The 121,896-nt window shown below is 43.4% G+C and overlaps 2 protein-coding genes, 1 long non-coding RNA gene, 1 other non-coding gene and 1 pseudogene across 4 annotated transcripts; 2 read left to right on the forward strand and 3 right to left on the reverse strand.

Annotated features, from left to right (window-relative positions):
• Positions 1-9,468: 9,468 nt before the first annotated feature.
• LOC129640243 (histone-lysine N-methyltransferase PRDM7-like) lies at positions 9,469-16,608 on the reverse strand. Its single transcript, XM_055565449.1, has 8 exons — positions 16,533-16,608; positions 16,002-16,128; positions 15,596-15,696; positions 14,565-14,614; positions 12,622-12,778; positions 11,692-11,793; positions 11,204-11,475; positions 9,469-9,549 (listed from the first exon to the last, which is right to left on the reverse strand). The coding sequence occupies exons 1-8, from the start codon at positions 16,606-16,608 to the stop codon at positions 9,469-9,471; spliced, it is 966 nt and encodes a 321-aa protein (XP_055421424.1).
• A 24,729-nt stretch (positions 16,609-41,337) lies between these two features.
• LOC129640527 (U6 spliceosomal RNA) lies at positions 41,338-41,444 on the forward strand. Its single transcript, XR_008708883.1, has one exon. It is a non-coding gene; the product is annotated as a U6 spliceosomal RNA (small nuclear RNA).
• A 40,530-nt stretch (positions 41,445-81,974) lies between these two features.
• On the reverse strand, positions 81,975-91,168 carry LOC129640244 (PI-PLC X domain-containing protein 1-like; annotated as a pseudogene).
• A 10,386-nt stretch (positions 91,169-101,554) lies between these two features.
• On the reverse strand, positions 101,555-111,929 carry LOC129640245 (histone-lysine N-methyltransferase PRDM9-like). The gene is made up of 10 exons (XM_055565450.1): positions 111,854-111,929; positions 111,323-111,449; positions 110,917-111,017; positions 109,540-109,589; positions 107,646-107,802; positions 106,727-106,828; positions 106,239-106,510; positions 105,685-105,752; positions 104,368-104,561; positions 101,555-102,684 (listed from the first exon to the last, which is right to left on the reverse strand). The coding sequence occupies exons 1-10, from the start codon at positions 111,927-111,929 to the stop codon at positions 101,555-101,557; spliced, it is 2,277 nt and encodes a 758-aa protein (XP_055421425.1).
• Positions 111,930-113,305: 1,376 nt separating this feature from the next.
• Positions 113,306-120,707, forward strand: LOC129638474 (uncharacterized). The gene is made up of 3 exons (XR_008707847.1): positions 113,306-113,515; positions 114,706-114,886; positions 120,359-120,707. It is a non-coding gene; the product is annotated as an uncharacterized LOC129638474 (long non-coding RNA).
• The last annotated feature ends 1,189 nt before the right edge of the window (positions 120,708-121,896 follow it).

The raw sequence follows: 121,896 nt of genomic DNA on the forward strand, positions 1-121,896 counted from the left end.
TTTCATACGTGAAATATACAGAATTCCATAATCATGTATGAAAAAGTATGCACAGATAATTCAGATGTGAAACATGCAATATTCCCTATATCATGATGAAAAAAAAAACTAGATTTCCCAACATGTAATACATATTTCATATTTTACAGAAAAAAATTGCATTCATATGTGAAATATAGAAAATTACATATTTCATGCAGGAAAATCACTATTCAGCTTTTCATATGCATGAAGCAGTGCATTCAAAGCCAGTGCTCTGGAACAACCCAGGGGAATAGGGTGTGGAGGGAAGTGGGAGGGACTTAAGAATGTGTGGACACATGTATACCTATCGCTCATTAATGTTGATATATGGTAAAAACCATCATGATATTGTAGACAAATTATGCTCCAGTTAAAACAAATAAGTTAATTTTAAATTTAAATAAAAAAACATACACAAACATGTACAAGGAACTCTCCTCAGTGCTCTGTAGTGACCTAAATGGGAAGGCGATCCAAAAATGAAATGACATAAGTATGCATATAATTGATTCACTTTGATGTACAGCAGAAACTAATATTGCAAAGCAACTTTACTCCAATAAAAATCGTTTTAAAAATATGACAATTCAACTATACCTCCAGCAGTGAATAAATGGTTCCCCCACTTGTAATATATATGTCCTTGAGGACATTATGCTAAGCAAAATATTTCAGTTAGAGGAAGACAATAACTTTATTATCACATGATATTGTTAGTTAGAATCCTTGAGTTATAGAAAGAGAGAATGGAATGTTGTTATCTGGGGCTAGTGGAAATGGACATGATGGTCCAAGTTACCAATTTTTAGTCATAGGTTGAAGAATCTCACCAATGAAGATATTGTAATGGGACAGGACAGACATGGTGTTGCAGCACTCAGCTCAAAATCATTAGAGAAGTGACAAGTCCACTCCATCAACAGTCAGCCTCTTAGCAGAGTGTAGTAAAAGATATAGTGCAGCCTTTGCCCAGGGACTTCCAGGCCATCTGGCTTTGGGCTCGATAGCAAGTTGCAGAGCTTGTGGACAGGCTAAATGCTGTGTCTTGCAGAGGTGACAAGCCCTTGCTAGAGCCACTTGCTTGCTTGACCCAGGGTTCAAAGAAATAGCCAGCCTACATCTCCCATCCCCATCTCCATGACCTAAGGCTTGTGGCAATCTGCATGGGTCACCGTCTACAGGACCCAGCCCCCCATTTGGGTAGACTGAGGAGACTGAGGGCCAGATTTGGGCTGTGCATCTGGCTCCCTCACTGAAGATTTCTGTGCAGTGTATAGGCATCTTGGTAAGAAAAGGGCACACAGAACTGAGAGCTGCCTCGTCAGCTGGCACTGAGCATGTGTGGGAGGACCAGGACTGGGTACTGGATGAATGCTCTGAGGCAGGGTAACCAGCCTGCCCAGGGACTCCCTCCTCCTAACCAGGACCTTGGAGGGCGAAAATCAAGCTTGGAACCTTTCCTTTCAGCATAGTGAATAATATTTTTTTGCTAGATGTTTGCAGAAACACAGTTACCTCACCGTGACCTTACTTCAAGAACAGAGGATCTCACAGCAAGACTCAATAGATATGAGTTCGGGTAGGCTCCGGGAGTCGGTGATGGACAGGGAGGCCTGGCGTGCTGCAGGGTTACAAAGAGTCGGACACAACTGAGCGACTGAGCTGAACTGAATCACACCCCTCTCTCACCTTTCCCATAAGTGGGCTTTTCTGAAAGCTTTTGGGGAGTTCAGGATTTTTAAAGACATAAGCCACTCATCTCCTTGCATGGCCCTGCAATAAACCCTCTCGGCTTTAAACTCCAATGTTCTGATACTGCTTGGCCTAATTATGCTGGGTACATAGGTATTCATTAACAGTAGCATCTTATCTTTCATTTCTGTGCAGGGTTAACAAACTATCTGAGAGAATGCCTCATTCCAAAACCACATTCAGTCACAAAAGTATGTGAAGTTTATTATTCTTCTGTAGAAAGCAAATTAGCAAACACTGATGGCTACCCCAATTACCAGGTGTATTTACGACAAATCAACTGTGACAAATTTTGTCATTAGGTCATATTTGAGTAATACTTATTAAAGATTTTGTAATGAACTGTGCAGGCTAGGATCAGTTCAGTTGCTCAGTCGTGTCCAAGTTTTTGTGACCTGTGGACTTGCTCCATCTCCCGGATCTTGCTCAAATTCATGTCCATCGAGTCTGTGATTCCATCCAACGATCTCATCCCCTGTTGTCCCCTTCTCCTACTACCTTTGCTCTTTCCAAGCATCAGGGTCTTTTCTAATGAGTTGGCTCTTAGCACTATGTAGCCAAAGCATTGCAGTTTCAGCTTCAACATCAATCCTCCCAATGAATATTCAGGACTGATTTCCTTTAGTATTGATTGTTTTGATCTCCTTGATTTTCAAGAGCTTTCTGTAATACCATAGTTCTTCTGCTCGGCTTTCTTTGTGGTCCAACTCTCACATCAATACATGACTACTGCAAAAAGACATAGCTTTAACTATACAGACCTTTGTCAGTAATAATGGGTCTGCTTTCTTATATGCTGTTTAAGTGTGTCATATCTTTTCTTCCAAAGAGCAAGTGTCTTAATTTCAGGCTGCAGTCACCTTCTGCAGTGATTCTGGAGCCCAAGAAAATAAAGTCTGTCAATATTTGTATTGTTTCCCCATCCATTTTCCATGAAGTGATGGGACCGAATGCCATGATATTAGTTTTCTGAATGTTGAGTTTTAAGTCAGCTTGTTCACTCACCTCTTACACTTTCAACCAGAGGCTCTTTAGTTCCTCTTCAATTTCTGCCATAAGCTTGGTGTCATATGTATATCTGAGATTATTGCTATTTCTCACAATCTTGATTCCAGTTTGTGCTTCATCCAGTCCTGCACTTCACATGATGTACTCTGCATATAAGTTAAATAAGCAAGATGACAATATTCAGCCTTGATGTACTCCTTTCATAGCTTGGAACCAGTCCATTATTCCATGATTCCATGTCTGTTCAAAGTGCTGTGTATTAACTTGCATACAGATTTCTGAAGAGGCAGTTAAGGTGGTCTGGTATTTCCATCTCTTAAAAATTTGCCACAGTTTGTTGTGATCCTCACATAAAGGGCTTTTGTGTAGTCAAAAGTTTGCTGGGATACCTATATAAAATGTATCTTTTTTATTTGCAATCTTTTAGCAGTTTCATTATCATCTGTATCACATTACGGTTTAATGCTTTTTCAATAATAGAAATGTTTTCCATCCATTATGCCTTTGTGGAGAGGATTTCTATACTGATAAGAAATTTAGAATTTTGTATTCATCTGTATTACTCCTGAACAACCCGTTTTTCTTACAGAGCTGCTTTCTGAGGTGGGGAGACCTGGTTAGTGGGATAAACACTGGGGGACAGATAAACATACAGCAGTGCCAACCAGAAAAAAGAAAACCAATATTATGAATAAGTTGCATTCTTTCAAAATTTGTATGTTGAATTCCTAAATCTCTGTACTTTGTATTTAGTCAAAACGTGAGTAAATTGTCATTTATTTCTGACCCTATATGGAAATAGGTTCTCTGAATAGGTATTGTATTAATACGACTGGCTCTATATAAGAAAAGGAGATCAGTCTCAGACAACACAGAGAGAGTTACTATGTGAAGACTAAGCCAGAAGATGCGCAGTCACAATCCAGAAGAAAACAAATCTGTTGACCCTATTATTACTGACTTTTCCCCTGAAGTTTGAGGATTTAAGCTACTTTGTTTGCGGGCACCCTGTTATGGCAACCCTAGCAAAGCAATACACCCACTTTTTCTTGAAAAGAGGCTTTCAATTTCAAGTAAGGCCTCCTTTTCTTACCACTGTTCTCTGGGAAAGGAAGCTGATAAAGCACTCTCTTACTCATAAACTTATAATCCTCACAGATTGCTAATGCTCCCTCACAGATTCCTAATGTTCCTTAAGAGTTTTCACTGCTCCTCTATAGATTCGACTTCACTAGAACTTATTCCTATTTCATGGGTAAAGTTGACCTAGGAAATATTAGAATAAGCATAATTTATAGGAAGAGGTAGAAGAAAATAAGCATATCAGGAAGGCAGCCTGACCTCATAAAAAAGATACAGTCCTCTCTTATAATCCTTACCACAGTCTCTTTCTAAGTCCTTAGGAAGCAAATGGCAGTGACCAAAGCATTGCTGCCAATTGCTTTACTGATGTCACAAAGTTGTGATGTCATGTCAACCATGCCTCTCTAAATCTCCCCTAACCAAGACACTAGGCTGCAGTAGCCATGGGGAAGCCTAGAGGATTACAAGCCCTCCCAAACCATTGAAGCCACCTGGCCCTCTCCCCCAGAGAGTTTGCAGATGTGTTGGTGTCACCTCCCTAGTAACTATATGCAGACCTTGTGTTGCCTTGGTGTTGGCAGTAAACAGGCCCATGAGCTAGTGGCACTAATTTTTCCCTCTGGCCTCAGGGAATAAGTCAGTATGTCCAGTGCTTATGCTCTGTGTAACAGATTGTAGAGATCAGCTATTGGCAAGTCCCAACGGACATAGAACACTTAGGCATGCAGTACCAATTGCAAATTAAAAACTTGTTGCCACTCTTCCCTCCTGGACATGCTTTGCAACAAGATCAATAAGTACTAGGCATAGTGGTAGACTTTGTACCTACAGTTAAAATATGAAGTATAGGTTGGTGCTGGGTTGAAGAGAAGTTTGTTGTGTTATCTAGAAGCATCAGTGCCAATGAGGAAGTCATACAGGGGTTGATTGGTGTTAAATTTAGGTTATCTACCATTGAAGAAAATAAATATGCTTACAGCATGCTTCTAGAACTATGTGGAACAATGGCTGCTGATGTGGTATTTCAAGGATGGCTGTAACATGTTCCATCACTATGTCCTACCACTTATTCCACCTTTTATCCTATCCCTACAAGAAATTTTCAAGGAAGATAAAATACCACTAATTAGCTGCCCTGACACTAGAATTACCATTAGGCCAAGCATCAGTCTCTTCCACTCTTACTACTATTTCCAGGTAAGTCAAAAACACAGCATTCGAAGACTACAAAGCAGAAGGGGTCCTCAAAAATCTGTTTATGCATATCTTTACTCCACAGAAGAGACATCAGGACCTATCACTCCTCTACTTTTCTGATGAGATTCACTACCTCTATGATATGATGTTTTTAATATTTTCTGTCATTCCCACCCCACATTTTCTGTCCATTCTTCCATCCTGTGGTCAGCCAAGTTCCAACAGCTCACATACACATCTGAGCTAACACACGCACACACACACACACACACACACACACACACACACACACACTCCTGAAAGGAAACTTGCATACTTACAGAATTGTAGGTGTACTTGTCCACTATGATGGATTTTGTTAAGCATCTCTCTTTTTTCCAGGTCATTTTCTTTCACTCTCTTCTCAATCAAATCAGTGTCCTCTTATAACTCTAAGACTTATCCTGGAAGTTTACAAATCTTGGGATTTTCTCATGAAGGGACCGACTTGCAAAGAGGTGGGCTGGGTTGGAAATTCCTGCCATAGAGAGTGGCATGAGTCTGTGTTCTGTATCCTCCCATCACCTTAGACAGACTCACAGTGCCAATCACGTTGGCATGATCCCATTCCCTGTTCTTTCCTTCCAGGAACCACACAGAAATGGCCAGGGGCTTTTGTCTCAGCTGACTTGGAGCAACCCGTTCTCAGCCTGCACCTCCCAAGATCATTCCTTGTCAATGTTGCACCCTCATCACATGCCCAGCACAACCTCAGGCCTGTGTCTTTCTGAGACAGGTTCCCCCATCTCTTCCTAATTGTGTAGCTTCCTGTCTGCAACTGTTTTCCTTTTTCCCCAAGGGTTATCTCCTTGCATCAGGAAAAAAACCAAATATACACCCCATCCTCCAAAAGGCCAAAGAGAACCAGACAGTCCTGTGTCTGATACAATGTCACGAAGAAGATGCACATGGATCTGTCGTGGGAGTGTGTAATTTCCTCAGTTCTGTCTCATCACAACAAAAATTTGGAGCGACGGACCAGTGTTAACGCCCTCGGACAGACTGTGTCACAGCTCTTGGACAGACCATGTCACAGCTCTCGGACAGATCAGTGTCACAGCTCTCAACAGATCAGTGCTACAGCTTCGTGTCACAGCTCTGTTTTATTTAGAAAATAAAGGGAAATACATCCCTGAGGCGTGAGGGCTTGCCGACCCAAAAGACGCAAAGAGGAGAGAGATCCCCAGCCCTATGGCTCCTCTTTTAGTATGTTTTTTCTCCTCCCCCCTGGGCCTCTCCTAAGTAAACTGGGCTACCCAGGAGTGCTGTTTGTTCTCCCTGAGGTCCTCACTCCAGTCTTTGGATCTTCCTTTGGTCTATTTTCACGGGCTTTTCCCTTCCTTGTCTTTTAGCCACCGCCATTCTGGACTCTTTTTTCCTATTCTAACTACCTAACAGATCCAAAGGGTCTCTGCCTAAACAAGCACTGAACCTGAGACCAAAAAGGTAAGGTGACCTCCCTTCTCATAGGCTCTATAATTTACTACTGAGAGGGTAACAGGCAGGAAGGCCAGAGGTCTCCAAACAGAGGAAATAGGCTTCAAGTGTCAGACATTTTTCTCTCTCTCTTAAGCGGCAGGAAGAAACAAATTACAAGTGTTAAGATTTTTTTCCCCTTCTCTATACAAATTTAAAAAATTAAAATTCTGTGTTGCCCTGACGACACCTGGTTTCACCTGAAGGTAACTTTTCTCAGACCTTGAGCTAACCAATACATTTTCCTTATGGAAATGTTTGACTTCAACTATGTTAATGAGCTACATATTTACCCTAGACTCTGTCTTCAAGTCGGTTCTGCCTAAGACTCACAACCGAGTTGACAAACCAGTATGTTTTACTCATGCACATGTTCTCTTAAGCTATGTTAATGAGACTGTATGTGCTTGGAAACCTGCCTTTCTTCAAAATTCATGTCGATCATTTTATGGCCCTGGACAACTCACCTTGTGCCAACGTTATCTCAAAATGTATGTTGTGGGTGAGGGGCCTGGTGCCAGTCTCTGAGTTTTGAGACGTTTCCTTTCTCTCATTGCAAACTGCTAGTAGCTATATAACATCTGGCTAAAGACTAGCAGGGGGTAGTCTTTCTTCCCCCTTCTGATGTCTATGTCAGAAGCTTTCTCTATCTCTTTCATACTTTAATAAAACTTTATTACACAAAAACTCTAAGCAATCAAGCCTCATCACTGGCCCCAGATTGAATTCTTCTTCCCCAGAGGCCAAGAATCCGGCATCTTTCATGGCTCAGCAACAACCTTTCACTACTATCCAAATCCATACACAAAACCACCACACGGATGACACCTGAGAAGCCTGCCTGTACTCAGACCACAGTTCTGCCTCTCTTGTGCAGAAAGCAGCATTCTTCTCCCAATTACACTAAAAGGGCGGCTTGATTTCACCCCAGGCCTCACTGACTTTGTATCTGCCGAGGCTCTCTTTCTGCTGCCTTTGGTAGGCTGTGGTAGTTCTGCCTACAGCTCTGGCATCCTTGCTAGCCTACACAGCCTGTGGTCCATGGAACCCAGCTATTGGTTGGGCTGGGGGATATCCACGACAATCACTTAGCATACAGTGTCCCTGTGAGTGTCACGTGGTACAGATCTCTTTTACAACCCCATGACAGCATCAGAGATTCAGCTCCAAAAACAACGTCAGAACCCTCTCTCAGGTGCAGACTCACACCTTTGCCCCTCCGCCCTCCACAGCCAAGGACGAGACTCCAGAGAAAGGAAGGAATTCACAAGAAGACATTTGGCATGGGCAGTGGGGTGTCTTTGGTAGGATGGCTATTCCCAAGACCCTGGAGCCTGAAAACCAGCAGGCTCTGAACTGCCCCCAGGGGCATCCTTGTCTTTCACTGTCCCAGATTCCCTGCATGCAGACAGCCTGCTACCACTGCTTCCTCCCTGTTCCCTCCCTCACAGGCACACACTGGCATAGGGGCCCACACATACACCTCACTTCTGGGCCTTCTTCACCTTTCTGCACTGCCAGGTAGGCTGGGACTCCCCACATGGATACCACCCTTACACCCTGTCTCTCCAAGGATGCCTGGGGTTTCACACTGAGAGCCCACCTTAGCATGTCAATTGTCCTGCATAGTGCCTATATGTGCCACACTTGGGGAGGGAGCATGCTGCTGCCAGTCTAATCCTAGGCAGCAGTAGCTCAGGACCTCCCCCTGGCTTCCTATCGCCTTCTCACCTGTGTGGAACTTGTCTCCAGTGCAGCAGGCTTTCTTTATGTGCCTTCTCCTCCCACTTTCTGCCCTTTTTGAAGGTCCTTGGCCTCTTCAAAATCGGGGGTCCTGCCCTAGCCACGTCCAACATTTTCACAGGGCAGGCTATGCCCTACAGACTGAGGGGTCCACAGGAGTGCTTTTAAAGCACACCTTAGACCTGGCTGTGTGAATTCCTATTTCCAGATCCTGTTTCCGGTCCTCTTCCTGGCTGGAATGCTTTTCTCTCCTTACCTAATTAGCCATTGTCCAGAGCCCAGTTCCAGACTTGTCTCCACCTGGACTGTCCATAAGACTGGTGACCTCCAGCTCCTCTAAACTCTAAATTAAGTTCTCTTTCATTCTGCAGGACTTGGTGCTCCTAGGCTAGCATGCACCCCTCAGCACTCATCCCAGCCTGCCTTCTCTCCAGAGGCTTTTCTCCAATCTCCTGACATGTATCCAGGGTCCAACTCACTTGCCCACCCTCTCCCATGGAAACATGGAGAGTGCTCTGACATAGCTTGAGACAGAGAACAGTAATAGTTTATTCACTTTCTGCCTGCCCTGATGAAAGTAGAGGCCCTCAGAGAATGGCCATGCTCACGGCCATCCTGCTCCCCATTCCTTCTCAGGCCTCAGGGCCCACTTCTCACTGGAACCGAGCCTGGGGAGGTTGTTGCCCACACGGACTCAAGGTCTCCCATGTTAGGTTATCCTGGTGCTGTGCAGTTATTCAAAAATAGAAAAAGTAAGGTTACTATTCCTAAAATCAATTGGTTAATGTCTGTCTTCAGTATGTTCTCCAAAAGGACATGGGTTGTGTGATCTGCTTCAGTAATGAAGTTCACTGTCTAAACTGGGACATAGAGTGTTTGGTAAGTGTCAATTAAGTGAGGTAAAGTGTCCCTGGTGAATCTAGACTCCTCAAGTTGTGTTCAAGTGCCTCAGTTTTGTTGAGCATATAGACATATTTTGAGGGCACATGCTATCTTTTTCTTTCTTTCTTTCTAATGTCTTTTGAAATGAAAGAGCATGATATGGAGGGAAAAGAGGCAAGAAGATGTGAAAGCTACTGAGGGAGATGGACTGAGAAGGAAAGGGGTGTGGGCTTGAGGGAGGAGCGACATCTACAAACTGCAGGCTCACTGCACCCACCTCATCCAGTTGGCCAAAGACCTGTCTTTTCCATCCATATACTCGTAGCTGTTTCTCCCTTTGGTGACCTGAGTGTCAGAAAAGAGATACAAGCTTTCTTCTCTATTTTATTTTATTTTTTTGGTAGTAAGTAATAGAAGAACTTTCCCCCTGCTGGCATTGGTGCTCTTCAGCCTGCATGGATTCAACTGCCAGTCGGACCACACAGTAAGCTCCTTAGTAATCATTTCAAGTCTGAGTCTATTGGCACATTGAAGGCAAGGGCTCCTGCCGGGAGTCGGCATATTGCATATTGAGTGCAGCACGTTCCACAGCATCATCTTTCAGGATCTGGAATAGCTCAACTGGAATTCTATCACTGCCGGGAGCCAGTGTGAGGAGCTCCACTCATGACAAAGGTCATGAGGAAGGAGGCTCGGCATACGCAAAGGCGGGATCGAGCCTCAGGAGTCCCCCTGGAAATTCTCGAGCATCTACCCCCAAAACCAGAGTCTGCCTACTTTCTGCTTTGTGCTTTCACCTACACCTCTGACTTTACGGGGGCTGTCCCCCACTACCTCTCTCTGAAAAAAGAGTTAGCTTACAGCTCCAGTTAACAATTCCTGGGTGTGACAGTGTTTCAACCTACAAACTCCTTTGGAAATCCTCTAGCCTGCCTGAATAGGTTTTTCCGGCCACATGTGATTGCTCAGAGCCTCCCAACTGTGAGAGGCAGGAGATGTTCTAAACTGTCTAAACACAGATTCCTTTGAGCAGTTAAAAGATTCATTAGAAATTGTATTGGTGAAGGGATTTTCACTTGTTGGGCCCATGTTTGCTGCTAAGTTTCCATATCCCTTACCTGCTGTGTCCCTGGAAGTATATTGATTAATATAATTGGTGTAAGTAGTAGCTTTAATGTTTGTAACCTGGGACCCTTGAGTTAATTCTTTTTCTTGTTATAGCCCACCACATCTTTGCTCTGTAGGAATGCAACTTTATCTAATGCTTTTGGAGGGTGGCTCCTGACCAATCACCTTTAGAGAAAAATAAGTTTTCTGAAGAAAGGGTCTTAAAATGTTAACAGGCCTCCGGGCCAGAAGATGATGCAAATCACTTAAGCTTTTGCATATGATAAGTTTGCAGGAAGAAAGCCTGGCTTGCTGCATGACTCTACCCCTTCCCCCATTTTCCTCTATGCATAACTTAAGGTATAAAAACTACTTTGGAAAATAAAGTGCGGGCCTTGTTCACCGAAACTTGGTCTCCCCATGTCGTTCTTTCTCTCACCTTCTGGCTGAATTATTCAGCCTCTTTTCTCCACTGAATTTCCTCACTGAGCTATCCTTATTTCAGCCTCTTTTCTCCACTGAATTTCCTCACTGAGCTATCCTTATTCTATTACTCTTTATATCCTTAATTAAAGTTTAATTAAGCAGTTGTTTCCTGATCCTCGCTGACGCCGTCCCCGCTTCGAATTCCCTGGATCCACCGGGGCTGGACCCCGGCAGGCTCCACAAGTGAAGGGTCATTTCTGTGTGCCTGTACCACTGCCTCCCACCTTCCTCTGACCTTTGGATAGAAGTCCTGTGTTCATGCCCAGTGCACACAGTACACAGGGCTGACTGTGTCATTGCCGACCATGTCATCACCATCCGTGTCCTTGCATGTAGACATGAAGTACACCCCCACAACACACAAACAATTAGAGCCAGAGGACAGGGAAAGAGGGCTATTTCTCACCATCCAGCAGTATCCACTGTGGGAGTCCTCTTCGTTGTATATGATCTGACCCTCGTAGGGGCCAAAATGCAGGCCCAGTGGCAGATCGGATGCCTCATTCCACACTCCAAGCCCAGCCTTAGGGATGCCCGATGGCCTGATACTTAACCCAGGGGGCAGAGTGAGGGCTGAGCGGTTGGCATGCCCCCTTTCCACTGCAGAGTCCTTTACAAAGGTTGGGGGCCCATGGGCAGCACAGCTGTCGATGAAGAAGTTCTGACATTCCTCACAATCTGGAGGTGAGAGCAACAGGGATGAGGGGAGGTATAGTGATGTTGCTGGTTGTAAAGACCTTCAGAAAGAGCTGGGGAACTGACGGCCTTTGGCCTTGATCCTGTACCCTAAGTCCTAGAGGAAGGGGATGATTGAGGGACCAAATGGTGAGGTGAGGTTATTGTACCAAGGTCTCATAACCCCTTCTCCATGAGTGGGCCAGCAGGGTCACTCACACAGGTAGTCGTCATCCTGGGGCTCGCTGGCCTCTTGGTACACATGGCCCTTTCTTTCTCGTACACTGTACCTCTTCACTTCGGTCTCCTTTCTTCTGAGTTCTAACATGGAGAACAGAAGCTAAGCAAGGCTGGTGGGGTCTGGAGAATTAGTCCCTGTTTTATCAGAAAGGGTGAGATCTCCTACTTGTCCATCTATACAGTTTGTTAAAACTTTTTCACATTTATTTTTGAAACTTTTACTTTTGTATTTTTATGTTTTAATGATACATTATTTATTGGCCATGCTGCATGGTTTGTGGGATCTTAGTTCCCTGACCAGGAATGGAACCCACACCTCCTGCAGTGGAAGTGTGGAGTCATAACCACTTAACCACCAGGAAGTCCCTTCTCTATACTTTGTTTCTTCCCCCTTTAACTACTGGTTCAGGAGACTGAGGCTCCACACTGACCACAGATGCCCAGTTCAGTGTTAGCTTCCTGCACTTCCAGTTAGTAGGTTTAACTTCCCAACCTTCTTACCTAGGAAATAGTTCACTGACACATCTACTTAGAAAATATATGTGAAGGGCATGACACGTAAAGCATTGAGCAGAGGTCTGTGTATAAATACTAACAAAGTGTGGTCCCTATCATCACAGCTGGATTTATTGAACTTCTTGTAGGTGTCAGCACTTTTGCATTTCATGTAATGCTTCCAAACACCATATGAGTTATGTATCTGTATCTTCACTTTACAGATGAGCAATCAGGACCTCAGAAAATGTATAAGATTTTCCCAAGGCCCCAGTGCTAACTTTATGCCTCAGATCAGTCCAGCTTAAACCCACGCCTACCCAAAGTCCACACCCCACACCTAGGCCATACTTATTAGCTTTTCTACAGGGATTAGAGGAACTAATTAGAGGAACTCCACAAACTTTATCTTACCGACTTTGTGTCTGGGGTGCTTTCCAGGGGTCCTCGCTTCTCTGGGAGGGGGTACTGGTTTCTGAGCCTGTTTGGAGCCACTTTTCTTCAGAAATTTTGCTGCTCCCGGCAATTTCTTCAAACTAGATACCTTATTTAATGGTCCCCTGGACAACCTCTTCCATGTGAGTAAAAGACAACATGTATTTCTTTAGATCTTTAGGACTGTGTGAAGTGTTTTTACATGCATGACTTTAGTTAATACTTCGACAATTCTTGGAAATACCTGGTGGAGGGGGGCTCTGAACACTGGAGTGTAAAAAAAGGAGCTAAGTGGGTAGTGAATCAAAACTAGAATTCATATCTTAAGATTCTTTCCCTTCACTTTCTGCATAAAAGTGACAGCAACGCAGGGAGAATAGCTTGAGGTCAGGGAAAGAAGAGGGCAAGGGCTCATAGAGAAATCTGTGAGGTTTTCTACTAATTAGTGGACCTTTGATGGACGAGGAAGTATGGAAAATTACAGAGGGGACAAAACACATCTGGAAAATAAGGTGACAAACCAGTGAGATTGAGAAGAGAAAAGATGATCTGCAGAAACACATTCAGACAATAAAGAAAATGAGCTGGAAGTTGCAGGTTGCCGTGTCCTAGAGACAATGTTTGGAGTTAAAGTAGCTGGCCTCATCAATTCTCCTTGAAGAAGGCTGTACGACTAGTGGGCTCTCCTCAGTTTCCTGATCTATAAATTGGTATACATGCTGATTCTTAATGTTATAGTGGACATGAAGTTTAATAACATTCAACAAATCATTGTGTGAGCTCTTTAATACAGTATGAATGTGAGTGTACATCCCTGCCATCAATATATCCCCTTGACTGCTTCTATATTTGAAGTCTAGCTCACAAATGCTATCCTCAGTATTCCTTGACCTTCTTATTCCTAGATGAATGTTTATATGTGGAGTCACTCATTCACAAAACATTCAGAGGGCCCTTAGGGGCTTTGAGCTGGGCCTGGACATCTGAGAATTAACAGGTATGGGCTACGCTCTCAAAGCTCACAAAACAGGGGCAGGCTAAACAAATGATTCCAAACAGGAGAGTTGTCTAATCGGAGCTCAGAGGAAGGACTTGTTACTTCCTCCTACAAGAATGAGCATTTGAAATCATGTCCAGATGATGAGTTTCTACTCAAAAGCTGGTAACCTATGTGAAGCCCTTCAGTTATTTTCTTATTTGTTGTTTTTGAGTCATAAACCTGAAGCTTGTCAGAGCTGCAAGTTACTTCCTCTTATTGGAGTAGGAGTCTCTGAGGTAGGGATCATGTCACCTTCTTCATCCTGGACCGTCCACTCTACAAACTGTCCAACATGTCCTTCAGCATCTTCATCTTGGACCGTCCACTCTACAAACTGTCCAACATGTCCTTAAGCTTCCCTTAGTCAGATATCCCTCACTAGCACAGCACAAAAGAACTGAGTTTGAAAACATCTCTCAGATGAATGATATAAAGATGTATGAAGAAACTTTATAGAACTATGGCAGTTCTAACGACTTTGTAAGGGGTTTAGAGAGGGGGCTTTGCATTAGATTGTACCACCAGTGATACTGTGATCCCACGAATATAATCAAATATTTTTTTACCTCAGTTTCTTGATCTATAATGGTGATAGCTATATACCTACTTATAGGTACTGTAGGATTGTTTTAAAGTTTAAGTAAGTTTATTCACATAAAATGCTTAAAGTCTGAAATATTGTGAAAATAATGTAACAATAGAACAGCCTACTATATTTGCTGTTCTTACTAACTATAAAGACGGTAATGATATCAGACATTGTGCTAAAGATTCAGGACAGGAAGGCAGCAGTCTCCAGGATCTCTGTGTTTCCTCCTATTCTCACCTGTGACTGGATCCGTGAGGAGGATTCTTTTGTCAACAGGATTTGGGAGACACTCACCTTCTGGTGTTTACTGGGCTCCCCTCTGAAGGCCATCCCAGAAGGTTTACCTAAAAAATGATGAGAATCAGTGTTTTGGTTGGTAAATGTTTCCAAACTCTGGGCATTCTAATTAAGGACACAAAATTCTGAGCCAGAGAGTGACAAGGACAAGGATTACCAAAGGAGGAATGGAAAGTGATTTCTGTATCATCAACTCCTATGCTTCCACTGGGAGCATAACATAATTTTATTAAAATTTAAAAAATATGAAACTTCATCTGTACTTCATCTGATGCCTGTAAAGTATCTAATAAATTTACTAGACTTTCATGACAAAAATACTTAACAAAGTAAAAATAGAAGGAAGTGACTGCAATATAATAAAGGTCATATATGAAAAGTCTATCTCTAACATCATAGTCATCATTGAAAAGCTGAAAACTTCCAAGATCAAGAGAAAAAGGCAAGGATGCCCATTTTCAATACTTCTATTAAATATAATATTAGAAGTCCTAGCCAGGGCATTAGGTTAGAAAAGGAAACAAAAGGCTTCCAGTTGGAAAGAAAGAAGTAAAATTATGTCTGTTCACAGAGGACATGATTTTATGTGCAGAAAAACTTTTAAATCACACACACACACACAAAACCTGCACAGAAAGTTGCATGGTAGAAAATCAACATTCAAATATCTTTCCATGCATGAACAACAACCATTCCAAAAAGGAAAATAAGAAAACAATCCTATTTGTGTTTTGTTTTTTAAACCTATAGTCAAGAGCTAAGTGAATTTATAGTCTAGGGTATGTTTAATTGCCTTTCATTAAGGATGTTTAGCAAAAATAATTCTTTTTACAAAGAATGATAAATTTTAAACATAAAACACTGGAAAACCTATACCTTCACCTTCATTCAGGCTCATGTCAATACTCAGCCACAACCACTTTAGAATGCTGAAAATTATGTTTTCTTTGCTAATGGCTGAGATGCAGTTGAGACCTAAGCCCAGGCTGGTTTCTTGAAGACACCTCTAAATCCTTCTGGCCCCTCACCTTGTTGCCTTGGTGTCCATTCTTCATCAGAATCCTCAGTGTCATCTACCTGGGGTTTGAGGACCTGCCTGCGGTGATGCATGAAACCTGGTTGAGTGGCTCTGAAAACCTGGAAAGAAGCAAACTATATGTTCTAAGAAGGAGGCACAAAGCACAGAAGCGATGGAAAGTGTCACATAATCAGGGAAATCAGTAGGATGGGCTGGAAGAATGTAGAACAAGGCAAGATGTGAGCTCTGCACTGACAGGGTCAACCCCACTTTGGTACAAAACAATAAAAATTCCCTCCAGGTTAGTCTCCACATAAAAGGGACTGTGAGCAGAAGAAGCCACCTAAGAGAGGGCCAAATAAACACTAAGGGTGAAGACCTGTTTCATGTTTCCCAGGCTCACAGGCACCCAGCACTTCGTGTTACCTATAGCAATCAGCGCTTCGTAATTCCTTTTCACATTCCTATATCGGATTTTTTCCCATTCTCCCATCTCTGCCCATTCTTCCTTGGTGAAGTATATGGAAATGTCTTTGAAAGCATCTTTGGCTTAAGGAAAATAGTAGATTCCATCAGTGACTTACTAATATATGTCAGACCTTAGAGCTGACTTCTCCTCCACCTTTTGTGCAGGGAGTAGCCTGAAGCTACTGGATGGTCTCTGTGAGACAGGGATGAAGACTTTCCTTCCTGCCTGTGTCCTGCTTAACTGAACAAACACTGAGCATTTTCCTACCTCTCCCTGGACACAGAGCAGTTGGTGATGCTAGTGTCCTGTTTTGTCCCACTCCTCCCCACCATCTCAGACAGGACCAGGCATTCCCATCCTGTGTACATTCACAGAGAAGTTCACCCAGCTGCCCAGGCAAGCAGTTTGTGGTCCTTCAGGGACCAGCGCCATGTCCTTCCTATAGAGCTGGCTTAGAGCCCAGCTTTGCCACCTCCGCCTCTCACCATGGACTTCCACTCTGTTCTCCCAGCATCTCCCTCAGTGCTGTTCTCTGGAGACCTGTTTGGGCTCATGGCCATGGGACTGCCTCAATGCCAAGGTGCCTGTGAAAGAAGAAGATGCTGAGATAGCCCTGACCACTGTCCAGAGCCTGGTCTGTCTTCCTTGGGTGGAGTGTCCAGGGCAGGAAGGTGTGGGGAAAGTCGGAGTGAGGGTGTTGGTGAGATGGACAGATCCTGACCAGCTATGAGAGGCCAGCCTAATATGAACTAGATTTGGTTTCTATGGTTCCCCTCCAATTCAGCCCCTCTGGGGAAAGGCACTGGGAGGGACGTGTCTGTGGGTGACAGAGGGAGTCCTGAGGAGACCTAGAAGCCCATAACTGCTGGACTGGGGTCAGGCTGAAATCAGGACTCTGTTCCAGTGCATGAGAGGGAATATTTCTCCAAGAAGTGTTTTGAGGATCTCCGCCTGGAAACTCGGAAAAATCTGGGCATAACATGGGTTCTACGTTTCAGAGACAAGTCGCTCTGCTTGAGGAGATCTGCGATACGGGGGCTGAAGGAACTGAGATCCTCAGACAGAGGAGACTGGGGATGTTTTGGCTGATGTAGAATGTGCAGGGTGAGAGAACTTGGGATCTTTGAGGCTGAGGAAATTGGAGGTTTCTTATTAAGGGGCTTTAGGTCTCTGACAGGCAGGACAGTGGGAGTCTTGAGGATGAAGAGTTTTAAGAGCTCCCAGGCTGAGGTATTCAGGGTCGCCGAGGTTAAGGAAATTTGGTCTCTCTGCGGGTACTATTTTGAGGGTGCCTCAGCCTGAGGGGAACTGAGGTTACTCTAGGTATTTGAGGGTCACAGCACTAGGGTGCCGGGGTCCAGCCCCGGCTGATCCAGGGTATTTGAAGCGGGGATGGCGTTGGCGAGGATCAGGATACAATAGCTTCAATTAGATATTAATTAGAGATGTAAAGAGTAATAGAATGAGGATAGCTCAGTAGGAAAATTCAGTGGAGAAAAGAGGCTGAGTAGCTTGGTTTACGCGGGAGACCAATAAAACTTCAAGACAAGAAGTTTGCACCACTTACGTACGCCGCAGGCGTCCTTCCGTCCTCCCGAAGGAGAGGAGACACTGAGGCCTCCCCGGTCGGATCTTAGAAGCCCAGGCATAATTAGCAAGCATGGCGGGTTCTGCACTCCAGATGGAGACTCAGCCAGAATTTGAAAGAGAGAGCGACATGGGGAGACCAAGTTTCAGTGAACAAGGCCCGCACTTTATTTTCCAAAGTAGTTTTTATACCTTAAGTTGTGCATAGAGGATAATGGGGGAAGGGGGTAGAGTCATGCAAGGACAGCAGTTCCTGGTCCTAATCGAAGCCAGGCTTTCAAACTTTTCATATGCAAAAGTTCAGGTGAATTACATCATCTCCTGGCCAGGAGGCCTGTTAACATTTTAAGAAACTTATTTTTCTCTAAAGGTGATTATTCCAAAGTCAGGCACCAGCCTCCAAAAAAGCACTGGATAAAGCTGCATTCCTATAGGGCAAAGGTGAGGTGGGCTCAATCAAGAAAAGAATTAACTCAAGGGTCCAAGGTTACAAACATTGAGGCTACTACTTACATTTCTATACACCCATTATATCAATCAATACACTGCCAAGGACACAGTAGGTAAGGAGTATGGAGACTTAGCAGCAAACATTGGCCCAATAAGTGAAAATCCCTTCACCAATACAATTTCTAATCAATCTTTTAACTACTCAAAAGAATCTGTGTTTAGACAGTTTAGAACATCTCCTGCCTCTCACAGTTGGGAGGCTCTGAACAATCACACGTGGCCGGAAAAACCTATTCAGGCAGGCTAGAGGATTTCCAAAGGAGTTTGTAGGTTGAAACACTGTCACACCCAGGAATTATTAACTGGAGCTGTAAGCTAACTCTTTTTTCAGAGAGAGGTAGTGGGAGACAGCCCCCCGTGAAGTCAGAGGTGTAGGTGAAAGCACAAAGCAGAAAGTAGGCAGATTCTGGTTTTGGGGGTAGATGCTCGAGAATTTCCAGGGGGACTCCTGAGGCACAATCCCGCCTTTGCGTATGCCGAGCCTCCTTCCTCATGACCTTTGTCATGGGTGGAGCTCCTCACGCTGGCTCCCGGCAGTGATAAAATTCCAGTTGAGCTATTCCAGATCCTGAAAGATGATGCTGTGGAAAGTGCTGCACTCAGTATGCAATATGCAATATGCACTCAACATGCAATATGCTGGCTCCTGGCACTAGGGGATTTGGTTTTTCTGGGGGTGAAGGGACTTGTAGTCCCTGAAGCTGACGAGATGCGAGCTCCCTTCAAGTTAGGACCCAGGTTCTTCAAAGCTGACGGGATTTGGGGCCTCTCATCCTGGAATTTGAAGCCGTCAGGGTAAAGGTTTGTGAGGGTTGTGCAGGGTGTGTTCTGGTAAGTCTCCCAGCTGTCCTGCGGCACTGCCAACCCCGGTCCTAGGCTCGTTCAGAGCTCGATGGCATGGAGTCCTCCTGCGTTGAGGCGAAGTGAAGGGCGAGCTGCCGGCCTGTTCCCTGTCAGGCACAAGCGACCAATCGGTGTTGTCATGGAGGCAGTCCTGCCAATAGGCACTGGGAGTGTGTGGAGAGAGAAGGAGGCCCCACCCAACTGCTCAGGGATTGGCTGCTCAGGGGGCGTTTCTGTCAAGAAGCCTCCAGCGCACAGGCGCATTTTGGCCATTTTCTTTGCTTGTTTTCAGGCATTGCCTCTTAGGCCTGTATCCTCAAGTGGGCGGGATGTCCTCAGGCTGGATGTTTCCTTCCAGTGCCCTCAAGTAGAATCTCAGCTCCACCAGATGGCAGTCGTGCTCCCGGACTTTCTCCTAGGCCCACCTGTGCCCTACCTTGTCAAATCCAGTTTTGACAAGATCGCCTATGGGGTGAGTACCACATTATTCAGGGGAAAACGGTGTAATTAACTAAATTCTGATGAGACACAAGATAAACAACGTATGGTCAAAGATTTAAATGCAACGCATGAAATAGGTATGTTGGAAAAAACTTGGAGGATTTTTAACCTCAAAGTAGAAGTGGCACTGATGAGTAATCTGTGTGTTTAATGTAGGTATCAAAAGCCTTCAGAAATGAAATATAAATAAAACCTCAAAACAAGGCATTGAACTGGAGGACAATGGATCCACAGAGCTGAGTTTGCTTGACACCTACTAGCCCCACAAGATAAAATAGGGACACTGTTTCTGGCCGTTAGGTAGATTTGCTCACAGAAAAATAAGGTGATTTCCATGTATTGGAAGCAAGACGACTGACTGTAGAATTAGTATCTAGTGGTGGTTGGGACTCTGGATGGAGAAATGTTACCAGAAAAGTGAGTTTACATCTTGGTGGGTGTTGAGCCAGAAGATACAACCCAGCCAAAGCTCATGGGAAGGAAAAGTGTATTACTTGCAGAACTATGGAGAACACCATGCAGCTTTCCAGAGCAGTGTCTCTCTAAACCGCAAAGGCGGGGAAGCTTTAATCTATGGGAACAGGCATGTTCAAGCTTCCATGGTAGTTCAGACGGTAAGCAATCTGCCCACAGCAGAAGACCTGGGTTCAATCCCTAGGTGGGGAAGATCCCCAGAGGAGGGCATGGCAACGCACTCCAGTATTCTTGCCTGGAGAACCCCATAGACAGAGGAGCCTGGTGGTCCATGAGGTTGCAAAGAGTCAGACATGAGTGAGTGACTAACACTGTAAATTTACAGACATGTTCATTAAGGGTCTTGGGCTGTGGCAGACTCCAAGCTTCAGCTGATTGAAGTCTTGAGGGTCAGAACCAGCCTCCATCAGCATCCTTTACATTTCAGCTGGTCTGGTACAGATATAGATATCTATTCTTCTTCATATTCTTTCCCCTTATCAGTTCAGCTCAGTCGCTCAGTTGTGTGTGACTCTTTGTGATGCCATGTACCACAGTATGGCAGGCTTCCCTGTCCATTAATAACCGCTAGAGTTTGCTCAACTCCTGTCCATTGAGTCGGTGATGCCATCCAACCATCTCATCCTCTGTCATCCCTTCTCCTCCCACCTTCAATCTTTCCCAGCATCAGGATCTTTTCCAATGAGTCAATTCTTTGCATCAGGTGTCCAAAGTATCAGAGCTTCAGCTTCAGCATCAGTCCTTCCAATGAATCTTCAGGACTGATTTCCTTTAGAATGGATTGGTTGGATCTCCTTGCTGTCCAAGGGACTCTCAAGAGTCTTCTCCAAGACCACAGTTCAAAGGTATCAATTCTTCGGCAGCTGGCTTTCTTTATAGTCCAACTCTCACATCCATACATGACTACTGGGAAAACCCATAGCTTTGACTAGATGGACCTTTGTTGACAAAGTAATGATTCTGCTCTTTAATATGCTGTCTAGGTTGGTCAGAGCTTTTCTTCCAAGGAGCAAGCATCTTTGAATTTCCTGGCTGCAGTCACCATCTGCAGTGATTTTGGAGCCCAAGAAATTAAAATCTGTTAGTTTCCATTGTTTCCCCATCTATTTCCCATGAAGTGATGGGACCAGATGCCATGATCTTCATTTTCTGAATGTTGAGCTTTAAGCCAACTTTTTCACTCTCCACTTTCACTTTCATCAAGAGGCTTTTGAGTTCCTCTTCACTTTCTGCCATAAGGGTGGTGTCATCTGCATATCTGAGGTTATTGATATATCTATAGAGGAAGTCAAACCATAAAAATAAAACCTGTTTTTCTTCCATCACTTCTATCAGAGTCTTTTCCCTTGCTGGGTGTCACAGTCCACCTCATCTCTCTAGGATGCCCTCCAAAACTGTGCTGATCTCTGGACTTGATTTGGGGGCAGCTCAGATTCTAATCTGGTCCGACTCCTATGTGTTCTTGCCTCCAATGTTCACAGCTGTCAGAACCAGTGCATTTTCTTTTTTGGGAGCTTTCAATGTCCTTTTATATATTCCATAGACACAGAGTCTGCCTACTTGATGGTGTAGACTTAATCTGCAGGTTTTACAGGGTCTTCTTCCTTAGCAACACTGCCCCTGGGTTTCAATTGTGATTTTATTTCCACCTCTGCCTGTGGATTATCCCCTGGGTTTTTTCTCCTGAGGCTACCCTGCAGGACTTGGATTTGCCCCTGTGAGGCCAGATGTGGAGGTGCAGTTGCTTGGGTCACAGGGGTTCTGGCAGCACAAGATACTCAGGGGAGTTGGCAGCTAGGGCAGCAGGAAATATAGTGCTCTAGAAGGGTATGTCAACCAGTATTGGCCAATATGCACCAGTATTCTTGCCTGTAGAAGCCCCTTCCCTGACAGAGAAGCCAGGCAGGCCACAGTCTACAGGGTCGCAAAGTGTTGGGCACTACTGAAGTGACCCTGCCCGCATAGATGCAAGACTTTTTTGCCTGTGGCAGATCTGCCCTAGTGAGAGTTGAGCATGAAGGTGGCGCAGCTTCTTGGCTTGTGGGTACCCTGGAGGCGCCAACTGTGCAGGGACACGGACTGCCTCTGCTGCAGGAGTTATGACCTTATCAGAGTCTTTTTTCCAGCATCTTGTAGCTGGCGCTCAGGAGGACTCTTTGGCCAGACTTTCTCCATAGTTCTGCTCTTTCAGGCATTTAGAGGGCTCCCTTGCCTGGGGTCATTCTCTGTTATTAGGGCACCAGGTACATAGAGGGGCCACCTGGCTGGGGTCCTACTCTGTAGTCCTGTGAGTCAGGTGCTTGATGGGCCAGCCTCTCTACTGTTTAGCTGCCAATGCTGACATGTAGGGAGAAAGAGGCTATGATAATGGCTGCACCCCCTAGACCAACTCAGCAGTATCGCCTTGCTTCCATTCTGCCTGGTAATCCTCCACAGGCATTTCCCACCCTGATCTCTTCCCTCATCCCATTAATCTGTCTCTCCACAGTCAACAGCAGCCCTAGCCCTGGGATTGTTCCACCTTCCCCAAGCACCAGCTCCAAGCTGCTGTGCCTTCTAGCGGACCTGTGTCCCTGTGTCTGTAGTGTGTTTGGCTGGGGTGAGGACTGTCTTATTCTCATTCACTTTAAGCTGCCACAGATCAGCTGGTTCACTCTCAGCCTTAAATGTTTCTCCTCTGATCCAGACAGTTGCTCCCATGTCACGATCGGACATCTACTTCAGTTCTCCCACCCACCGAGGGCAGGTCCAGTCCTACTAACACTCCTGTTTTTCCCCCTAGTTCCTTCATCCTACTGAGATTTGTGGTTTAATATATTCTTTTCCACTGATCAGGTACTCCTGTCCACACTCAACTGGTGTTCTGCAAACACTTCTGTGTCTAAAGGTGTATTCCTGATGTATGTGGAAGAAGATGTATTCCACATCCACCTACCCCTCTGCCATCTGGTTCATCTCGACTTTTTGACTATTAGAAATAAGATTGTTATGAACATTCATGTACAAGTCCTTTTTTTTTCATTCTTGTTGGTATAAATGTAGGAGTGGGATTGCTGGGTCATATGGTAACCCAATGTTTAACTTTTTAAGCAACTTTGAAAGTGTTTTCCACCAGGGCTGTCCCATTTTGTATTCCCAGAAGCAGTACATGAAAGTTCAATTTTTTTCACATCCTTATCACACTTGTTATCTGTTCTCTCATTAGAACCATCCTTTTGGTGTGCTCTGCATGCTTAATTGCCATCTGTATATCGTTTAGTGAATTTCATGTTCAAATTTTTTGTCCATTATTTGGCCTTGTGCCTTTCATATATTTTGTCAGTTTCTTAAGTTTCTCATGCTCCAATGTTACTGTTATTTTTTAAATTTAATTTTCAATTATCCATCCTACCATATAAAAAAGCAATTAATTAAATTTTATATATCATCTGTATATCTTGCAAGATTGCTTAAATTAATTCTTAGTTTTATTTATTCTGTTGTTGCTGTAGATTTCATTGGGTATTCTACATAAATGTCACTGACAAATAAAAACAGTTTAATTCTTCTTTTCCAAACTGAATAACTTCATTATCATTGTCTTATAGGACTTCATGGACAGAAATTCAATATAATGAGAGGGGACAACTTTTGCTGATTCTGATCTTAGAAGTAAAACACTCAGTGTTCTAACATAAAGGGTGATGTTAGTTATACAGTTTATTACCTTCATCAGGATAAGGAAGTTTTCTAATTTTAGTTTGCTAAGAGTTTTTTCACAGTATGTGCTCAGTCGCTCAGTTGTGTCCAGCTCTTTGCAACCCCGTGTAGTGTAAGCCAAACAGGCTCCTCTGGCCTTAGGGATTCTCCAGGCAAGAATACTGTAGTGGGTTGCAATGCCTTCCTCCAGGGGATCTTCCCAACCCAGGGATGGAACCCAGGTGTCCTGCCTGCCAGGCAGATCCTTTACCAGCTGAGACACCAGGGAAGCCCAAGAATACTGGAGTGGGTAGCCTAGTTCTTCTCCAGGGGATTTCCCAACCCAGGAATAGATGTTTGATTTTATCAAATTGTTTTTCAGCATCTATCGAGATGACCCTACTGTGTTTCATTTTTAGTTCTTTAGTAAGTTGAATTACACTGATTGATTTTCAAATGTTTAACCAATGCTGGACTCATAGGGGGACAAAAATCAATAGATTATGCTGTGTCATACTTTGTATGTATTAGTGTAGTCTGTGCTTCGTTCTGGACACTTTCTATTGCTACCTCTTCAAGTGCACAATTTTCTCCAGCTGCCCTGTCTAATCAGTCATTTATTCTATCCACTGTGTTTGTCATCTGACTCTATAGATTTCATGTCTATAAGATGAAAATGCTTCTATTTTATTATTTCCATATCTCTACTTAATTTTATAATATACAAAACACAACTATTCCAAGTATTTTAATGTCTCTGTCTGCAGTCTCTAAAATCTATGCCACTTCTGGGTTAGTTTGGTTTGCCATGGGAATTTTAATATGATTGTTCTTACTGTAGTGAGATTAAATATATTTTTAATGTGTTTAGGGTCTAGTCCCATATTTTTCTTGTCAATTGGCTGCTCATGTCTTTTAAACATCTCTTAATAAAGTGAATGGCCAGTGCTACATCTTTCTTATAAATGTTTGCTCGTGTCTGTTTCACATTTTCCTATCTGTTTTAGGTTCTTTGTTCTAAAAAATTTTTAAGAGCTCTTTTGGGTTTGTTCTACCTCATAAAATTTTAAGCAGTGTGATGCATCCTGGGTGAATAAGCAACCCGTGGACACCATGAAGTAAGCACTTCACAGGAAACACAGGAAGCCCCACGAAGCCAAAAACTGTGTCCCCAGGGGCACACCTTAGGCTGGATGACCCTGCTTGTCAATTCATAACACAAGGACTGCGGTGAAGCACACAACTCCTTCCTCTTTCCTCCAGTACCAACCACCTCAATGAGAGACCGTGGGAACTGGATGGACAGGACGTGATTACTCAGTGTTTCCTCCAAGAAGCTGGAAACTTGTGGTAGCTCTTCATGGAAATGAATTCCATAGTGGTCTCGACTGTGAAGTTAGCTCCAATGGAGATGCCAGCAGGAAAACAAAATGAGAAAAGAGATGTGTGAGGGCACATGTTGATAAGACCTTTGCACACCAGGCTCACACACCTCTGGGCAAGCTCCACCCCTTTCCCGGGAATACTAGTCAGTCGCAGGTGGTCATTTCCATCTTGGGATCATCCAGCCCAACCTGAAGCATGCATTTATCTGCTTCATCCCCATCATCCTCTTAAAACCAAAGCCTGGGTAGCTACACCTAGTGAGATGACCATGAATCCTAGTCTTGAAACAAGGCAACTCCAAGTGGAGGAAGGGCAAGTGTATTCAGTGCAGTCTCACGGCCTGAAGACTGGGGTTTCAGACTGGAAACGAGAAAACTGAGGAGAGCTATGTGAACACTGAGAAAAGGAGGTGGGATGGAAAAGGTTTCTGGAAGATGGCCCAGAATTAAATGGTCTTCAAGGTGCTTTAAGACCACCTTGTAGGAGGAAAGTGGAATGATTCTGATTTCTGTAAACACTTCAATACAGCCTAATTATCATGGAGGGATTTTAGGCAAGATATTAAAAATTAGATAATGGTGAAAGGTGAGAGAGAACAGAATGAAAGCCTGAGTACTGTGGCTGTGAGGCAAGGTTTGGAGGGGATGCATGCTCCCTGTCATGTAACCCATGAGAGTTGTCTGAGAGAGATGAGGATGAGGTGAATTTGAAGGGCTCTTAAGGGGCATTAAAAATGCCTCATTTCTCCCACAAAATCATCTGAGTTGCTCCGCATGCTTTCCTAATGTTGTCAGGATGGGGCTTTGTGATGTCAAGTTTCACCCAGGTCCACCATTGCCTGGGGAAGTGACATGCTGACCTCATAAAGCATAAGGATATGCCCCCCTGGGTAGGGGTATATATAAGGGTGCTTGGGGGCTCTGGAGCAGACCACTGGAAGTCTTCAAAATGACTAAGGTGACTGGGAAGCCACAAGGCTCTAGAGCAGTTATGGAACAGTGGACTCCAGATACCCAGGAGGAAAAGATGAAAACCCCCTATCAGCTAAAGTCCAAAGGATGTGTCAAGGTGACCTGAACCCACCCAAACTCCTCTTGCCCATTGACACCTCCCCATAAGAACCCCTCCCCTGTCTTTGCCCGGCATATACCTCTTCTCTGCCCACACCCCTTCTCCTGAAGCCATCATTCCCATCCATCTTCACCCTCTTCCTCAAACCAATGCCATTCTGTACTCACTCTCTTGTTTTCTCCAGATGGCCTGGGTAACCATGAGGGTAAATAAGCACATTCAACTGTAGCTGACCAAGGAATCTTCTCAGAAACACCCACCTAAAGAAACTGAAGAAAATCAAAGGCTCAAAAATCTGTAGCCAGTGTTCCAAGGTGAATGAAGAGCTGAATCAGAATAATCAGAGGAGGTCCCAGGGATCGTGGGGACCCCTGCCATTCCAGCTAGACCAGTGGGCAGCCAGTGACTTCAGAGCATGGCTACAGACCTCAGAAATCTTCAAGGGTCTCGCCGCTGAGAAATGGCCAACAGTACAGACGTTGAGTCTTATACCAAGAGCATACATAATAATGAACTTTAAATAAAATCCACCTAATGTGGAATTTTCTGTCTCTGAGCTCTCTGATAAGCAGTGGGGGGGGGGGCGTGGGGGGGGTCAGAGAGAACAGGGAAGGGATAAATGTGTGAAGAGGGAGGGAGATGCATCCTGTGGAGTTGGAGATGGGACCAAAAGGTCTAGTTAGCCAGAAAATAGGAGGAAGAACTGGGTCCAGACTGAGCCCAAAAGATACACTTCCCATGGGAGAAGAGGAAGAGGACTTTGTGTTTCTGTATGTGACTGCAGATTTGGGAGCTTAGCTGGGGAGCTGTGCCATGTGAGGGGTGGCAGTGCTATTTGATAAAAAAGGCATACAAAGTAGTTGCCCCTTTGGCACCTACCTCACAGTAGTGTTTATTACACCTCAAGGTATGATGTCAGCAACTAGCAGCCTCAAAAACTCAAACTTGCTTGCTAAAAGGTAGTTCTTAAGAGTAAAATATTTGTGGTTTTCAGTATGGAGATTGTTGGGGGCCAGCCTGAGGCACTCCACCCGTGGCAAAGGTCATGAGGAAGGAGGCTCGACATACGCAAAGGCAGGATCGAGCCTCAGGAGTCCCCCTGGAAATCCTCGAGCATCTACCCCCATAACCAGAGCCTGCCTACTTTACTACTTTGTGCTCTCACCTACACCTCTGACTTTACGGGGGGCTGTCCCCCACCACCTCTTTCGGAGAAGGAGTTAACTTAGAGCTCCAGTTAATAATAATTCCTGGGCGTGATAGCAGTGTTTCAACCTACAAACTCCTCTGAAGGTTCTCTAGCCTGCCTGACAGGCTTGTCTGGCCACATGTGATTGCTCACAGCCTCCCAACCGTGAGAGGCACGAGATGCTTTAAACCTTCTAAAAACAGGTTCTTTAGAGAAGTTAGAAAATTATTAGTATAAGTATAGTGGGCTGATTAGAAATTGTATTGGTGAAGGGTTTTTCATTTGTTGAGCCAATGTTTGTTGCTAAGTCTCCACATCCCCTGCCCTTACACACATTAATGAATATATAGAAATAAGTATTAAACTTTGATATTCATCACGTTAGACCTTAGGCTAAGTAAATTCTTTCCTTAACTAAAACCCACTACACCCTCACCCTATAGGAATGTAACTTTCTTTGGGTGGCGTCTGTTTTAAGAATAATCACCCCTGGAGAAATGAGTGTCCTGGTTGACTGACTGCTGTCACAAGGAGAGGGTTATAAATTGTCAGCAGGCCCCCTGGCCAGAAGATGATGTAACATCCCTAAGACTTCTGTATACATTTGTATGAAGCACATGACTTTGATAAAAGTCAGGACTGCTGACCCCGTGTGACTTTTGCATAACATCTCAGTGTATAAAAGTAGACCATGGAAAATAAAGAATTGGGATAAGTTCCTCGAAAGACTGGTCTCCCCATGTCTCTCTCTCTTTCACTCTGGTTGAGTCTCCATCTGGAGTGCAGAAACCGCCATGCTTACTAATTATGCCTGGGCTTCTAAGATCCGACCGTGGAGGCCTCAGTGTCTCCTCTCCTTCGGGAGAATGGAAGGACGCCTGTGGCCTAAGTAAGTGGTGCAAACTTCTTGTCTTGAAGTTTTATTGGTCTCCCGCGTAAACCAAGCTACTCAGCCTCTTTTCTCCACTGAATTTTCCTACTGAGCTATCCTCATTCTATTACTCTTTATATCTCTAATTAATATCTAATTGAAGCTATTGTATCCTGATCCCCGCTGACGCCGTCCCCACTTCAAACTCCCTGGATCAGCTGGGGCTGGACCCTGGCAGGAGATTTCTCAAAAATGAAAAATGTAACAACACATGACCTAACAGTGTCATTCTTGGATATATATTAAAAAAAAAAAAAAAGCACAATGTTAATTAAAAAGACACATGTACCCCAATGTTCCTTGAAGTACACCATTCACCAAGACATGGAAGCAACTTAAGTGTCCATCAGATGATAGACAGATGAATGGATAGAGATATGGTATATATATACTATGGGACAGACATTGTTCAGTCACTAAGGGAAATCATTAAGGGAAGTCACTCACTCATGTCCAACTCTTTGCGACCCCATGGACTGTAACCTACCGGGCTCCTCCATCCATAGAATTTTCTAGGCAAGAGTACTGGAGTGGGTTGCTATTTCCTTCTCCAGGGGATCTTCCCAACCCACGGATCAAACCAGGGTCTCCCACGTTTTGGGCAGACACTTTACCATCTGAGCCATCAGGGAATCCCTATATATATACTATGGGACACTCATTGTTCAGTCACTAAGTCATGTCCCACTCTTTGTGACCCTATGGACCCTACCCCTCCAGGCTCCTCTGTCCATGGAATTTTCTAGGAAAGAACACTCCAGTGGGTTGCCATTTCCTTTTCCAAGGGATCTTCCTTACCTAGGGATTGAACCCATATGTCCTTCTTGAAAGGCGGATTCTTCGCCCTGGAGCCACCAAGAAAGACCTATGGAATGCGGCTCAGCCATAAAAGGAATGAAATAATGCCATTTGCTGCAACATGTAAGGTATAATACTTAATAAAGTAAGAAAGAAAAATACTGTATGATATCACTGATAGAACCTTAAAATACCACAAAGTAGAGAATATAACAAAAATAGGGGCTCACAGATAGAGAGAACAATCTACTGGTTATCAGCGAGGAGTGGGGAGGGGAAGGGGCAATACAGAGTTGGAGGAGTTGGAGGTAGAAAGTTTTAGGTGTAAGATGAGCTCACGGATGTATTGTGCAACATGGGGAATATAGCCAGTATTTTGTAATAACTATAAATGGAAAGCAATCTTTAACAATTGTATAATAAGAAAGAAAAGGAAAGAAAGAGGGGGCAGGAAGTGCCGGGGTCCAGCCCCAGCTGATCCAGGGTATTCGAAGGAGAGACGGCGTAGGCGAGGGTCAGGGAACAACTGCTTAATTAAACGTTAATTAAGGATATAAAGAGTAATAGAATGAGGATAGCTCAGTAGGAAAATTCAGTGGAGAAAAGAGGCTGAGTAGCTTGGTTTACGCGGGGGACCAATAAAACTTCAAGACAAGAAGTTTGCACCACTTACGTAGGCCACAGGCGTCCTTCTGTTCTCCCGAAGGAGAGGAGACACTGAGGCCTCCACGGTCGGATCTTAGAAGCCCAGGCATAATTAGTAAGCATGGTGGGTTCCGCGCTTCAGATGGAGACTCAACCAGAGTGAGAGAGAGAGAGACATGGGGAGACCAGTCTTTCGAGGAATTTATCCCAATTCTTTATTTTCCATGGTCTACTTTTATACACTGAGATGTTATGCAAAAGTCACGTGGGGTCAGCAGTCCTGACTTTTATCAAAGTCAGGTGCTTCATTCAAAAGTATACAGAGGTCTTAGGGGTGTTACATCATCTTCTGGCCGGGGGGCCTGCTGACAATTTATGACCCTCTCCTTGTGACAGCGGTCAGTCAACCAGGACACTTATTTCTCCAGGGGTGATTATTCTTAAAACAGACGCCACCCAAAGAAAGTTACATTCCTATAGGGTGAGGGTGTAGTGGGTTTTAGTTAAGGAAAGAATTTACTTAGCCTAAGGTCTAACGTGATTTATATCAAAGGTTAATACTTATTTCTTTTATATATTCATTAATGTGTGTAAGGGCAGGGGATATGGAGACTTAGCAACAAACATTGGCTCAACAAATGAAAAAACCCTTCACCAATACAATTTCTAATCAGCCCACTATACTTATACTAATAATTTTCTAACTTTTCTAAAGAACCTGTTTTTAGAAGGTTTAAAGCATCTCGTGCCTCTCACGGTTGGGAGGCTGTGAGCAATCACATGTGGCCAGACAAGCCTGTCAGGCAGGCTAGAGAACCTTCAGAGGAGTTTGTAGGTTAAAACATATACTCCTATCATGCCCAGGAATTATTATTAACTGGAACTCTAAGTTAACTCCTTCTCCGAAAGAGGTGGTGGGGGACAGCCCCCCGTAAAGTCAGAGGTGTAGGTGAGAGCACAAAGTAGTAAAGTAGGCAGGCTCTGGTTATGGGGGTAGATGCTCGAGGATTTCCAGGGGGACTCCTGAGGCTCGATCCCGCCTTTGCGTACATCGAGCCTCCTTCCTCATGACCTTTGCCATGGGCGGAGTGCCTCATGCCGGCCCCCAACAAGGAAGGAGGGAGGAAAGCAAGGAAAATAATGGTGGTTTCTGGAGGTCACAAAGCCAATAATAATTAGGACCTTTTTAGCTAAGGAATTTAGAATGTAACAGTGGCCTTCCACAGGCGGGGCAGAGGGAGTGGCCCACATCCAGTGCAGGCAATACTGGGGGGCATTGCCCATGAAGAGTTTTATTACAAGAATAAAACCAAGTAAAAGCTGGTTCTATTTTTATTACCCTCTCCATACTTCAGAATTTTTAAATAATGTCAGTAATTAAATATTTTTCCCCTGCAAAACCAAATTTTGTTGGTTTAAGTTGTAAAAGTTTGTTGTCATATATGTCAGGTTTTAATATTTTATTTATTATTCACAAGGTACAAAATTTTAGTCAATATATATACACATATATATACACATATGCACACACATATGTGTAGATAGGTGTGTACATATATATGTAATTTCATATGGCCACAGTTTTAGTACTTATCTTTAAAAATTCACTGTCTTCTATGAGGGGGTTAATTAAGAGAAGATTCTGTTAAACATTTGTCGCCAACACAGGCTGCCATGTTACCATTTCTCCATTCCACAGAGCATCCTTAATGGTTTGCAAGGCCTTGGGACCACTTCCTGCACAGCCTGCAGTCCCTGAAGGAATGTACTAATATACACCCCACATTCAAACAGTTGATTCTAAATACATAGTGATACCACAGACAGTCAAGGTAAAGACACACGATGTGGTTTTATTTATGTCTAAATCAGTGAAAGAAAGTAGTCACTGCAATGTACAAACTTTCTTGGCTTGAAAAGTACAAAATCTTTTTTATATTTGAACATAAAATTTCCTGCTGAATTTTGTAAACTATGTTTTAAAGTGAAATTCATTCTTACTTTTCAGTTATTTTGAGACTATGGAAAAAAGAAAATAAAATTACATTCATTGGTGTTTCTAAAACTGCATATTTTGCAGATGTTTTTTCTTAAAATTTCCCTTACACTTTTACAGTCATAATTAGACATAAAATGATCAATAAATTTTATACCATGTTTATTTTCTGAGCATTTTTGTTTCCTTTAATTTCTGAATGTGACTAGAAAGTTCTGTTGAGTGGGTATTAAAAATTACTCTTCTCTGTTGTGTGGATCACACTGCTTACACTACTGTTGGGAGAGATTTTATTGTCTAAAATCTTTTGTACTTCAGCTCTACTCTAGGTATTTTATAATTCAGTTCTACTGTCTAGGCATTTTGTTTTGCTTTGTTTAGGCTGAGAATTTTCTCATCTATGTCTAGTATCTTCAGAGTTACTTAGGAAGGTGTGTCTGTTGTTGTCTAGTTGCTCAGTCGTTTCCAACTCTTTTCCACCCCATGGACTGTAAGCCCACCAGTCTCGTGTGTCCACGGCGATTCTCAGGCAAGAATACTGGAGTGGGTTGCCATGCTCTTCTGTAGGGAATCTTCCCGACCCAGAGATGGATCTCGTGTCTGCTATGGCTTCTGCATTGCAGGAGGATCCTATACTGCTGAGCCAAAATATGTCTTATATACATGAAACCCATTTTAATTATGAAGATTCATAATCAGTAAAAAGTAAAGATGGAGAAGCCCAAACAAGCATTTATCCTTTACCAATTAATAATAAGAAAGAAACCTTCATTTCAATTTTCCTTCATTTATGCTTCTTCTAATTCATTGAAGGATAATTCCAGAATTTTGTTGTTTTCTGACAAACTTCAGCATGACACTTTTTCTTAACTCATAGTTTCTCTTCAATATTATCTTATCCTGTGTAAATAACTTCTTGTAACATTTCTTACAGACCAGATATCTGCTGAGAATAAATTCCCTAATTTTTTTTCCTGTGATAATGTCTACTTCTCCTTTATTTTTCAAGGGTAATATTCCAGGACTGTGGCGGATTCATTTCGATATTTGGCAAAACTAATACAATATTGTAAAGTTTAAAAATAAAATAAAATTAAAAAAAGAAGTTCAGCAGTTTTTTTAAAAACACTTTTTATTTATTGACATGTTGTCCATGTACCATGAATTTACCAGTTAAACTGTATAATTCATTGATTTGTTATTTATTCATAGGTTGCATAACCATAATCACTGCCTCATTCTAGAATATTTTCATCACTCCAATGGGAAACACTGTCCAGTTGGTAGACATTTTTCATTTTCCCCTCATCTGGGCCCTGGCATCCACTCCTCTATTTCCTGTCTTCAGAGAATTATCTAATCTGGGACAAATGCATTCACATGAATGGAATAATGCAACAGGCAGCGTTTTGTTCCTGGCTTCTTTTAATTAATGTAATCTTTTTGGAGCTATAGTATGTTATAGCATGTATAAGAACTCCACTCATTTGATGAGCGAATACTATTGCATTGCATGTTTTATTTATTCAATCACCAGTTGATGGACATTTGAGTCATTTCAACTTTTTCTCTTTTTTTAGTTTTTTAATTTGTTTTTAATTTAATAATTTTAAATTTTTAAATTTAATGGCTTTCTCTGCATCTATTTAGTTTATCATACGAATTTTGTCTTTCATTTAGTGAATATGGTCTATCACATTGATTGATTTGCATATATTGAAGAATACTTGCATCTCTGGAATAAACCCAACTTGATCATGGTGTATGAGCTTTTTGATATGTTTCTGAGTTCTGTTTGCTAAAATTTTGTTGAGGATTTTTTGCATCTATGTTCATCAGTGATATTGACCTGTAGTTTTCTTTTTTCATGTTGTCCTTGTCTGGTTTTGGTATCAGGGTGATGGCAGCCTCGTAGAATAAATGTGGAAGTGTTCCTTCCTCTGCAATTCTTTGAATGAGTTTTAGAGGATAGGCATTTGCTCATCTGTAAATGTTTAGAATTTACCTGTGAAGCCATATGCTCTTGGTCTTTTGTCTTTGTGAAAAATTTTGATCACAGCCTCGATTTGGAACTTCTAGTTGGATTGTGCCTAGTTTTTTTTTTTTTTTTCTTCCTGGTTCAGTTATGGAAGATTGAGATTTTTAAAGAATCTGTTCATTTCTTCCATGTTATTCATTTTATTGCCATAGAGTTGTTCATAATAGTCTCTTATAATCCTTTGTATTTCAGCTTTGTCTGTTGTAACCTATTTTTTTTAATTTCTAAGTTTGTTGATTTGATTCTTCTCTCTTTTTTTCTTTTTCTTTTTTTTTTTAAATTTAAATTTCTTTATTTTAATTGGAGGCTAATTATTTACAATATTGTATTGGTTTTGCCATACATCAACATGAATTTTCCACGGGTGTACACGTGTTCCCCATCCTGAACCCCCTTCCCACCTCCCTCCCCGTACCATCCCTCTGGGTCATCCCAGTGCACCAGCCCCAAGTATCCTGTATCCTGCATTGAACCTGGACTGGCAATTCGTTTCATATATGATATTATACATGTTTCAATGCCATTCTCCCAAATCATCCCACCCTCTCTCTCTCCCACAGAGTCCAAAAGACTGATCTATACATCTGTGTCTCTTTTGCTGTCTCACATACAGGGTTATCGTTACCATCTTTCTAAATTCCATATATATGCATTAATGTACTGTATTGGTGTTTTTCTTTCTGACTTACTTCTCTCCATATAATAGGCTTCAGTTTCATCCACATGATTAGTACTGATTCAAATCTGTTCTTTTTAATAGCTGAGTAATATTCCATTGTGTATATGTACCAGGGCTTTCTCATCCATTCGTCTTCTGAAGGACATCTAAGTTGTTTCCAGGTCCTAGCTATTGTAAACAATGCTGCCATGAACATTGGGGTACACATGCCTCTTTCAGTTCTGGTTTCCTCAGTGTGTATGCTCAGCAGTGGGCTTGCTGGGTCATATGCCAGTTCCATTTCCAGTTTTTTAAGGAATCTCCACACTGTTCTCCATAGTGGCTGTACTAGTTTGCATTCCCACCAACAGTGTAAGAGGGTTCCGTTGTCTCTGCAGCCTCTCCATTTATTGATTGTAGAATTTTTGATAGCAGCCAATCTGACCGGTGTGAGATGGTACCTAATTGTGGTTTTGATTTTAATTTCTCTGATAATGAGTGATGTTGAGCATCTTCTCATGTATTTGATAGCTATTTGTACATCGTCTTGGAGAAATGTCTGTTTAGTTCTTTGGCCCATTTTTTGATTGGGTCGTTTATTTTATTGGTAGTGAGCTTCTTGTATATTTTTTAGATTAATTCTTTGTCAGTTGCTTCATTTGCTATTATTTTCTCCCATTTTGAAGGCTGTCTTTTCACCCTGCTTATAGTTTTCTTCGTTGTGCAAAAGCTTTTACATTGAATTACGTCCTGTTTATTTTTGCTTTTATTTCCATTATTCTGGGAGACTGGTCATAGAGGATCCTGCTGTGATTTATATCAAAGAGTGTTTTGCCTATGATTTCCTCTAGGAATTTTGTAGCTTCTAGTCCTACATTTGGATCTGTAATCAATTTTGAGTTATTTTTTTGTATGGTGTTAGAAAGTGCTCTAGTTTCATTCTTTTATAAGTGGTTGGCCAGTTTTCCCAGCACCACTTGTTAAAGGGATTGTCTTTTCTGCACTGTATATTCTTGCATCCTTTGTCAAAGATAAGGTGTCCATTGGTGGGTGGATTTATCTCTGGGCTTTGTATTTTGTTCCATTGATCTATATTTCTGTCTTTGTGCCAATACCATATTGTCTTGATGGCTGTAGCTTTGTAGTTTAGTCTGAAGTCAAGCAGGTTGATTCCTCCAGTTCCATCTTCTTTCTCCAGATTGCTTTGGCCAGTCGAGGTTTTTTGTATTTCCATACACATTGTGAAATTATTTGCTCTAGTTCTCTGAAAAATACCGTTGGTAGCTTCATAGGGGTGGCATTGAATCTATAAATTGCTTTGGGTAGTACACTCATTTTCACTACATTGATTCTTCAGGTCCGTAAACATGGTATATTTCTCCAGAAATTTGTGTCATCTTTGATTTCTTTTATCAGTGTTTTAAAGTTTTCTATATATAGGTCTTTTGTTTCCTTAAGTAGATTTATTATTAAATATTTTATTTTTTTCATTGCAATGGTGAAAGAGATTCTGTCCTTGATTTCTCTTTCTGTTTTCTCTGTGTTAGTGTATAGGAATGCAAGGGATTTCTGTGTGTTAATTTTATATCCTGCAGATTTACTATATTCATAGATTCGGTTCAGTTCAGTGGCTCAGTCGTGTCCAACTCTTTGCAACCCCATGAATCGCAGCACGCCAGGCCTCCCTGTCCATCACCAATTCCCGGAATTCACACAAACTCACGTCCATCGAGTCGATGATGCCATCCAGCCATCTCATCCTCTGTCATCCCCTTTTCCTCCTTCCCCCAATCCCTCCCAGCATCAGAGTCTTTTCCAATGAGTCAACTCTTCGCATGAGGTGGCCAAAGTACTGGAGTTTCAGCTTTAGCATCATTGCTTCCAAAGAACACCCAGGACTGACCTCCTTTAAAATGGACTGGTTGGATCTCCTTGCAGTCCATGGGACTCTCAAGAGTCTTCTCCAACACCACAGTTCAAAAGCATCAATTCTTCAGTGCTCAGCTTTCTTCACAGTCCAACTCTCACATCCATACATGACTACTGGAAAAACCACAGCCTTGACTAGATGGGCCTTTGTTGGCAAAGTAATGTCTCTACTTTGTAATATGCTAAAGATTAGCTTTAATTATTTTCTGGTGGTGTCTTTGGGTTTTCTTTGTAGAGGATCATGTCATCTGCAAACAGTGATAGTTTTACTTCTTCTTTTCCAATCTAGATTCCGTTTAATTTATTTTTCTTCTCTGATTGCTATGGCTAAACTTCCAAAATTATGTTGAGTAGTATTGGAGACAGTGGGCACCCTTGTCTTCTTCCTGACTTTAGGGGAAATGCTTTCAAATTTTCGCCATTGAGGATAATGTTTGCTGTGGGTTTATCATATATGGCTTTTATTATGTTGAGGTATGTTCCTTCTATGTCTTCTTTCTGGAGGGCTTTTAACATAAAAGGATGTTTACTTATGTCAAAGGCTTTCTCTGAATCTATGGAGATAATCATATGGGGTTTATTTTTCTATTTGTTAATGTGGTGTATTACATTCATTGATTTGCAAATATTGAAGAATCCTTGCATCCCTGGGATAAAGCCCACTTGGTCATGATGTCTGATCTTTTTAATATGTTGTTGGATTCTGTTTGCTAGAATTTTGTTGAAGATATTTCATCTAGATTCATCAGTGATATTGGCCTATAGTTTTCTTTTTCTATAGCATCTTTGGTTTGGGAATTATGGTGACAAAGGCCTCATATTATGAGTTTGGAAGTTTACCCTCCTCTGAAATTTTCTGGAAGAGTGTGAGTAGGATAGGTGTTAGCTCTTCTCTCAATTTTTGGTAGAATTCACCTGTGAAGCCATCTGGTCCTGGGCTTTTGTTTGCTGGGAGATTTTTTATTACAGTTTTGATTTCTGTGCTTCTGATGGATCTGTTAAGATTTTCTGTTTCTTCCTGATTCAGTTTTGGAAGGTTGTACTTTTCTGAGTGTTTGTCCATTTCCTCCAAGTTGTCCATTTTGTTGTCATATAGCTGCTGATAGTAGTCTCTTGTGATCCTTTGTATTTCTGAGTTGTCTGTTGTTATTTCTCCCTTTTCATTTCTAACTTTGTTGATTTGATTCTTCTCCCTTTTTTTCTTGATGAATCTGGCTAATGGTTTGTCTGTTTTATTTATCTTCTGAAAGAACCAGCTTTTAGTTTTGTTGATTTTTGCTATAGTCCCTTTTTTTTTTTTTTTTTTTTTCTGCACTAATTTTCATGATTTCTTTCCTTCTACTAACCCAGGGGTACTTAATTTCTTCTTTTTCTAGTTGCTTTAAGTATAAAGTTATGTCATTTATTTGATTTTTCTCTTATTTCTTGATGTAAGCTTGTATTGCTATAAACCTTCCCCTAAGCACTGATTTTACTGAATGCCATAGGTTTTGGGTTGTCATGTTTTCATTTTCATTCATTTCTATGCATATTTTGGTTTCTTTTGATTTCTTTTGTGATTTCTTGGTTATTCAGAAGCATATTGTTTAGACTCCATATGTTTCTATTTTTAATCTTTTTTTCCTATTCAGTTCAGTTCAGTTGCTCAGTCATGTCTGACTCTTTGCGACCCCATGAATTGCAGCACGCCAGGCCTCCCTGTCCATCGCCAACACCCAGAATTCACCCAAACTCATGTGCATCAAGTCAGTGATGCCATCCAGCCACATCATCCTCTGTTGTCCCCTTCTCCTCCTGCCCTCAATCCCTCCCAGCATCAGGGTCTTTTCCAATGAGTCAACACTTCTCATGAGTTGGCCAAAGTATTGGAGTTTCACCCTCAGCATCAGTGCTTCCAATGAAAATCCAGGACTGACTCCTAAAGGATGTACTCGTTGGATCTCCTTGCAGTCCAAGGGACTCTCAAGAGTCTTCTCCAACACCACAGTTCAAAACCATCAATTCTTCAGCGCTCAGCTTTCTTTATAATCCAACTCTCACATCCATACATGACCACTGGAAAAACCATAGCCTTGACTAGACTGAACTTTGTTGGCAAAGTAATGCCTCTGCTTTTTAATATGTAATATAGGTTGGTCATAACTTTCCTTCCAAGGAGTAAGCGTCTTTTAATTTCATGGCTGCAGTCACCATCTGCAGTGATTTTGGAGCTCCAAAAAATAAAGTCTGACACTGTTTCCACTGTTTATCCATCTATTGCCCATGAAGAGATGGGACCAGATGTCATGATCTTAGTTTTCTTAATGTTGAGCTTTAAGCCAACTTTTTCACTCTCCACTTTCACTTTCCTCAAGAGGCTTTCTAGTTCCTCTTCAGTTTCTGCCATAAGGCTGGTGTCATCTGCATATCTGAGGTTACTGATACTTCTCCTGGAAATCTTGATTCCAGCTTGTGCTTCTTCCAGCCCAGCGTATCTCATGGTGTACTCTGCATATAAGTTAAATAAGGAGGGTGACAATATACAGCCTTGACGTACTCCTTTTCTTATTTGGAACCAGTCTGTTGTTCCATGTCCAGTTCTAACTGTTGCTTCCTGACCAGCTTATAGGTTTCTCAAGAGGCAGGTCAGGTGGTCTGGTATTCCCATCTCTTGAAGAATTTTCCACAGTTTGTTTATCCACACAGTCAAACGCTTTGTCATAGTCAATAAAGCAGAAATAGATGTTTTTCTGGAACTCTCTTGCTTTTTTGATGATCCAGCGGATGTTGGCAATTTGATCTCTGGTTCCTCTGCGTTTTCTAAAACAAGCATGAACATCTGGAAATTCATGGTTCACGTATTGCTGAAGCCTGGCTTGGAGAATTTTGAGCATTACTTTACTAGTGTGTGAGATGAGTGCAATTGTGTGGTAGTTTGAGCATTCTTTAGCATTGCCTTTCTTTGAGATTGGAATGAAAACTAATCTTACTGCATTGTGATCAGAAAAGATGCTTGAAACATTTCGATTTTTTTGAATTTACCAAGGCTAGATTTATCGCCCAGGATGTTATCTATCCTGGAGAATGTTCTCTGTGCTCTTGAAGAAAAGGTGAAATTGAAATGTCCTATAGATATCGATTAGGTCTAACTACCCCATTGTATCATTTAAAGTTTGTGTTTCCTGGCTAATTTTCTGTTTGGTTGATCTATCCATAGGTGTCAGTGAGGTATTAAAGTCTCACACTATTATTGTGTTACTGTTAATTTCCCCTTTCATACTTGTTAGCATTTGCCTTAGGTATTGAGGTTTTCCTGTGTTGCATGCATATATATTTATAAATATTATATCTTCTTCTTGGATTGATCCTTTGATCATTATGTAGTGTCCTTCTTTGTCTCTTTTCACAGCCTTTATTTCAAAGTCTATTTTATCTCATATGAGTATTAATACTCCTGCTTTCTTCTTCTCTCTATTTGCATGAAATACCTTTTTCCAACCCTTCACTTTCAGTCTGTATGTGCCCCTTAGTTTGAGGTGGGTCTCTTGTAGACAGCATATATAGGGGTCTTCTTTTGTAACCATTTTACAATACTTCCTTTGTCATCTATCTATCCATTTTCCCATCCCTCTATCCAATCATCAATCTTTTTCCTTGGTGCATTTTGTGGTAAATTGCAGACATCAGTATGCATCTCCTTAGGTATTTCTGCAAGCCTGCCATTAAGTAGTGAGCCATGTTTTTTTTATAGCAGTTTTCTTTGGATATAAACTTTACGTACAATGAAACATACCAATCTTTTTTTTTTTCCCAGTGATGATACTTTTTAAGTGAAGCACAGCTACTTTCCAATGTTCTGTTAATTTCCGCTTTACAGCAAAGTGTTTCTATTATACACATGTATGTGTACATATACATTGTGTATGTGTGTATGTATTTACACATTATTTTATTTAATCTTTTTTTTGTTTTGTTTTGTTTTTGGCTACACTGTCCAGCATGTGGGATTTGTCTCCTGACCAGGGACTGAACCTGCATCCCCTGCAGTGAAAGTGTGGAGTCTTAACCAATGGTCTGCCAGAGAAGTCTGTGTATATTTTTTCCATTATGATTTATATTAGGATACTGAATATAGATCTCTGTGCTCTACAGCAGGAACTTGTCCATCCATTCCATATACTTTAGTTTGTATCTCTTAACCCCAATCTCCTACTCCATTGCTCCCCCAATTCTCTCTGCCTTGGAAGCCACAAGTCTGTTCTCTATGTCCATGAGTATATTTCTGTTTCATACCCATGTTCATTTGTACCATATTTTAGATTCCACATTTAAGTGATATCATTTGGTATTTGTCTTTCTCTGTGTGCCTCACTTCACTTAGTATCATCATTTCTCGGTCCATGCATGTTGCCTCAAATGGCTTTATTGTTGTAGATGTACAGATTCTTGTATACTTTTAACTATATATAAAATTATTCATCTGTGGTTATTTTCCCAGTTATATTATTAAAACGTATGTTGTACACAACTCTTGGGATAGTATGTCCATTTTGAGTCTGTCTTAGGATTTTATATGCATATGCCAGTCAGTTCAGTTCAGTTCAGTTAGTCAGTTGTGTCTGACTCTTTGCGACCCCATGGACTATAGCATGCCAGGCTTCTCTGTCCATCAGCAACTCCTGGCACCTACTCAAACTCATGTCCATCGAGTCCGTGATGCCATCTAACCATCTCATCCTCTGTTGTGCCCTTCTCCCCCCACCTTCAATCTTTCCCAGCATCAGAGACTTTTCCAATGAGTCAGTTCTTTACATCAGGTTGCCAAAATGTGTGGGTATGAATTAATATTTACTGTACTTTTGCTGCCCTCTCGTGGAGAAATAGAAGAATGCTTATAAGTGGAATTCATAAAATCCAAATGTATTCTGCGTATGACTAAATATATACTGTGCTTATGCTGCCCTCTCGAGGAGAAATAGAAGAATGCTTATGAATGGAATTTATAAAAATCCAGATGTATTCTCTACATGTTGAAAAAGATACGGTATAACTTTATTAAGAATTAATACAGTGCTCGCTTCGGCAGCACATATACTAAAATTGGAACGATACAGAGAAGATTAGCATGGCCCCTGCGCAAGGATGACATGCAAATTTGTGAAACACTCCATATTTTTAACAAAAGAAACTATAAGCAAGGTGAAAAGATAGCCTTCAGAATGGGAGAAAATAATAGCAAATGAAGCAACTGATAAACAACTAATCTCAAAAATATACAAGCAACTCCTGCAGCTTAATTCCAGAAAAATAAATGACCCAATCAAAAAATGGGCCAAAGAACTAGATATTTCTCCAAAGAAGACATACAGATGGCTAACAAACACATGAAAAGATGCTCAACATCACTCATTATCAGAGAAATACAAATCAAAACCACAATGAGGTACCATTTCACGCCAGTCAGAATGGCTGCGATCCAAAAGTCCACAAGCAATAAATGCTGGAGAGGATGTGAAGAAAAGGGAACCCTCTTACACTGTTGGTGGGAATGCAAACTAGTACAGCCACTATGGAGAACAGTGTGGAGAGTCCTTAAAAAACTGGAAACAGAACTGCCATACGACCCAACAATCCCATTGCTGGGCATACACACCGAGGAAACCAGAATTGAAAGAGACATGTGTACCCCAATGTTCATCGTAGCACTGTTTATAATAGCCAGGACATGGAAACAACCTAGATGTCCATCAGCAGATGAATGGATAAGAAAGCTGTGGTACATATACACAATGGAGTGTTACTCAGCCATTAAAAAGAATATATTTGAATCAGTTCTAATGAGGTGGATGAAATTGGAGCCGATTATACAGAGTGAAGTAAGCCAGAAAGAAAAAGACCAATACAGTATACTAAAGCATATATATGGAATTTAGAAAGATGGTAATGACAACCCATAATGTATGTGAGACAGCAAAAGAGACACAGATGTATACATCAGTCTTTTGGACTCTGTGGGAGAGGGAGGAGGAGGGATGATTTGGGAGAATGGCATTAAAACATGTATAATATCATATAAGAAACAAATCGCCAGTCCAGGTTCAATGCAGGATACAGGAAGCTTGGGGCTGGTGTATTGGGATGACCCAGAGGGATGGTATGGGGACGGAGGTGGGAGGGGGGATCAGGATGGGGAACACGTGTACACCCGTGGCAGATTCATGTTGATGTATGGCAAAACCAATACAATATTGTAAAGTAAAAAAATAAAAGAAAGAAAGAATTAATACATGCTCATAAGAAAACGTAAAGTTGATACACAAATACAAAGAAAGAAAAAAATCACCCATGATCTCATTTACCATTGACCCAAAATTCTGAGTTCCTGGCATGGGGAGAAAAAAATTTGAGGGTGCCCTAATTCTTTCAGTATAAAATCAGCTTTTCTGCTCTTTGAATGCTAACATAGAACATGGTTCTGATAGGTGCTTATTGATTTGTTTACTTATCTTTAAGCCTCTACTTTTACAAATACCTAGTAATTTGACCCCTTGTTTAGAGACTGTTTACTTCAAGGTTTTTGTTTTGTTTTGTTTGTTTGTTTTTTAACTTTTGCTATGATTAAATAATGTTGCATGTCGTGGCTACGGTAAATAGTGCTGCAATGAACATTGGGGTGCATGCATCTTTTTGAATTAAGGTTTTCTCCAGGAAAATGCCCAGGGTTAGGTCATATGGTGATTATATTTTTAGTTTTTTAAGAAGGTGCCATGCAGTTCAACATAGTGGTGGTACTAATTTACATGCCCACTGACAGTGCAAGAGGGTTCCCTTTTCTCCACACCCTCTCCAAATTATTGTTTGTAGAGTTTTTGATGATGGCTATTTGGACTGGTGTGAAGCAATACCTCATTGTAGTTTTGAATTGCATTTCTCTAATAACTTGTGATGTTGAGCATCTTTTCAAATGTTTGTTGGCTATCTGTATGCCTTCTTTGGAAAAATGTCTATTTAGATCTGCCCATTTATTCAGTTGAGTTCAGTTCAGTCGCTCAGTCGTGTCTGACTCTTTGCGACCCCATGAACCACAGCATGCCAGGCCTCACTGTCCATAACAAACTACCAGAGTCCACACAAACCAATGTCCATTGAGTCGGTGATGCCATCCAACCATCTCATCCTCTGTCGTCACCTTCTCCTCCTGCTCTCAATCTTTTCCAGCATGAGGGTCTTTTCAAATGAGTCAGCTCTTTGCTGAGGTGGCCAAAGTACTGGAGTTTCAGCTTCAGCATCAGTCCTTCCAATGAACACCCAGGACTGGTCTCTTTTAGGATGGACTTGGTGGATCTCCTTGCTGTCCAAGGGACTCGCAAGAGTCTTCTCCAACACTGCAGTTCAAAACCATCAATTCTTCTGTGCTCAGCTTTCTTTATAGTCCAACTCTCACATCCATACATGACCACTGGTAAAACCATAGCCTTGACTAGATGGACACTTGTTGGCAAAGTAATGTCTCTGTTTTTTAATATGCTATCTAGGTTGGTCACAACTTTCCTTCCAAGGAGTAAGCGTCTTTTACTTTCAGGACTGCAATCACCATCTGCAGTGATTTTGGAGCCCAGATAAATAAAGTCAGTCACTGTTTCCACTGTTTCCCCATCTATTTCCCATGAAGTGATGAGACCGGATGCCAAGATCGTAGTTTTCTGAATATTGAGCTTTAAGCCAACCTTTTCACTCTCCTCTTTCACTTTCATCAAGAGGCTCTTTAGTTCTTCTTCACTTTCTGCCATTAGGGTGGTGTCATCTGCATATCTGAGGTTATTGATATTTCTCCTGGCAATCTTGATTCCAGCTTGTGCTTCATCCAGCCCAGCATTTCTCATGATGTACTCTGCATATAAGTAAGCAGGGTGACAATATACAGCCTTGATGTACTCCTTTTCCTACTTGGAACCAATCTGTTGTTCATGTCCAGTTCTAACTGTTGCTTCCTGACTTGCATACAGGTTTCTCAAGAGGCAGGTCAGGTGGTCTGTTATTCCCATCTCTTGAAGAAGTTTCCACAGTTTATTGTGATCCACACAGTCAAAGGCCTTGGCATAGTCAATAAAGCAGAAATAGATGTTTTCCTGGAACTCTCTTGCTTTTCCCATGATCCAGCAGATGTTGGCAATTTGATCTCTGGTTCCTCTGCCTTTTCTAAATCCAGCTTGAACATCTGGAAGTGCACGTTCATGTATTGCTGAAGCCTGGCTTGGAGAATTTTAAGCATCACTTTACTAGTGTGTGAGATGAGTGCAATTGTGCGGTAGTTAGGACATTTTTTGGTATTGCCTTTCTTTGGGATTGAAATGAAAACTGAACTTTTCCAGTCCTGTGGCCACTGCTGAGTTTTCCAAATTTGCTGGCATATGGAGTGCAGCACTTTCACAGCATCATCTTTCAGGATTGGAATAGCTCAACTGGGATTCCATCACCTCCACTAGCTTTGTTCATACTGATGCTTGCTAAGGCCCACTTGACTTCACATTCCAGGATGTCTGGCTCTAGGTCAGTGATCACACCATTGTGATTATCTGGGTCGTGAAGATCTTTTTTGTACAGTTCTTCTGTGTATTCTTGCCATCTCTTCTTAATATCTTCTGCTTCTGTTAGGTCCATACCATTTCTGTCCTTTATTGAGCCCAATTTTTCATGAAATGTTCCCTTGGTATATAATTTTCTTGAAGAGATCTCTAGTCTTTCCCACTGTATTGTTTTCCTCTATTTCTTTGCATTGAGCACTGAGGAAGGCTTTGTTATCTCTCCTTGCTATTCTTTGGAACTCTGCATTCAAATGGGTATATCTTTCCTTTTCTCCTTTGCTTTTCACTTCCCTTCATTTCACAGCTATTTGTAAGGCCTCCTCAGACAGCCATTTTGCTTTTTTGCAATTCTTTTTCTTGGAGATGGTCTTGATTCCTGTCTCCTGTACAATGTCACAAACCTCCATCCATAGTTCATTAGGCATTCTGTCTATCATATCTAGTCTGTTAAATCTATTTCTCACTTGCACTGTATAGTCATAAGGGATTTGATTTAGGTCATACCTGAAGTGGTTTTCTCCACTTTCTTCAATTTCAGTCTGAATTTGGCAATAAGGAATACATTGAGGTTTTTTTTTTTTTTTTTTTTTTTTTGGGGGGGGGTGGGTATACTGGGCGAATTGTGCTGTTTGTATATTCTGGAGAATACTGCGTTGATAACTAATGAAAACTGCCTTGATATCTAATGAAAACTACCTGTTTAGCATGGGCAACAATGTTCAATGCTCCTTGGTGACCTAAATGAGAAGGAAACTTATGCACAACTGAAATACTTTGCTGTACAGTAGGAAGTAACACAACATTGTAAAGCAACTACATGTGTACATACTCTAGGCTCCATTTATAGAAAGTTCTAAATGAGGCAAAACTAATCTTTACTGAGAGAACTGAGAACAGGGGTTACATGGGGGAAGGGTAGTGTGGGTTAGGAGCCCAAGAGATTTTCTAGGCTGATGGGAAAAAGCTATTGCAGTGAACATCATATAGACAATATTGGTGAAATTGCATAAATTCTTCTGCAATGCAAATTCCAAACAAGGTCTTGCTAATTGACTCCATGCATTTATAAATTTACTAGATAGTGTCAACTTGTCCTTCAGAAAGTTGCATCACTTTATGCTTTCAGAAAACTGCATGAGCACTCATTTTCCAACCACTCATCCTCAATTTGGTGGAAACATTTTGTATCACTCGATGCTTTCCTTGAACTTTTGTCAATTTGCATGGTGAGAAACCGGCTGTTGTCCTCTCACCCTCCCCATTTTCCCCTGGTTCATCTGTCTGTGGTCCTGTCTTTGATGCTCAAAGCTTTGCTCCTTTTTCCATCTTCCTGCTTTTATTAACATCTTCCTTTACAGAACCAAGAAGCCACAGGGCTCTGCTGTCTGGGTGTCCCCAAACTGCCCAATTCAAATAGCCCCCATCTTTGCTTCAGTCTGCTGGGAAAGATTGAAGGCAGAGGAGAAGAGGACGACAGAGGGTGAGATGATTGGATGGCGTCATCGACTCAATGGACCCGAGTTGAGAAGGTTCCAGTAGTTGGTGATGGATGGAGAAGCCTGGTGTGCTACAGCCCTTGGGGTGGCAAAGAGTCAGACACGACTTAGTGACTGAGCTGAACTGACTAACGTATACATGTAAAATCCTAATACAACCTCAAAATGGATGTACTATGCCAAGAGTGGTATACTAAACACTTTTAATAATATATACGTGAAAATAACCACAGATGAATACCTCTATGTATGGTTTAAAGGATATAAGAATCTGTACAACTACAACAATAAGGCCATTTGAGGCAAGATGAATAGACTGAGAGATGATCATACTAAGTGAAGTGAGTCAGATGGAGAAAGATGGACACCATTGAAGATATGACACAAATGAACATATGTATGACAAAGAAACTCATTTATGGACATAGAGAACAGACTTATGGCTTCCAAGGAAGGCAGAGAGCACTGGGGGAGGAATGGAGTAAGAGATTGGGGTTAAGAGCTATAAACTAGAGTATATGGAATGGATAGACTAGTTCCTACTGTAGAGCATAGACAACTATATTCAGTATCTGATGATAAATCATAATGGAAAAGAATATATATGGGAGTTCCCTGGTGGTCCAGTGGTTAAGACTCCACACTTCCACTGCAGGGGATGCAGGTTCAATAGCTGGTCAGGAAGTTAATCTCACATGCTGCACAGTGTAGCCAAAAAAAAAAAAAAAAAAAAGATTAAATAAATGAATCTGTATATGGATACACACACACACACAAAGTATATACATATATATGTGTATAACTGAATCACTTTGCTGTAAAGCAGAAAATCACACAACATTGTAAATCAACTATACTTCAACTAAAAAATAACATGACTTAGAAAAAAAGATTGGTATAATTTATTGTATGTAAACTTTATCTTTCAAAGAAAACTGCTGTAAACAAATACAGTTCACTACTTAATGGTAGGCTACCTAAAATACCTAAGGAGATACATACTGATATCTGCAATTTACCACAAAATGTACCAGGGAATAAGATCGATTGATGGATGGATAGAAGGATGGACAAATGGACAGATATGTGACAAAGGAAGTATTGCAAAATAGTTGCAGTGAAATCTAAGTGGGAAATCTTTGTGTATTAGTTAGAAAAAAATTTTCCCCTTTTTGAATGTTTGGAAATTTTTATGATAAAATGTTTGGGAAAGTACAGAGCAAAGAACAATGGAAAGCAAAATGCACATGAAGTGTAATTCTAACTTTAAAAATGTGAGTTGAAAAATGATGGGGAAGAAATAGGCTAAAATATGAACTGTGGTCAAAGTAATCGTGGTTTTTGCTTACTTTTTCACACTCCGTGCACTGACCAAGTTCTGTTCCCAATATCCACAGAGTACATTGTCCATAATGAAAGAAGCATCACCTTCCCTCTGGCCCAAGGGAGACAGGCTTACTGGCAGCATCATCGCCCTGCTTGTGCAGCTCCTTGTGACCTTGGCTTTGAGCACGTGCTGGGGCTCCCGGAGTCCTCCAATCACAGCTCTAGAGAGGTGTCCCTGTTGGCTTCACAGGGCTGACCAAGCCTATGGCTGACTCATCTGTTTGGAGTCCCAGGTACAGCCCCACCCGTCCTGGTTTCATCTTGACCCATCATGGCGCCACCCGCCTCCACTTCATTCTCTCTCTCTCTCTCTCTCTCTCTATATATATATATATATGTGTGTGTGTGTGTGTGTGTGTGTGTGTGTATTTCAGGGTAAAGTAAATAGCTAATTGTAAAGTTCACGTGAAAAGGCATACAGTTGCACTCATAGAGAATTGCGCCCCCCAATTCTTTTAACCTCACCTTCTAGCCTCCTGAACAACTTCTCAGTTATTTAAATTTCCTATTTTACCATGTCCTTTGTCCAGAAGCTAAAAAGGGAAAATTTACATACCTTTCTTTGTAGTAAAATTTCTGCGTGCCTAAATAATTAATAAACAAGGAATTATAAAGCAACAATTGAAAAATATTTGGAAGGTAGCTGACAAAGAACGCATTTACCTAATTTATGAAGAGTTCAAAAGTTAAAATAAGAAAATAAGATGAAAAACTCAATAGAAAACAAACATGAAATAAACAAAGGGTACAAAGATACACAAATTACTCAGAAGAAAAAAAGAAAAACTACCAAAAAACAGGAGGAAGTGTTGAACCTAATTGGTAATAAAAGAAATGCAAACCAAAACAATAATGGAATATGATTTCTCATCAAGCACATCCCCAAAAGTTCAGTGAAAGCTTTGAATGATACCAAATGTTTCCTCCACTTTGAGGATGAGGGATTAGAAAATCAGTGCTCATGCAGAATTGTGAAAGCATAAAATGATGCAAATTTCTGAAGGACAAGTTGACAATATCTAGTAAACTTATCAATGCATGGAGCCACTTAGCAAGACCCTGTTTGGAATTTGCATTGCAGAAATATTTATGCAATTTCACCAAGATTATAATATATGATGTTCTCGGCAATATTTTTTTTTCCCATCATCCTAGACAATCTCTTTGGGCCCCTTCCTCACACATCCCTTCTCCCATGCACAACCTGTTCTATCAGTATACATTAATTTTGCCTCATCTCAAACTTCCTATAAATGGAGCCTACAGTATGTACACATGTAGTTGCTTTACAATGTTGTATTACTTCCTGCTGTACAGCAAAGTAAATCAGCTGTGCATATGTGTGTGGGTGGTATATATATCCTTTTTGTAATTTCTTTCCCATTTAGATCACCACAGAGCACTGAGGACAGTTCCCTGTGATACACAGATAGTTCTCATTAGTTCAGGTCAGTTCAGTTCAGTGACTCAGTCGTGTCTGACTCTTTGCAACCCCATGGTCTGCAGCATGCCATGCCTCCCTGTCCATCACCAACTCCCGGAGCTTACTCGAACTTATTTCCATCCCATCGGTAATGCCATCCAACCATCTCATCCTCTGTCATCCACTTCTCCTCCCGCCTTCAATCTTCCCCAGCATCAGGGTCTTTTCCAATGAGTCAGTTCTTTGCGTCACTTTTGACTTCAGAATCAGTCTTTCCAGTGAATATTCAGGACTGATTTCTTTTAGGATGCACTGGTTTGATCTCCTTGCAGTCCAAGGGACTCTCAAGAGTCTTCTCCAACACCACAGTCCAAAACCATCAATTCTTCAGTGCTCAGCTTTCTTTATAGTCCAACTCTCACATCCATACATGACTACTGGAAAAGCCATAGCTTTGACTATATGGACCATTATTGGCAAAGTAATTTCTCTGCTTTTTAATATGCTGTCTAGGTTGGTCATAGCTTTTCTTCCAAGGAGCAAGTGTATTTTAATTTCATGGCTGCAGTCAACATCTTCAGTGATTTTGGATCCCAAGAAAATTAAGTCTCTCACTGTTTCCATCGTTTCCCCGTCTACTTGCCACAAAGTGGTGGGACCAAATGCCATGATCTTAGTTTTTGGAATGTTGAGCTTTAAGCCAACTTTTTCACTCTCCTCTTTCACCTTCATCAAGAGGCTCTTTGGTTCTTCTTTGCTTTCTGCCATAAGGGTGATGTCATCTGCATATCTGAGGCTATTGATATTTCTGCGAGCAATCTTGATTCCAGCTTGTGCTTCATCCAGCCCAGCATTTCATGAGATGTAGAATACTTTGGCCACCTGATGTGAAGAACTGACTCATTTGAAAAGACCTTGATGTCGGAAAGATTGAAGACAGGAGGAGAAGGGGATGGCAGAAGTTGAGATGGTTGGAGAGCATCACTGACTCAATGGACATGAGTTTGTGTAAACTCTGAAAACTGGTGATGGACAGGGAGGCCTGGCATGCTGCAGTCCATGGGATAACAAAGAGTCGGACATGACTGAATGACTGAGCTGAACTGAACTCTGCATATAAGTTAAATAAGCAAGGTGACAATATACAGCCTTGATGTACTCCTTTCCTAATTTGGAACCAGTCTGTTGTTCCATGTTCAGTTCCTACTGTTGCTTCTTGACCTGCATACAGATTTCTCAGGAGGCAGGTCAGGTGGTCTGGTATTCCCATCTCTTGAAGAATTTTCCAGTTTGTTGTGATCCACACAGTCAAAGTCTTTGGCATAGTCAATAAAGCAAAGTAGATGTTTTTCTGAAACTCTCTTGCTTTTTTGATGATCCAGTGGATGTTGGCAATTTGATCTCTGGTTCCTCTGCTTTTTCTAAATCCAGCTTGAACATCTGGAAGTTCACGGTTCACATATTGTTGAAACCAGGCTTGGAGAATTTTGAGCATTACTTTGCTAGTGTGTGGGATGAGTGCAATTGTGCAATAGTTTGAGGATTCTTTGGCATTGCCTTTCTTTGGGATGGGAATGAAAGCTGAGCTTTTCCAGTCCTGTGGCCACTGCTGAGATTTCCAGATTTGCTGGCATATAGAGTGCAGCACTTTCACAGGATCATCTTTTAGGATTTGAAATAGCTCAACTGAAATTCCAACACCTCCACTAGCTTTGTTCGTAGTGATGTTTCCTAAGGCCCACTTGACTTCGCATTCCAGGATGTCTGGCTCTAGGTGAGTTATCACACCATCGTGGTTATCTGGGTCGTGAAGATCTTTTTTGTACAGTTCTTCTGTGTATTCTTGCCACCTCTTCTTAATATCTTCTGCTTCTGTTTGGTCCATTCCATTTCTGTCCTTTATTGTGCTCATCTTTGTGAGAAATGTTCCCTTGGTATCTCTAATTTTCTTGAAGAAATCTCCAGTCTTTCCTATTCTATTTTTTCCTCTATTTGTTTGCTTTGATCGCTGAGGAAGGCTTATCTTCTTATCTCTCTGCTACTCTTCAGAACTCTGCATTTAAGTGGTTATAACTTTCATTTTCTCCTTTGCCTTTTGCTTCTCTTCTTTTCTCAGCTGTTTGTAAAGCCTGATCAGACAACCATTTTGCTTTTTTGCATTTCTTTTTCTTGGGGATGGTCTTGATCACTGCTTTCTCTACAATGTCATGAACCTCATTAGCTATCAAGGCATTATTCTCCAAAATATACAAACAGGTCATGTAGTCCAGTATAAAAAAAAAAAAAATTCAATCATGAAATGGGCAGATCTAAATAGATATTGTTCCAAAGAAGACATACAAATGGCCAACAAACACATGAAAAGATGCTCAACATCACTAATTATCAGAGAAATGCACATCAGAACTACAATGAGGTATTACTTCACACCAGTCCGAAGAGCCATCATCAAAAATTATACAAACAATGATTTCTGGAGAGGGTTTGGAGGAAAAGGGACCATCTTTCACTGTCAGTGGGCATGTAAATTGGTACAGCCACTATGGTGAACAGTATGGCAGCTCCTTAAAAACTATAAATAAAATTACCATATGACCCAGCAATTCCACTCCTGGGCACATTCCTGGAGAAAAACCTGAATTCCAAAAGATTCATGCACTCCAATGTTCATTGCAGCATTATGTACTGTAGACAAGACATGCAGCATTTTTTAATAAAAGCAGAAATGGCAAAAAAAAAAAAAAATAAATAAATAAAAAATAAAACACCTTGAAGCCAACAATCTCTAAACAGGGGATCAAATTACTAGGTATTTGTAACAGTAAAGGCTTAAAGATAAGCAAACAAAGCAAAAATCAACTATCAAAACCAAGTTCTATGTTAGCATACAAATAGCTGAAATGATGATTTTATACTAAAAGAAGTAGCACACCATCATCGCCCCGAGCCAGGAACTCAGAATTCTGAGCCAATGGTAAAGTGAAATCATGGGTGATTTTTTTGTTTCTTTTTATTTTTTGGCAACTTTATCGCTTCTGTTATGAGTATATATCATTTAATAAAGCAATACAGTATCTTTTCCAACATGTGAAGAATACATCTGGATTTTATAAATTGCATTCATAAGCTTTCTTCTACTTCTCCACCAGAGGGCAGCAAAAGCACAGTAAATATTTATTCATACACACATATATACGAGAGTATACATCTGAATTTTATAAATTACATTCATAAGCACAACAAATACTTATTCATACCCACATATACTCTGGAGAGTCCCAAGGAGATCAAACCAGTCAATCCTGAATGAAATCGGTCCTGAATATTCATTGGAAGGAATGATGCTGAAGCTGAAACTGCAATACTTTGGCCACCTGATGTGAAGAACTGACTCATTGGAAAAGACCCTGATGCTGGCAAAGATTGAAGGCAGGAGGAGAAGTGGACAACAGAGGATGAGGTGGTTGGATGGCATCACCCACTCAATGGACCTGAGTTTGAGCAGGCTCCGGTAGTTGGTAATGGACATGGAAACCTGGCATGCTACGGTCCATGGGGTCGCAAAGAGTCAGACACGACTGAGTGACTGAACATATACATATAAAATGCCAATACAGCCTCAAAATGGATGTACTATGCCCAGAGTGGTGTACTACAGATGTTTTCATAATATATACATGAAAATAACTGCAGATGAATACCTGTATGTATGATTAAAAGGATACAAGAGTCTGTACAGCTACAACAGTAAGGCCATTTGAGGCAACATGCATGGACCGAGAGATGATCATACTAAGTGAAGTGAGTCAGAGAAAGACAACTACCAAATGATATTACTAAAATGTGAAATCTAAAATATGACACAAATGAACACATGCGTGAAACAGAAACACACGGACATAGAGAGCAGACTTGTATCTTCCAAGGCAGAGAGAACTGGGGGAGGGATGGAGTAAGAGACTGGGGTTAAGAGCTATAAACTCGAGTACATGGAATGGGTAGACAAGTTCCTACTGTAGAGCACAGAGAACTATATCCAGTATCCTATGATAAATCATAATGGAAAAGAATATATAATGGGACTTCCCTGGCAGTGCAGTGGTTAAGACTCCACACCTCCACACACTTCCAGCTTCAATCCCCGGTCAGGGAACTAATCCCACATGCCGCACAGTGTAGCCAAGAAAGAAAGATTAACTATAAGAATGCACACACACACAATGCATATATACACATATATGTGTATAACTGAAACAATAATTCCTATAGAGGTTGTGGAGAAAAGGGAACCCTCTTGCACTGTCAGTGGGCATGTAGATTGGTACTGCCACTGTGGTGAACAGTATGGCAGTTCCTTAAAGAACGTAAACTAGTATTACCATATGACACAGTCATGCAACTCCTGGCCATATTCCTGGGGAAAACCTTAATTCCAAAAGATACATGCACCCCAATGTTCATTGCAGCACTATTTACCATAGTCAAGACATGAAATTTTTAAAAATCTTACCAAAAGCAGAAGGAAAAAAAAAAAAAGAAAGAAAGAAAACAACTTGAAGCAAACAGCCTCTAAACAGGGGCTCAAATTCCTAGGTATTTTAAAAAGTAGAGGCTTAATGATAAGTAAACAAAGCAAGAGTCAAGTATCAAATCCAAGTCCTATGTTAGCATTCTAACAGCAGAAAAGGTGATTTTATTTTAAAAGAACTAACGCACCCTCGTCTTTTTATCTCCCTGTCCCAGGAACTCAGAATTCTGAGCCAACGGTAAAGTGAGATCATGGGTTTTTTTCTTTCTTTCTTTCTTTGTATTATTCTGTCAATTTTACATTTTCTGTTATGAGCATGTATTAATTTTTAAAAAGTTACGCAGTATCTTTTTCAACATGTAAAGAATGCATCTGGATTTTATAAATTACATTCATAATCATTCTTCTATTTCTCCACAAGAGGGCAATAAATGCACAGTGAATATTGATTCATACACACATATACATATAAGAGAATACATTTGAGTTTTATATATTACATTCATAAGTATTCTATTTCTCCACAAGAGTGAAGCGTATGCACAAAAAATATTTATTCATACCCACATTTACTCTGGAGAGTCCCTTGGACTGCAATGAGATCAAACCCATCAATCCTAAAGGAAATCAGTGCAGAATATTTCACAGTACCCCACGCCCAGGGACAGAGAAGCCCCAGCAAGACAGCAGGATGGGCAAACTGCATTTAGAATCAAACTCCATATCTGCCAGAGACACTCAGGGGGCTCAAACAAACCTTGTGTGCACTGGAACCCAGACACCCCACAGAGACTGAGACAGAAGTGTGTTTGAGTGTCTTCTGTGGAGGTATGGGTCAGCAGTGGACTACTGCAGGTGCAGGGGCTCTGCTGCAACAGAGTTGCATATGGCATAAGCCCTCTTGGAGGAGGTCACCATTAACCCCACCATAGAGCTGCCAGAACTTACACAGGACTGGGAAACAGGCTCTTGGAGGGCACAAACAGAACCTTGTGCACACTAGGACCCAGGAGAAAGGAGCAGTGACCCCACAAGAGTCTGACTCAGACTTGTCTGTGAGTGTCCAGGAGTCTCTGGCAGAGGTGTGGGTCGGCGGTGGCCTGCTGTAGGGTTGGGGACGCTGAGTGTACCACTGTGTGCATGGGACCTTTGAATGAGATTGCCATTATCTTCATTACCTCCACCATAGTTTGGCCTCAGGTCAAATGACAGGGAGGGAACACAGCCCCATCCATAAACAGAAAGGTGGATTAAAGATTTACTGAGCATGGCCCTGGCCATCCGAACAACACCCAGTTTCCCCCCTCAGTCAGTCTCTCCCATTAGGAAGCTTCCATAAGCCTGTTATCATTCTCCATCAGCTGGCAGACAGATGGAAAACCACAATCACAGAAAACTAACCAATCTGATCACAAGGACCACAGTCTTTTCTAACTCAATGAAACTATGAGCCATGCCCTGCAGGGCCTCCCAAGATGGAGTGGTCATGGTGGAGAGTTCTGACAAAGCGTGGTCCACTTGAGAAGGGAATAGCAAATCCCTTTGGTATTCTTGCTTTGAGAACCCCAGGAACAGTATGAAAAGGCATAAAGATAGGACACGGAGAGATGAACTCCCCAGGTCTGTAGGTGCCCAATATGCTACTGGAGATCAGTGGAGAAATAACTCCATAAAGAATGAAGAGATGGAGCCAAAGCAAAAACAGCACTCAGTTGTGGATGTTACTGGTGATAGAAGTAAATCTGATGCTGTAAAGAGCAATAACGCATAGGAACATTTGATGTTAGGTCCATAATCAAGGCAAATTGGAAGTGGTCAAACAGGAGATGGCAAGAGTGAACATCGACATTTTAGGAATCAGGGAACTAAAATGGACTGGAATGAGTGAATTTAACTCAGATAAACATTATATCTACTACTGTGGGCAAGAATCCCTTAGAAGAAATGGAGTAACCATCATAGTTAACAAAAGAGTCTGAAATGCAGTACTTGGATGCAATCTCAGAAATGACAGAATGATCTCTGTTCGTTTCCAAGGCAAACGGTTTAATATCACAGTAATCCAAGTCTATGCCCCGACCAGTAATGCTGAAGAAGCTCAAGCTGAATGGTTTTATGAAGACCTACAAGACATTGTAGAACTAACACCCAAAAAAGATATCCTTTTCATTATAGGGGGCTGGAATGCAAAAGTAGAAAGACAAGAAACACCTGGAGTAACAGGCAAATTTGACCTTGCAGTACACAATGGAGCAGGGCAAAGACTAATAGAGTTTTGCCAAGAGAACACACTGGTCACAGCAGACACCCTCTTCCTACAACACAAGAAGACTCTACAAATGGACATCACCAGGTAGTCAATACTGAAATCAGATTGATTATACTCTTTGCAGCCAAAGACAGAATCTCCATACAGTCAACAAAAAGAAGACCAGGAGCTGACTGTGGATCAGATCATGAACTCCCTGTTGCCAAACTGAGACATAAATTGAAGTAGGGAAAACTCCTAGACAATTCAGGTATGACCTAAATCAAATCCCTTATGATTATACCCTGGAAGTGAGAAATAGATTCAAGGGCTTAGATCTGATAGACAGAATGTCTGAAGAACTGTGGACAGAGGTTTATGACATTGTACAGGAGGCAGTGATCAAGACCATCCCCAAGAAAAAGAAATGCAAAAAGGCAAAATGGTTGTCTGAGGAGGCCTTATCAATAGCCATAAAATGAAGAGAAGTGAAAGGCAAAGGAGAAAAGAAAAGATATACACATTTGAATGCAGAGTTTCAAAGAATAGCAAGGAGAGATAAGAAAGACTTCCTCAGTGATCAATGCATAGAAATAGAGGAAAACAATATAACAAGAAAGACTAGAGATCTCTTCAAGAAAATAGCGATACTAAGGGACATTTCATGCAAAGATGGGCATAATAAAAGACATAAATTGTATGGACTTAACAGAATCAGAAGATATCAATAGTGGCCTTTTTGATTTCTCAGTAGTGATATCCCCTTGCAGTTTAATTTTTCATATCACTGACAAAAAAAAACAAATGAGGCACATTTCCAGACGCATCTTTCTTCATTGAATTGCCGTTACCTGTTGATGTTTCCTTCCTGATCGTGTGGTTTGTTCTCGTTTTTATTTCGGTGTGCAAACCCTGGCCATTTTGTAAGGGTAGGTGTCATTTATTGCCCGGCCACCTCGTGAATAGGCAGTGTCCATCAGCCCAAGGTTTAAGGTTGCCATTCCAGAATACGGCCTCAAGGTAGCAGCATTTCTTTGGATTCTCCTCTTGTTATCATGGGAATTCCATCTTTAGAGGTATTCGTCATTTCTGATTGTAAATGAGAGTAGAATGAGTTAGAGGAAGCCCCCAAAAGCTTGTGTCTCCTTCCTTCTCAGTTTTATTGTAGTTGATATTTCTTGTTTGACAAAGCTGATGTACAGAATTGCCTTTGTTGTAGCTATACCTATTCTTGCTCCCTTACATGGATGAACAGAGGCATTCAGGAGCAGTTTATTTCCTCTGACCTGCTCTCAGAAAATGTGTAGTACATCAGTCTTGCTAAGTCGATTCCTGTGGATTATGTATTTGACAGGTATTTCTGGGAATCCATGATTTTCAGACTTCCAATGTAAGCCTTCCTCTCACCCATCCCCTTTGTTAAACATCAGTGTGTTCCCAGCACTGGGTGTCCATTTCACTTTGGATAGAGAAAAATTCAGAGATCATCACACTGAGTGAAGGAGGGTCGATTCAAGTTACATCATGGGATGTAAGGGAGAGGTGGGATACAAAAATCCACAGCAGTGAGCACCCAGACAAAGGTTAAATGGATATCCAACCTGACAAGAAACTTATGGGAAGCAGAGGACCCTGGTGGATGGAGGGGGTATATATGGAGCCTGGAGTTAATTTCTTCCCAAAGATACATATAAAATATGGAATCCACTTTAAACCTACTTCAACAAGAGGAGCAGTTGAAATACTTTCTAATCTCATGCAGGTGAAAACAAGCACAGCTGAATAGATCTGGTACTCTCAGTGCCATGGAACAAGAATCTGTACACATAAAACAAAAGCATCCTTGCCAGTCAACTTAAATAGAATAGAAACTTTAAGTTAAAATAAAATCCAAGAGTGAGGAGACACCAGGTTTGGTGGCATTCTCTGGCTCATTCTATTCTAATGTATAACAAGGCTTGACAAAAGCTCCAAGGTGGCAGAGGCCAACCTAAAAGAGGACGGAATAAGGAAACTGCAACATGGAGGCTGTTCTCTGTAACCACAGCCTGAAACTTATCACTGATGGACATCTGATATTCACAAGGATGCTGGACTGGACATGACACCTATCCTTGAACATGTCAGGAGTCACACATCCAAAAGTGAATAAGTAAATAAAAACAAACAAACAAACAAAAAAAAACAAACAAAAACAAAACCCAAAATCTCTCAGAAGAAAACATCAACAGGTAAATACAACTCAAAATGCTTTCCAAAAGCCAAAAGCCCATCAATAGTGCTCCATAGGATTTCTTATCAGAGATACAAAAGCTAAACGGCCATGAGCCATCAACTCTTAGCACTGGAAAAGGCCACCATGGACAACACTCCAGACCAGAAATGGTAGGTTGACATTGGTCAGGGGGATCATTTTATAGTAGTGGGGGGAATATCAGTGGGAGGAGCCAGTATAAGAATCACTGTCCAAGTGCCTTTATAGATAAAAAGAGACAGAAAGTATGACATGGCCTCTCCATTCCAAAGACATCTCAGAAATACACAGATTTTTAAAACCACACGCCCCAGAACATGCACTGCAGGGGCATTCCCATTGATAAGAGATTAAAGTAAAGAAAATACACAGGGACAGAGAGATCAGTGGATCAAGAAATGGGACACAGGTTCACGATGGAATATGACTCAAGTATTGAAACAAGGAAATAATGTCATTGTCAGAGGTACAGACAAGTGTAGTGATAATCAGAGTCAGTGAAGAAGGGCAGATTAGAGCTATGTCATAGGATTTACCGTTCAAATGGGAAAGACAATACTGCTGGCAGTGAGTACCCTGACAGAGGTGAGATGGACACCCAGTGCTGGGAACGCCCTGATGCTTAGCAAAGGGGATGGGTGAGAGGAAGGCTTACATTGGAAGGCTGAAATTCACGGATTCCCACAAATGCCTGTCAAATACATAATCCACAGGGACTGACATAGCAAGAATGATGTACTACACACTTTCTGAGAGCAGGTCGGAGGAAATAAACACTGCTGAATGCCTCTGTGTATCCATGTAAGGGAGCAAGAATCGGTAGAGCTACAACAAAGGCAACTCTGTACATCAGCTTCGTCAAACAAGAAATATGAACTACAATAAAACTGAGAAGGAAGGAGACTCAAGCTTCCATGGGCTTCCCCTAGCTCATTCTACTCTCATTTTCAAGCGGAAATGTCACATGCCTCTAAAGATGCAGTTACCATGGTAACAGGAGGAGAGCCTAAAGAAGTGCTGCCACCTGTTGGTCGCTCTCGGGAACAGCAACATTAAACCTTGTGCTGATGGACACTGAAGATTCACAAGGCGGGCAGGCTCTAAATGACACCTACCTTTATAAAATGGCCAGGGGTCATACACTGAAATAAAAACGAGAACAAACTACACGATCAGGAAGGAAACTTCCACAGGTAAATGCAATTTAATGCTCAGAAAGAAAGCTCTGGAAATGTGACTCATTTACTTTCTTATCAGTGATACGAAATTTTAAACAGCAAGGCGATATCAATACTGAAACCAAAAAGGCCACTATCCAAAACTATACAGACCAAGTTTTAAGGAGTAGGGCAGTATTAGTAAATGGGACCCTTATATTCTACTTGTGGGAGGTAAGCAGTCCGAGTCTTTATGAGCATGACTGTCAAAGGGCCTGGGAATCAAAAATGAGGCAGATGATGTCATATGTCAATTCTATTCCTAGATTATTTGAGAAATCAACAGATCATGGAAAACACAGGCCACCCCCACGAACATGCACTGCAGCAGCATTCACATCGCCTAAGAGATGAAAGGAAAGAGAATTGTTGAGTGCAGACAAAAAGAGAAAGAAATGAGACAGAGATACCCAATGAAATATGACTCCAACCTTATGAAAAGGCAAAAAACTTCCATTTTTTCCTAAATGAAATTTAGAGTGAAGCCCAGTAAGCAAAGAAGTGTGGATTAAAGAGATATCACATCATGTACATTCCAGGGGGGATTAAAAAAAAAAACAAAACATTGATGGCGATGAATACCTAAACAAAAGTGAAATGTACTTACACTCCTGGTAGGAAAATTACGGTTAGCAAAGGGAGTCCGTGGGTGAGAGGCCTAAAGGTGAAAGCTGGAATAAAGGTATACCCACAGATACCTGTGCCACAAATTCATAATCCAGAGGACCTCCTGTATCAAGAGGCATGTGCTTAACAGATTCTGGAACCATTGCTGTGACGGTAACAACAGCTGAATACCTCCAGTTATGTGTGGAACGGAAGGAGAAACTGTCTCCCTGCAAAAACTACAACAGTGTAAATAGTCTTAAATAAAAAACAAAATATCATTTGTAGACTTAAGGAAGCAACCTAGATGTCCATTGGCAGACAACTGGATAAGAAAGCTGTGGTACATGCACACAATGGAATATTACTCAGCTATTAAAAAGAATGCATGTGAAGCAGTTCTAATGAGGTGGATGAAACTGGAGCCTATTATACAGAGCAAATTAAGTCAGAAAGAAAAATACCAATACAGTATCTTAACGCATATATATGGAATTTAGAAAGATGGTAACGATGACCCTATGTGCGAGACTGCAAAAGAGACACAGATGTACAGAACAGTCTTTTGGACTCTGTAGGAGAAGGCGAGGGTGGGATCATCTGAGAGAATAGCATTGAAACATGTATATTATCATATGTGAAACAGATCACCAGTCCAGGTTACATGCATGAGACAGGGTGCTCAGGGCTGGTGCAGTGGGATGACCCTGAGGGATGGGATGGGGAGGGAGATGGGAGGGAGGGTCAGGATGGGGACACATGTACACCCATGGCTGATTCATGTCAATGGATGGCAAAACCACTACAATATTGTAAAGTAATTTGCCTCCAATTAAAATAAATTTTAAAAAATAAAGGAATATATATCACTTAAAGAAAAGTCTCAAAGAATACAGAGACAAAAGTTTTTGGTGACTTCTTGTGTATCATTTTACTCTCATTTACAACCAGGCCCTGGATAATCACCCAGGTTGCTTTTACCATAGCCACAAGAGGAGGGAATGAAGAAATGCTGCCGCCCTGTGGACATTTTCTCTAACAGCAACCTTAAAATGCCTGCTGATGGACACACTATTCACAGAGGTGCTGTGAATAGTGTGAACTCTTAACGAATTGCCAGGGCTCATATAGGGGGAAAAAACACAAGTAAACACAGGGGAAGCTAACAGGAAGAGGATATGAACAGGTAAACACAATTACGTGTTTCTTTAAAAAAAACACATGACAATTTACACATAGGGTGAATTTGAAGATACAAACATGCAAGCTGCAAGGACATTATCACCTCTGCCTGAGCATGAAAAAGGCCACTGTTGAAAGCTGGACCTGGCATCAATGGTAGAGTAACGTTAGTACAGTGGACACATTAGGGTACTGATGGGATGGACCTGGTAAGAGCCACTATGAGCATGACTAGAAAAGTGCACTCCCATGAGAGATAAATAAATAAATAATTGAAGAGGTAGAGACAGTATGATAAATCAGGTCCTCTCCTGGAATATTTCAGAAATGAACAGATTTCAAACACCACACACCCCAAACCGGGTCCCACAGCAAAGTTCAGAACATCGAAGAGATGAAAGTAAAGACAGCGTACCTAGACAGAGGAATGGATAGAGAAATGTGATACAGGTCTAGAATGAATTATGAATCAAGGGTTGAAATATGAAAGTGGCAGTCTTCAGAGATAGAGATAAATGTACTGGTCATCATACTGAGTGAAGGAGGGTCAACTCAAGAAGTATCATGGGATGCAATCAAGAGGTGGGATACAAAAAGCCACAGCAGTGAGCACCCACGCAAAGGTGAAGTGGACATCCAACCTGGCAAGAAACTTATGGGTAGAAGAAGACCCTGATGGATGGGATGGAAGTATTGTAAAATAGTTACAGTAGAATCTAGGTGGGAAGTCTTTGTGTATTAGGTAGAAAACATGTTCAACCTCGTTGTATGTTTGGAAAATTTTATAATAAAGTGTTGCGGAATGTACAGAGCAGAGAACAATGAAAACCAAAATGCACATGAAGCATAATTTCATATTTAAAAAAATGAGCTGAAAAAAGATGCCGAGGAGATAGGGTAAAATATTGTGTGCTCAGTCACTCAGTCATGTCTGATATTTTTGCAACCCCATAGACTGTAGTCCACCAGGTTCCTATGTCCATGGGATACTCCAGGCAAGAATACTGGAGTGGGTTACCAATCCCTTCTCCAGGGGATCTTTCTGACCCAGGTTTCTAATTCCTGACTCCTGCATTGGCAGGCGGGTTCTTTACCAGTGAGCCACCAAGGAAGCCCCAAAATATGAACCGTAGTGAGAGTAAACATGGTTTTTATTTACTTTTTCACACTCCATGCCCTGACCAAGTTCTTTTCCCAATATCCACAGACTACATTTTCAATAATAAAAGTAGCATCACTTTGCCTCTGGCCCAATGGTGACAGGCCTCCTGGGCAGCATCATCGCTCTGCTTGTGCTCCCCTCCTGGTGATCTTGGCTTTGAGCACCTGCTGGGGATCACAGGGTCCTCCAATCACAGCTCTAGAGACGTGTCCCCACTGGCTTCACAGGTCTGACCAAACCTATGGCTGACTCCTATGTTTGGGACACCAAGGTGCGGCCCCACCCATCCTGGCTTCATCTTGGCCCATCATGGCGCTACCCACCTTCACTTCATTTTTTCTCTTTATATATGTATATGTGTGTGTGTGTGTGTGTGTGTGTGTTTCACGGTAAAGCAAATAGTTCATTGAAAAGTACATATGGAAAGGCATACAGATAAACCCAGAGAGAGTTGCCCCACCTCCCTGCAATCTTTCAACATACACCTTCTAGTTCCCTGGAGTTTTTCTCAGTTATTTAAATTTCTTAATTCAACTGATCTTTGTCCAATAGCTAAAAAGGGAAAATTAACACTTTGCAGAAAAATTCCTGCATGTGTAAATAATTAATAAACAAGGAATTATAAAATGGCAATTGAGAAATATTTGGAAGAGAGCTGACAAAGGGCACATTTACCTAATTTATGCAGAGTTCAAAAGTTAAAATAAGAAAAGAAGATGAAAAACCCAATAGAAGACAAACACGAAGTAAACAAAGGGAAGAAAGAAATGCAAATTACTCAGAAGAAAAATAAAGATTACCAGAAAACAGGAGAAAATGTTGAACCTAATTGGTAAAAAGAAATGCAAACCAAAACAATAATGGAATATGACTTCTCACCATGAAAACTGACAAAAGTTCAATGAAAGCATTGAGTAATACCAAATGTTTCCTCTAAATTGAGGATGAGAGGTTGGAAAATGAGTGCTCATGTGTTGTTGTGAAAGCATAAAGTGATGCAACTTTCTGAAGGACAATTTGACAGTATCTAGTAAATTTATCCTGAGAAGGCAATGGCACCCCACTCCAGTACTTTTGCCTAGAAAATCCCACAGACGGTAGGCTGCAGTTCATGGGGTCGCTAGAGTCAGACACGACTGAGCGACTTCACTTTCACTTTTCACTTGCATGCATTGGAGAAGGAAATGGCAACCCACTCCAGTGTTCTTGCCTGGAGAATCCCAGGGACAGGGAAGCCTGGTTGGCTGCCATCTATGGGGTCGCACAGTCGGACACGATTGAAGCAACTAAGCAGCAGCAGCAGCAGCAGCAATACATTTATCAACCCATGGAGCCAACTAGCAATACCTTGTTTGGAATTTACATTGCAGAAGTATTTATGCAATTTCACGAAGATTACATATATGATGTTCACTGCAATATTTTTTCCCACCATTCCAGAAAAACTCTTGGGCCCCTTCCCCACACTCCCCTTCCCTGATGCAACCCCTGTTCTCAGTTCTATCAGTAAACATGAGCTTTGCCTCGTCTAGAACTTTCTATAAATGGGGCCTACAGTATGTACACATGTAGTTGCTTTACAGTGTTGTGTTACTTACTGCTGTACAGCAAAGTAAATCAGTTGCATGTATGTGTGTGTTTGTATATATATGTATGCACCGTTCTTTTTTCAGTTTCCTTCCCATTTAGGTCACCACATAGCACTGAGGACAGTTACCTGTGCTATACAGAGAGTTCTCATTAGTTATCATGGCATTACTCTCCAAAATATACAAACAGCACATGTAGCTCAGGATTAAAAAAAAAAAAAAAAAAAACACTCAATAAATGGGCAGATCTAAATAGACATTTTTCCAAAGAAGACATACAGATGGCCAACAAACACTTGAAAAGATGCTCAACATCACTAGTTATCAGAGAAATGCAAATCAAAACTACAATGAGGTATTACTTCACACTAGTCCAAATAGCCCTCATCAAAAACTCTACAAACAATAATTTGGAGAGGGCGTTGAGAACAGGGAACCCTCTTGCATTGTCAGAGGGCATGTAAATTGGTACCACCGATATAGTGAACTCTATGGCAGCTCCTTAGAAAACAAAAAATACGGTGACCATATGGCCTACTCCAGGGCATTTTCCTGGAGAAAACCTTAATTCAAAAAGATGCAATGCGGAGGAGGAGCCAAGATGGCGGAGGAGTAGGACGGGGAACACTTTCTCCCCCACAAATTCATCAAAAGAGCATTTAAACGTCGAGTAAATTCCACAAAACAACTTCTGAATGCCTGCAGAGGACATCAGGCACCCAGAAAAGCAACCCAACTCTTCGAAAGGAGGTAGGAAAAAATGTAAAAGACAAAAAAAGAGACAAAAGAGGGAGGGATGGAGTTCCTTCCTGGGAAGGGTGTCTTAAAAAGAGAGAAGTTTCCAAACACCAGGAAACCTTCTCACTGCCGAATCTGTGCCGAGCTTTGGAAGCACAGAGGGCAACATAACAGGGAGAAAAAAATAAATAAACAATTAAAAAATCACAGATTGTGAGCCCTACGGTAACTCCCCCAGTGGAGAAGCAGCACAGACGCCTGCACACGCCATTAGCAAGCAGGGGCTGGGCAGGGAAGCGCGGCGCGGGCTGCATCACTTAGAGTAAGAATCTGGCCCGAATGTCCTGAGCGCTATCTGAGCGAAATAATTTGGGCTAGCAAACCAGACTGTGGGATATCTACCACGTGAAAAGCCAGCCCTAACCTAAGACACCGCCAGGCCTGCACACGGAACAAAGGACTGAACAGAGATAGCCGGCTGCAGAACTTCCCCCTCTGGTGACAGGCAGCCAGAGCCAGAAGGGGGCAATCGCAGCCCCAGAGAGACACTATCTATAAAACTGTAAGCAGGCTTCTTTGCTAACTAAAACTTCTTGGGGGTCTGGACGGTCAACATCTGCCTGAGAAGGTGCGCCGGTTTTACACCCAGATAACTGAGTGGCGGGGAGGCGAAAAGTCGCAGCATTGGCGCTCGCCAAACACCTCATCACCTGAGCTGCTTGGACCTGGGAAGAGCACAAAACGCAGGCCCAACCGAGTCTGCGCCTCTGAGGACTACCTGAGTGCCTGAACCTGAGCAGCTTGGACCTGGGAGGTCAGCCCAGGGCCGGCCTCTGATTGTTCCCGGCGGAACAACCTAGAGCCCGAGCAGTGTGGGCTGGGAGGCTACACGCGCCGTGAGCGGGGGCAGACGCAGTGTGGCTGAGGCACTGCGAGCGCACGCCAGTGTTATTTGTTTGCAGCATCACTTCCTCCCTCCCCACAGTGCGACTGAACAAGTGAGCCTAAAAAAAAAAAAAAAAAAAAAGTGTCCTCCACCGTCCCCTTTGTGTCAGGGTGGAAATCAGACACTGAAGAGACCAGCAAACAGAAGAAGCTATAACAGAGGGAAACACCTTGGAAGCTACAGGCCATAGATTAAAACCCTGTGGTTACTATGGACTACATAGGAAGGGGCCTATAGATCTTGAGAAATATAAGTCGGACCAAGAACTAGCCAAAAATGACCTGAACCCACAATACTCACAACAAAACCAGAGAAAGACCTAGATATATTTTTACTATTTTTACGATCAATCTTTCTTTTTTTTTTTAATTAAAAAAAAATTTAAGTCCTCTATTGTCCTTTAATTTTCACTTTTATAACCTATTACTTTGCAAAAAAAAAAGACCCTATTTTTTTCTTCTTCAGCAAACTTCATATATATATTTTATAATTTTTTGACCGTGTTTTTTTTTTTCTTTTTCTTCTTTTCTTTAACATTGTATTTTTGAAATTCCAAACTCTACTCTAGATTTTTAATTTTAGCCTTTTGGTATACATTATCAATTTTGTACCTATAGTTTTTTTTTTTATAATTTCTGTGACTTTTTTTTCCCTCTGTTTCTTTCTCTTCTTCTTTTATATAACATCGTATATCTGCAATTCCAAACTCTACTCAAGATTTTTAATTTATGCTTTTTGGTATTTGATATCAATTTTGTACCTGTATTTTCTTTATAATTTTTGCGACATTGTTTTGGTTTGTTTGTTTGTTTTCGCTCTTTATTTTTCTTCTTCTTTTTTTTTAACATTGTATTTTTGAAATTATAAACTCTACTCTAGATTTTTAATTTTTGCTTTTTGGTATTAGTTATCAATTTTGTACCTGTAGTTTCTTTATAATTTTTGCGACCTTGTTTGTTTTTCTTTGTTCGTTTTTTCTCTCTTTCTTTTCCTTCTTCTTTTCTTTAACATCGTATTTTTGAAATTCCAAACTCTACTCTAGATTTTTAATTTTTGCTTTTATGTATTCGTTACCAATTTTGTACCTTTAAGAACCCAATCTTCAGGACCCATTTTTCACTAGGGAGCGAGATTACTGGCTTGACTGCTCTCTCTCCCTTTGGACTCTCCGTTTTCTCCACCAGGTCGCCTGTATCTCCTCCCTAACTCCTCTCTACTCTACCCAACTCTGTGAATTTCTGTGTGTTCCAGACGGTGGAGAACACTTAGGGAACTGATTACTGGCTGGATCTGTCTCCCTCCTTTTCATTTCCCCCTTTTATCCTTCTGGCCACCTCTGCCTCCTTCCTCTTTCTTCTCTTCTCTGTATAACTCCATGAACATCTCTGAGTGGTCCAGTTGTGGAGTGCACATAAGGAAGTGACTACTGGCTAGCCCACTCTCTCCACTATTGATTCCACCTCATCTCATTTGGGTCACCTCTAACTCCCTCCTCCCTCTTCTCTTCTCCATGTAACGCTGTGAACCTCTCTGAGTGACCCTCACAGTAGAGAAACTTCTCATCTTTAACGTAGATGTTTTATCAATGGTGCTGTATAGAAGGAGAAGTTTTGGAACTACTGTAAAAATAAAACCGATAACTGGAAGTAGGAGGCTTAAGTCCAAACCCTGACTCCAGGGAACTCCTGACTCCAAGGAACATTAATTGACAGGAGCTCATCAAACGCCTCCATACCGACACTGAAACCAAGCACCACACAAGGGCCAACAAGTTCCAGGGCAAGACCTACCAAGCAAATTCTCCAGCAACAAAGGAACACAGCCCTGAGCTTCAAGATAGAGGCTGCCCAAAGTCAACCAAAAACCATAGACATCTCATAACTCATTACTGGACATTTCATTACACTCCAGAGAGAAGAAATACAGCTCCATCCACCAGAACATCGACACAAGCTTCCCTAACCAGGAAACCTTGACAAGCCACCTGTACAAACCCACACACAGCGAGGAAAAGCCACAATAAAGAGAACTCCACAAACTGCCAGAATACAGAAAGGACACCCCAAACTCAGCAATTTAAACAAGATGAAGAGACAGAGGAATACCCGGCAGATAAAGGAACAGGATAAATGCCCACCAAACCAAACAAAAGAGGAAGAGATAGGGAATCTACCTGATAAAGAATTCCGAATAATGATAGTGAAATTGATCCAAAATCTTGAAATTAAAATGGAATCACAGATAAATAGCCTGGAGGCAAGGATTGAGAAGATGCAAGAAAGGCTTAACAAGGACTTAGAAGAAATAAAAAAGAGTCAATATATAATGAATAATGCAATAAGTGAAATTAAAAACACTCTGGAGGCAACAAATAGTAGAATAACAGAGGCAGAAGATAGGATTAGTGAATTAGAAGATAGAATGGTAGAAATAAATTAATCAGAGAGGATAAAAGAAAAACGAATTAAAAGAAATGAGGACAATCTCAGAGACCTCCAGGACAATATTAAACGCTACAACATTCGAATCATAGGGGTCCCAGAAGAAGAAGACAAAAAGAAAGACCATGAGAAAATACTTGAGGAGATAATAGTTGAAAACTTCCCTAAAATGGGGAAGGGAATAATCACCCAAGTCCAAGAAACCCAGAGAGTCCCAAACAGGATAAACCCAAGGCGAAACACCCCAAGACACATATTAATCAAATTAACAAAGATCAAACACAAAGAACAAATATTAAAAGCAGCAAGGGAAAAACAACAAATAACACACAAGGGAATACCCATAAGGATAACAGCTGATCTTTCAATAGAACCTCTTCAAGCCAGGAGGGAATGGCAAGACATACTTAAAATGATGAAAGAAAATAACCTACAGCCCAGATTATTGTACCCAGCAAGGATCTCACTCAAGTATGAAGGAGAAATCAAAAGCTTTTCAGACAAGCAAAAGCTGAGAGAATTCTGCACCACCAAACCAGCTCTCCAACAAATACTAAAGGATATTCTCTAGACAGGAAACACAAAAACGGTGTGTAAATTCAAACCCAAAACAATAAAGTAAATGGCAACGGGATCATACTTATCAGTAATTACCTTAAACGTAAATGGGCTGAATGCCCCAACCAAAAGACAAAGACTGGCTGAATGGATACAAAAACAAGACCCCTACATATGTTGTCTACAAGAGACCCACCTCAAAACAGGGGACACATACAGACTGAAAGTGAAGGGCTGGAAAAAGATTTTCCATGCAAATAGGGACCAAAAGAAAGCAGGAGTAGCAATACTCATATCAGATAAAATAGACTTTAAAACAAAGGCTGTGAAAAGAGACAAAGAAGGTCACTACATAATGCTCAAAGGATCAATCCAAGAAGAAGATATAACAATTATAAATATATATGCACCCAACACGGGAGCACCGCAGTATGTAAGACAAATGCTAACAAGTATGAAAGGAGAAATTAACAATAACACAATAATAGTGGGAGACTTTAATACCCCACTCACACCTATGGATAGATCAACTAAACAGAAAATTAACAAGGAAACACAAACTTTAAACGATACAATAGACCAGTTAGACCTAATTGATATCTATAGGTCATTTCATCCCAAAACAATGAATTTCACCTTCTTCTCAAGCGCACATGGAACCTTCTCCAGGATAGATCACATCCTGGGCCATAAAGCTAGCCTTGGTAAATTCAAAAAAATAGAAATCATTTCAAGCATCTTTTCTGACCACAATGCAGGAAGATTAGATCTCAATTACAGGAGAAAAACTATTAAAAATTCCAACATATGGAGGCTGAACAACACGCTGCTGAATAACCAACAAATCACAGAAGAAATCAAAAAAGAAATCAAAATGTGCATAGAAACGAATGAAAATGAAAACACAACAACCCAAAAGCAGTCCTAAGGGGAAAGTTCATAGCAATACAGGCACACCTCAAGAAACAAGAAAAAAGTCAAATAAATAACCTAACTCTACACCCAAAGCAACTAGAAAAGGAAGAAATGAAGAACCCCAGGGTTAGTAGAAGGAAAGAAATCTTAAAACTTAGAGCAGAAATAAATGCAAAAGAAACAAAAGAGATCATAGCAAAAATCAACAAAACCAAAAGCTGGTTTTTTGAAAGGATAAATAAAATTGACAAACCATTAGCCAGACTCATCAAGAAACAAAGGGAGAAAAATCAAATCAATAAAATTAGAAATGAAAATGGAGAGATCACAACAGACAACACAGAAATACAAAGGATCATAAGAGAGTACTATCAACAATTATATGCCAATAAAATGGACAACGAGGAAGAAATGGACAAATTCTTAGAAAAGTACAACTTTCCAGAACTCGACCAGGAAGAAATAGAAAATCTTAACAGACCCATCACAAGCACGGAAATTGAAACTGTAATCAAAAATCTTCCAGCAAACAAAAGCCCAGGTCCAGACGGCTTCACAGCTGAATTCTACCAAAAATTTAGAGAAGAGCTAACACCTATCCTGCTCAAACTCTTCCAGAAAATTGCAGAGGATGGTAAACTTCCAAACTCATTCTATGAGGCCACCATCACCCTAATACCAAAACCTGACAAAGATCCCACAAAAAAAGAAAACTACAGGCCAATATCACTGATGAACATAGATGCAAAAATCCTTAACAAAATTCTAGCAATCAGAATCCAACAGCACATTAAAAAGATCATACACCATGACCAAGTGGGCTTTATCCCAGGGATGCAAGGATTCGTCAATATCCGCAAATCAATCAATGTAATACACCACATTAACAAATTGAAAAATAAAAACCATATGATTATCTCAATAGATGCAGAGAAAGCCTTTGACAAAATTCAACATCCATTTATGATAAAAACTCTCCAGAAAGCAGGAATAGAAGGAACATACCTCAACATAATCAAAGCTATATATGACAAACCCACAGCAAACATTATCCTCAATGGTGAAAAATTGAAAGCATTTCCTCTAAAGTCAGGAACAAGACAAGGGTGCCCACTTTCACCATTACTATTCAACATAGTTTTGGAAGTTTTGGCCACAGCAATCAGAGCAGAAAAAGAAATAAAAGGAATCCAAATTGGAAAAGAAGAAGTAAAGCTCTCACTGTTTGCAGATGACATGATCCTCTACATAGAAAACCCTAAAGACTCCACCAGAAAATTACTAGAACTAATCAATGACTATAGTAAAGTTGCAGGATATAAAATCAACACCCAGAAATCCCTTGCATTCCTATACACTAATAATGAGAAAACAGAGAAATTAAGGAAACAATTCCATTCACCATTGCAATGGAAAGAATAAAATACTTAGGAATATATCTACCTAAAGAAACTAAAGACCTATATATAGAAAACTATAAAACACTGGTGAAAGAAATCAAAGAGGACACTAACAGATGGAGAAATATACCATGTTCATGGATTGGAAGAATCAACATAGTGAAAATGAGTATACTACCCAAAGCAATTTATAGATTCAATGCAATCCCTATCAAGCTACCAACAGTATTCTTCACAGAGCTAGAACAAATAATTTCACAATTTGTATGGAAATACAAAAAGCCTCGAATAGCCAAAGCAATCTTGAGAAAGAAGAATGGAACTGGAGGAATCAACCTACCTGACTTCAGGCTCTACTACAAAGCCACAGTTATCAAGACAGTATGGTACTGGCACAAAGACAGAAATATAGATCAATGGAACAAAATAGAAAGCCCAGAGATAAATCCACGCACATATGGACACCTTATCTTTGACAAAGGAGGCAAGAATATACAATGGATTAAAGACAATCTCTTTAACAAGTGGTGCTGGGAAATCTGGTCAACCACTTGTAAAAGAATGAAACTAGAACACTTTCTAACACCATACACAAAAATAAACTCAAAATGGATTAAAGATCTAAACGTAAGACCAGAAACTATAAAACTCCTAGAGGAGAACATAGGCAAAACACTCTGACATACATCACAGCAGGATCCTCTATGACCCACCTCCCAGAATATTGGAAATAAAAGCAAAAATAAACAAATGGGACCTAATTAACCTTAAAAGCTTCTGCACATCAAAGGAAAACTATTAGCAAGGTGAAAAGACAGCCTTCAGAATGGGAGAAGATAATAGCAAATGAAGCAACTGACAAACAACTAATCTCAAAAATATACAAGCAACTCCTACAGCTCAACTCCAGAAAAATAAATAACCCAATCAAAAAATGGGCCAAAGAACTAAATTGACATTTCTCCAAAGAAGACATACAGATGGCTAACAAACACATGAAAAGATGCTCAACATCAATCATTATCAGAGAAATGCAAATCAAAACCACTGTGAGGTATCATTTCACACCAGTCAGAATGGCTGTGATCCAAAAGTCTACAAGTAATAAATGCTGGAGAGGGTGTGGAGAAAAGGGAACCCTCTTATACTGTTGGTGGGAATGCAAACTAGTACAGCCACTATGGAGAACAGTGTGGAGATTTCTTAAAAAACTGGAAATAGAACTGCCTTACGATCCAGCAATCCCACTGCTGGGCATATACACTGAGGAAACCAGAAGGGAAAGAGACACGTGTACCCCAATGTTCATTGCACCACTGTTTATAATAGCCAGGACATGAAAGCAACCTAGATGTCCATCAGCAGATGAATGGATAAGAAAGCAGTGGTACATATACACAATGGAGTATTACTCAGCCATTAAAAAGAATACATTTGAATCAGTTCTAATGAGGTGGATGAAACTGGAGCCTATTATACAGAATGAAGTAAGCCAGAAAGAAAACACCAATACAGTATACTAACGCATATATATATATATATATATATATATATATATGGAATTTAGAAAGATGGTAACAATAACCCTGTGTACGAGACAGCAAAAGAGACACTGATGTATAGAACAGTCTTATGGACTCTGTGGGAGAGGGAGAGGGTGGGAAGATTTGGGAGAATGGCATTGAAACATGTAAAATATCATGTATGAAACGAGTTGCCAGTCCAGGTTCGATGCACGATACTGGATGCTTGGGGCTGGTGCACTGGGACGACCCAGAGGGATGGTATGGGGAGGGAGGAGGGAGGAGGGCTCAGGATGGGGAACACATGTATACCTGTGGCGGATTCATTTTGATATTTGGCAAAACTAATACAATTATGTAAAATTAAAAAAAAAAAAAAGATGCATGCACCCCAATGTTCACTGCATCACTATTTACCATAGCCATGACATGCAACATTTTTTTAATTATAGCCAAAATGGGAAAAACAAAACAACCTTGAAGCAAACAGTCTCTAAACAGGGAGTCAAATTACTAGGTCTTTGTAAAAGCAGAGACTTAAAGATAATAAACAAAGCAAGAATCACGTATCAAAACCAAGTTCTATGTTAACATTCTAATAGCAGAAAAGATGATTTTATAATAAAAGAACTAGCATACCCTCATCTTTTTATCTCCTTGTCCCAGGAACTCAGAATTCTGAGCCAATGTTAAATGAGATCATGGGTGATTTTGTTCTTTCTTTGTACTTTTCTACCAACTTTATATTTTCTGTTATGAGCATATATTAATTTTGAACAAAGTTATACAGTATCATTTTCAACATGTAAAGAAGACATCTGGATTTTATACATTCACAATCATTCTTCTATTTCTCCACTAGATGGCAGCATAATCACAATAAATATTTATTCATACACACAGAGAAGACAATGGCAACTCATTCCAGTACTCTTGCCTGGAAAATCCCATGGACGGAGGAGCCTGGTAGGCTGCAGTCCATGGGGTCACGAAGAGTCAGACATGGCTGAGCAACTTCACTTTCATGCATTGGAGAAGGAAATGGCAACCCACTCCAGTGTTCTTGCCTGGAGAATTCCAGGGATGGGGGAGCCTGGTGGGCTGCCGTCTATGGAGTCACACGGAGTCGGAGACGACTGAAGTGACACAGCAGCAGCAGCAGCATACATACATACACATATGAGTGACTACATTTGGATTTTATAAATTACATTCATTAGCATATATCTGTTTCTCCTCAAGAAGTCATCATATGCACAATAAATATTTATTTATACCCACATATACATCAGAGAAGGCGATGGCACCCCACTCCAGTGCTCTTGCCTGGAAAACCCAAGGACGGAGGAGCCTGGTGGGCTACAGTCCATGGGGTCGTGAAGAGTTGGACACGACTGAGCGACTTCACTTTCATTTTTCACTTTCCTGCATTGGAGAAGGAAATGGCAACCAACTCCAGTGTTCTTGCCTGGAAAATCCCAGGGACGGGGGAGCCTGGTGGGCTGCCATCTATGGGGTCGCACAGAGTCAGACATGACTGAAGTGACTTAGCAGCAGCATACATATGAGCTATTTCAAATCCTGAAAGATGATGCCGTGAAAGTGCTGCAGTCAATATGCCTGCAAATTTGGAAAACTCAGCAGTGGCCACAGGACTGGAAAAGGTCAGTTTTCATTCCAATCCCAAAGAAAGGCAATGCTAAAGAATGCTCAAACTACCACACAATTGCACTCATCTCACATGCTAGTAAAGTTATGCTCAAACTTCTCCAAGCCAGATTTCAGCAATACATGAACCATGAACTTCCTGATGTTCAAGCTGGATTTAGAAAAGGCAGAGGAATCAAAGATCAAATTGCTAACATCCACTGGATCATGGGAAAAACAAAAGAGTTCCAGAAAAACATCTATTTCTGCTTTATTGACTATGCCAAAGCCTTTGACTGTGTGGATCACAATAAACTGTGGAACATTCTGAGAGATGGGAATACCAGAACACCTGATCTGCCTCTTGAGAAATCTGTATGCAGGTCAGGAAGCAACAGTTAGAACTGGACATGGAACAACAGACTGGTTCCAAATAGCAAAAGGAGTACGTCAAGGCTGTATACCATCACCCTGCTTATTTAACTTCTATGCAGAGTACATCACGAGAAACGCTGGACTGGAAGAAGCACAAGCTGGAATCAAGATTGCCGGGAGAAATATCAATAACCTCAGATATGCAGATGACACAACCCTTATGGCAGAAAGTGAAGAGGAACTAAAAAGCCTCTTGATGAAAGTGAAAGTGGAGAGTGAAAAAGTTGGCTTAAAGCTCAACATTCAGAAAACAAAGATCATGCCATCCAGGCCCATCACTTCATGGGAAATAGATGGGGAAACAGTGGAAACAGTGTCAGACTTTATTTTTTTGGGCTCCAAAATCACTGCAGATGGTGACTGCAGCCATGAATTTAAAAGACACTTACTCCTTGGAAGGAAAGTTGTGACCAACCTAGATAGCATATTCAAAAGCAGAGACATTGCGTTGCCAACAAAGGTCCGTCTAGTCAAGGCTGTGGTTTTTCCTGTGGTCATATATGGATGTGAGAGTTGGACTGTGAAGAAGGCTGAGCGCCGAAGAATTGATGCTTTTGAACTGTGGTGTTGGAGAAGACTCTTGAGAGTCCCTTGGACTGCAAGGAGATCCAACCAGCCCATTCTGAAGGAGATCAGCCCTGGGATTTCTTTGGAAGGAATGATGCTAAAGCTGAAATTCCAGTACTTTTGCCACCTCATGCAAAGAGTTGACTCATTGGAAAAGACTCTGATGCTGGGAGGGATTGGGGGCAGGAGGAGAAGGGGACGACAGAGGATGAGATGGCTGGATGGCATCACTGACTCCATGGACGTGAGTCTGAGTGAACTCTGGGAGTTGGTGATGGACAGGGAGGCCTGGCGTGCTGCAATTCATGGGGTCGCAGAGTCAAACACGACTAAGCGACTGAACTGAACTGATACATAGGGGAGAATACATTCAGATTTTATGAAGTAAATTTATAAGCATCCTTCTATTTCTCAATGAGAGGGCAGCTAAAGTACAGTAAATATTTATTCATACCCACACACTTTCGCCACCTGATGTGAAGAACTGACTCATTGGAAAAGTCCCTGATGCTGGGAAAGATTGAACACCGGAGGAGAAGGGGATGACAGATGATGAGGTGGTTGGATGCCATCATGGACTCGATGGACATGAGTTTGACTAAGCTCTGGGAGTTGGTGATGGACAGGGAAGCCTGGTGTGCTGCAGTCCATGGGGTCACAAAGAGACAGACACGACTGAGCAACTAACATATACATATGAACTGACATACACATATGAGAGAACACATCTGGATTTTATAAATTACATTCATAAGCATTCTTCACGAAAGGGCAGCATAAACACCGTAAATATTTATTCTTACACACATATACATATGAGAGAATACATCTGGATTTTATAAGTTACATTCATTAGCATTCTTCTATTTCTCCATGAGAGGGCAGCATAAGCACAACAAATATTGATTCATACACATATATACTCTGCAGAGTCCCTTGATCTGCAAGGAAATCAAACCAGTCAATCCTAAGGGAAATCAGTCCTGAATATACATGGAAGGATTGATGCTGAAGCTGAAAATCCAATGCTTTGGCCACCTGATGCAAAGAACTGACTAGTTCTTTGACTGAATGCAAACTAGTACAGCCACTCCAGAGAACAGTGTGGAGATTCCTAAAAAAAAAACTGGAAATAGAATTGCCATATGACATAAACACCGAGGAAACTAAAATTGAAACAGACATGTGCACCTCATTGTTAATCGAAGCACTGTTTACAATAGTCAGGACATGGAAGCAACCTAGATGTCCTTTGGCAGACAAATGGATAAGAAAGCTGAGGTAAATATACACAATAAAATATTACTCAGCAAATAAAAAGAATGCATTTGAATTAGTTCTAATGAGGTGGATGAAACTGGAGCCTATTTTACAGAGTGAAGTAAGTCAGAAAGAAAAACACCAATAGAGTATATTAACGCATATATATGGGGAAAATGGCAACGATGACCATATATGCGAGACAGCAAAACAGACACATAGAAACAGACTTTTGGACTCTGTGGGAGAAGGCCAGGGTGAGATGACTTGAGAGACTAGCACTGAAACATGCATATTACGATATGTGAAATAGATCACCCATCCAACTTTGATACATGACATAGGGCACACAAAGCTGGTGCACTGGGAAAACCCTGAGGGATCAGATGGGGAGAGAAGTGGTCGGGGTTCCAGGATGGGGAAGATATGAACACCCATGGCCGATTCAACTCAATATATGGCAAAACCCACCACAATGCTGCAAAGTAAGTAGCCTCCAATTAAAATAAATATATTAATTTAAAAGAAAAAGACCCATGTACATGCTGTCTACAAGAAACCCACTTCAGACCTAAAGACACATATAGACTGAAAGTGACAGGATGGAAAAATATATGCCATGCAAATGGGAATCAAAAGATAGATGGAATAGCAATCCTCATATCATACCTTAAACTAAAGAAGATTACAATAGTTAAAGGACACTACATCGTGATGAAGGGATCAATACAAGATGAAGACATAGCAATTGTAAACATCTATGCCCCCAACACAGGAGCACCTCAATACATAAGACAAAAACTAACAGACATTAAAAGAGAAACTGACAGTAAAACAATCAGAGTCGACTTTAACACCCCATTCATACCAATGAACAGGTCATCAAAACAGAAAATTAATACAGAAACACATCTCTTAAATGACACATGAGATGAGATGAATCTCATTGATATCTTGAGGACATGCCATCCAAATGGAGAAGAATACACCTTCTTCTCAAGTGCACATGGAACATTCTCCAGGATAGACCACATCTTGGGTCCCAAATCAAACCTCAGTAAAATTAACAAAATTGAACTTGTATCAAGCATCTTCTCTGACCACAACACTATGAGATTAGATATCAAGTAGAAGAAAAAAACTGTAAGACACACAAATACGTGGAGATTAAACAACATGTTTCTAAATAACCAACAGGTTACTGAAGAAATAAAAATGGAAATGGAAAACTTTCTAGGAAAAAATGACAATGAAAACACGACCACTCAAAACCTATGGGATGCAGTAAAAGCAGTTCTAAGAGGGAAGTTTGTAGCAATATGACCCCAACTCAAGAAACAAGAAAAGCATCGAATAGACAACCTCAATTGACTCCTAAAACAACCGATAAAGAAGAACAAAAAAAAAATAGCCAAAATTAGTACATGGAAAGAAATCATAAAGATATGAACAGAAATAAATGAAAAATAAATGAAAGAAACAACAGCAAAGATTAATAAACTAAAAGCTGGTTCTTTGAGAAGATAAACAAAATTGATAAACCTTTAGCCAGACTCATCAAGAACAATAGAGAGATGAACCAAATCAACAAACTTAGGAATGAAAAAGGAGAGGTTACAACAGAAAATGCAGAAATACAAAGGATTATAAGAGACTATTATGAACAACTCTACAGCAATAAAATGGATAACCTGGAAGAAATGGACAGATGTTTAGAAAAGCTCAATCTTCCAAGACTGAACCAGGAAGAAATAGAAATTGTGAACAACCCAATTACAAGCTCCAAATCGAAGCTGTGATCGAAAAGTTCCCCAAAGCCAAAAGCCTAGGACCAGGTGGCTTCACAGGTGAATTCTATCAAACATTCAGAGAGGAGCAAATGCCTATCCTTCTAAAACTCTTTCAAAAAACTGCAGAGGAAGGAACACTTCCAAACTCATTCTGCAAGGCTACCATCACCCTGATATGAAAACTAAGGACAAGACTAAATAAGAAAACTACAGACCAATATCACTGATGAACATGGATGCAAAAACATCCTCAGCAAAATTTTAGCAAACAGAATTCAACAACACATCAAAAACCACGATCAGGTTGGGTTTATTCCAGGGATGCAAGGATTCTTCAATATTTGCAAATCAATCAATGTGACAGACCATATTAACCAAAGGAAAGCTAAAAATCATATGATAACCTAAATAGATGCAGAAAAAGCCATTAAATTTAATTTTAAATTATTAAAAATAAAGTTTAAAAAGAAATAAACTAAAAAAAGTTTAAAAAGTGTAAATAACTCAAATGTCCATCAACTGGTGATCGAATAAATAAAACATGCAATGCAAAATTATTTGGCCATCAAATGAATGGAGTTCTTATACAAGCTATTACATGCTAGCGCTCTGAAATGATTATGTTAATTAAAAGAAGCCAGGAACAAAAGGCTGTGTATTGCATTATACTGTTCATGTGAATGCGTATGTCCCTGATTAGGTAATGCTCTAAAGACCGAAAACAAAGGAGTGAATGAAAGCGCCCAGATGAAGGGGCAAATGGAAAATGTCTGCCAACTGGAGAGTGTTTCCCATTGGAGGGATGAAAATATTCTAGAATGAGGCTGTGGTTATGGTTATTCAACCTATGAATAAGTTACAAATCAATGAATTATACAGCTTAACTAGTAAATCCATGGTACAGGTACAACATGTCAATAAATAAAATGCTTTAAAAAAAAAAAAACTACTGAAATTAACTTCTACTTCCAGGAATATTATCCTTCAAAATCAAAGGGGAAGTAGATACTCTCATATCAACAAAAAATTGGGGAATTCATTCTCAGCAGATACCTTGTCTGTAAGAAATGTTAAAAAGAAGTTATTTACACAGGATAAGAAGATATTGAAGAGAAACTATGAGTTAAGAAAGACTGTTATGTTGAAGTTTGACAGAAAACACCAATATTCTGGAAAGCAATCATCCTTCAATGAAAAGTTAATTGAAAAAATAAAGGAAGACAAATTGAAATGAAGGGTTGTTTTCTTATTATTAATTGGTAAAAGATGAATGCTTGTTTGGGCTTCTCCATCTTTGCTTTTCGCCAATTATGAGTCTTCATAATTAAGGTGGGTTTCATGTATACATGATCTCTTTTCACTCAGTGGTAAAGAATCCGCCTGCAATGCAGGAGCCGTAGCAGGTGCGAATTCCATCTCTGGGTCAGGAAGATCCCCTGAAGGAGAGCATGACAACCCACTCCAGTATTCTTGACTGGAGAATCCCTGTGAACAGAAGAGACTGGTGGGCTTACAGTCCATGGGGTGGCAAAGAGTTGGGACATGACTGTGCAAGGAAACAACAGCAGACGTATGCCTAACAGAGACTCTGAAGATACTAAAAATAGATGAGAAAATTCTCAGCCTAAACAAAGCAAGACAAACAAACAAAAAAACCTAGATTGTAGAGCTGAATTATGAAAGGTTTTAGGCAGTAAAATGTCTCCCAACAGTAGGGTAAGCAGTGTGTTCCACACAGGAGAGAGGAGTAATTTTTAATACTCACTTAATAGAAAAACATTCTAGTTACATTCATAAATTAAAGGAAATGAAAATGTTCAGAAAACAAACATAGTATAAAATCTACTGATCATTTTATGTCTAATTAAGACTGCAAAACTGTAAGGGAATCTTTAAGAAAAAAAATCTGTGAAAGTTTACGCAGCCCCCAATGAAAAGAGTTGGACACGACTGAGCGACTGAACTGAACTGAAGCAGCCCCAATGAACGTAATTTTATTTTCTTTTTTCCCATAGTCTCAAAATAGCTGACAAAGAATTTCACTTTAAAACGTATTTTTCAATTTCAGCAGGATATTTCATATTCAAACATAGGATTTTTCATGATAAAAAGCTTGTACTTTGCAGTGAATATTTTGTTTCACTGATTTAGACATAAATAAAATCACATTGTGTGTCTTTGCCTTGACCATCTTTATGGCATCACTGTGCATTTAGTATCAACGGTTTGAATGTGTGGACTGTGAAGTTCTCGGGTCATATACTCTTGAAGCCTAGCTTGAAGGATTTTGAGCATTACCTTCCTAGCATGTGAAATGAGTGCAGTTGTGTGGTAGTTTGAACATTGCCTGGCATTGCCCTTCTTTGGGATTGAAATGAAAACTGAACTTTTCCAGTCCTGTGGCCACAGCCAAGTTTTCCAAACTGGCTGGTGTATTGAGTGCAGCACTTTAACAGTACCACCGTTTAGGATTTGAAAGCATTCAGGTACAATTTAATCACCTCCACTAGCTTTGCTTGTACTGCTGCTTCCTAAGGCCCACGTGTCTGCACTACAGGATGTCTGGCTCTAGGTGAGTGATCACATCATCATGGTAATCCAGGTTATTAAGATTTTTTTTAACAGTTCTTCTGTGTATTCTTGCTACTTCTTCTTAATCTCTTCTGCTTTAGCTAGGCCCATAACGTTTCTGTCTTTTATTGTGCCTGTCTTTGCATGAAATGTTCCCCTGGCATTTCTCATTTTCTTGAAGAGATCTCTACTCTTTCTCACTCTATTGTTTTCCTCTGTTTCTTTGCTTTTTTCAAATCCCTTGTGAGTATACACTGGAAGTGACAAATAGATTCAAGGGTTAGATCTGGCACACAGAGTACCAGAAGACCTATGGATGGAGGTTCCTAACATTGTACAGGAGGTGGTGATCAAAACCATCCACGAGAAAAAGAAATGCAAAAAGGCAAAGTGGGTGTCTGAGGAGGCCCTACAAATAGATGAGAAGAGAAGAGAAAGGCAAAGGAGACACAGAAAGATACAGCCACCTGAATGCAGAGTCCCAAAGACTAGCAAGGAGAGATAAGAAGGCCTTCTTAAGTGAGCCACCAGGGAAGCCCCTTATCTAATAAAAGGGATTTCTCAGTGAGATCACTATGCGCTCAGTCTCCTCCTATGGACACTATGTCATAGTGCCTCCTCCCCTCCCCAGCTGGGGGTCACCGTCTGCTAGTCTCAGTGCCTGGGGAGAGGGGGCACCCCAGCCTCTCCCATGGGGAAGCCACAGACCCGAGAACCAGGTGTGTCTCCCTGAGGATGTGATTGTACAAATCATGCACTCACCTTTAATCATCACCTCACACCCTGCAGTCGCCGAGAGACACACGGAGGACCGAGGAGACCATGGACCCTGCCACCTGGCCCCACCTCGGCAGTCACCCACATTCAGTGGACGCACGGACGGATGACAAGCCCCACAAGACAGGGCTGAGAATAGCCTCTGCAAAGCCCAGCTCCTCAACATGCCCACCAGCAGCCCCAAGGTGGCTTCCGGTTCAGGCCGGTGACATCACAGTACGTGACTTAAACGCAGCCTCCGTGATACCCAGCTTCACCCATGCGTCATCCCTCAGCCCCGAAGCAGCTTCTGGTTCAGCCCAGTGATGTCACAGGATGCGAACGAGGAGCGGCCTCCGCAACGCCCAGCTCCTCAGTGCGCCGTGCCTCAGCCCCGAGGTGGCTTCTGGTTCAGGCCGGTAACGTCGCAGGACGTGACTGAGACGCAGCCTCTGTGATGCCCAGCTCCACACACGCACCATCTGTCAGCCCCAAAGCAGCTTCCAGTTCAACCCGATGACGTCACCAACAAACCACTCGGCCCAGATGAAGTTGCCTGCGAAGGTGTTGGTACGGCCCCACACCCATGCGCAAAGGTAGGGGAGCCCCCACTGGGTCAGCTTCTCCAGGGACCAGGCCGGGTGGACGCGGACAAACTCCAGGTTCTCTGTGAGGTTGATGCTGGCCACCCACAGCCTGCCTGGGACAAGAGAGGGGCTGCTGTTCATGGTGCAGGCTGTTGGGTCAGCTTCCCAGGCATGCGGCCACTAACCCATGGAGTCATGTGGCCAACCAAACCGTGTGGGCACTGACTCACGTGGTCACCCACCCATGGGGTCACTACCCCATGCATTCATCCCTCCACGGGCCACCAACCCCTGTGGGCACCCACCCATGGGGTCACTAACCTGTGAGGGCATGCGCTCACCTGTCCACATGACGACCCACTCACACCGTCACCCGCCCATGCGGTCACCCACTCACCAGGTCAGCAACTCACATGGTAACCCACCCTGCACTCAGCAACTCAAACTGGTCACCCACCCACGCAGTCTCCAACCAACACGATCTCCGGCCTATGTGACCAGTAATCCATGGGGTCACCCACCCACGCAGTCACCCACCCATGAGACCCCTAACCCATGGGGTCACCTGCCCACGCAGTCACCAAGCTGTGCCATCACTCACCCAGACTCTGGCCTCCGCAGAGGTCAGAGATTCAGATGTCCAACAGAGACCAAAGTTCAGACAGCAGGGGCTCACAGGGGTGTTGACTCATGAATTTCTCCTGTTACAAAGGGCAGGTGGGCTGGACAGTGACACCAAAGATGTCCATGTCCTGGCCCCGTGTGGTGGACACAATAATGTTCACATGGATGTCCACATCCTGTCTACATCCTAACCCCTGTGGTGGACACAGTAACATCCCCAAGGATGTCCACGCCCTGGTCCCCATGTGCGAAACAGAATAACGTCCCCTAATACGTCCTGTTCCATTTCTCCACGTGAACACAAAGCCAGACCCATGCACGAGGACATGTGTGTGACCAGGTGTCCCGGTTTGAAGGCAGCACTCCCCTGGGTGGCTGCAGCTCTTCATGAGCTCCAGGTACTGGACGAGGTCTCAGGGCTTCACCTGGTTCCCCCACCAGTAGGGGATACCGGGCCACAGTTCTGCATGCTGACTCATGGATGCCTCGTCCTTGTACGACAGGATGACCTGCTGGCCCTGGGACCACAGCTGGTGCAGAGTCAGCACCTCCTAGGGGGAGAATCATCCGGGTGCCCATGAGACATGTGCACAGGGGTTATTGGGGTGCCTTGTGACATAATGTGTCAGTTATCGGGGGTGTCCGAGAAGCTACAGTGATGTGTGGATTATTAGGGTGTCTATGAGCAGCGATGGGCTGGTTATTGGGTTCTCTGTGAGAAGAGACAGTCATGGGTGGGTTATTGGCATGTCTGAGTAGAGACACTAGTGGGTCGATTACTGGGGTGTCTGAGTGGAGATGGAGATGGTGGGTTATTGGGGTGTCTTGAGCAGTGATTGGTAGATTTTGGGGGTGTTTGAGTGGAGACAGTGGTGGGTAGATTACTTGGGTGTCTTGAGCAGTGATGGGTCGATTATTGGGGTGCCTGAGTGGAAACAGAGGTGGATGGATTATTGGGGTTTTTGATAGAAAACAGCAGGTGGATTACTGGGGCATTGTGAGGCATGATTGATGGATTTTGGGGATGTCTGAATAGAGACCAGGCAGGGTGTATTATTGGGGGTGCCTGTGACCAGTGATGGGCTGGTCATTGGGGTGTTTGAGTGGAGACAGTGGTGGGTGGATTACTGGGGTTCCATGAGCAGCATCACCTGGTGCCTGAATCAGCCTCATGCAGCAAGCGGATAGTTTGATTACAGTGAGGCCTAGTACTCCTACCACCCCCGCTGCCAAGAGCATGGGGAGCCTGTGGCCCCTGTTCACACCCCACAGGGACACAGCATGTCCCCAAAGATGTTCTTGATGCAGCCCATCAGGTACTCATGCAGGTCCTCCATCACGCCCTCGAAGTTCCTGCATGCCAGGCTAACCACTTCCTGTGGGTGGTTCTCCAGCCACTCTGAGATCTCCATGAGCATGTCCTGGGTGGGGGTGGGGTGAAGGGCCTTGTAGTGAGAGACAGAGGGTCATGGGTGGGGAATTCCCCCAGCACAGCCACTCTACAGATGGGTTGGGGTGTCCTGACACACAAAGACATAAAGCATGGCGCCTGGTCCCAAGGGACCCAGCCTCTCTTGAGTGGCAGTGGGGAACCGTGGCATTGCTCTGGTGTGCTGGTGTGTGTGTGTGTACACACTCCAGTAGGTACAGGTGCACACACAGGTGTGCATGTGTTCAGGGTCTGTGTGTGCACGGATATGCATGTGTGTGTGCATGCACAGCAGCAGAGAGCATTGCTTATAACATTGTGTGAAGTCTGTACTCCAGGGAGCATGCAAGGCCAGCAGGGTACATGCACACTGAGGCCCAGGACAGAACCTCCAGACCCCAAGGGTCTTTAGGTTCTGTGGTGGGGGCACTGGGGGCCGAGGCCAGTGTGAGACTTTAAGTGACTTGGCCAGCAGCCGAGAGAATGGACTGGACACCCCAAAACTGGACACAGGAAAAGACGTGTCAGGGACCTGGTATAGCCAAATTCTGGGAGACACCCCAGAGGCCAGGGGTGCAGGTGTGAGTTCAGAAACGCGTGTTGGTTGGGAATTCTGAGTGACTGATGCCAGAGGTTCTCCCTCTCATGCCTGGAGTGGACGTGTGTCCGTCCCATTAGAGGTCAGTGTCCTCAAATGGGAGTGGACCTGTGTTGTCCCCTTAGAGGTCAGCCTCTCCTGTCTGGAGTGACTGTGTGTCCATCTGAGTGGACGTGTGCCCATCCCCTCAGAGGCCCTCCCCCTCCTGCCTGGACCAGACGTGGTGTCCCTGGCTGGCGGACCCCCCCGTCCGTAACCCTGCCCCCACCCCCACCTCCATGAGGGCCGTCATGTACACCATGTGGCCAGAGTGCAGGTTCCTCTCAGTGCCCTCCTCCATGTGCGCCAACTGCAGGTCCTCACACCAGCATCCAGGTGCTTCGTGATGCTCAGAACCTGCACACAGAGGTCAGTCATCTGTGCTGGGCACAGAGGGCAGCCCCACTCAGGGGCTGGGCATGCACTGAGGATGCCCAACTGAGGGCCACATTGGCCACTGTGAAATCAACCGTGTTGGTGCTGCTGGGGTTGAGGCACTGCTTCTGGGAACAGGGTCCCCAGGGTCAGTGGTCATGTGGAGCACAGAGCCTGGGTCAAGATTGTGGTCTTGGGGGGGTGTTCCTGCAGAGTCCAGCCTCACACTCCTTCAGGCAGTCCCTGGGTGGAAGCTCCCTGTGGGTTCAATGCCAAGGCTCCATGACACCCAAGCTGGACCCTTGGACATGAGGACACACTAGACCCACAGAGGTCTGTGCCCACCCCCACAAACAGCACTAGGAAAGGCAAGAAGGAATCAAGGGAAGAGAACAAAAGGACAAAACATCTGTCCACGACACAAATAAGACAGGAAAAAGCAAAAAATAACTTTAACGTACATTGAAAAGTGAAAGTTGCTTAGTTGTTTCTAACTCATTTTGATCCGGTGGACTGTAGCCCACCAGACCCCTCTGTCCATGGAATTATCCAGGCAAGATTACCAGAGTGGGTTGCCTTTCCCTTCTCCAGATCTTCCCAACCCAGGATCGAACCCACATCACCCTCATTGCAAGCAGATTCTTTACCAACTAGCCACCAGGGAAGCCCTAATATAAATTTGTAGCAGAAAATGTACTGTGTTCTCTACAAGGAGTCATAATGGAAAAAGAAAAAAACACAAGGATAAAAAAATGGGGAAGAAAATAATAGATTCTCTCTATCCAAAATAAAAGAAAAAGCAAAAACTAATATTAACATAAACTAGTCGCAGAAAATGGTACTGTGTTCTCTACACAGAGTCACAATGGAAAAAGAAAAAGATATAAGGATAAAAAATGGGAAAGGGTGTCACAGCCCCACCCCCCAATCCAAATTAAAAGAAAAAACAAAGACTCATATGAATATTGTCAGCTATAGTCAGGCACTTGCCATTCACCTCTACAAGGATTAAATGAAGTGCTGCTGCAGCCGCTGATCTTAAACACCCCCTGAAAGACCACCACCTGTGCCCCCCACCCCACACACACCCAGGTCTCTTTGGGAGCCATAACACTTGAGACCATGGCACCAAGGTCCCCCAGTATGGAGGGGACCCTGCCCTGGAGGGATGCAGAAGAAAGGGACCCAGCACCAAGGGACCCTCTGAGCAGAGGGACCCCAGTCCTGCAGGACTCCCGGGCTCTGGTGGACCTCCTGCTGCTCGCTCCCTCCTCTGGGTGTGAGCTCTTAAGGCCAGCCTGTAGGCAGCTGATGCAAGCAAGAATGTAGTTTGTCCACATTCCAGCCCTGGCTCTCTGCCAATCAGATCCCCTGAGGAGGATTCCAGCAACCAGGGACCTCCCAGGAGGAAGCAATCACACAGGTAAGAGCTGTGCTTGACAGCCTCTTGTCCTCTTGGGAGGACCAGCCCAGGAGCAGAAAAACCAGGAATATGAGTGCCCCTCAAGTGCGGGTACAGGAAGGCAGGGGCCATCTGTCCTGCCCAGGTGGGCCCCTGCTCCTGAGGGCACCTGGGCCCAGGTGGGTTTCTACCCCATCCTGCATCCACCCCCTGGGTAACGTGTGTGCCAGTGACAGGACCACTGTCAATTGGGTGCCCCCTCCCCACAGACAGGGCCCCCAACATTGACTCCTCTTCATCCTCCACAATGACTGCCTCCCACCCCGGCTTCTCTGCACCCCATAAAACCCCCGATCCACCCTGGAGAAGCACTACAGGGGAGGGGTGTGAGTGCGTGCATGTGTTCTCAGTCGCTTCAGTCGTCTTGACTCTCTGTGACCCCATGGACTCTAGCCTGCTGGGCTCCTCTGTCCATGGGACTTCCCATGTGAGAATACTACAGTGAGGTGCCATTTTCTCCCCCATGGGATCTTCCCGATCCAGGGATCTAGCCCGGGTCCCACGCATTGCAGGCTGATTCTTTCCCATCTGCACCACCAAGAAAGTCTCCCTGGAGGGGGTGCTGGGGTGCAAACATAAACCCACCTCAGAGAACATGGGAACTCAGCTATTGCTTATCTGGGACCAGGAAGGAGCTCTGGTGTCAGCTCAGCTGCACAAAGGGCAGAACCCAGCCTTCCCCTTCCCTTCCCAGGTCCCCCAGCCTCTGTAACTTCAGACGGTGATGCTGTTAGTCCATGGGTCCCCGTTCTGGCTTCAGGCTGGTTCCACAGTAAAGCTGTGTCCTTTCCTACCTTTCTGGGAGGCTCTCTGGGTGGGGAAGATCTCCTGGAGGAGGGCATGGCAACCCACTCCAGTATTCTTGCCTGTAGAATCCCATGGACAGAGAAGCCTGGCAGACTACAGTCCATGGGGTCAGACATGACTGAGCAACTAAACAGCAATTCTGCTTTACAGCAGGTTTATTCTCAATCTCGTTTCCCCAAGAGGGATAAGGACACCGCCCCCTGTGGGTGACACTAGCGGCTGGAGCTGGGTCCAGGGCCCAGGCGTGCCCGCAGACCCTCACCTGGGTGGTGGACCTCTTGAGCACCATGGGCAGGGTGATACATGGCAGCACTTTGCCCAGAAGCTGCAGCAGCCTTGACTCCTTGTGAGAGATGGGTGACTTCTTGTTCAGGCAGTAGGTCATCATGCTGTGGCTCCCTGCAGGCAAACCAGGCGGGGGACACATCACCCCCTGAGCCTGTCCTCTGTGCCCCCAAGCCACCCTAAGGATGCACAGCTATAGCACCGCGGGGTATGGGGGAGTCCCGAAAGTCATATCCACTGAGTCCTGGGGACTGAATCTTGTCTCGAAATGGGGTCTCTGCAGATGTGAGAAAGTGAAAGTCAATTTATTTAAGGAATCCCGTTTTTGGACAGGAAAGGCTTAAGGTGGCTTTTGATTTTATGGTTTGTTGTTTCCCAGGTGGTGCTCGTGGCAAAGAGCCTGCTTGCCAAAGCAGGAGGCATAAAGGATGCAGTGGTGATCCCTGGGTTGGGAAGATCCCCTGGGAAGGGAATGATAACCTACTCCATTATTCTTGCCTGGAGAGTCCATGGACAGAGGGGCCTGGTGGGTACAGTCCATGGGGCTGCAAAGAGTCAGACACAACTGAGCACAGAGAGACCTTCTCTAGTTACAAGTACTTTGAAGTTATTCATAGTATTTTCAGGCTTTTTATGACGCCAATGTTGTGGTCATTTATGTGTGGTTTTACTTATTCTTTTCCCTTTTAAATCTGTGTGATCTGTTTCAGAGACAGTGTGGAGAGGTTCACACTTTAGCAGTCACCTGGGGACAATCCAGAAATCTTCCCTTCTGTCTCTGAACATAGGTTTGGACTAGCTTTATTTCTTTCTCTTTTTTCTTTTCTTATTTATTCTCAGGGTCAAGGGATAGGAAGGAGGATTTACAAGTTCATAATATAATTTGATTTGATGATGTTATGGAAGAGTGGATGGATGGGTGGATAGATAAGTAGATGGATGGATGGATGAATGGATGGTGAGTGGGTGGATGGATCAATCAGTGGATGGGTGGATGATGGATTGGTTTGTGGATGGATGGATGGATGGATGGATGCTGGATGGGTGGATTTATGGATGGATGAGTGGGTGGTTGGATGGATGAGTGGGTGGATAGGTGAGTGGGTGGATGGTCAGATAGATGAGTGGATGGGTGGGTGTGTGGGTGGATGGATGGATGGGTGGGTCAGCAGCATGTGGCCCATGCACACAGTGGTGTATGAGTCACCATGAAAAGGAGTGAAGTTCTGACACAGGCTACATCATGGATGGACCTTGAACACACGATGGTCAGTGAGAGAAGCAGACACAGAAGGACACATTTTACCTGTCCATTTATAAAAGATGTCCAGAACAGGCAAATTTACAAAGACAGAAGCAGATGAGTGGTGCCCGGGCTTGGGGGAGAGGCATCGAGTTATTTTGTAAGGGGTATGGGAAGGAGAGCGGCCAAGGGCCACTCTGTGGTCCTGAAGACTCGGAAGCCTCCTCCATGTGGGGTCCCCACAGCTTTCCCCACGGGGAAGCACCCGGAAGGGCCAAGAGACTGGGTCCACGGTTTCCTGTCTGCTCCACACTCTCAAGGGAAGAGCCGTGTGGGGGCCCCTCCTCCCAGGCAGGGTGGGATGGTCGGCATAGAACCCCACAGCTGTCGAGAGGGTGAGAAAAAGTCTAAAGCTGCCTTCCATAGAAAACAGCACTTCCTGTTTGTCCAACTGTCCATGTGCGCTCCCAGCGGGCAGTGTCCAGTGTCACAGAGCCAGGGCAGGGCCCAGTGTCTGCACGGCCAGAGGAGTGCTGGTGGAGAATGGGGCACGTTTGCACCTTGAGGAGGTGAGCAGGGTGCTGTCTGGCAGGGACCCTCCCCTCCCAGGCCACGGTGTCTGGTGGCCACCCCTCAGATGGCCTGAGCACAGCAGTGTCACCCTGGAAGTGCCCGCCACCCTGGTCACCACTGGCCATCCCCAAATCCAGATGCCTGCCCATAGCTGAGCTTTGCAGCACTTTTTGCAACCAAACTGGGTGGAGTCAGAGGTTCCTCATTTTAATTAGATAGTTCTGGTATCACTTATCGAGTTGTTTTGGGGGCGGGTGGCCCCCTTAAACTTTGGGCCCTCCAGGCTCAAGTGCAGAAAGTGCTGCACAAGCTCTGATGGAAAACGTGGGTGGAAAGCTGAGGGGTCCCCAGGAGTAGGACAGAGTGGCTGAGAAAAACACAACCCTGCCCCCCAGGGAGGCCAGCATGTGTCCTGAAGGTAGGCTCTCGGGGGTTCATATACCTTCTGGGTTGAATGGGATAAAGTGGACAGACAAGGGAAGGTGCTGGTGTGTGTATGTGTGTGTGTGCAGTATGTGTGCGTGTGTGTGCATGTGTGTTTGGTGTGTGTGTGTGCATGCGTGTGTGTGTTCAGTGTGAATGTGTGTGCCTGCATGTGTGCATGTTTGGCTCTGAGGCTTCCCACACTTGGACCCATCTTGCAGCCGCATCTCCGCTGAGTCGAGCCTATGGGGCCTCACCTGGTATGGAGAGGTGGTGCAGGGGCATGTCCCAGAGCCAAGAACTCAGTGCCGACATCCAGTTGGAGTTCACTTTGGTGGCACAGGAAGGAGCTGGGCAAGCTCACCTGCCAGCCCATAAGAGGCCGAGCCTGGGCAATCTGGGGGAGGAAATGGGGTGTTGCATAATTAAAACAGGACATACAGAAGACCCGGTGCTGGCGGCATGGAGGCGTGGCTCTGAGAAACTTGTACCTGTGGACTTCTCTCCAAGAGAAAGGAGGATGGGGTGGTGAAGAGGGGAGAAGTGCTCTAGAGACGGAGAAACTGAGACACAGAAAGAAATGGACAGAGACATGAAAAGAGACAAACAGAAGTAGGGCGAGGGGGCAGAGAGACACAGGAGGTTAAGTGGGGGTTTGAGGAGGAGCAAGGGAGCGGGGAGACAGGGACCAACAGACAGACCCCAGCAGCTCAAGTCTGTTCTCCCTGAGGCTAGAGCTGGCGACCCCATCCAGAGGGTCCCCCTTCCTCGCACTGTGCACCAGCCCCCTCCTTTTGGGGCTGAGAGGGGCCCAGTTGAGCCTGTGGGCTCCAGGTATGGGGGCTTCCACCCTAGGGGCAATGGAGTCCAGGCCCAAGGTCACATGCCCGTTACTCCCCGGAGGCGGTCTCTCGATCTGATGAGTGTTGCTGCAGTAAAAGTGACTGGACAGGCTCCCAGGATGAAGCACCCACCTGAGCAGCTAAGAAGCTGGGAATGCCTCCAGTCAGGGTCTGAGTGTCCCCTCTCTCCTGTTATGGGTGGGTGTCCTGGTGGTCTGCATGCCATTAGGACTCCTTTCATGGCAAACACATGCCTGGACCTTTATATTTGTGTTTACTGCTCTCCATGGACAGGGGTTGTCTCTATTCTTAAGGTCCCCTCTCTATAGTAATAGTTCCCTTCTGTTGTCATAGTCCCCCCTCTACAGTAATAGTCCCCTTCTGTTGTCATGGTCCCCCCTCTACAGTAATACTCCCCTTCTATTGTCATACTCTCCCCTGTACAGTGATAGTTCCCCTTCTATAGTAACAGCCCCCTCTAATATCATAGTTGGAGAAAGGCATGGCAACCCACTCCAGTATTCTTAGCTGGAGAATCCCATGGACAGAGGAGCTTGGTGGGCTCCATGCGGTCAGTCCATGGAGTCACAAAGAGTCGGACATGACTGAACGACCAACACTAATGTCAGGTTTTAGAGTAATAGCCCTCTATTCTCAAAACTTCACTTCTACAGTAACTGTGTGTTTTGAGTTCAAGTTTATAAACCTTTTCTGTTTCCTGTGTAGAGAAGATCCTTTAGCATTTGCTCAAGAGCTGGTTTGGTAGTGCTGAATTCTCTCAGCTTTTGCTTGTCTGTAAAGCTTTTGATTTCTCCTTCATATTTGAATGAGATCCTTGCTGGGTATAGTAATCTGGGTTGTATGTTTTTCTCTTTCATGACTTTAAGTATGTCCTGCCCTTCCCTTCTGGCATGAAGTTTCCATTGAAAGATCAGCTGTTATCCTTTTGGGAATCCCCTTGTGTGTTACTTGTTGCTTTCCCTTGCTGCTTTTAGTGTTTGTTCTTTGAGTTTGATCTTCATTAATTTGATTAATATGTGCCTTGGGGTGTTTTTCTTTGGGTTTATCCTGTTTGGGGCCCTCTGGGTTTCTTGGAATTGGGTGGTTATTTCCTTCCCCATTTTAAGGAAGTTTTCAACTATTATCTCCTCAAGTATTTTCTCATGGCCTTTCTTTTTGTCTTCTTCTGGGACTCCTATGATTCGAATGTTGGGGCATTTAACATTGTCCCAAAAGTCTCTGAGGTTGTTCTCATTTCTTTTCATTCGTTTTCCTTTTTTCCTGTCTGCTTCATATATTTCCACCATTCTATCTTGCACCTCACTTATCCTATTTTCTGCCTCAGTTACTCTACTATTGGTTCGCTCCAGAGTGCTTTTGATCTCAGTTATTGCATTATTCATTATTGATTGACACTTTTTTATTTCTTCTAGGTCCTTGTTAAACATTTCTTGCATCTCCTCAATCCTTGCCTTCAGTCTCTTTATCTTTAACTCCATTTTGTTTTCAAGATTTTGGATCATCTTTCCTATCATTATTCTGAATTCTTTCTCAGGTAGACTTCCTATCTCCTCCTCTTTTGTTTGGTTTGGTGGGCGTTTACCATGTTCCTTTACCTGCTGAATATTTCTCTGCCTTTTCATTTTGTTTAGATTGCTGTGTTTGGGGTGGCCTTTCTGTATGCTGGAAGTTTTTGGTTCCTCTTTATTGTGGACGTTCCTCCCTGTGGGTGGGGTTGGACTAGTGGCTTGTCAAGATTTCCTGGTTAGGGAAGCTTTTGTCAGTGTTCTGGTGGGTGGAGCTGGATCTCTTCTCTCTGGAGTGCAATGAAGTGTCCAGTAGTGAGTTTTGAGGTGTCTATGGGTTTGGTGTGACTTTGGGCAGCCTGTATTTTAATGCTCAGGGCTATATTCCTGCATTTCTGGAGAATTAGCATGGTGTGTCTTGCTCTGGAACTTGTTGGCTCTTGGGTGGAGCTTTGTTTCAGTGCAGGTATGGAGTCAGGAGTTCTCTGGTTTTCTCAAGTTTTGTATTTAAGCCTCCTGCCCTTGGCTTTCAGTCTTATTCTTACAGTAGCCTCAAGACTTCTCCATCCATACAGCAATGATGATAAAACATCTAGCTTAATGGTGAAAAGATTCTCCACAGTGAGGGACACCCAGAGAGGTTCACAGAGTTATATGGAGAAGAGAAGAGGGAGGAGGGAGACAGAGGTGACCAGGAAGAGAAGAGGGTCAGTCAAAAGGCGAGAGAGCAATCTAGCCAGTAATCAGTTCCCTAAGTGTTCTCCACAGCTGAGAATACACTTCACAGAGTTAAGTAGAGAAGAGAAGGGGGAGGGAGGTGATAGAGGTGACATGGGGGAGAAAAGGGAGAGTCAAAAGGGGAGAAAGAAATCAAGCCAGTATTCACACCCCTAAGTAAAAATGGGTACTGAAGATTAGATTCTTAAGGGTACAAAATTGGTAACAAATACCAAAAAGCAAAGATTAAAAACCTAGAGTAGAGGTTGGATTCTCAAAAACACAATATTAAAGAAAAAAAATCACAAAAATTATAATATATATATATATATATATATGGTTTGCTTTAAAAAATAGGTTTTTTGCAAAGTAATAGTAGGTTTTAAAAATGAAAATTAAAGGAGTAATAAAGAACTTAAAAATAAAATAATTTAAAAATTATAATTGTAAAAATATATCTAGGAATTTCTCTGGATCTGCTGCCAGCAGGGTGGGGTCAGTTTAGTTTCGGATAGTTCCCTGTTCCAGCTTATACTTCTTCTCAAGGTCTATAGGCCCCTTCCAATGCATAGTCAATGCTAGCTACAGGGTTTTAATTTGCTGCACCTGTCACTTCCAGAGTGGCTCCCTCTTCTTTATTTATTTTACCTTCCTCTGTTTGCAAGTCCTTTCAGTGTCTAATTTCCACCGTGACACAAGGGACTGAAGGGGTCACTTATTTCGGCTCACTTGTTCAGTTGTGTTGTGGAGAGGGAGGAGCACTGCAAACAAATATCATTGGCATGTGAGGGGAGTACTCATGGTGTATGGACCACATGGGGCTTGCCCCAGCTCATGATGGCCTGTGCTTTCCCAGTCTACACTGCTCAGGCTCCAGGTTGCTCTGCAGGGGAACTGTCCAAAGTTGGCCCTGCATTTCATGCACTTCCCTGGTCTGAGCTGCTCAGGTTCAGGTTCTCGGGTACTCCACAAAGGCACAGACTCAGTTGGACCTGCGTTTTGTGCCCTTCCCAGGTCCAAGCAGCTCAGGCGACCAGGTGCTTGGCAAGCACACTGCCCCAGGTGGGCCATGTGTCTTAATCACCTCCCTGGTCCCGGCTGCTCGGTGTCCCATGTGTGCCAAAAGAGTGCTGTCTCAGGTGTGCTGTATGTCTCTTCTGGGGGGCTGATCTCAGGTTGCGACCCTCCTGGCAGATGCCAATCGTCCAGGATCCCAGGAACATGTGGTTAGCAAGTAGGAGCCTGCTCACAGTTTGGTGCAGGATGCCATCTCTGGGGCAGAGATTGCCCCTCGTCTTCCACCTCTGGCTGTCGCCCACCTGCCTCTCTGCCTCCGGCAGGGTGAGGGGCCAGTCCACAGCTAGCTAGCTCTCCTTTGGTGTTCACTCAGTCCTTTGTTCTGTGAAGTGGCCAGACTGTGCCTTAGGTTAGAGCTTTCACAGGAAAATTCTCTCTCTCTCTGGCTATCCCACAGTTTGGGTTGCTATCTCACCTTAGCTCCCTCAGATTGTCCTCAGGGCATTCAGGCCCAGTCCTTACCCTAAGCATGCAACCCACGCCTCTCCTGCTTGCTGTGGCAGATGTGAGTGTCTAGGCTATTTCTCCGCTGGGAGTTGTGGTTAAGGCACATATTCTGTGGAATTTTTTTCCCCTCCCACTTATGTTTCCCTCTGCAATTCCAAAACTCCCCACAGGCCTGGTAAGAGGGTTTCCTGGTGATTGGAAACTTCTCCTCCTTCACGACTCCCTCCCCAGGACGGGTCTCCTTCCCTAACTCTTCTGTCTCTCTTTTTGTCTGTTACATTTTGTCCTACCTCCTTTTGAAGAGAATGGGCTGCCTTTCTGGGTGCCTGGTGTCCTCCGCCAGTGTTCAGAAGTTGTTTTGTGGAAGTTGCTCAGCATTCAAATGATATTTTAATGAATTTGTGGGGAAGAAAGTGGTCTCCTCTTTCTATTCCTCCACCATCTTAGGACCGCCCCACCTCTTACTTTTAAATATTTATTTAATCAGCTGCGCTGGGTCTTAGTTGTGGTACACAGGGTATTCAGTTGAGGCATGTGGGATCTAGTGCCCTGACCAGGGATTGAACCCGGCCCCCCTGTGTTGGGAGCTCAGAGTCTTAGCCTCTGGACCAACAGGGAATGCTGCAGCATCCTACTTTAAAAAAAAATGTTATTTATTTTTGGCTGTGCTGGGTCTTTGTTGCTATGCGGGCTTTTCCCTGGTTGTAGGGAGTGGGGGCTACTCTCTAGTTCTTGTGCTTGAGGTGGCTTCTCTTGTTGGGAAGCATGGGCACTAGGCATTTGGGCTGCAGTAGTTGTGCACAGGATTAGTTGCTCCACAGCATGTGGGATCTTCCCAGATCGGGGATGAACCCATGTCTCCTGCATTGGCAGGCAGATTTTTAACCACTGCACCACCAAGGAAGTCATTCCCCTCCCTCTTCCTGCCAACCTCCTACTTAAAAAAAAAAAAAAAAAAAAAAGACTAAAAACAACCTTTTTAGTAAATTTTCAGGAGTCTGAGCTCTGAGGTCAGCGTCTGTGGTGTCATTCTCCCAAAGGCATCTTGGCTTCAGATACTGGTTGGGCTCATGGGTCTGGCGACCAGGGCAGGTCTGGCAGCTGAAAACAGGCTTGGCCTCTGGTGCTCTGCCCTCACTTACTCACCCAGGGTCCCCGAGCCCTGGAAGCCAAGCAGAGCAGTGCCAGGTGGGTCAGGTACAGCTATGGGGCTTCTGAGGTCCGAGTGGAGCGTGCAGTGGAGGCAGCTGGCTGTCCTGTCACTGTGACTGCTGCTGTCTTGTTTGCCCGTGCAGCGCAGTCATAGTGTCAGGTGAGGCCTGGCCACTGTCATGGGGACAGGATGGGACCTCAGACAGCTCACATCAACAGCCCTCTTCCTCACCTCTGCTTCACTTCGTGGCTTGTGGCTGCTGGCATCTCTCTGGGCTGGGAGGGTGTGTAAAGCACCAGCCCCCTTGCTCAAGGTCAGCTGAGACCCCAAGCTCTGGGGTCACACACCATCGCTGCCGCCATGCAGGTCTTCCCACTTCTGTGAGGGAGGGCCTGTGAAGGCCTGTGGGTGATGGGGGTTTTGGGGGTGTTGTGGGCTGGCCCAGGATCCAGCTTTTTGAGGGGAGGAGAGGGGAGGGGAGGGGAAGGGATGGAGAAGCTTTGACCTGCTCAGGCTTCCAGGGGATTCCAGGCCCTGCTCTGGTGGGAGGTGCAGGTGAGAAGCCCCTGCAAGCTTCTGGGTCTCCACTGTATTTCAGTTGAAACCCCTCTGCCTGCATCACCCCTAACTCTCTCTCACTCCTGTGGCCCCAGCCACAAGCCATGGAAGATGGAGAGTTTATGTGGCTTCCCTTCCAATAGGGAAACCAAGCAGACAAACGTGTTCCTTTAGGAAAGCATGAAAGAAACGAGAAAATAACAGTGGGTAGTTATTACTGACACGGTTCATGTAGCGACACTTCACAAGCCTGGAACAGGGAGGGAACTGAGGGCCATTTGCCCCAGTCCTGGAGTTACCACCTCCCACCCCTCCCTGCCCCATAGCCCACTCACCCCTTGGTGTCCTCTGGTGACCGATTGGACTTCAGGCTCCTCAACCCATTCTGGAAGGATCAGGACAGAGCAGAGTTCATTCAGAGAGGGAGCAGATCAGATCAGTCTCTCAGTCGTGTCCGACTCTTTACAACCCCATGAATCACAGCACGCCAGGCCTCCCTGTCCATTACCAACTTCCAGAATTTACCCAGCCTCACGTCCATCGAGTCAGTGATGCCATCCAGCCATCTCATCCTCTGTCGTCCCCTTCTTCTCCTGCCCCCAATCTCTACCAGCATCAGAGTCTTTTCCAATGAGTCAACTCTTCGCATGAGGTGGCCAAAGTACTGGAGTTTCAGTTTTAGCATCATTCCTTCCAAAGAAATCCCAGGGCTGATCTTCAGAATGGACTGGTTGGATCTCCTTGCAGGCCAAGGGACTCTCAAGAGTCTTCTCCAACACCACAGTTCAAAAGCATCAATTCTTCGGTGCTCAGCCTTCTTCACAGTGCAACTCTCACATCCATGCATGACCACAGGAAAAACCATAGCCTTGACTAGACGAACCTTTGTTGGCAAAGTAATGTCTCTGCTTTTGAATATGCTGTCTAGGTTGGTCATAAATTTTCTTCCTAGGAGTAAGCGTCTTTTAATTTCATGGCTGCAGTCACCATCTGTAGTGATTTTGGAGCCCAGAAAAATAAAATCTGACACTGTTTCCACTGTTTCCCCATCTATTTCCAATGAAGTGGTGGGACCGGATGCCATGATCTTTGTTTTCTGAATGTTGAGCTTTAAGCCAACTTTTTCACTCTCCACTTTCACTTTCATCAAGAGGCTTTTGAGTTCCTCTTCACTTTCTGCCATAAGGGTGGTGTCATCTGCCTATCTGAGGTTATTGATATTTCTCCCGGCAATCTTGATTCCAGCTTGTGTTTCTTCCAGTCCAGCGTTTCTCATGATGTACTCTGCATATAAGTTAAATAAACAGGGTGACAATATACAGCCTTGACGAACTCCTTTTCCTATTTGGAACCAGTCTGTTCCATGTCCAGTTCTAACTGTTGCTTCCTGACCTGCATACAAATTTCTGAAGAGGCAGGTCAGATGGTCTGGTATTCCCATCTCTTGAAGAATTTCCCACAGTTTATTGTGATCCACAGAGTCAAAGGCTTTGGCATAGTCAATAAAGCAGAAATAGATGTTTTTCTGGAACTCTCTTGCTTTTTCCATGATCCAGCGGATGTTGGCAATATGATCTCTGGTTCCTCTGCCTTTTCGAAAACCAGCTTGAACATCAGGAAGTTCATGGTTCACATATTGCTGAAGCCTGGCTTGGAGAATTTTGAGCATTACTTTACTAGCGTGTGAGATGACTGCAATTGTGCAGTAGTTTGAGCATTCTTTGGCATTGCCTTTCTTTGGGATTGGAATGAAAACTGACCTTTTCCAGTCCTGTGGCCACTGCTGAGTTTTCCAAATTTGCTGACATATTGAGTGCAGCACTTTCACAGCATCATCTTTCAGGAGTTGAAATAGCTCAACTGCAATTTCATCACCTCCACTAGCTTTGTTTGTAGTGATGCTTTCTAAGGTCCACTTGACTTCACATTCCAGGATGTCTGGCTCTAGGTCAGTGATCACACCATCGTGATTATCTGGGTCGTGAAGATCTTTTTTGTACAGTTCTTCTGTGTATTCTTGCCATCTCTTCTTAATATCTTCTGCTTCTGCTACGTCCATACCATTTCTGTCCTTTATCGAGCCCATCTTTTCATGAAATGTTCCCTTGGTATCTCTGATTTTCTTGAAGAGATCCCTAGTCTTTCCCATTCTGTTGTTTTCCTCTATTTCTTTGCATTGATCGCTGAAGAAGGCTTTCTTATTTCTTCTTGCTATTCTTTGAAACTGTGCATTCAGATGTTTATATATCTTTCCTTTTCTCCTTTGCTTTTCGCTTCTCTTCTTTTCACAGCTATTTGTAAGGCCTCCCCAGACAGCCATTTTGCTTTTTTGCATTTCTTTTCTATGGGAATAGTCTTGATCCCTGTCTCCTGTACAATGTCACAAACCTCATTCCATAGTTCATCAGGCACTCTATCTATCAGATCTAGGCCCTTAAATCTATTTCTCACTTCCACTGTATAATCATAAGGGATCTGATTTAGGTCATACCTGAATGCTCTAGTGGTTTTCCCTACTTTCTTCAATTTAAGTCTGAATTTGGCAATAAGGAGTTCATGGTCTGAGCCACAGTCATCTCCTGGTCTTATTTTTGCTGACTGTATAGAGCTTCTCCATCTTTGGCTGCAAAGAATATAATCAATCTGATTTCTATGTTGACCATCTGGTGATGTCCATGTATAGAGTCTTCTCTTGTGTTGTGGGAAGAGGGTGTTTGTTATGACCAGTGCATTTTCTTGGCAAAACTCTATTAGTCTTTGCCCTGCTTTATTCCGTATTCCAAGGCCAAATTTGCCTGTTACTCCAAGAGTTTCTTGACTTCCTACTTTTGCATTCAAGTCCCCTATAATGAAAAGGACATCTTTTTTGGGTGTTAGTTCTAAAAGGACTTGTAGGTCTTCATAGAACCGTTCAACTTCAGCTTCTTCAGCGTTACTGGTTGGGGCATAGACTTGGATTACTGTGATATTGAATGATTTGCCTTGGAAACGAACAGAGATCATTCTGTCGTTTTTGAGATTGCATCCAAGTACTGCATTTCGAACTCTTTTGTTGACCATGATGGCCACTCCATTTCTTCTGAGGGATTCCTGCCCGCAGTAGTAGATATAATGGTCATCTGAGTTAAATTCACCCATTGCAGTCCATTTCAGTTCGCTGATTCCTAGAATGTTGTCATTCACTCTTGCCATCTCTTGTTTGACCACTTCCAATTTGCCTTGATTCATGGACCTGACATTCCAGGTTCCTATGCAATATTGCTCTTTACAGCATCGGACCTTCTATCACCAGTAACATCCACAGCTGGGTATTGTTTTTGCTTTGGTTCCATCCCTTCATTCTTTCTGGAGTTATTTCTCCACTCATCTCCAGTAGCATATTGGGCATATGTCTCTGCACATATCAGCCTGAAGGCACCCGATCTCAGCTGATCTCCAAAGCTAAGCAGGGTCAGGCCTGGTTAGGACTTGGATGGGAGACCACCTGGGAATACTGGGTGCTGTAGGCTTTTTGCCTAGATTTTTTTTTCTTTTTTTCTTTTTTTTTTCATAGAGGGAAGGGTGTGGTCAACTGCTAAGAACACCATTGCCTCCACTCTATGTTGGAACTCAGTTCTGGGTCTAAGCAAGTGTGGCTTCCTGGTGCAGTCACCACCTTCACTCACCTGCGGGGGTGGACTTTTTGTCCACCTTGTCACCACGTGCAGCCTGGTCAGCCCTGGGGGCTGTGCTGTGTGCATCTGCTCTGCTCACAGTGCACCCTATGGTCCATCAGACTTCACTCATAAAAGGGAAGTGTAAGGATGAACTATTTCATAGTTAAGAATTTCAAGGTTGCAACAGCATTGACCAAAGCACGTGGGCACAGGTACAAGACCCGTGCATTAGAGAAGCCACAGTGTGGGCTTCAAGGACCCTCCAGGTGGGGGGTGGGATGGGGTCTGGACAGGAGTTTCCTGCACACGTGGCTCCAGGCTCTGTTGTCCGCAGGGTGGACGACTGTCAGCACTGCCTGTCTGTGTGGAGGGGCTCTGGGGCTGCCCAGCTCAGTAAGAATGGCAATGGTGGGAAGGGAGGTTGTGCTCCCTTAGCATCCCTGACCTCACATGTCCTCATCAGGGCAGCTAAGTGCCTAAACAGCCCCTTCCTCGTCTAGCTCTGAAGACCTGGAAGATGTGGGGGCTGAAGGACATGCAGAAAACACAATTCTGTAAAGCAACTATCCTTCAATTAAAAATTTTAAAAAGATTAAAGAAAAAAAACACAAATAACAGCAACGGCGGGGCTTGCATTCTCAGCCAGCCTCTGCCAGATTCTGCCTGTGCTTATGCAACAGACCAAAACGCTGGTGCTCCCACCCTGTATCACAGATGAGAATAGAGACACAGAGAGGTTGAGCATCTTGTCCCATGTCACACAGATGCTGAGGGCAGAGCTGAGAACTGGACCCCTGTGGTCGTGTCTGGAGTCCAGATGCTGTGATGACCCTGCTGAAGTGGCAAAGACAGAGTGAGGGAGACCAGATGGCCCAGGCTGAGCGAGGCACATGCACATGCACACATACACATGCACGTGGCCTTCACTTTTGGGGCTACAGAAGTCAGAGGAAGACAGAGGGCAACCAGGAGAGGCCAAAGTAGAGTCTAGGTCTATAGGGAGGAGAGGCCACACCTCCCAGGAAGCCAGAGTTTTCTCTTCCCTGATGAGTCTGTCTCAAATCCTAGATTCCTCTCCCTGGACCCTGGAAGTGACTGTCCAGTGACCTAACTGAGTTGGCTCCAGAACAATGCCTTCCCAGGGGTTCACTATCACTGGACCCACTGCTGTCAGTAATAAGGGGGGGGGTGAGTACGTAGTCTGGGCTTCAGATTTGTTTGGAGACAAAATTTATTAGAAGAAGTACAAAAAACCGTGAAGGCAATTGGCATGAATATCTACAGAACACTTAAGAAACCATCTGCTGTTTATCTACCTCCTCTCCTGTCATGAAAGTGGAAGGTCTGTTTAATCAATTAATTCTGTGTTCATCACACTGCTTCTGTAAAATATTTGCTTATGTGTTTATTTACATGGCTGCACTGTGTCTTAGTTGCTGCATGTGGGAGGTAGTTCCCAAATCAGGTATTGAATATGGCTCTACGCATTGGAGTAGTAGCCACTGGACCATCTGGGAAGTCTCTCCTCATACTCTTGGTGACAGTAACAGATCATAAACCTGCTCTGAGGCCCCCTTAGAGCTGAGGCATGGGGTGGCTGCAGTAATCCTCCTGTGGCTAGGATGTGGTTTATTGGTCATGACTCACTCACACTCCACGCAAACATAGGGCTTCTCCCCTGTGTGTGTCCTTTGGTGTCTGACGAGATTGGACATCACACTGAAGCTTCGCCCACACTCCCTGCAAACATAGGGCTTCTCCCCTGTGTGTGTCCTTTGGTGTCTGATGAGACTGGACATCACACTGAAGCTTCGCCCACACTCCCTGCAAACATAAGGCTTCTCCCCTGTGTGTGTCCTCTGGTGTGTCATGAGAACTGACTTCAAACTGAAGCTTTGTCCACAATCACCACAAACATAGGGCTTTTCCCCTGTGTGTGTCCTCTTATGTCTGGTGAGACATGACTTCTCACTGAAGCTTCGCCCACACTCCCTGCAAACATAGGGCTTCTCCCCTGTGTGTGTCCTCTGGTGTGTAATGAGATTTTTCTTCAAACTGAAGCTTCGCCCACACTCCCCACAAACATAGGGCTTCTCCCCTGTGTGTGTCCTCTTATGTTTGGTGAGATTTGACTTCTCACTGAAGCCTCGCCCACACTCCCCACAAACATAAGGCTTCTCCCCTGTGTGTGTCCTCTTATGTTTGGTGAGATCTGACCTCCAAATGAAGCTTTTCCCACACTCCTTGCAAACATAGGGCTTCTCCCCTGTGTGTATCTTCTCAGGTGTGATTAGACTTGACCTATCCTTGGAGCCTTGCTCATGCTCTCCGTACTTGAGTCTTATAATCCCTGAGACCCCTGCCTCCATGAATAATTTGCCTGTGTCCTCTGGATTCAGCTTCTGGCTTGTGCTGGGCTCTTCGGCCATTCTCTCATGCACCTCAGAAGCCCCCATTTGTCCTTTGGGTGTGTAGGAAGAGGCCGTTGAAATCCTCTTCAGCCTTATGCAAAGTTTGGGGCCTTTCAGCAAAGGATGGGGCCTTTCCTTGGGCTCTCGACCCTCTGGTTTGCCACTCGGTCTGTGTGGATCAGAATATTTCTGCTGCTGATTTTGACTGCCTGGGCAGGGATCCTCTGGTTGGAGGTGGTCTCCTATAGATGGCCTCAGGATGATCTGAGAGGGGTGATTGCGTTGGACATGTTGGCTGAGGAATTTCTGACTGGAGAAGGACAGAGAGCAGGAGGCACATGGGTGGATCTTGGGCTTTGGTTCTGCTGAAAGAGGAAGTTTTAGTCAGGTAGCTGGTTTGCCATGGTAAAGCCTGCCCCAGTAATCATCTTAGTGTTGACGGTGCACGATTTGTCTCCCATCAAGTGTGTCTTTACAGTCCACTTTTCCATTCCATTCTTATTCTCTACATCTACAGAAATCCAGGAAGCTTGCATCAAGGGCCTTTTCTACATACCACCCAGCCTAGGGACCTTTCAGTAGCATCAGAGGCAGCGTCTCTCCTGATACAGGTGGATCTGCAGGGACCTTTCCCTGCATGTAAGTATCTGAAAAGTCGTGTCACAGTGGCCACAGGTATTTTACCCTACTGAGAGATAAGACTCTTGATGACTTAGGTGGAATCTTCCTGAATGGCTCCGTGTGAGGGGAAAGGGTCTATTAAGTTAGGGGCACCTGGCCTAGAGCTCTCTGCATATGTGAGGCAGCACAGGGGATGGTTAGAGCAGGTGTGAGTCAAGCTGTATTTGAGGCTTCTTGTTCAAAGAGCAGCCTTTCAAAGAAACCACTCTACAGGAAGTGGGTTTGAGACTGGACGAGACCAAGAGGCCCAGGTCCTACTGACTACAGGTCTCTGGCTCCTGCTGCCCCGTTTGGTTCATAAATTGCTCCTCTCTGTTTTCTATACATCATACAATAAAGACATGTCCTTTCTCAAGCCTCACCAATATTCATACCTCTAATTTCACACAGTCTTAGTCCATTTAACATGCACTAGGAAGTCTTGCTTAAAAATACATCTCCAGCCAGACTCTTCACACCCTCACTCCCAAGCATCTTTACCCAGGCCACTTTCCCCTCATGTCTGGCAATGAACTGACCTCTGAGGGGACTCCCCACTGCTGTCTCTTCCCAAAAATGAAGTGGAACATCATCTTAGAACAGAGAACATGCCGCTTGGAGCTAATAGCCACATGGTTGTTCTGTGTCACCCAGGAAGACCCTAAGGCCTGCACATGGACATTGACGCTGAGGCTTCTGTGTTCCATCCAGCCTCCTTCCTCTCCCTCTGTGCTTCCTCCTGCAACCACTGACATGGCCTCTCTTCCAGGCCCTGAGGCTGCAGCACTGGCTGCTCCCTTGCCTGGAATCCTGGAATCCATAGGTGTTATCTCTGCAGAGACCCTGCCCCACCATCCTCCGCCACACCCCACTCTGTTCATGCTGATCCGAGGCACTTTTCATGCACTGGTTTTCCTCAGAGCACCAGCCCCTGTCTGGTATGAAGCCCATGCTGCCCCAAGGCAGTGGTTCTGTCTGTTTCAGTGTGTGTAGCCCTGTCTGGCACAAAGTATGAATTCACATGACAACAAACTGAAACAGTAACTGAATGCAAATCACTGTATGCATGTCACTTAGAAATGTGGAGGAAATGAGGAAGAAACTGGTAAAGGTGAGAGAGCAGGTAGGTGCTAAAAAACTTGCTTTTTGCTTCTAAGCCTTTCAGCAGAAGGTGATGTTACATATTTTTTGCATGAAATATTGAAAATTAGAACTAATATTTTTAATATAAATATTTTTCCTAACAGTCTTATGAAATGAATCAAATTCTGAGGCATTTTAATTGCAACTTGACTGACTTTAGACTGGATTGGACTCTGCTTCAGAATCGGACCAAGGAAGCCCCCCAGGATGGGGTGGAGCGCTGGAAGAGGGGTGACGCTCACCTCTCCGGGCCGAGAGCTTGCTCTTCCCCCTGTTGTCCATCTTGATGCCGAGTTCCTTGCCATACTCGTCCCCATACCAGACCAGCAGCTCACAGCCCGGCCTGACCACCTGGCGGGTTCGGTAGAAGATCTGCCCGTGATACTGCAAGGCCACCAGGTTCTGCTCCTCATCATCCCGGGCACAGTTCACATACCTGGGATCAAGGCCAGGAAAGGGAAAGAAACCACAGGTGAGGAGACCCTTCCACTATTGGACCACGCCCAGCTCCTTGCCTTCAGGCTCTGAGGCCGCCATGGTTCCCACTGCCCCTCATGGGGACCTTCTGTACACACCTTAGACCTGGCTGTGTGAATTCCTATTTCCAGATCCTGTTTCCAGTCCTCTTCCTGGCTGGAATGCTTTTCTCTTCTTACCTAATTAGCCATTGTCCAGAGCCCAGTTCCAGACTTGTCTCCACCTGGACTGTCCATAAGACTGGTGACCTCCAGCTCCTCTAAACTCTAAATTAAGTTCTCTTTCATTCCGCAGGACTTGGTACTCCTAGGCTAGCATGCACCCCTCAGCACTCACCCCAGCCTTCTTTCTCTCCAGAGGCTTTTCTCCAATCTCCCGACATGTATCCAGGGTCCTATTCACTTGCCCACCCTCTCCCATGGAAACATGGAGAGTGCTCTGACATAGCTTGAGACAGAGAACAGTAATAGTTTATTCACTTTCTGCCTGCCCTGATGAAAGTAGAGGCCCTCAGAGAATGGCCATGCTCACGGCCATCCTGCTCCCCATTCCTTCTCAGGCCTCAGGGCCCACTTCTCACTGGAACCGAGCCTGGGGAGGTTGTTGCCCACACGGACTCAAGGTCTCCCATGTTAGGTTATCCTGGTGCTGTGCAATTATTCAAAAATAGAAAAAGTAAGGTTACTATTCCTAAAATCAATTGGTTAATGTCTGTCTTCAGTATGTTCTCCAAAAGGACATGGGTTGTGTGATCTGCTTCAGTAATGAAGTTCACTGTCTAAACTGGGACATAGAGTGTTTGGTAAGTGTCAATTAAGTGAGGTAAAGTGTCCCTGGTGAATCTAGACTCCTCAAGTTGTGTTCAAGTGCCTCAGTTTTGTTGAGCATATAGACATATTTTGAGGGCACATGCTATATTTTTCTTTCTTTCTTTCTAATGTCTTTTGAAATGAAAGAGCATGATATGGAGGGAAAAGAGGCAAGAAGATGTGAAAGCTACCGAGGGAGATGGGCTGAGAAGGAAAGGGGTGTGGGTTTGAGGGAGGAGCGACATCTACAAACTGCAGGCTCACTGCACCCACCTCATCCAGTTGGCCAAAGACGTGTCTTTTCCATCCACATACTCGTAGCTGTTTCTCCCTTTGGTGACCTGAGTGTCAGAAAAGAGATACAAGCTTTCTTCTCTCTTTTACTTTATTTTATTCTTTTGGTAGTAAGTAATAGAAGAACTTTCCCCCTGCTGGCATTGGTGCTCTTCAGCCTGCATGGATTCAACTGCCAGTCGGACCACACAGTAAGCTCCTTAGTAATCATTTCAAGTCTGAGTCTATTGGCACATTGAAGGCAAGGGCTCCACAAGTGAAGGGTCATTTCTGTATGCCTGTACCACTGTCTCCCAGCTCTCCTCTGATCTTTAGATAGAAGTCTTGTGTGCCTGTACCACTGCCTCCCACCTTCCTCTGACCTTTGGATAGAAATCCTGTGTTCATGCCCAGTGCACACAGTACACAGGGCTGACTGTGTCATTGCCGACCATGTCATCACCATCCGTGTCCTTGCATGTAGACATGAAGTACACCCCCACAACACACAAACGATTAGAGCCAGAGGACAGGGAAAGAGGGCTATTTCTCACCATCCAGCAGTATCCACTGTGGGAGTCCTCTTCATTGTATATGATCTGACCCTCGTAGGGGCCAAAATGCAGGCCCAGTGGCAGATCGGATGCCTCGTTCCACACTCCAAGCCCAGCCTTAGGGATGCCCGATGGCCTGATACTTAACCCAGGGGGCAGAGTGAGGGCTGAGCGGTTGGCATGCCCCTTTTCCACTGCAGAGTCCTTTACAAAGGTTGGGGGCCCATGGGCAGCACAGCTGTCGATGAAGAAGTTCTGACATTCCTCACAATCTGGAGGTGAGAGCAACAGGGATGAGGGGAGGTATAGTGATGTTGCTGGTCGTAAAGACCTTCAGAAAGAGCTGGGGCACTCACGGCCTTTGGCCTTGATCCTGTACCCCAAGTCCTAGAGGAAGGGGATGATTGGGGGACCAAATGGTGAGGTGAGGTTATTGTACCAAGGTCTCATAACCCCTTCTCCATGAGTGGGCCAGCAGGGTCACTCACACAGGTAGTTGTCATCCTGGGGCTCGCTGACCTCTTGGTACACATGGCCCTTTCTTTCTTGTACGCTGTACCTCTTCACTTTGGTCTCCTTTCTTCTGAGTTCTAACATGGAGAACAGAAGCTAAGCAAGGCTGGTGGGGTCTGGAGAATTAGTCCCTGTTTTACCAGAAAGGGTGAGATCTCCTACTTGTCCATCTATACAGTTTGTTAAAACTTTTTCACATTTATTTTTCAAACTTTTACTTTTGTACTTTTATGTTTTAATGATACATTATTTATTGGCCATGCTGTATGGTTTGTGAGATCTTAGTTCCCTGACCAGGAATGGAACCCACACCTCCTGCAGTGGAAGTGTGGAGTCATAACCACTTAACCACCAGGAAGTCCCTTCTCTATACTTTGTTTCTTCCCCCTTTAACTACTGGTTCAGGAGACTGAGGCTCCACACTGACCACAGATGCCCAGTTCAGTGTTAGCTTCCCGCACTTCCTGTTAGTAGGTTTAACTTCCCAACCTTCTTACTTAGGAAATAGTTCACTGACACATCTACTCAGAAAATATATGTGAAGGGCATGACACGTAAAGCATTGAGCAGAGGTCTGTGTATAAATACTAACAAAGTGTGGTCCCTATCATCACAGCTGGATTTATTGAACTTCTTGTAGGTGTCAGCACTTGTGCATTTCATGTAATCCTTCCAAACACCGTATGCTCAGCTTCACTTTACAGATGAGCAATCAGGACCTCAGAAAATGTATAAGATTTTCCCAAGGCCCCAGTGCTAACTTTATGCCTCAGATCAGTTCAGCTTAAACCCATGCCTACCCAAAGTCCACACCCCACACCTAGGCCATACTTATTAGCTTTTCTACAGGGATTAGAGGAACTAATTAGAGGAACTCCACAAACTTTATCTTACCAACTTTGTGTCTGGGGTGCTTTCCAGGGGTCCTCGCTTCTCTGGAAGGGGGCACTGGTTTCTGAGCCTGTTTGGAGCCACTTTTCTTCAGAAATTTTGCTGCTCCCGGCAATTTCTTCAAACTAGATACCTTATTTAATGGTCCCCTGGACAACCTCTTCCATGTGAGTAAAAGACAACATGTATTTCTTTAGTTCTTTAGGACTGTATGAAGTGTTTTTACATGCATGACTTTAGTTAATACTTTGACAATTCTTGGAAATACCTGGTGGAGGGGGGCTCTGAACACTGGAGTGTAAAAAAAGGACCTAAGTGGGTAGTGAATCAAAACTAGAATTCATATCTTAAGATTCTTTCTCTTCAACTTTCTGCATAAAAGTGAGAGCAACGCAGGGAGAATAGCTTGAGGTCAAGGAAAGAAGAGGGTAAGGGCTCATAGAGAAATCCGTGAGGTTTTCTACTAATTAGTGGACCTTTGATGGAGGAGGAAGTATGGAAAATTACAGAGGGGACAAAAGGCATCTGGAAAATAAAGTGACCAAGTAGTGAGATTGAGAAGAGAAAAGATGATCTGCAGAAACACATTCAGACAATAAAGAAAATGAGCTGAAAGTTTCAGGTTGCCATGTCCTAGAGACAATGTTTGGAATTAAAGTAGCTGGCCTCATCAATTCTCCTTGAAGAAGGCTGTACGACTAGTGGGCTCTCCTAAGTTTCCTGATATATAAATTGGTATACATGCTGATTCTTAATGTTATAGTGGACATGAAGTTTAATAACATTCAACAAATCATTGTGTGAGCTCTTTAATACAGTATGAATGTGAGTGTACATCCCTGCCATTAATATATCCCCTTGACTGCTTCTATATTTGAAGTCTAGCTCACAAATACCACCCTCAGTATTCCTTGACCTTCTTATTCCTAGATGAATGTTTAAATGTGGAGTCACTCATTCACAAAACATTCAGAGGGCCCTTAGGGGCTCTGAGCTGGGCCTGGACATCTGAGAATTAACGGGTATGGGCTACGCTCTCAAAGCTCACAAAACAGGGGCAGGCTAAACAAATGATTCCAAACAGGAGAGTTGTCTAATCAGAGCTCAGAGGAAGGACTTGTTACTTCCTCCTACAAGAATGAGCATTTGAAATCATGTCCAGATGATGAGTTTCTACTCAAAAGCTGGTAACCTATGTGAAGCCCTTCAGTTATTTTCTTATTTGTTGTTTTTGAGTCATAAACCTGAAGCTTGTCAGAGCTGCAAGTTACTTCCTCTTATTGGAGTAGGAGTCTCTGAGGTAGGGATCATGTCACCTTCTTCATCCTGGACCGTCCACTCTACAAACTACCCAACATGTCCTTAAGCTTCCCTTAGTCAGATATCCCTCACTAGCACAGCACAAAAGAACTGAGTTTGAAAACATCTCTCAGATGAATGATATAAAGATGTATGAAGAAACTTTATAGAACTATGGAAGTTCTAACGACTTTGTAAGGGGATTAGAGAAGGGGCTTTGCATTAGATTGTACCACCAGTGATACTGTGATCCCACGAATATAATCAAACATTTTTTTTACCTCAGTTTCTTGATCTATAATGGTGATAGCTATATACCTACTTATAGGTACTGTAGGATTGTTTTAAGGTTTAAGTAAGTTTATTCACATAAAATGCTTAAAGTCGGAAATATTGTGAAAATAATGTAACAATAGAACAGCCTACTATATTTGCTGTTCTTACTAACTATAAAGACGGTAATGATATCAGACATTGTGCTAAAGATTCAGGACAGGAAGGCAGCAGTCTCCAGGATCTCTGTGTTTCCTCCTATTCTCACCTGTGACTGGATCCGTGAGGAGGATTCTTTTGTCAACAGGATTTGGGAGACACTCACCTTCTGGTGTTTACTGGGCTCCCCTCTGAAGGCCATCCCAGAAGGTTTACCTAAAAAATGATGAGAATCAGTGTTTTGGTTGGTAAATGTTTCCAAACTCTGGGCATTCTAATTAAGGACACAAAATTCTGAGCCAGAGAGTGACAAGGACAAGGATTACCAAAGGAGGAATGGAAAGTGATTTCTGTATCATCAACTCCTATGCTTCCACTGGGAGCATAATATAATTTTATTAAAATTTAAAAAATATGAAACTTCATCTGTGCTTCATCTGATGCCCATAAAGTATCTAATAAATTTACTAGACTTTCATGACAAAAATACTTAACAAAGTACAAATAGAAGGAAGTGACTGCAATATAATAAAGGTCATATATGAAAAGTCTATCTCTAACATCATAGTCATCAATGAAAAGCTGAAAACTTCTACGATCAAGAGAAAAAGGCAAGGATGCCCATTCTCAATACTTCTATTAAATATAATATTAGAAGTCCTAGGCAGGGCATTAGATTAGAAAAGGAAACAAAAGGCTTCCAGTTGAAAAGAAAGAAGTAAAATTATGTCTGCTCACAGAGGACATGATTTTACGTGCAGAAAAAAATTTTTTTTCAATTTTATTTTATTTTTAAACCTGAAACACTGTATTAGTTTTGCCAAACATCAAAACGAATCCGCCACAGGTATACCTGTGCTCCCCATCCTGAACCCTCCTCCCTCCTCCCTCCCCACACCATCCCTCTGGGTCGTCCCAGTGCACCAGCCCCAAGCATCCAGTATCGTGCATTGAACCTGGACTGGCAACTCGTTTCATACATGATATTACACGTTTCAATGCCATTCTCCCAAGTCTTCCCACCCTCTCCCTCTCCAACAGAGTCCATAAGACTGTTCTATACATCAGTGTCTCTTTTGCTGTCTCGAAAATTTTTTAAATTACACACACACACACACACACACACACACACACACAAAACCTGCACAGAAAGTTGCATGGTAGAAAATCAACATTCAAATATCTTTCCATGCATGAACAACAACCATTCCAAAAAGGAAAATAAGAAAACAATCCTATTTGTGTTTTGTTTTTTAAACCTATAGTCAAGAGCTAAGTGAATTTATAGTCTAGGGTATGTTTAATTGCCTTTCATTAAGGATGTTTAGCAAAAATAATTCTTTTTACAAAGAATGATAAATTTTAAACATAAAACACTGGAAAACCTATACCTTCACCTTCATTCAGGCTCATGTCAATACTCAGCCACAACCACTTTAGAATGCTGAAAATTATGTTTTCTTTGCTAATGGCTGAGATGCAGTTGAGACCTAAGCCCAGGCTGGTTTCTTGAAGACACCTCTAAATCCTTCTGGCCCCTCACCTTGTTGCCTTGGTGTCCATTCTTCATCAGAATCCTCAGTGTCATCTACCTGGGGTTTGAGGACCTGCCTGTGGTGATGCATGAAACCTGGTTGAGTGGCTCTGAAAACCTGGAAAGAAGCAAAATATATGTTCTAAGAAGGAGGCACAAAGCACAGAAGCGATGGAAAGTGTCACATAGTCAGGGAAATCAGTAGGATGGGCTGGAAGAATGTAGAACAAGGCAAGATGTGAGCTCTGCACTGACAGGGTCAACCCCACTTTGGTACAAAACAATAAAAATTCCCTTCAGGTTAGTCTCCACACAAAAGGGACTGTGAGCAGAAGAAGCCACCTAAGAGAGGGCCAAGTAAACACTAAGGGTGAAGACCTGTTTCATGTTTCCCAGGCTCACAGGCACCCAGCACTTCGTGTTACCTATAGCAATCAGCACTTTGTAGTTCCTTTTCACATTCCTATATCGGATTTTTTCCCATTCTCCCATCTCTGCCCATTCTTCCTTGGTGAAGTATATGGAAATGTCTTTGAAAGCATCTTTGGCTTAAGGAAAATAGTAGATTCCATCAGTGACTTACTAATATATGTCAGACCTTAGAGCTGACTTCTCCTCCACCTTTTGTGCAGGGAGTAGCCTGAAGCTACTGGTTGGTCTCTGTGAGACAGGGATGAAGACTTTCCTTCCTGCCTGTGTCCTGCTTAACTGAACAAACACTGAGCATTTTCCCAACTCTCCCTGGACACAGAGCAGTTGGTGATGCTAGTGTCCTGTTTTGTCCCACTCCTCCCCACCATCTCAGACAGGACCAGGCATTCCCATCCTGTGTACATTCACAGAGAAGTTCACTCAGCTGCCCAGGCAAGCAGTTTGTGGTCCTTCAGGGACCAGCGCCATGTCCTTCCTATAGAGCTGGCTTAGAGCCCAGCTTTGCCACCTCCGCCTCTCACCATGGGCTTCCACTCTGTTCTCCCAGCATCTCCCTCAGTGCTGTTCTCTGGAGACCTGTTTGGGCTCATGGCCATGGGACTGCCTCAATGCCAAGGTGCCTGTGGGAGAAGAAGATGCTGAGATGGCCCAGACCACTGTCCAGAGCCTGGTCTGTCTTCCTTGGGTGGAGTGTCCAGGGCAGGAAGGTGTGGGGAAAGTCGGAGTGAGGGTGTTGGTGAGAGGGACGGATCCTGACCAGCTATGACAGGCCAGCCTAATGTGAACTAGATTTGGTTTCTATGGTTCCCTACAATTCAGGCTCTCTGAGGAAAGGCACTGGGAGGGACATGTCTGTGGGTGACAGAGGGAGTCCTGAGGAGACTTAGAAGCCCATAACTGCTGGACTGGGGTCAGGCTGAAATCAGGGCTCTGTTCCAGTGCACGAGAGGGAATATTTCTCCAAGAAGTGTTTTGAAGATCTCCGCCTGGGAACTCGGAAAAATCTGGGCATAACATGGGTTCTACGTTTCAGAGACAAGTCGCTCTCCTTGAGGAGATCTGCGACACAGGGGCTGAAGGAACTGGGATCCTCAGACAGAGGAGACTGGGGATGTTTTGGCTGATGTAGAATGTTCAGGGTGAGAGAACTTGGGATCTTTGAGGCTGAGGAAATTGGAGGTTTCTTATTAAGGGGCTTTAGGTCTCTTACAGGCAGGACAGTGGGAGTCTTGAGGATGAAGAGTTTTAAGAGCTCCCAGGCTGAGGTATTCAGGGTCTCCGAGGTCAAGGAAATTTGGTCTCCCTGCGGGTACTATTTTGAGGGTGCCTCATCCTGAGGGGAGGAGAAGGCAATGGCACCCCCACTCCAGTACTCTTGCCTGGAAAATCCCATGGACAGAGGAGCCTGGTGGGCTGCAGTCCATGGGGTCGCTAAGAGTCGGACACAACTGAGGTGACGCAACAGCAGCCTGAGGGGAACTGGGGTTACTCTAGGTATTTGAGGGTCACAGCACTAGGGGATTTGGTGTTTCTGGGGGTGAAGGGACTTGTAGTCCCTGAAGCTGACGAGATGTGAGCTCCCTTCAAGTTAGGACCCAGGTTCTTCAAAGCTGATGGGATTTGGAGCCTCTCACCCTGGAATTTGAAGCCGTCAGGGTAAGGGTTTGTGAGGGTTGTGCAGGGTGTGTTCCGGTAAGTCTCCCAGCTGTCCTGCAGCGCTGCCAACCCCGGTCCTAGGCTCGTTCAGAGCTCGATGGCATGGAGTCCTCCCTCGTTGAGGCGAAGTGAAGGGCGAGCAGCCGGCCTGTACCCTGTCAGGCACAAGCGACCAATCGGTGTTGTGATGGAGGCAGTCCTGCCAATAGGCGCTGGGAGGGTGTGGAGAGAGAAGGAGGCCCCACCCAACTGCTCAGGGATTGGCTGCTCAGGGGGCGTTTCTGTCAAGAAGCCTCCAGCGCACAGGCACATTTTGGCCATTTTCTTTGCTTGTTTTCAGGCATTGCCTCTTAGGCCTGTATCCTCAAGTGGGCGGGATGTCCTCAGGCTGGATGTTTCCTTCCAGTGCCCTCAACTAGAATCTCAGCTCCACCAGATGGCAGTCATGCTCCTGGACTTTCTCCTAGGCCTACCTGTGCCCTACCTTGTCAAATCCAGTTTTGACAAGATCGCCTATGGGGTGAGTACCGCATTATTCAGGGGAAAACGGTGTAATTAACTAAATTCTGATGAGACACAAGATAAACAACGTATGGTCAAAGATTTAAATGAAACGCATGGAATAGGTATGTTAGAAAAAACTTGGAGGATTTTTAACCTCAAAGTAGAAGTGGCACTGATGAGTAATCTGTGTGTTTAATGTAGGTATCAAAAGCGTTCAGAAATGAGATATAAATAAAACCTCAAAGTCTTGCAAGTGTTTTCTGTAAAACGAGGCATCGAACTGGAGGACAATGGATCCACAGAGCTGAGTTTGCTTGACACCTACTAGCTTCACGTGATAAAATAGGGACACTGTTTCTGGCCGTTAGGTAGATTTGCTCACAGAAAAATAAGCTGATTTCCATGTATTGGAAGCAAGACGACTGACTGTAGAATTAGTATCTAGTGGTGGTTGGGACTCTGGATGGAGAAATGTTACCAGAAAAGTGAGTTTACATCTTGGTGGGTGTTGAGCCAGAAGATACAACCCAGCCAAAGCTCATGGGAAGGAAAAGTGTATTACTTGCAGAACTATGGAGAACACCATGCAGCTTTCCAGAGCAGTGTCTCTCTAAACCGCAAAGGCGGGGAAGCTTTAATCTATGGGAACAGGCATGTTCAAGCTTCCATGGTAGTTCAGACGGTAAGCAATCTGCCCACAGCAGAAGACCTGGGTTCAATCCCTAGGTGGGGAAGATCCCCAGAGGAGGGCATGGCAACGCACTCCAGTATTCTTGCCTGGAGAACCCCATAGACAGAGGAGCCTGGTGGTCCATGAGGTTGCAAAGAGTCAGACATGAGTGAGTGACTAACACTGTAAATTTACAGACATGTTCATTAAGGGTCTTGGGCTGTGGCAGACTCCAAGCTTCAGCTGATTGAAGTCTTGAGGGTCAGAACCAGCCTCCATCAGCATCCTTTACATTTCAGCTGGTCTGGTACAGATATAGATATCTATTCTTCTTCATATTCTTTCCCCTTATCAGTTCAGCTCAGTCGCTCAGTTGTGTGTGACTCTTTGTGATGCCATGTACCACAGTATGGCAGGCTTCCCTGTCCATTAATAACCGCTAGAGTTTGCTCAACTCATGTCCATCGAGTCGGTGATGCCATCCAACCATCTCATCCTCTGTCATCCCTTCTCCTCCCACCTTCAATCTTTCCCAGCATCAGGATCTTTTCCAGTGAGTCAGTTCTTCACATCAGGTGGCCAAAGTATCGGAGCTTCAGCTTCAGCATCAGTCCTTCCAATGAATCTTCAGGACTGATTTCCTTTAGAATGGATTGGTTGGATCTCCTTGCTGTCCAAGGGACTCGCAAGAGTCTTCTCCAAGACCACAGTTCAAAGGTATCAATTCTTTGGCAGCTGGCTTTCTTTATAGTCCAACTCTCACATCCATACATGACTACTGGGAAAACCCATAGCTTTGAATAGACAGACCTTTGTTGACAAAGTAATGATTCTGCTCTTTAATATGCTGTCTAGGTTGGTCAGAGCTTTTCTTCCAAGGAGTAAGCATCTTTGAATTTCATGGCTTCAGTCACCATCTGCAGTGATTTTGGAGCCCAAGAAATTAAAATCTGTTAGTTTCCATTGTTTCCCCATCTATTTCCCATGAAGTGATGGGACCAGATGCCATGATCTTCGTTTTCTGAATGTTGAGCTTTAAGCCAACTTTTTCACTCTCCACTTTCACTTTCATCAAGAGGCTTTTGAGTTCCTCTTCACTTTCTGCCATAAGGGTGGTGTCATCTGCATATCTGAGGTTATTGATATATCTATAGAGGAAGTCAAACCATAAAAATAAAACCTGTTTTTCTTCCATCACTTCTATCAGAGTCTTTTCCCTTGCTGGGTGTCACAGTCCACCTCATCTCTCTAGGATGCCCTCCAAAACTGTGCTGATCTCTGGACTTGATTTGGGGGCAGCTCAGACTCTAATCTGGTCCGACTCCTATGTCTTCTTGCCTCCAGTGTTCACAGCTATCAGAACCAGTGCATTTTCTTTTTTGGGAGCTTTCAATGTCCTTTTATATATTCCATAGACACAGAGTCTGCCTACTTGATGGTGTAGACTTAATCTGTGGGTTTTACAGGGTCTTCTTCCTTAGCAACACTGCCCCTGGGTTTCAATTGTGGTTTTATTTCCACCTCTGCATGTGGATTATCCCCTGGGTTTTTTCTCCTGAGGCTACCCTGCAGGACTTGGATTTGCCCCTGTGAGGCCAGATGTGGAGGTGCAGTTGCTTGGGTCACAGGGGTTCTGGCAGCACAAGATACTCAGGGGAGTTGGCAGCTAGGGCAGCAGGAAATATAGTGCTCTAGAAGGGTATGTCAACCAGTATTGGCCAATATGCACCAGTATTCTTGCCTGTAGAAGCCCCTTCCCTGACAGAGAAGCCAGGCAGGCCACAGTCTACAGGGTCGCAAAGTGTCGGGCACTACTGAAGTGACCCTGCCCGCATAGGCGCAAGACTTTTTTGCCTGTGGCAGCTCTGCCCTAATGAGAGTTGAGCATGAAGGTGGCGCAGCTTCTTGGCTTGTGCGTACCCTGGAGGCGCCAACTGTGCAGGGACACGGACTGTCTCTGCTGCAGGAGTTATGACCCTATCAGAGTCTGTTTTCCAGCGTCTTGTAGCTGGCACTCAGGAGGACTCTTTGGCCAGACTTTCTCCATAGTTCTGCTCTTTCAGGCATTTAGAGGGCTCCCTTGCCTGGGGTCATTCTCTGTTATTAGGGCACCAGGCACATAGAGGGGCCACCTGGCTGGGGTCCTACTCTGTAGTCCTGTGAGTCAGGTGCTTGATGGGCCAGCCTCTCTACTGTTTAGCTGCCAATGCTGACATGTAGGGAGAAAGAGGCTATGATGATGGCTGCACCCCCTAGACTAACTCAGCAGTATCGCCTTGCTTCCATTCTGCCTGGTAATCCTCCACAGGCATTTCCCACCCTGATCTCTTCCCTCACATCCCATTAATCTGTCTCTCCACAGTCAACAGCAGCCTTCGCCCTGGGATTGTTCCACCTTCCCCAAACACCAGCTCCAAGCTGCTGTGCCTTCTAGGGGACCTGTGTCCCTGTGTCTGTGGTGTGTTTGGCTGTGGTGAGGGCTGTCTTATTCTCATTCAATTTAAGCTGCCACAGATCAGCTGGTTCACTCTCAGCCTTAAATGTTTCTCCTCTGATCCAGACAGTTGCTCCCATGTCACGATCGGACATCTACTTCAGTTCTCCCACCCACCGAGGGCAGGTCCAGTCCTACTAACACTCCTGTTTTTCCCCCTAGTTCCTTCATCCTACTGAGATTTGTGGTTTGATATATTCTTTTCCACTGATCAGGTACTCCTGTCCACACTCAACTGGTGTTCTGCAAACACTTCTGTGTCTGAAGGTGTATTCCTGATGTGTGTGGAACAAGATGTATTCCACATCCACCTACCCCTCTGCCATCTGGTTCATCTCGACTTTTTGACTATTAGAAATAAGATTGTTATGAACATTCATGTACAAGTCCTTGTTTTTTCATTCTTGTTGGTATAAATGTAGGAGTGGGATTGCTGGGTCATATGGTAACCCAATGTTTAACTTTTTAAGCAACTTTGAAAGTGTTTTCCACCAGGGCTGTCCCATTTTGTATTCCCAGAAGCAGTACCTGAAAGTTCAATTTTTTTCACATCCTTATCACACTTGTTATCTGTTCTCTCATTAGAACCATCCTTTTGGTGTGCCCTGCATGCTTAATTGCCATCTGTATATCGTTTAGTGAATTTCATGTTCAAATTTTTTGTCCATTATTTGGCCTTGTGCCTTTCATATATTTTGTCAGTTTCTTAAGTTTCTCATACTCCAATGTTACTGTTATTTTTTAAATTTTATTTTCAATTATCCATCCTGCCATATAAAAAAGCAATTAATTAAATTTTATATATCATCTGTATATCTTGCAAGATTGCCTAAATTAATTCTTAGTTTTATTTATTCTGTTGTTGCTGTAGATTTCATTGGGTATTCTACATAAATGTCACTGACAAATAAAAACAATTTAATTCTTCTTTTCCAAACTGAATAACTTCATTATCATTGTCTTATAGGACTTCACGGACAGAAATTCAATATAATGAGAGGGGACAACTTTTGCTGATTCTGATCTTAGAAGTAAAACACTCAGTGTTCTAACATAAAGGGTGATGTTAGTTATACAGTTTATTACCTTCATCAGGATAAGGAAGTTTTCTAATTTTAGTTTGCTAAGAGTTTTTTCATAGTATGTGCTCAGTCGCTCAGTTGTGTCCAGTTCTTTGCAACCCCGTGTAGTGTAAGCCAAACAGGCTCCTCTGGCCTTAGGGATTCTCCAGGCAAGAATACTGTAGTGGGTTGCAATGCCTTCTTCCAGGGGATCTTCCCAACCCAGGGATGGAACCCAGGTGTCCTGCCTGCCAGGCAGATCCTTTACCAGCTGAGACACCAGGGAAGCCCAAGAATACTGGAGTGGGTAGCCTATTTCTTCCCCAGGGGATTTCCCAACCCAGGAATAGATGTTTGATTTTATCAAATTGTTTTTCAGCATCTATCGAGATGACCCTACTGTGTTTCATTTTTAGTTCTTTAGTAAGTTGAATTACACTGATTGATTTTCAAATGTTTAACCAATGCTGGACTCATAGGGGGACAAAAATCAATAGATTATGCTGTGTCATACTTTGTATGTATTAGTGTAGTCTGTGCTTCGTTCTGGACACTTTCTATTGCTACCTCTTCAAGTGCACAATTTTCTCCAGCTGCCCTGTCTAATCAGTCATTTATTCTATCCACTGTGTTTGTCATCTGACTCTATAGATTTCATGTCTATAAGATGAAAATACATCTATTTTATTATTTCCATATCTCTACTTAATTTTATAATATACAAAACACAACTATTCCAAGTATTTTAATGTCTCTGTCTGCAGTCTCTAAAATCTATGCCAATTCTGGGTCAGTTTGGTTTGTCATGGGAATTTTAATATGATTGTTCTTACCATAGTGAGATTAAATATATTTTTAATGTGGTTAGGTCTAGTCCCATATTTTTCTTGTCAATTGGCTGCTCATGTCTTTTAAACATCTCTTAATAAAGTGAATGGCCAGTGCTACATCTTTCTTAAAAATGTTTGCTCGTGTCTGTTTCACATTCTCCTATCATGTTTTAGGTTCTTCTAAAAAATTTTTAAGAGCTCTTTTGGGTTTGTTCTGCCTCATAAAATTTTAAGCAGTGTGATGCATCCCAGGTGAATAAGCAACCCGTGGACACCATAAAGTAAGCACTTCACAGGAAACACAGGAAGCCCCACGAAGCCAAAAACTGTGTCCCCAGGGGCACACCTTAGGCTGGATGACCCTGCTTGTCAATTCATAACACAAGGACTGAGGTGAAGCACACAACTCCTTCCTCTTTCCTCCAGTACCAACCACCTCAATGAGAGACCGTGGGAACTGGATGGACAGGACGTGATTACTCAGTGTTTCCTCCAAGAAGCTGGAAACTTGTGGTAGCTCTTCATGGAAATGAATTCCATAGTGGTCTCGACTGTGAGGTTAGCTCCAATGGAGATGCCAGCAGGAAAATAAGATGAGAAAAGAGATGTGTGAGGGCACACGTTGATAAGACCTTTGCACACCAGGCTCACACACCTCTGGGCAAGCTCCACCCCTTTCCTGGGAATACTAGTCAGTCGCAGGTGGTCATTTCCATCTTGGGATCATCCAGCCCAACCTGAAGTATGCATTTATCTGCTTCATCCCCATCACCCTCTTTAAACCAAAGCCTGGGTAGCTACACCTAGTGAGATGACCATGAATCCTAGTCTTGAAACAAGGCAGCTCCAAGTGGAGGAAGGGCAAGTGTATTCAGTGCAGTCTCACGGCCTGAAGACTGGGGTTTCAGACTGGGAACGAGAAAACTGAGGAGAGCTATGTGAACACTGAGAAAAGGAGGTGGGATGGAAAAGGTTTCTGGAAGATGGCCCAGAATTAAATGGTCTTCAAGGTGCTTTAAGACCACCTTGTAGGAGGAAAGTGGAATGATTCTGATTTCTGCAAACACTTCAATACAGCCTAATTATCATGGAGGGATTTTAAGCAAGATATTAAAAACTAGATACTGGTGAAAGGTGAGAGAGAACAGAATGAAAGCCTGAGTACTGTGGCTGTGAGGCAAGGTTTGGAGGGGATGCATGCTCCCTGTCATGTAACCCATGAGAGTTGTCTGAGAGAGATGAGGATGAGGTGAGTTTGAAGGGCTCTTAAGGGGCATTAAAAATACCTCATTTCTCTCACAAAATCATCTGAATTGCTTCGCATCCCTTCCTAATGTTGTCAGGATGGGGCTTTGTGATGTCAAGTTTCACCCAGGGCCACCATTGCCTGGGGAAGTGACATGCTGACCTCATAAAGCATAAGGATATGCCCCCCTGGGTAGGGGTATATATAAGGGTGCTTGGGGGCTCTGGAGCAGACCACTGGGTGTTTTCAAAATGACTAAGGTGACTGGGAAGCCACAAGGCTCTACAGCAGTTATGGAACAGTGGACTCCGGATACCTAGGAGGAGAAGTTGAAAACCCCCTATCAGCTAAGGTCCAAAAGATGTGTCAAGGTGACCTGAACCCACCCAAGCTCCTCTTGCCCATTGACACCTCCCCATAAGAACCCCTCCCCTGTCTTTGCCTGGCATATACCTCTTCTCTGCCCACACCCCTTCTCCTGGAGCCATCATTCCCATCCATCTTCACCCTCTTCCTCAAACCAGTGCCATTCTGTACTCACTCTCTTGTTTTCTCCAGGTGGCCTGGGTAACCGTGAGGGTAAATAAGCACATTCAACCAAAGCTGACCAAAGAATCTTCTCAGAAACACCCACCTAAAGAAACTGAAGAAAATCAAAGGCTCAAAAATCTGTAGCCAGTGTTCCAAGGTGAATGAGGAGCTGAATCAGAATAACCGGAGGAGGTCCCAGGGATCGTGGGGACCCCTGCCATTCCAGCTAGACCAGTGGGCAGCCAGTGACTTCAGAGCATGGCTAGAGGCCTCAGAAATCTTCAAGGGTCTCGCCGCTGAGAAATGGCCAACAGTACAGACGTTGAATCTTATACCAACAGCATACATTAATAATGAACTTTAAATAAAATCAACCTAATGTGGAATTATCTGTCTCTGAGCTCTCTGATAAGCAGTGGAGGGGGGGGTGCGTGGGGCAGAGAGGACAGGGAAGGGATAAATGTGTGAAGAGGGAGGGAGATGTGTCCTGTGGAGTTGGAGATGGGACCAAAAGGTCCAGTTAGCCAGAAAATAGGAGGAAGAACTGGGTCCAGACTGAGCCCGAAAGATACACTTCCCATGGGAGAAGAGGAAGAGGACTTTGTGTTTCTGTGTGTGACTGCAGAGTTGGGAGCTTAGCTGGGGAGCTGTGCCATGTGAGGGGTGGCAGTGCTATTTGATAAAAAAGGCATACAAAGTAGTTGCCCCTTTGGCACCTACCTCACAGTAGTGTTTATTACACCTCAAGGTATGATGTCAGCAACTAGCAGCCTCAAAAACTCAAACTTGCTTGCTAAAAGGTAGTTCTTAAGAGTAAAATATTTGTGGTTTTCAGTACGGAGATTGTTGGGGGCCAGCGTGAGGCACTCTACCTGTGGCAAAGTTCATGAGGAAGGAGGCTCGACATACGCAAAGGCGGGATCGAGCCTGAGGAGTACCCCTGGAAATCCTCGAGCATCTACCCCCATAACCAGAGCCTGCCTACTTTACTACTTTGTGCTCTCACCTACACCTCTGACTTTACGGGGGGCTGTCCCCCACCACCTCTTTCGGAGAAGGAGTTAACTTAGAGCTCCAGTTAATAAAAATTCCTGGGCGGGATAGGAGTGTTTCAACCTACAAACTCCTCTGAAGGTTCTCTAGCCTGCCTGACAGGCTTGTCCGGCCACATGTGATTGCTCACAGCCTCCCAACCGTGAGAGGCACGAGATGCTTTAAACCTTCTAAAAACAGGTTACTTAAAGAAGTTAGAAAATTATTAGTGTAAGTATAGTGGGCTGATTAGAAATTGTATTGGTGAAGGGTTTTTCATTTGTTGAGCCAATGTTTGTTGCTAAGTCTCCACATCCCCTGCCCTTACACACATTAATGAATATATAGAAATAAGTATAAACCTTTGATATTTATCACGTTAGACTTTAGGCTAAGTAAATTCCTTCCTTAACTAAAACCCACTACACCCTCACCCTATAGGAATGTAACTTTCTTTGGGTGGCGTCTGTTTTAAGAATAATCACCCCTGGAGAAATGAGTGTCCTGGTTGACTGACTGCTGTCACAAGGAGA

This window comes from Bubalus kerabau, chromosome X (genome assembly GCF_029407905.1).
Source record: "Bubalus kerabau isolate K-KA32 ecotype Philippines breed swamp buffalo chromosome X, PCC_UOA_SB_1v2, whole genome shotgun sequence".
NCBI lineage: Eukaryota > Metazoa > Chordata > Mammalia > Artiodactyla > Bovidae > Bubalus > Bubalus kerabau.

What these genes read in the sequence shown, in the direction of transcription:
- LOC129640245 (XM_055565450.1), bottom strand. Translation starts at nt 111,929, where the DNA reads ATGAGCCCAAACAGGTCTCCAGAGAACAGCACTGAGGGAGATGCTGGG. An exon ending in GTGGAAGCCCATGGTGAGAG is followed by an intron (nt 111,450 to 111,853) that starts GCGGAGGTGGCA and finishes CTTAAGCCAAAG; the next exon opens with ATGCTTTCAAAGACATTTCC. An exon ending in ATGGACACCAAGGCAACAAG is followed by an intron (nt 109,590 to 110,916) that starts GTGAGGGGCCAG and finishes ATCATTTTTTAG; the next exon opens with GTAAACCTTCTGGGATGGCC.
- LOC129640243 (XM_055565449.1), bottom strand. Translation starts at nt 16,608, where the DNA reads ATGAGCCCAAACAGGTCTCCAGAGAACAGCACTGAGGGAGATGCTGGG. An exon ending in ATGGACACCAAGGCAACAAG is followed by an intron (nt 14,615 to 15,595) that starts GTGAGGGGCCAG and finishes ATCATTTTTTAG; the next exon opens with GTAAACCTTCTGGGATGGCC. An exon ending in CCAGGATGACGACTACCTGT is followed by an intron (nt 11,476 to 11,691) that starts GTGAGTGACCCT and finishes TCTCACCTCCAG; the next exon opens with ATTGTGAGGAATGTCAGAAC.